At 46.5% G+C, this 122,111-nt stretch overlaps 1 protein-coding gene and 1 non-coding gene across 9 annotated transcripts; both read left to right on the top strand.

Moving 5' to 3' along the window:
* Positions 1 to 13,089: 13,089 nt before the first annotated feature.
* CYTH1 (cytohesin 1) lies at positions 13,090 to 104,311 on the top strand. Of its 8 annotated transcripts, none has more exons than XM_037809104.1 (14): positions 13,090 to 13,199; positions 69,698 to 69,780; positions 71,174 to 71,238; positions 79,598 to 79,664; positions 79,981 to 80,099; positions 80,462 to 80,542; positions 81,500 to 81,612; positions 82,998 to 83,146; positions 83,609 to 83,721; positions 88,693 to 88,771; positions 96,871 to 96,942; positions 97,633 to 97,787; positions 98,017 to 98,105; positions 102,284 to 104,311. In XM_037809104.1, exons 1-14 carry the CDS (start codon positions 13,178 to 13,180, stop codon positions 102,319 to 102,321), a joined length of 1,245 nt encoding a protein of 414 aa, XP_037665032.1. In that variant the 5' UTR covers positions 13,090 to 13,177; the 3' UTR covers positions 102,322 to 104,311. The 8 variants fall into 8 exon arrangements, with proteins under 8 accessions (XP_037665032.1, XP_037665035.1, XP_037665031.1 ...); XM_037809107.1 differs by lacking the exon at positions 13,090 to 13,199 and adding an exon at positions 14,383 to 14,533; XM_037809103.1 differs by lacking the exon at positions 13,090 to 13,199 and adding an exon at positions 47,440 to 51,033.
* LOC119515045 lies at positions 69,001 to 69,161 on the top strand. Its single transcript, XR_005212942.1, has one exon. It is a non-coding gene; the product is annotated as a U1 spliceosomal RNA (small nuclear RNA).
* Positions 104,312 to 122,111: the final 17,800 nt, after the last annotated feature.

Genomic DNA, 122,111 nt, shown 5'->3' with positions numbered 1-122,111 from the left:
TGTTTCTTTGTCCATGTCTTCCCTTAGCTCTCTGAGCATATTTAGGACCATTTTATAAAAGCTTGCGTATGGAATGTCCTAGGTATGGTCCTCATGTGTGTTTTCTACTGCATTAATCTTCTCCTTTGCCTGGGTCATCACTTCCTGTTTCTCTGTATCTTTTGTGATATCTTGTTGAAACCTGGACATTTTGATATTTTAGGGTGTTATTGGAATTTAGTCTCTGATGCATCTATTCCTTAAGCTTGTATCCAACAGGCGTTGACAGCTTTGTTTGCCCAGGAGCTAGCAATTTTTTTTTTTTTTTAAAGGAGAAAAAAAAAGAGAGAAGACCTTTTACATTCTTTGCAGATTGACCTATGCCAGTGCTCTCCCTCAGTGGTTGTCCATAGAGCGAGTTGAGAGAAGAGCTCCAGCCCAAAGCCGAGGGGCCTCCCAGGTCCTGTTTGCACGTGTCTTGCCTGGGGCATGTGTGAGTGGCCCTGTGAACTCTTGCCTAGGAAACAGTTCCTCATGGCCCCAGGCACTGCTCTGTGTGTCCTCCAGCCAGCCGTCCCCTGCCCCAAGCAGCGTGACCTGACTGCTGCCCCGCGGCATTCTGTAGAAGCACCCCGTGAGCCACCTGCCACACACACGGCAGGTTCCGGGATGGCAAGTCCCTCAGGCACCACCAGACAGACTGGGCCAGAAAAACATGTCCCCTCATGTGCTCGAGGGCTCCCCTGCTGCCTCTGGAACTGGGAACACGGATCTGCACTGGGGGCGTGGCCAGCTCTGTACTGGGTGGGGAGGGGAGGGGTGGGGCCAGCCACAGCACCAGGAGATTTTACTGCTTTCAAGTGACGTTTTCTTAATTTGGCACTCACCCTGTTACTGCAGTTCTTTAGTTGTTTTCTGGAGCTTTGAGAAAAAATGTTTCTGCCAGTTTTTGCTGGGTTTTCAGAGCTTCTGTGGGGACATAGAGCCCTTAGTGTCTTACCCCACCCTCTTGATCAGGTGTGTTGTTTTTTACTGGAACCAAAGTGGGGTACACAGTGGGGTCAGAGTGAATCCAGGGCAGACTCGTGTAGCCCAGAGTCATGGCTAAAGAGATTCAGAAGCAGGGTGCAGTGGGGGGCGCTGGGGATTCAAGAGACAAAGTAGGTTGGTGTTCCAGTAGAAGGCTGGGAGGCAGTGGAGGTGAGGGTAACCATTTTTATCTTAATTGTTATTACTAGTCTCCAAACACTGGTTGGAATGGGGTATGTAAAGATGAAAAAGGTCAAGTTTTCTGCCAGGTGTCATATGTCTCGTGGGCAGGATTGATGGACAGTTCCAGAGGGGTACTGGAGACCTGGGAGCCAAGAAGGAGGGGCAGCTAATTCCTGCGAAGGGGTGGAGGGATGAGCTGAGGTTTTGAGTAGGGTGTGGAGAGGTGAGTAGGAGCCGGGCAGGGCTCATTTGAACAATCAGAAGTTAGTCAATGGAACAGGCACTCGGTATGTTTTACTTAAAAATTTAGGCAGAAGCTAGGTCGTGCCAGGGTCTGTATATCTTGCAAGTTACAGTGAACACTCTTTTCAGGAGCCCCTTCCTGGGTACCGGGGTCTGATTTCTTTTTAGGTGTATCAGTCTGATTGCAGAATGCGCTGCGGCTGGGAGTGGGTGGAGAAGGCAGAGGCTGGAGGAGATGGCAGGTGGGGACAGCCTGTCCAGCAGGCCCTCCCAGTGCTCATGGCTGGACCCAGGGGGTGGGCAGCAGTGTGGAGGTGGAGAGGTGGGGTGCCTCGGATGCCTCGGAGATGGCTCAGAGGAGAGGAAACAGGTAAGATGGGAGGGCTCAGGGCGGAGTTTGGGTGACTTCTGGCGAGGGCCATCAGGTAGGACCAAGTATAGGCAGAGAGGCAGGTGGCCGCTGGCAGGTATCAGGACGGTGTCAGGTGTGTGATGTTAAGTAGCAATACTCCAGCCCAGCCCCAGCGGTTAAGGAATTTGCAGATGATCAACAGGGATCCCAGGGGGAATCTGAGGCGTGAGAAGTAGGCTGTGGCCGAGATGGGAGTCTTCCAATGTAGGAGTCTGAGCACCAGGGGACCCAGGTGGGCTTCCGTTTACAAGCTCTGGACATACCATTAGGGGTCCTTGGGCAGTGAGAGCGCCCTTCAGCCCAGCGAAGCCCTGGGTGGGTGCGAGAGGAAGACCAGCGTGTGACTCCCTGCCCTGATTCTTGTTGGCTTGACCGGGTTCCCCAGCTCCTTTGAACCCTCTCTCAGTGTTGCTGTGAGGATGGAGGAGGTGGTGCCCAGCATTGGGTCGGTGCTCAGGAGGGTGGTTTCTTTCCTCCTCTTATGGCCCTCGTGGCCAGTCCCTGAGTTGACTCCTGCCCTGAGTCCATACTCCTTTGCTGGAGGTGACCCCACTGCACGTGTCCGGTAAGAGCCCCAGGCTTGGCTTGGCCTGTGGTTCTCCTTCCCCAGTTGTGCACCTGGGCCAGCCGAGTACTGATGGAGAAGAACATCCAGTGGCCTGGGCACTGGCTTTCACCGATGTGTGGGTGCCCATCTTTCTTGGGCTCTGCATGCCCTTTGAGATTTCTGTCCCTGTCCTCTGATAACCCCTCTCTCTCCCGTTCTTTCCAGTGGGTGTTCCAGCTCTTGCTCCCCTGCTGCCTTTGTGCCCCTTACTCTTTTTTTTTTAATTGCAGTTTTATTGCGATATAATCACGTAACGTATAATCATCCAAAGCGTACAGTTGTTCACTGTATCATCATATGGTTGTGCTTTTATCACCACAAACTTTGAGCATTTTCATTACTACAAAAAATAAAATGAAAATTAAAATAAAAAAGAATACCCAAAACATCCCATTCCCCTCCTTGCCCCATTGTTCATTTACCTTTTTTTAATACAGTTTAATTGAGATATACTCACACACCCTTCAGTCTTCCACAGTGTACAATCAGTTATTCACAGCACCATCATACACTTGTGTGTTCATCCCCAGAATCAATTTTTGAAATTTTTCCTTACTCCAAAATAAAAATAAAAGCAAAAAAGAACACCTAAATCTTTCCATCCCCTCCATCCCACCCCCTTCATCTAATTTTTGTCCCCATTTTCTCACTCATCTGTCTGTACACCGGATAAAGGGAGTGCGAGCCACAAGGTTTTCACTGTCACACAGTCACACTATGCAAGCTACATGGTTACACAATCGTCTTCAAGAATCAAGGTCACTGGGTTGCAGTTTGACAGCTTTAGGTATCTAGCCATTCCAATGCACTAAAGACTAAAAGGTGATATCTATATAGCACATAGGAATACCCTCCAGAGGGACCTCTCAACTCCATTTGAAATCGCTCAGCCACTGGAACCCTACTTTGCTTCATCTCTCTTCCCCCTTTTGGTCAAGAAGATCCTCTCAATCCCACAGTGCTGGGTCCAGGCTGTGCCCCTTACTCTTACCAAATGATTTCTTGTCCTACTACGGGCTCCTGTCCCCTGCCCCAAGGAAAATGACAAACCACACACATAGACCGAACCTAAACCAAGTGCTCTCCATCTCCTCCCCCTGCCCCAATCTAGCGGCTCTCAACACAGAGCAGCAGACTCAGCTGGGGGGGATTTATGCCATCTTCATGTAAGTTAAAGCAAAATTTTAGGGTGAGGTCTGGGCATCAGCATTTAAAACTAAACAGTTGCTCGAGAACCACTTTCTAGTCCAGTGTCTCAAACTTGCGTGAGCCTCAGAACCACTTGGGGTGCTCTTTAAAACATAGGTTGCTGGGCCCCACCCCCAGAGTTTCTGATTCCTGAGAATTTGCATTTCTAACAAGTTCCCAGGGGCCGCTGCTGGGCGAGCACCCCACGTGGAGACCCCTTGTTCTGATCTAATGGCTCTCAAATGGAGTGGGGGCCAGTGGGGTGGGGGTATGGGAAGCAAGTCAAATGTAGGGGTGAAAGAAACCCTCCATAGGTCTGCTGACTGCCAGGTCCTCACTGTGGCCCCTCTGTGTGGGACTGAACCCCCAGCTGTGCTCTGGAGACAACCTCCTTGCCGCTTGGGAGACCTTGCTCCACTGGCTCCTGTCTGCCTCCTGTGCTCGCTCTTCCCCCTCCTTCTCCTGACTCAGCTTATGGACGTGTTCAAGGGTCTCCCACCCCAATAAAGCCCCCTGTTTCCTTCTGCCCCATCTCAAGCCACCAGCGCCCCCAACTCAGCTTTGGTTTGCTCTCTGGACTTTCCTCCATCCGGCCTCTGTCCTTGCCACACCCCTCGGTGACCTCGTTCCAAGTCGGATGGGTGCTTGCCACCCACTTCTTTCCAGGCTGGGGCACCCCCAGAAGCACCCCTCTTCTGTTTCTGCCCCTTAACTGTCAATCTGTTGCGTCTGATGCTGAGCGTTACATGTGTAGGCCTAGGCCGGGGTCAGCACGCTCATCAAAACGCGTCTTTTCCGGGACGTCCTACAGGCAAATTCAAGGCCCACCCTGAAGGCACTGTATTGTCTCCTCTCCTCTTACCCAGACTTCTGCCGTCTACCCTGTTACCAAAGCCAGAAACTTGGCCTCGGTCCCCAGCAGCTCCCTCTCGCTGCACCCACGCACACCGCTGGGCAGGTCTGATCTTCCTGCCTGGCTGCCTCGGAAACCCTCCCCTCTTCTCCTTCCCCACCGCCTCCCTCTCAGTTTGGGTCACCATCGTTTTTCTTCGGCACTGTCTTGCCCCGCTTCCTGCTCCCCTTTTCCTGGCCTCCCCACCCCCACCCCCTGGACAGTGTTTAAAGACGAGAAATGCTAAACCCAATCATTCCCTGCACAAAACCCTCATCATCCCACCACCTGGAAGATGACCTGCTGTCTCCCGCTTCGAGGTCCAAACCCTACCTGCCTCTCCGTCTTCCACAGCCCCCCACAGATCTCTTGGGGCCTGATCAACAAGACATCCTGTGAGTCTTGGACACACTCTAGGGCTTGAGGAAATTGCCCTCTGAGATGTTCCCAAATTCAGGTATGTGTTTACTCTGTTACCAAGATCCATCTGGAACCCTTACTTAGTCTAGCTGCTTTCTCAAGGAAAAACTGCTGTGAGTTATTCTTCCCACGCTAAAAAAATAAAAGGGCTGGAGTCAGGGTCAGTTGGGAGTTTGGTTTGAACCATGACCTACGATGGAAAGGACAGAAGATTGGGCATCAGAACCTGCGCCCTAACGGGGTCTGCCGTGGGGTGGCATTGCAAATTTGGGCCGCTTACTTCTCCAGGTGATTTCTCCTCTCTGCAAAGCAGGGGTTGGAGTAAAGTACCCGTTAGAATCTTAACTCGATGCCTCACATGCTTGTTTTCAGTGATGATCCCCTGCCTGCTTCATTTAGGGGGCTGGCGATTGGGGGAAGGCGTTACAACTTGGACCCAAGTGGCCACTGGACATGGTGTGAGAAACAGTCACAAAGCTGCTGTCTCTTCACGGCTTCTAGGTATTTTGGGGACACGTCACCAACACTGGGCCAGATTTTAACACACCTAATCAAAGTACATGGCAAATACTTGCTGTGACACGTGTAGGGAGTTCAGGCTCTTACTTGAAGCAGTGACTTCTCCATGGCTGTGTTTTAAATGAATGTAACAGCCTTCATTATCCCATGCTAAGGGTTGGATTATTAAAATGTAACATATACAGCTTCTGCTTTTACAATATTAGAAATGATCCATGTCTATTGCACTTCTTTTTCTTTTAAATGTATCTTTCTGCTGTTTTCTTATATCGCTACAGTTAATTCCTCCCATTGACAGGGAACATTGACCTGGCCTCCATCCAGGGCCCAGCACTTACGAGGCGGTTAGTAAATATCTGCTGAACGAGTAAACTGGTGAAGCTGCTTAAGGACACATGGCTGTGGCCACATATTTGGACTTTGCTCAGAGTCACGGGCTCAGAAATTCCTCTTGCTTCAGTTCTCTCCACCCTTCCCTGGAGCTTGAGCCAACCCCCACCCCCATTCACATGAGAAAACGTTTTGGTGATGTGCACAGGGAACCAGAGCCTCGGCTTCTCCGTTTGAAGTGAAAGCCTGAACGTGGCCCGTGGCCAGCTGTCTTTCAGATGGCATGGGAACAGTTGGTGACAGCTGCATACAATCACGTTCCATTACAAACAGATTTTAAGTACCATTCATACACAGAACAACTTGCAAGCTTTAACAAAATAAAATCTGGGGGAGTTTCAAAGCAAGACAATGCCCAATCTTAGCCTGTGTAAGCGTTTGGTTTGTAGACCTTCACGTGCGTCAAGCACCCGTTCTTCCCTGATGCCCTCCTGCACCCTAAGCTCAGTCTGCAGAACTGGCAAAGCTGGGCAAGGAGTGCTCCTAAGCCAAGCTGCTGAGTCCCAGTGGCTTGTGTTTTTTAGGACACCTGGCTGCAATGCCTGTTCTGGACCCTGTGTCTGGCCCATGCCACCTTGGGAGCTGAAGGCAGGCCCAGAGGAGACTCTTCTTTTTCCTGTGAAGCAGGTGTTATCCTGATGTATTTCCCAGCCTGCACTGTCCCTGCCATCCCTCCCTCTGGCCTTGGCAGAGCTTTGCATCGTGCCTCATCAGGTAGTGGTTTGTCATTTGGCTGAGAGAAGGTGCCTTGGATGGTGTCTTGGTTTTCTGTTGTTATGTCACCAGCACGTCTCTGTGGACCTGGGAATGGTGTCATTTTGTCCCTCTGTTCCTTTAGCACACGGTGGCAGGGTGTCACTGTTTGCACAGAGATGGGGCACTGAACTCCCTTCTCATGACCTCCCCCAGCTTGTACCTGCTACTTGGCTCTCCTACCGTCTCGCTTATCCTGATGGAAGGAGGGAAAGGCAAGGAAATAGAATTATTTGGTTTAGAAAAACAAACCTGAACATATGTGGGCATTAGGGAGAATTAAAAGGTAATATTAGCATAACATGTAAGCGTCTTCTAAAATTTTTATTAAAAAAATAATTTAAAATAGGTATTACGTGCATATGGTACAATTTAAAGGCATCACCAGGTATGGAAGGAGAAGTCTCCCTTCCACTCCTGTTTCCCAGGCCCTGGTCCTCTTCCCAGAGGCAAGCGGGACCACAGTTTCTTCGGTGTCCTGCTAGAGACAGTCTGAGCATCCCCCCCAGAACGGAGGGCCCGTGAGGGCAGGGCTTGCCAGCTGGCCGTGTGCTTCTCTGCTGTATCCCCAACGCCTGGACCAGTGCCTCACTCAGCACGGGCCCAACAAATATTTGATGGGTGACTGAATATACAGGTATAAATGTATATTATGTATACATATATTGTTTACTGCAAATGGTAATATGTTATACATGACTTTTTGTGTCCTTGATTTTCTTTTCAGTTTACATAGCTTAGAAATCATTCTGGGTTGGCAAATACTGAAATCAGCCTCAGTCTCTTCAAAGGTGACGAGTGTTTCCTTGCAGGAAAGTGCCACAGTGTATTAACCTGTTCTCTCTTGACGAACATTTAAGTTACTCCTGAAGGTGTTTTAAACACCACAGTATAAACACAGGAAAAATATATTTTAAGTTACTTCTGCTTAAAAATAACCAAACCTTCCATCGTTCTAGTTTTTGAGATTTTTTATGTGAGGCAGGAATGGTGGAAAGGAGGCACCATCTTAATAAATAGTGTTTGGGTGGATCAAACAATCATAATAACGAACCCCAGTGAGACCTCACAGGGAGCCCAAACCCCCGTCACAAGGGTCCCTAGAGAGGCAGCGGTTGTGGCGGGAAGAGGCCTGGTTGGGACGAGCCGAGCTGGACTGGGGTTCCGGGTCCACTGCCTGCAGTGTCCTGGGCCCCCCTTCCTCCCGCACACTTGCCTCTGAGCTCTTCTTTTATTCCAGGGCCCAGGGATACAAGTGGCGAGTAAATCAGACTTGGCTCCCCCTCGCAAGGAGCCTACACTTCAGCCTTTGTGAGCCTCAGTTTCCAGATCCGAAGAGCAGAGATAGTATCTGTTAGGGGCTGAACGGTGTCCCTCACACGAGACACTAATGTCCTAACTGCGGCGCCTGTGCCCGTGCCGTATTTGGAAATAGGGTTGTGGCAGATGGAATCTGGCCTGATAAAAGGAGGTGCTTCTGGGCTAGGGCGGGCCCCTGCTCCAGCATGAATCCCTATGTCCTTACAAGAAGATGAAAAGACACAGACAAGTCATTAGAGAGAGATACCATAGGGACGGAGGCCGAGCTGGAGCCGTGCAGCCGCCGCATCTGAGCCAGAGGCGATGGCAGCTCCTTCCTGCAGGTCCCCGAGGGAGTCAGGTCTGCCCTCACCTGGGATCCAGAAGTCTGCCCCGAGACCCCAGACAGCAAATCTCCGTGGTGTGCAGCCACCCGGTGTGCAGCCCTAAGAGACACAGCGTCTAAAGGATTCCTTATTAATGGAGCCGCTTCCCAGCTTCTCTGGCAGGGACCCGCAGCAGGGGATATGTTTTACATCCCTACCTGGTGACAGGTGCATGCAGCCTTACAAAACCCAAAGGGATGCTATCCTTATTACTTGTGATATGCTCTGACTTTTCCCTATTTTATTCGTTATTGGTTTCCTAACCATTTACATCATGACCTGCTGTTTCAAAAGCCCTGTTCTAAAAAAAGAAAAAACAAAAACAAAAAACCCTGTTCTAATGAAACAATGTAAATTAATGGAATCTGTAAACTGTCAAGCACTGGGTGAATCTAAATGATTAGCAGGAGAACAGGTGTCCCTCCGTATCCCAATCTCCCAGTTTCTGGGTGTCGGTGTTGAGACTTAGGGTGTTATCTGAATCCTTTTTCTTCTGACTTGGTCATTGATCAAGATTTCAGGTGGCAACGGATACCCATGTACTTTTTTTTTTTTTGTATTGTGTCACTATCTTGTTATTATTTTTATTTTTTTATTAAGATTTATTCACACACCTACAATAATCCAAAGTATACAATCAATTGTTCACATTACCATCATATAGTTGTTCATTCATTACCCCGATCTATTTTTTGAACATTTTCCTTGTACCAGAAAAAGTGAAAATAAAATAAAAAAATAAGAGTAAAAAAAGAACACTCAAACCCCCCCCCCATTTTCCTTTATTTTTTTGCCCCCATTTTTCTACTCATCCATCCATACACTGGGTAAAGGGGAGTGTGATCCACAAGGCTTTCACAATCACACTGTCACCCCTTGTAAGCTACATTGTTATACAATCGTCTTCAAGCTTCAAGGCTACTGGGTTGTAGTTTGATAGTTTCAGGTGTTTACTTCTAGCTATTCCAATTCATTAAAACCTAAAAAAAGAGTTATCTATGTTGTGTGTAAGAGTGCCCACCAGAGTGACCGCTCGACTCCATTTGGAATCTCTCAGCCACTGAAACCTTATTTTGTTTCATTTCACATCCCCCTTTTGGTCAAGAAGATGTTCTCAATCCCACGATGCTGGGTCCAAATTCCTCCCCTGGAGTCATATCCTGCGTTGCCAGGGAGATTTACACCCCTGGGAGTCAGATCCCACATCAAGGTAAGGGCAGTGATTTCACCTGCCAAGTTGGCTTAGCTAGAGAGGCCACCTCAGGCACAATTATAAGCAGGCCTAGCTTCTCCTTTGCAGTAACAGGCTTCTTAAGGGCAAGTCCCATGATAGAGGGTTCAGCACAGAAAACCGCCAGTCCTCAATGTTTGTGAGAACATCAGCAACCATCCAGGTAAGGAAGCCCAACACCTCTGCATTTTCCCCCAGCTCCTCAGGGGGGCTCTGCATATTTTTTTCATTTTTTAAAAATTAACTTTGTCAAAAAATAAAAAAAAAGACACTAAAAAAAACTAAAACAAAGGAATAAGAAAAACAACCTAAAATAATTACATCATTTCCAAAGATGTTCCTACTCTACCCAAATAAAATATACAGACCATAACCCAGCAAAGGAATAAGAAAAACAGATAACCTGAGATAATTACATTTCTGTGAACTTGTTTCTACCATACCCACCAGAAATTAACAAACCTTAGTCATTCCTGAGCATTCCCAGAACGTTCATTTTACCCACGATGCCCTATCTGTTCTTATTAGATTATCATTCCCCCTTGACTATTTGCTATTACTAGGTCCCCTACATTCTACATTATAAGCCATTTATTTTACATTTTTCAGTTTTCATATTAGTGGTAACATATAATATTTCTCTTTTTGTGCCTGGCTTATTTCGCTGAACATTATGTCTTCAAGTTTCATCCATGTTGTCACATGTTTCACGACATTGTTTCTTCTTACTGCCGCGTAGTAGTCCACCGTGTGTATGTACCACATTTTTTTTATCAGTTGATCTGTTGAAGGACATTTGGGTTGTTTCCATCTCTTGGCAATTGTGCCTATTGCTGCTATGAACATTGGCGTTCAGATATCTGTTCATGTCACTGCTTTCAGATCTTCCGATACCCATATACTTTTAACGGAAGGAAGCCAGCTGGAGGTACCTGGAATCTTCCGTGACCCTGGGGTTAGGGGTGTACTAGGGATGAAGCAGAGAGGGGGAAATACTGGGGTGGAGTCGCAGTCCTCCACTGCTCCCTGTGATGGACACTCAGAGAGGTTCGCCGGTCAAGCCGGGGTTGATCCCATGCGTGTGCTGAAGCCAGGCCAGTACCACCCAAGTGCAGCTGGATCACAGAGCTTATGTGGAAACCCAAGGACATGCTGTGGAGCAGTCGGCTAAAATGTGGCTCCCTGCTCTGACAGCACCTGAAAACTGGACAATCTGATGACATCAGTGAAGGTTAAGCTCATGAATCTAACAGAATGAAAATTTAGGAGAAGAATGGCATAAATTATACAAAGGAAGCATCTAATTTACTGCAATTATTGGGAATAAGCAAGTGGGAAGGGTTTTAAGGAAATACAGACCTCAGATGCCCAGGTTCTTCACCAAAGGCTGTGTCATGAGATGAGCCGAGGATGTGTATTTGTGAATGGACAATTTTCGTAGACACAGGAAGGGTAGGCTAGGCCACACCCTGGATGGAACAGTAAGAGGGTTCCTTAGGCTGACATGTTGAAATAATTGGGCTCATCAAACCGAGATATTGGCTGCTGGGTAGAAGAATTAGAAGGGAATATGTGACAGATCTGGCATGTACAGAGATCAATTCTGGGCAGAAGCCCACATTTCGTACATGGGAAACAGGTCCAGGCAGTTGAGATATTTTAGCAGGTCACAAGGCTAATTAAAAGCAGATCTGGAACGAAAGCACAGAGTTTCCCAATTCTGAATTTATTCCCTTCTCATGAGAGGAAAGAACTTTTCTTCATTGCTTAGAAGCAGAGTTCACGGTTGGAAAGTACTGGGAGGCACGTTTAGGGCTGACCAGTAATGAAAGCTGCTGGAGATACACCTCTCGGACAGCCAGGCCCTCGGGCTGAGCTCCCCCCAGGAGCCCCCGAGGACTGTGCCACCCCAGGCGTTGGGAGGAACACACAGGGACGTCCTGGCCCACCCCTGTGTGGACGAGTGATCCGAAGCTGTCTTCCAACCGAGACTCAATTTTTATGACTAGCACCAAACCAACAAAGAGCTTATATATCCGGATGTGGTTAGACAAGTGGCATCTCCCTCTCTCTCTCTCCCCCACCTTTCCAAAAAAGTAATGTGTTCACATGTTAAAAAACAACCGGACAGAACAGAGAGATAGAGGATGAAAAAGTAAGTATAGAATAAAAAGTGGGTCTTGCCCTCCCCTTCCTGCCTCTTCTTCCCAAACCTTCCTCCCACAGTTTATTCCTAAGAATTTTTTGGTGTGTATCCTTTCAGAAAAAAAAGGTACGTTTCTACACATACCAGCACATATATAATGATTTATCTGTGGCATTTGTATCTGTTGGCAAAGTTTTCTAAGTGGCCAAGTGTGAGGTGGTTTATGGGGATTAAAACACACTAAAACTCTGCAGAAGATCTTGTTCCGTTATCACAGATTCCACTGACACCCTCAAGAAGGAAAGGCTGCAGTGAAGGGGCCCCGAGGAAAGAGTTCTGGAGCGTCTCGACTCCCAGAGGTCTAAACCTCCAGTCCACGGCTCTCCAAGGAGGCCACCAGGCACTGCTCTGTGTAGGGACAGTGGAGTCCCTGGAGGGGGACAGGTTGGGTTCTGAGGCTGCCTAACTGCAGCTTTGAGAAGAGGCCCCCCCCCCATTTCCCAGTGTCTCATTTGGTCTGCTCTTGCCTTTCCGGCTGCATTTTAAGCAATTATTTTCCAGGGCAGGTAGGAAGGTAGTGGGGTGGGTGGGGCTACTGCCCCAGGTGCAACCCCACGGTGTGACCTTGGACCCTTGACCTTTGGGCTCAGTTTTCAGTTCACTGATTAATTCAGCAGACACCTACTGGGGAGTAAAGCACCTGGACTTCTGGGTGTCGCAGCGGCCAGTAGCAGCTTCCGCTCAACACTGAGCAAAGGGCAACTAAAATTACCCCTAGGGTGGGACAGGCAAGTAAAACACGAAGGGCACAGTCTCGAAACGTGTGAAAATGAGAGATGCATGAATCACGTTCACCCAAACCCGAAACTGAGCCAGGCAAATCGCGAGGGCACATAAAAGGAAGTTTAAAGGCGACTTTTGAGGCCTTTTGTCAAAGGGCAGGCGGGGGCGGGCCTGGCGCCAGGGTAGACGTCGGGGAGGAACCCCTGCCTCCCCCAGCGGCCTGACACGGCCTCGGTGCCCGCGGGCGTCCAGCTGCCGCATCGGGGGTCGGGGGTCGGGGGTCGGGGGTCGGCGCTCGAGGGTCCTTGGCCCGCACCGCCCTCGCGGAGAGGAAACGCGACCGCACAGAGGCTGGCGGGGCCGGCGCGGGGCTTCGGGCCAGGGGCGGGGCCTGAGGGCGCGCGTGCGCAGGCGCGGGCCCGTGAGGCTTCCGGGAGGCGGCCGGCTGCTGACGGCGGAGGCGGGGCCTCGGGCTCGGGGGCGGGGCTCCAGGCGGACGCGTGCGCAGGCGCGGGCCCGGGCGGCGGCGGGCGCGTGCCGGGGGTGTGCGCGCGCGCGGGCGGGGCGGCCCGGGGAGGCGCGGGGCGGAGGCCGGCGGGCGCCGGGGGCGGGGCCCGGGGCCGGGCTGAGGCGAGCGGGGGCTGCCGGCGGCGCGGCGGGAACGGGCTGCCAGGGGCGAGGAGCGAGTCGGGGCGGCGGAGCCCGGCGCCCGGCACCATGGAGGAGGACGACGGCTACGGTCAGTCCCGCCCGCGCCCCCGCCGGCCGGGCGCCCCTCCCTCCCGCGCGTCCTCCCTCTCTCCCCGCGCCCGGTCGCCCCTGGCGGGCCGCGTTCCCGGGGGCGCCGGCGCGGGGCGCGGACCGAGCGCGGCGGGGCCCTCCGCGGGGTCGGGGCTCCCTGGGCTGGGGGAGGGCGCCGGGGGCCGTGAGGCGCCCCGGGCGAGGCGGGGCGGGGTCGCCGCTCCCGGGGACACGGTAAAGGTCCCCTCGGCCCCGCCGCCGTCGCCGGACTTCCCGGGCCCTTCTGGGTTTCGCAAGTTGTGCGCCCCGGTGCATTTCTTTGTTCGGCAGCGGAAACGCCAGGGGGGCCGCGACCCCGAGTGGGCAGGCGCGCCCCGGGCCCCCGGCGCCTCCGCGGCCTGCCCGGCGGGGCTCGCGGGGCTGGAGGGCGCCGCCCGGGACCGGAGCGCGGGCCCCGGGCGCCGCGTGAGGCTCGTCGTAGGGGCAGCTGGGGTCCGGGCGGGGACTGCCCGCCGCGGTGTCGTTGGCGAAGGCGCTGCGGGTTCAGAGGTCTGCCCCTGAATGCCCGAAATACCGGCAAGGACTTAGCAGTTTGCGTTCCGGTCGGTGCAGAGAGACCGCAGAGGAATCGCACTTTGCAGGCAGCTCTCTAACTTGACAAGACCGACCGTTTCCAAATTCTCCTGCTAGTCCAGCCTCAGCTTGCAAACTGCTGGCCATTGGCCAGGCACTGGGCCCTCGGATCGTTTGAAGTTGCAGGGGTTGCCAAAGGTTATTTTATTTTAAATGCTTTCGTTCATTTATTAACATTTTATTCTCGGGGAACTAAAGGATAGGTGGCAAAGAGAACAAGAGGTGAACTTGTGTGGTTTGCTAGCTAAGTAGGAATGCCGCAGAATTCATAATGTTTATGTTGCTACAAAGAACCGAATCCTGGTGTATTGGCTCACGTGACCTTGGTGGCTTTTGTCTCTTATGTATTAGGGAGCCAGCTTTGACCTGGAGTATGTTAAAATGTCAAAAGGTGAAGCGAGTCGTTATGGTATTTTATTTGTAAGTCAATAATTGAAGGACTACTTGCTGGTAAAGAGGTGGGTATGAATAGCAACTTGACCCTGAACCTTGGACTGTGGACACACCGAGGCTCTCAGGACCCACTTGTGGCCTAAAGTGCCAGCCAGCATGCTGGGGCTGTGCACCTGACAGGTGTTCCTTTGTTACCTTCTAAGGAAAAGCAGTGTGTGCTTTCCTTTTGTGATGGAAAAAATCACCCAGCTGGCTGGCCCCAGAAGACTTTTCATCCCCTCCAGACTTCTCTCCATCCACCCACTGGTAAGGAGGAGCCTTGGCCAGCTTCATATGCTACCTTCTGTACCTTCTCTTGCCATTTAATTTCTTTCTCTCAGATGCCCACACTGTCCCGTGCTTCCTCTCTGCCCTCTCCAGTGCTCTTACCCACTGGGCGAGGCAGGAAGCTGTTGGCCCAGTTGCTTTGAACACAGTTTATGCTTTGCCACCAGGCGTGACGTAAGTCTGTACCTGGAAAGGGTAAATGAAGCAGGGTGGATTAGTCACAAATTTCCTCAAACTTGGTGGCTGAAAACAACCTAAACTTATTATGGGCGAGTTGTAGAAGTCAGAGTCCAAAATGGGCCCTCGGAGAGAATCTGTTTCTTGGCTTCCACCAGCTTCTAGAGGTTGCCCCCTGTCCCTGGCCATCTTCAGAGCCAGCAGGTAGCATCTCTTACCTCTCCCTGACCTGCCTCCTGAGGAGGCCCTGAGATTGCATTGGCCCACCTGGATAGCCCAGGTAGGCTCCCTGTTTTAATGTCAGCTGCTCAGCCACCCTGGTTCCGCCTGGTCTTATGGACCCCAGCATGTTCATGGGCTCGTGGGGCCAGGGCAGGGTCATCTTGGAGAGGGGCCGTTATTCTGCCTACCACACGGGGGTGGGTGGTGGTGGAAGTTAATTCTTCCCCTTTACTCAATTTTAAAAAATCATTTCCTTTTTATTTTGGAGGAACCAAAACAGTGGACTTAAAGGTGATTCCCATCCGCTGGTCAAAGCGTTTACCCCGAGGTTCTTGCCGACCCTCCATTGTTTCCTTTAGTTGAACTTCTGAAACATGTATAGTTGGTTTTCAAAATAATGAGAAACTATTTCTTATAGTTTGAATTTTTTTTAGTGTACTGATGATTCAACAGTGCTTCTGCTTCCCCAGCATGTTTCTCCCACAGGGTAGAATTGTCGGTAAGGCGTGGCCCACTCGCCCAGGACCCCTTACCATGGTTTTTAACATTGTTTTTTGGGGAAATAAACGTTATGATTTCCAAGCTACCAATTTGGTATAAAAAACTTTTGTAATGCAACTCATTTAAAATTTACTGAAGAAAGAGAGCAAGTTTCAATGTTCAATTAAAGAGAATTTCAAAAATAAAAAAACCTTTCTTGATTGCAGGACTCTTTGGCGTTCTGGGTAGATCCAGTGACGCTGTGCCTGAGTTTGGAGGGCTTTCCACCTGTGGACATGCCCAAAACACTGTGGTGCTTATTTGGAGAGTCTTAAATCACTAGACAGGTGCAGGTTGGTTCAAACCACACATGTGGAGCATATGCCTTTATTAGAAAAAAAAAACAAAAAATCAAGCAAAAACCTGCTTATGGCCCAGTGGAATCCTGCCAGACAGACCTGTAACTTGCAAAGTCAACAATTTGTGCTCAGGAAAAAGGAAAAATACAAATGTTCTCAAATCAAGTTTCACGTATATTCTCTTTATAATATATGCACAGTAATCAGTATATATTTCAACATAAAACTGTACGGGGTTGTGTACACAAACCCACAAGTACTGCACCTTCAGGGAAGCATTTAAGGTATTTTTCCTTACATATTTTCAACCCACTGTGCTGTGATGGTTATCAGGTTGGACTGACTGACTGCAGTTTTGCTTTGGTTCTATTGTAAACCTCCTTTGTAAGGATAATTTCCACATAAAATTTAAAATTAGAGTCCTTGAAACCTGTATTCATCATGGAATGCACATCTTACTTTTGCTCCTTTGAAGAAGTTAATGTAATTCAGAATGCAAGTTGTCAACAGAGTTAATTTTTTTTTTTTTGACATCGTGTGTGAGCTCTGGAAAGCACACTGAGGCTCTGGGTGGGGAGGGGATCCAGTGTGGGCCTCAGCATGGGGTCCCTGAAGCCAGCACCAAGGGCACCGAGACCATGTGAGACTCACAAATTCTTGGGTCCTGCCCCACCCCACCCCTCACACCCCTGTGAACCCAGACCCTGGCCGTGGCCCAACAGAGTTAATTTTTAAAGTTTTTGGTTAAGTTTTCAAATGCAAGGTTGTCTTTTTAAAAAGGTTTCTGCAAAATGTTCTTGTTATGCCTCTGAAATACCTTAATTTTCATTTGACTTTGATATAATTTTTACATCGAGCTTCCTGATTCGTGATCTAATGCAAGCAAGGTGAAACTGATTTTAAGTTAGGCTATCAGTGTTTTTGGCAAGGGTTGAGAAAACTAAGTTTCATTTCCTCTCTAGAGGGAGAGTAGTGGGGTAAGGCAGTCAAGAAAATATTTGATTTGCATATAGCAGTAATTGTTGAGTTGCTGTTGCCTAAAAAGTTCCTTCTGTCTCTAGCTTTGGCCCTTGGGGGAGGCGTATAGGGGGACATTCAGGGTAGAAGTGAAAAAAAAAGAATAAAGAAAAGACACCCAGCCCCCCGAGGCTTTGGGATGGCTTTTAGTGTGTTGCCTCCTGTGTTCCCACCATCCTGGCCCCCTCCCCGCACTGGGGGTGGCCGGAGGCTGTGCAGGTTCGGCCTGGGGTCTGTGTGGTTAGATGTGCCACCCTGAAGCGTGGGGCAGGGGGTGGGAAACCCCAGGTCAGGGACTCTGGTCCGTGGAGCTGCTGGCCTTGCAGGGTCGGCAGTGGTCAGTGCCGGGGGGCGCACGGCGGCCTGGCCCTGGGAGGAGTGGCTGCCTTTGGCAGTTAATTCAGATTTCTGATTCTTGGTGCACCAGTAGGTACTTCACCAAGAAAGAGAGTGGTTTCCTGTGTGTTTTGATGGAAAGGAGCTGTGTCATAAGCATAATTGTGGGCTCTACCATGGGACATTTGTAAACATTTCTCATATGGTGTATTATAGTTTGTAACCAAAGGCCCTGAATAAAATGAGAATTTATATCAAAATTATAGAAAGTTACACCATGAACCATGAAGGCTGGGTGGGGGGCAAGTAGGGTTTAGGCAGGAAAAATAATTTTTAAGCTTATTTTTCTTTGAAAATTTAGGGATTACTAATTTTATAAAAGTTCCGTTCAGTTGACATTTTAAGAAAGGCATTCATATATTGCTTCTTAGCTGGTTGGTCTTTATTCCCCCAATTTATTTCTAAACAGTACGAAATAATTGGGAAGTTTTCTCTCCCTCTTTCCTTCTCTCCCCCTCTCCATCTTTCCCTCTTTCCCTCTCTCTCCTTCCTCATCACCTCCACCTCCTTATTTGATCGGGGTGCTTCCTGCACCTCACGGTTCTCATTTGCAAATGGAGGAGGTGTTTTGCCTTTGTGGGATACCCTGCCTGAGAAAAGACGCGGTGACTCTGGCTTTCGTATTTCCTTGTGGTGACTTTTGAACTTGAGCAGATGTTTTTAAGCTCTGCAGTGTGCCTCTTAGAGGGCTTCCGGGATCCCTCTGGAATTGAATGTAAAAGTTTTGGGGTATGTGCATTTTTAGAAGCAGAGGGTCCTTAGCCTTAACCCGGTTCTCAAAAGATTCACTGAACCCAGCAATCACTAATCCAGAGGTTGCTGATGTGGTTTATTCCTCTTAGAACAGCTTGTGAGATAAAGTCCCATCAGAAATGTTAGAGGCTGTGATTTTGCATCAAAAAGATTGCAAAATAATCAATTTTCCAAGGATAGGTTCTTAAGATAATTGAATTCTCAGTGCAATTCAAGGCTTTGAGTTCTTGAATTCAGCTACTACTACTTTTGCTTTTTGTTAGCTTCCGTATTTATTAGCTTTCCCTGTTTTTCAAAATAATCCATATTTTGCAACATGAGGAAGAATCAGCCTTTAAGAAACAAGCTACAAAATGTGCAAGAGTAGAGATGATGGGCTCGGCCAGGGCAAGGCCGCCTTCGAGCCCAGCTGAGATGAGGTGTGGCTGGCCGCGTCCCTGGACGCAGGCTGCTGAGGGGGGCTGTGGTCTTTGGGAGGCGTTGGCTCCCCCCACCCCTTTGTGCCTCCAGAACATGTGTCCGGCCTTGTGTCAAACAGAAACAGCTCAGCAACTGCTGAGGGAATGATGGATTGAACCAGGTTCACATGGCAGAAGTTAATATTCAGTGGATTTGAGTTTTTGTCTTCCCCTCTCCTTTGCAAGCAAGAACAAGAACACTTTTCCGTGTGTATTTAACCCTAGATAGAACCAATTTTTCTTCGTTTTCCTGTGATATTGATAATTTTAAATTGTTTTCAAATTTAGTTACACGATTATTTGCCTTTATTGAAAAGAATATAATCATATGAAGTTAGGGCTTTCTTAGAAAGTCTGGGACACAAGGTTACCATAATTATACATTTTGTTGACTTTAAGATAGATTCCCAGGGGTGATATTATGTGTCAGAGGGTATAAATTGTGCTGATTTGCTTTCCAAAACAGTAGTACTGATTTTCCCTGTTCTTAGCAGTGTGTGAGTACATGTAGCAGTGAACTTGCCTTCAGTGAGGATTAGTACTTAAAATCTCTTTTATTTAAAAAAACAAAACTAATTTACTAGTCCCAAAATGGCACCTCATTAAATCTGTTGCTTACTAGCTAGGTTGATTTGTGTGTGTGTGTGTGTATTTGTGTATTATGAACTGGTATTCATGTGGGATGATAGTTGCTCTAATTAGCTGAGATTAACCCTTTCTGTGGCCTCTATGATAGCATCAAGTGATTTACTTCTCACTTTGATATTTTAAGCATGGGAAAAATACATGCTTAGTTTTGGATCTTAGTTTTGGGTTTGGGTCAGATTTTGACCAACTGTAGTAGTCACTTACTTACCTTTTCTTGATTTTTCTCTTAAAGAATCTTAACTTTCATTTTGCCTTTTGGCCAAATATAAAATTTTTCTTTTACAGGAAAGTCTTCAAGTTAAGATGAGATCTTACTGGGTTGGGTTATAATGATAAATAGTTCAGTCCATGGACTCATGGATAATACCTGGTCTTTTGAAATGTTCTATATATCAATCAAAGACAGTCTTGCCAAATAGATTTTCTCGAATTCATGCATTTACGATTAGTTGGGGTTCTTATTCTATAGTAAGAGCTAGAAGGAGATCACCTCGTTCCAAGGGTGGAGAGCAGACAGGTTCCTGGAGGAGTGTGTGTGTTGAGTCTGCTGGTACTGCATGGGGAGGAGAGGCAGGGGTGGGAAAAACTCAGCTTGAGCGCTGTCGGCTGGTAGGCTCTGCTCTCCTTGTTTCTGTCTCCCGCCCTTTCCCACTCACCCTCCCAGATGCAAGTCGTGGAGAGTGGGCTTCTGAGGAAAAGAACATTGCCTGGACCTGCCCATTTGCTCTGTTGCCACAGTGCTTCTTAATCGCCTGTTTATTTGCTGTTGCTTGGTTTCAGTTGCAGTAATAGAGGCATAGAGGTGGAGGAAAATTATTTAGAAATGTTCAAGAAGTGAGTCCCACATCCTCTGAAACTGCTGGTCACGTTGTGCTGCTTCTCTCTTTGCATTGCCTAAAAACCCTGCAGTGTGGGTGGAAGGGCGCGTAGGGGATTTTTGTTACTCTTGATGGTCTGAAATGGTGCCGCGTCAGATGTCTTCCTGCTCTCGTGGTGGGATGGTTATTGGCAGCTTTCTGGGATGACTCTTCTTTAGCAAGGGTGAGGGGATGCCTTCTTTATCTGAGCCTTTTCTATTTTCCACCTTCTTTTTGAATCTTCCAGAGTTTTCTATTTCAGAAATGTGCCTTTATCTGACAGTGTTACAATCTGTATAGTAATTCATGGTGTTGGTTATGAATGATGGAATTGGTTTAAGGCTATTGAAAAACTAGCCTCTTTAGTAGCAGTGTCACAGATGCTGTTTCTTGAGTAACTGGTAACTGTTGTTCTGTCAACCAGCATTAACAACCACTCTGCACCTTGCAGCATAGCCCAGGAATGAATCGAGTACTGTCCCTGTGTCGCAGATGCTTTGGGCCTAGAAGGAGACAGACATGAAAGCCAGTGGTCAGGAGAGGGTTGGGTTGATGTGGCAGGTGTGTGCTTGAAAACTGCCACTTCCATCTGGGGTTGAGATGGCACTGGATAGTGTCACGGGTTCGTCTCTTTACACCTCAAACCTGTGATCCCCATTAGAAAAGGCTTGAGCCTAATCAGGTCGTGATTCAGTGGGTTTGGGCTTCAGCAAGTAACCCCCCACTCAGTAAGAGTACAGGGACAGACAATAGTTTAAAAGTAAAGAGCACTCAAGACAAGAAAATTCACCTTTAACACGTTTTACTAAAAGGAGCACTTAAGGTAAAAGGAACAAGTTTACAATGTAAAAATTAATCGATACATTAGCAAGCCTGGGAGCCCCCACTCCATAGGCAGGTAGACATGAGATCAGAGAGCTCCCTCTTGCTTGAGTTACTGAGAATTTATAGCACTTTTGATTTACAGTCAGTCAAATCATATTCTATTTTTATGTTAAATGGTGCTTTGTGAATGCAAATATCTCACGAAGCCAAGCATCTCAATCCATGAGTGGTTCATCATCAAAGGAAGGTATCCACGTTATCACAGACTTAGCCTTGAATGCCTGTAAAGCTCTACTGGTAATATTTTTACTAGTTAAGCTATGATTTTTGTAAGAACAATATAACATACTTTTACTTATACGAAGTCTAAAAATTAGCAAAGAGATTGCTATTACTTGTTTTTAACTTATTAATATAGTTTTCTTATTCTATGATTAGTTTAGCCGTTACATCATATTGGTAAACATACATTTGATTAGGACTGTATTCAACCTTGCTACACTATTTACGACTTCTCTATGATTCAAGTAAAGCTGCAGCCCATCCTGTTTTCACAGAGGACTAGGTGATTACATGTTATCTATAAGAAGGCTGAGGGGGCCTTTCTGCTTACTTGAAAATAATCAATTTTTTTTTAACTATTTAGCTTCTCCTTCAGTATAATTTTCTAATATGGGACTTGAAGGATATGAATCATCTGTCCCAGTTATGATAGTAAGGCCTTTCCACTTTTTATCATTTGGAAATTGTACGTGTTTTTAAAAAGTTCTGTTAAATATGCCTTTATATCAGAAGGAATAACTGGTTTTTCACCACGAGAACAGAACATATGGGAGCAGCATAGAGAGAAGGGGTCAGTGTCCTCTTTGTTAGATTCCTCAGTAGAGATATTATCCTGCGACAGGACAGGGGAAGTTCACAGAGAAGCTGACACTTGAGCCCGACTTGGAAAGGTAGGTGGGTGCTAGCTGGATGACTGTGGTGAAGAAACACACTTCAGGCAAAGAGAATCAGCAGAGCTTGGAGGTTCGGAGTGTCTTGGCCCCTTCAGAGGGCTGCCAGTGGCCCTGTGTGCCCAAGAGCAGTGTATGAGGTGGGCACAAGGCTTGTGGCCCGGTTAGAGGGAAAGGGGGCATGTGGGGTCATGGAGAGCTTTCTGGCTGTGTTCTCTGGGCCTCAAGAAGCCGTGGGAGGGTTTAAATGGGTTGTTTTATGGTGACTGTTTTGCATTTAAGAACGACTCCTCTGCTTAGCGTGGCTCGGCTTGGCAGTGGAGGAGACCCTTAAGGACCTGTTGGAGCTGCCCAAGTGAGATGTGAGGGTCAGAGCCCAGGCCGTGGTGGTGGGAGAGCGGAGAGCATAAACACAGAGTGCTTGGGGACATCATGTCCATGAGAGTCGGTTACCAGGGAGGGGCGGGCACTGGAGGGAGATAAAGGAAACGGAGGGCTTCTGTCTTCCAGTGACTCCTTGGAGAATTTCTAGATCTGAGGTGACTAGGTTTGAATGGAAGAGTTCATTTTGGACGCACTGCTTTGAGTTTTGAAGTTCTTACACTGTCCAGTTTGAGAGGTCCCTTAAAGCAGTTGGATTTGGAACTGGAGCTTGAGAGTCTCAAGGCGTGAGTGGGGATGGAGCCCTGGGAACGGGTCCTGTCACAGCCAGGTGGGAAGAGATCCAAGGTGTCCTCTTGGGACATACCCTACCTAGGGGCCAGGTGGAGGAAGCACTCCGAAAAAGAGACTCTGAAAGAGAATATATTTGACTCTTCCAAGAAACTGGGCTATAAATGGAAACACAGAGAGGGTGCTAGCTGGAAAGTGGTGCGGAAGTGAGAGGGGTCTTTGTTTTTAATTTGGGGGATATTCGAGGCTGTTTATAGACTCTTACATACATTTCAAAAATTATACCGAGCCAGTCTTGAATTAAAGTATTTGTGTACTGTGTATTGTAAACCTCAAGTTGGATTGGGCTCGTATTTCATTTTGTCTGTTTGGGCTTTTATACACAGCAGCTGCCAGACTACATGTGTTTTTTGCAACCTAATTGAGCTTAAGTCATTTTGTCTTCTGTTCTCTAATTCCCTGAAATATAATTTCCGAGAGCCCCAATGATTGAAGTTAAGAGAATGTTTCAATTTTTAGCTGTGTTCTTGCATTTCTGCTGCCTGCTGGAATTTTCCCTTGGATATTCCATTGTCATCTAAAATCTGCATGTCCAAGGGCATTCTTTTTTTTTGGTAAGGTTGTCCTGTCCTTTCTCTCCCCTCCCCTTCAACATTATACTAAAAATCTGGGCTAGTACAATAAAGACTGGATAAATGAATGAATGGATAAATAAGTAAATAGGATACATACTGTAAAGAGAGAAAACAAAACAGCCTTTATTTGTAAATGACCTGATTACTTTATAAAATATACCAAAGAATCTACAAATAACTTCTGGGAATGATAACCAACTATAAAACGTTGTCTAAGGATATAATTTTAATAGGCAAATGTCAGTTGCTTTCACATAGACCGGCAATGAACAATTAGAACTTGAAATTAAAAGAAAAAAATGACTTGCAATAGCCCTCAAAAATGAAATATTTAGTTGTAAGTCTACAAACTTCCTTCCAATATTCTCCTACCATACCATTAACGAATCCAAAGGCATTCTTTTTGCCCCCGTCCAATCTAGCTCCCTCCAGACTTACCGATTTTTTTAACTTTTATTACCATTTGTTACCCTAAAAATGTTTGATTCTTTTCTCTCTTTTGCCATCTAAATTGTTTTCTGTGTGTGCATCCATCCGCACATCTATTCAGCCTTTTTTTATTGTCTTATTTGTGTCAGGATATTTGCTTGTGCTGGGCTGTAAAGAATTTAAAAATACAGCCTTGCTTTCAAAAAGCACTTAGTGCAGGGGATCGATCAGTTGAGAATTTTCAAGAATATATGGCAGATGCCGCGATAGAGGTGTAAGCAAATGCTGTGGCAGCCTAGAAGCTTCCAGATGCCAGTGCATTCTGGGGGAGCCATACTAATAAACCTCGTAGCTGCTGGAGCGGAGCGAGATGAGTCAGGGCGTTCGAGCTGCGTAGCTGCCTGGATGGCACCACGGTGACTGCTCAGCCTTCTCCCTAAGCTCTCAGTCGTCCCAGTAACCCCATGTGGCTGACAACAAATGCGTCCATTTTACAGGCAGGGAAATGGAGACTTTGAGAGGTTTTTATTCCTGTAAGGTGCCGTGGGTGATCAGTGCTAGACTTCTCAGACTCCACAGTCCGTGCTGGGGTCGCCTCTGCCTGTCCCATCATTTCCCCTCTCCTCATGTTCAGTGTTGCTTATAAATGTGCGGCCTCTCCGGGGTTGAGGTACACGGTGCCATGTCTGGATGAAGTTTGGATGTTTTTTGGTTACACCTGTGCTGAAGGTTACTAGGCAGTTTTACCTTGAAGGAGCCCGATGCTCATCTGGCGCTCAGGAGTGGAGGAGCTTGCAGGGTCCTGCATTAAAGCCCGTTTCTTCCCAGTCTGCGGGTAGTGGAGGTTCCCCCAGAGCCTCTCGTGTCGCAGTTAGCCTCGTGCAGCAGCCGTCCCACAGCCTGGCCTTGGGCGACCCCTGGGGCCGGAGTGCGTGGAGGCACTGCAACCCGAATAGACGGAAATCCAGGGAACCGGGAAAGGCTAGTGCCTCTTGCCACCCACTGGGCCCTTCTTACGGCCTCCTCGGTGCCTTGGGACTTTAGGACTGGATGTAAGAGGCTATAGCAATTCAGCAGCGAAACGGGACACTCAGGGGGCCTATGGTTTTCTCGGTGGGATTGCAGAATGTCTTTGATTCTTCCTGTCTGAGGCCTCCGACCTTACATCTGGACTCTTGTTGGAGGGACGCCACTGGATCCTGAGACAGGGCTCACCTTTGCGTGTTCAGAAGCAGACTTTGGGGCCTGGCCTCAGAACCCTTAAATGAGAATGCCAGCTTCTTTCTGTGTTTGAAGAATTTTTTTTAAGAAGCAGTTTTATTGAGATATAGTCATGTGCTCTACAATCCATCCAAAGTGTACAATCAGCAGCTCACAGTATCATCTACAAAGGATTGTTTAAAAATCCAGTTTTGATTGCTTGCTCTCAGCTTGGCTGTGGAAGCAGCCCGCAGGGGGCTGTGATTCTCAGGATGCACACCCAGGAGGTCACTGTTATTATTCTGAGTCCTTTGGGCTTTTGTGAACCATCACTCTTTAGTCAGGGTGACAACCTGACACTAAAATTGCTTTAGATTGTAGCTTTTGAGGTTCTAGCAGTTGCTTTGCTGGGAGTGACGCCTCTGGCTTGCTTCCTTCCGGGGATGGCTCACCTCTACCCACATTGCGTTTTTTTAAAAAAAACTTGTAATTTAGAAATACTTCAAACTTTCAGAGCAGTTACAAACACCAGATGGAGAACTCCAACATACCCCAATCCCCCCGGATACCCAGATCTACTGATTTTAACATTTTGCCACCTTTGCCGTATCATTCATGTCTGTTTGTCCATCTGTATTGTTTGAACGTTTGAGAGCAGGTTGCACACATTGTCCTCTTTGAAGACATTGTACTTCCCTGTGCATTTCCTGAGAACGAGGATAGTCACTTATGTAACTGCCTGAAGTGCAGTTATCAAGTTCAAGAAATTCAGCATTCCTATGAAGCTTACAGTCTATATTCCATTTTTTTCCTTATGTTCCAATAATGTCCCTTCAGGCCCTGCAGTGAGTTTAGGGACTAGCTTGAGGCCACAGTGTAGGGGCCACCCTGCTCCTTTCTGCTTGGTGTCTTGTCCTGGGCGTGCACACGCGGCCCTGGGAATCCCCCCTTTACGGATGTCCCCTCTTCCCGGGGAGACGGTTTCCTCACACTCCAGCCCTCCTGGACTGCTCACGCTGTCAGCTCTTGCATCCTGCAGGAGAGCTTGGCGAGCCGCCTTCTCCAGCTCAGGCACCCCCAGACAGATTGGGGCAGATGCACCTGCTCTCAGACATGCTCAAGGGCCTCTCTCCCCCATTGGAACCGGGAATGGGGACCACACTGGGAGGGCAGGCAGCTCTGCAGAGTTGGGCAGGCTCACGTGGACTTTTCATGGATTTGTTAGCAAGGGTGATTTCTTCTTCAGCCTGTTCTTTCACTTCGACCAAGACTTCTTACAGATTTCCCTCTTTGAACCGACTGTGTGGAAAATTAAATTCTGAAAAGATTCTTAGACTTAGAATTGAAAGGTTGTTTTTTGGATTTATAATATCCCACAGGAAAGAGGGGTTCCGTCCTGGATTTGGTGGTGCACAGAGGAAGGCTCATCCTGGGGCTGCTGATGCTGCAGGGAGGGCCCCGCATGCCTGGCCCGTTAGCCCCTGGCTCCTCGCAGACCTCGCACCCCTGCCCCTGCCCTGCAGCAGACTCCTTGTGGTGCATGGAACGTGCCAGGCCTGTTCCTGACGCCTGCAGCTTTTCTCTGGCTGTTTGCTCTGCTTGGGATGATTTTCACCCAGATATCCCCTCGGTTAATCCCCTCATTTACCAGCCTTCACTCGAATTCTTGCTCTCACAGGGAGGCTGACCAGATCACCCCATTTAAGTAAGCCCCTGTGTGCTGCTCCCTTCACTCCCCCCATGTTCCCCACAGCTCTTAGCCTTCTGCCCTGCTCTGTGACTTGCTCGAGATGTTGACTATGTGTGGCCGGACTTCTCCAGCTGAAGTGGACACTCCCCAGAGGCAGGACTCTGTGTCCATTTTGCTAACACATGTAACCCAAGAGCCTGAAACAGGGCCTGGCGCACCGTCCGCTCTCGGCTTGTGACCATGTGACTCTGCCCATAGCCTTTCCCCATCTGGTTTCCCTGCAGACACGGAGGCCCCTGGAATTGCTCCTGCCAGCTTGTGGGCTGCAGCTCACTGGAGGATAGCCCCCTACCTCACAGACGTGACACCCCGTCTCATTCGTCTGTGTTTTGTGGTTTGTTTGGAGACCTGGTTCTGGCTGCAGCTGGTGGTGGTAATAACCTGTGAGAAATTGGGTCATTGCTGACTTGCTGGGATGTTGTGGAGATGCTTGCCTTCGGAGATTTCTGTACACATCTTATTAAAGGGACCTCTAGATGAAAACATCATTCTACATGTGGCGGATGGGAGAGGGGCTGATCCAACCTGTGGTCGGGATTTGTGGTGAGGGTCCACTTTAGGAAGTATTAACATGTTTGACACCCTCAAAAGGGATTAAATATCGGTAATTTGTCTTTTTCATGATTCAAAAAGAAACAAAACTAGGAAAGCAACTGGACATCTTCTAGAATGCTGCTTGGCCTTGGGAATCTTCTTTGGACACGTCATTGGCACACTGCTGGGAGCAGAAAATGATGCCTCCACTTTCTCAGTTTCCTGGGGCTGCTGTAACAAATGCCACAAATTCATTGCCCTAAAACAATACACATTTATTATTATTATTATTATTATTATTATTTTAATCTTCATTTTATTGAGATATATTCACATACCATGCAGTCATATAAAACAAATCGTACATTCAGTTGTTCACAGTACCATTACATAGTTGTACATTCATCACCTAAATCAATCCCTGACACCTTCATTAGCACACACACACAAATAACAAGAATAATAATTAAAGTGAAAGAGCAATTGAAGTGAAAAAGAACGCTGGGTACCTTTGTCTGTTTGTTTGTTTCCTTCCCCTATTTTTCTACTCATCCATCCATAAACTAGACAAAGTGGAGTGTGGTCCTTATGGCTTTCCCAATCCCATACATTTATTATTTCATGGTCCTCAAGGTCAGAAGTCCGAAGTGGGTGTCGCTGGGCTAAAATCAGGCATCGGCAGGGCTGTGCGCCTTTCTGGTGGCTCTAGGGCGAGACTCGTTTTCTTGCCTTTCCCGGCTCCTCCGGCCGCCCTTCTCCCCGGCTCGAGCCCCTTCCTCCGTCCTTGCACCGGCCTTGCCCATGAGCCTCCCCTCTCCCTCTCCTACCTGAGGACTTTCTTCTCTCATCGGGCCCACCCAGCTCACCCCGGATGGGCTCCCTGTTTTAGGTCAGCTGATTTCCATCTGCAGCCTTAATTCCCCTTTGCCCTTCAGGTAACATAGTCACAGATTCTAGGATCAGGACGTGGACATCTTGGGGGTGGAGTGTGGGATTATCCTGTCACATCCACCCTAGTGCTTCTGTCCCTAGGGCTGTTCCAGTGTGGATGGGCAGTTTAATCCTTTCTGCAGATCTTTTTATCTTTGTGCTACATGGATATTAAATGTTACAGTACCGGTATAGCTGCTGTCTAGCTTGGCTAAGCATTTCTAGCTCCTGGAGAGCCGTCCTCATCAAGGACAAGGCAGGCCTCGGCCTCCTGCCTGCAGTCCGCCAACCAGCACCCGTTCATCAGAATCACTAGAAGAGGGAATATCTTGAGCCAGAAGGTTGTGTTGTTGCTCCCCATTCTTAGGAAAGTTTTGTACTTAGAGAGTAAAGATAGTTTTTGCTGGTTTCAGGTAATGGAAACATCGCTGAGCAATGGCTCTCGATAGGGAAAAGGAGTTCATTATTCTTGGAAGGAGATAGTGGTGTGGCATTGTGTCATGATTGTCTTCCCAGACATCTGCCTTCCCCCCGTGCCACGTGATGCACACTCACTGCGCAGAAGCAGGGTAGGGGGCTGACACTCTTTCATGGTCCGTGTTAAAGGCCGTTTTGGTCTAATTCCCACCCTGAATAGATTCCAGGGGTGCAAAACCAAATTACTGGCTGAATGCTGCAGCTTTTTCCCTTTTCTGATCCTGTGTGTATATATAACATTCTGACAAGAGGAACTTAAACTTTCAACTTCGCTTCTGTTCCTTGAAGATCATGGAAACGGATGGTAGCTAAATAATGGTTATATTTGCGATAAATTTTGATTTTAAGAAGTGGTGTCATTAGACTTATTGATATGTAACTTTTAGAAAGACAAGTAACTTTTAGAAAGACAAGTCTGTGATGCTTTTTGTATAGAATTACTTTTTACTTCTGTTTAAAAATCTCAAAGTCTATTGTAGTGGGTATTTTTTTTTCTTTGCTTTTAGGAAAAAAAAAGCCTTTTTATTGTCACAACACTGTTGCACTTTTTGTTAAACCTGTAAAAAGCCTAGCTATTTGGATGAGAGGCCAGAATTAAAACATTCGTGTTCAAAAGAAGAAATTAAATATTTGCTGAGATTTTGGCTTTGTACATTCAAATTTATAAAGTAATAGTGATATGGCCATGTATTTTTTAGTTCCAAGGGGGTACCTTTTGCAATTGGAGTAGTCGAGGGTCCTAGGCAGAGTGACATGCAAGAGTGGTTGGTTTAAGCTACTTACCTGCTCCTAAAGTTTATACTCTAGTAAAGTGGGGTTAGGATGGTGTTGTCCATACTGGACTCCTCTGAGAATCACCTGGGTGAGTGAAAAAAAAAAAACACGGCGATTTATTCTAGAGTCCTATTCCAGCCATGCCTAATGAACTAGGATCCTCCAGGGTAGGGTTCAGGAACACACACACATACACACACATGCATTTTTTAAAGCTCCTAAATTTGAGGACCCCTTTTGTAGATGACCTATGTCCAGGGACCCTCCAACCTCTCTCCTAGAGGTCACAGGTCACATCACTGGTTGGCTTTTACTGGCTTTGACTGACTGGGGAAGAAATGGTTCCCTTCAGATCCTGTATTGATTGTGTCACACGATGGTGTAAGGATTTGTGTGTCCATGTTTGGAGGAAGGGATCACTGATGTTCAGTGCATTTCTCCAAATGTAACCATCTAATCCATGTGGTTTTGCTTTAGGCCATTCTTTATTCTCCTTAGAGGATTTTTGAGGTTTCAAGCAGAGGTTTTTGAATAGGCTCAACAGATCAAAGAAGCAAAAAAAAGAACCAAGCTTGGGTTTTTCTTTCCCCCTTTATTGTAGCTGCCCAGTTTGCCCACCAGCCACTTCATCTTCCTAAGGTCTTGGTGTGGTTTTCTGTTTCTTCCTTTAAAAAGGTCCCTTCCCTTTATGTTGCTGTTGCCAGGCAGCCCCTGGACAGGTGGTCTGTACATCAGAGAGAGGCGACCTCAGGTGACCACGTGTCTTTCCCGCTTGGACCAAGTAGGAGTTTGCACCTGGGAAGTGGGATCTGGGGAAGCAGCTGAGCCTGAGTTATGTGGGCAAGAAATGTCTTCTAGGGAGCACTCAGTCTCTCTTCAGGGCTGTCGGTATACAGTCTGAAAACCAAGCCCTTGTAGGCGGCATGCTAGGATTATAATTGGTTATACTTGATTATGTCCTTCCTACTTTGACACCTGGTCAAACTTTGAACACATATTATTAGGGAAATTTTCAGACATGCGAAAGTGGAGTATAATGAGCCTCTGCGTACCCATAACCATTAGCATTTTGGTGTAGTTACCTTTTTCTTGTTTTCTGTGCGTATTCATACATGTTCATCTTCCTCAAGTCCTTTCTGGAAACTGTAGGATTAAAGAAAAGAAATAAGCTTAAAAAATAGTTGGGGTCATTCTCTGAAATGTTTTGTAGCTTGCTGTCTCTTATAAGTTATGGATGCATTTTTCCCTGCCATTAAGTTTTAAATACACACTCTTTTGGTGGCACCTGTCGAGGGAAGGACCCCAGCCTCGTAGAAGACCTGAGGTGTGACAAGGAGGTGACTGAGAAAGCACACAGGTGGACTTGGTGACCCACTGGTGCTGGAAGTCAGTGAGGCGCAGTGGGTCAGAGCAAGACAGTTTATTGCCCAGATAGCTGGAACACTGGTGTGGTGGCACTGTCCCCACACACAGGCCTCATGGGGCGACATGCTGTGCAGGTGAGGGTTTCTTGGGAACTGGGTAGGCTGCAGCTGAGGGGCCAAGGGCTTGGTGCCTTTTGTAGCGAGCAGCCGACAGGCTGGTCTCCTCCCTGCAGCAAGCAGTTGCACACAAGGCGTGCTGTGGTCTCCTTGACCAACTTAATGCGACAGCAAGGCAGTCTGGCCTTGCGTTTGGCACGTGCAGCAGGGATGTGCAGGGTGCTCAGGGCCTGGGGCGGACTGTCTCTGACTGGTGCAACATAGTATAGGTACACCAGAATTTAATCAGTCGTCCTCTTTTTTAAACTTTTAAATTAATTTTTACTTGTAAATACTCTATACCCACCAAGTAAATCATACTCTTTTATTGGTTATCTAGAAGTTTACACTTTGTTCCTATAATAAATAACTCTGTAACTTTGTTTTTCGTAAAATTTTGCCCACCTTTCTGATGATTTTCTTAGGCTGGGTTCCCAAAAGTGGAATCACTGGATTGGTGAATTTAACATTTTAAAGTCTCTTGATATGGGCTGCCAAATGGCTTTCCAATTTCTATCAGTTTACATTTCACACCAGTATATGATGAAACTTGTTAATTTACTCTTCCCAGTATTGAGTTTTTAATCGTTGGACTCTTTGGTATAATTTTTTGAATTCTTTTCCCTTGGTGGTGTGAGCTGTGACTGTTCTAAGAACCTTGCCTTTGTGTCTTGGTGTCTTTGTAAATCAGAGTGGGAAAGTTATAGCAGCTTCCTTCCCAGGTCATTTTTTCTTTGTTTAGTCAACAGGTTTTTATTGAACACCTGTTATGAGCTGGCCGCTGTGTGGGCTTTGGGCTTTAGAGATGAACAAAGCCTTAGATGCCCTACATTCTAGGGGGATGGAATTAATCAAGACAGGGAGCTGGTTTCTCTGGATAGTGAATGCTTTATCCAATTATGTGTATCTGTTGAATTCAGAGGAAGGGTTCTGAAGAGTTCCAGTAAAAATGCAGTCTCATCTGCCTTTCTACCTTGTGCAGAATCTTAGTCTAACTTTTGCCCTATCTATTGAACTTAGACCAGTGGTTGAACTTTGTGTTCCTAACTTCTCATCATTCCCATGTCCCCCTGATGACTGACAAAATGTTTATAGACATCCCTGTTCCCAAATTATATTGAGTTTTTAAAGTGAGTCCACGCAAACCATGATTTAAATCTGAAGAGTAAATTTTAATTTATGTTTATATAGGCAAGACAGAGCCTGTTTTGGGAAACCTGGTTGACAGAAGCACAAGCTTTGCTTGATAACTTGGTCTTTTAACACTCTTTCCAAATGCATCATCAGGGATCTTTCATCATCCAGCCTTGATTGTGGGCAAATTATCGTTCCTCTCCAGGGAGCATCTCCTGCCTGCAGGGTTGGGGTAATGACTCAGTTGTCCCTGCCTCGGAGGCTTCTTGTGAAGGGTCAAGTGGGGCGGCTCGTGAACTTCAGGCACAGGTGCCAGTGCCTGAGGAGAGTTAGCAACGGCTGTTGTTATTTAGCAGCAAATACTTCTCGAGGACCTTACATGTACAATGCTCCTCCACCCTCAGCAGCAACCGAAGATAACAACAATGACATTTTAGACATCTTTAATTAGTGATAACAAGCATGTTAATTTCCATTTAGCCGTTTGCTACAAACTTTTCAGGTTCCCCTTTCATGTAGTTTTTTTTTTCTTTTTTTTTTTTTAATTAACTCTGTTGAGAGTGAGGGTTAATTTCATGTGTCACCTTGGCTAGGTTATGGTGTCCAGTCGTTTGAGTGAGGAGCACGGAGAGGGTATTTCGTGGATTAAAATCATTAGTCATTTGATTGCATCTATGGCTGATTACCTCTACAACCAACAAAGGAGACAGTCTTCAGCAAGGAGAGAAGTCTCATCCAAACAGTGGATTCAGCAGCTAGAAAGAAAAATTTCTCTCTCTCCGTCAGCCAGCCATCTTCTCCTGGGGAATTCATCGAAACTGCCCTAGGAGTTCCCATCCTCACAGTTGCATAAGCCAATTCCTATGATAGATCTCATAATATTTACATGTACATGTCCTGTTGGTTTTGATTCCCTGGAGAACCATGTCTTATATGTTGCGGTATAATTTACATATAATAAACTATATCCATTTAAAGTATACAGTGTGATGAGATATATTTAACAGGTCTATACACCCATTTAACAGCTTCCCCAGTCAAGATACAGAACATTCCCATCACTCTTCACAGATTCTTTGTGTCCATTTCCAGTCCACCCCTCCCTCCACCCCAGTCACAGGCAAACAGTGACCTGCTTTTTGTCCCTACAGATTCGTTGCATTTCCTAGAATTTTATTTAAGTGGAATCACACACACACACACACACACACACACACATACACACTCACTCTGCTGTCTGGCTGCTTTTACGGAGCATGCAGTTGTCAAGGTTCTGACTGGAGTGGGGGAGAGCACTCGTTCCTTGCTGCTGAGTGTTCCATGGATGAAGAGACCACATTTCATCTGTCCATTCACCTGCTGATGAACATGTTTGTAGTTTCCAGTTGCAGGCTGCCGTGGGCATTTGTGTTCAAGTCATCGTGGACATGTTTTTATTTCTCTTGGATGAGTGCCTGTGAACAGAATGACAAGGTTGTAGGGTAGTTTTTTTTTTTTCTTAAACGTCTTTATTAAAGTCAACTTGACATATAAAGAGCTGCCTGTATTTAAAAGTTGCAATTTGATAAAGTTTAATATGTATGTAAACCTGGGCAGCCATCACCACAATCAAGATAATGAACGTCTCCAGTTTTGTGCATTTAGGGCAGAAGCTGGTTTACAGAGAGATCTCAGTATCCTCTGCAGCGTTTCCTTGGGGCCCGGGGCCTGGTGGGTGAAATGCCTAGTGCACATCTGTTTAATCAAACAGCACCTGGGCTGAATGAGGTAAATAAAGGAGGTTGTTTTTTCATTTTTGAACTTCTGATCTCTACACGTCAACAACAGATGATTTGTAGCAATAGCTTTTCTCTACATTAAACATAAACCTGAAAGCCCATTGACTGGCACCGGATTTGATCTGATTTAATCTGGAAGCCTGGTTTGTGTGACGTTCATAGTGTATTAAATATTTAGGTTGCCTTGGGGTAAAAGAAAAGCACATTGCGTCACCACAGTTTTAACTTGAAAAACATTCTTTAGTGTCTCAGGATTCACAGTGTAAGGAGTTCTTTTATCGTGAATTGAAATTGCATGGGAGGAGGGGGGATGGTTAGAGCTGAGAATCACAATAGAAAATTATTTCCCTGGAATGCCATTACCTTGTCCCATTCCAAACAGAGATTTCCAAGGTTTTCATATCTTAACTCCAAAGTGCACTCCAACCCAAAAGACATCTTAGCAGTTAAAGAATGGCATGTAATATGGGATATAGGTATATATTAAATTAGTTTCAAAGTAATAAACCTTCGAAAAGCTTTTATTTAACCTCAGCATAGTACGCAAATTAGCTAAAAAATGTTTTGAGTATGTTTTCATTTTGCATCAGTCAAAAATTTGGATTTACTTGAAAAAGTGACATAAAATTCTAGATAGTCACACTCTAAATGAAAAATTGTTTTTTTCTTCTTGTACTAAAATTCATAATTTTGTGCTCCCTTGAAATTGGGGGAGAAGATTCATGCAAAAATTAATATAAATTTTTGTGGCTGGGCAAATCCATATTAAGAGGATTTGTTTTTAGAGCACTGCAGAGATCAGAGAAGATGGGGCAGGAGCCCTCAGGAAAGTCTGTCAGCATCGCATACATGCTTTTCCTTTTCAGATTTTCTTTGTGGGTCAGGGTGAGCTTTTCCTCAGTAGTTAGCGGCTTAATCCCTGGCATCTCTGAGGCTTACACGGCATGGAGTCACTTCCGATGGTCATTTGACTCCTCCTTGCCACCCGAGTGTATCTGGAGGCAGGAGCCCCTGGCACCACCTTGCCGGGCAACACTGTTAGCTCTCAGAGTGCCAAATCATCTTTAGAAACGTGGGGAGAAGGGGGTTATGTTAAAAAACAAAAAAAAAAGTGGAGCGGATTATTTAAAAAATCATTTTAGAACAATTCTGCTGTTGAGGGGTTTTTGGTATTTGAATGACCAGGTAGGTGATCTTCTACTTTGGAATTAGGTTTGAAATGAAGGTTATTGTAACAAATCAGTGATCAGTGTCCCCAGATGAGTTAGATGACAGGCATTACAAGTAATTACACTTAATTTAAAATTTGGAAACATCGGTCATTCTATAATTGCAGTATGGTAAACCACCTATTTAATCAGTATAGCACCTTATTATGTGCTGTTTTTCTATACTAATCGTTTGTACTGCTTAACATAATGCTTGTATTTGTGATCAGGATTCCCTGCCAGGTCGGTGTGTGAACCCGAGGTGATCAACAAGGGATGTCAGCAGCTCTGACCCTTTATGTGCAGCCTGTTAGCTTGGCTCAGAATCTGCTCTCGTGCTCCTGGTGACCACCCCCAACGTGCACGTGCCCTAAGACTTTGGGAAAAGAAAGTAAATCTTTTGGTGGAGGCTGGTGACCCCTGAGCATACTTGTGTTTTTCCGATGTGTTCTTGGTTGTCTTATATACCAACCAAGATTATACATGCCTTTTGGGCGGGACATATTTTATACTAAACAAAGAAAAAGTTTGAACTTTACATTTAGTTAGGCATTTTATATTTTCAATATTATATTTAATCTGTGCACTCACTTTGGGATGAGAGGTGTGTGACATTATTTATGGTCACCTGGTCAAGGGAGCAGACTTATCTGTGGGCTCTGGCACAGTTCTGTCCTCCCAAACCCAGAAGGGGTTCTGTTTTTCATTATAGCCCCAGGACCAGTTAATTGATGGTTGGTACTTTTTAAAGATAATTTCTGTGAAAATCTCTGTGAAATGCAGATGAAAAAACTCTTTCCTTCACAGTTGGAGGGAGCCAGAAGTAAACTTTCTTTCCCTCTCAAGTTCTGAATCTGTTAGAAATAGAGAAGGGAATCAGAAAGTGGAGATCAGAGTATAGGCTGTATGATTGGGAAAGAGCAGGAGATGGAGGAGTCCCCTAATTTCAGGCATCTGAGAGTATTTTGCTGATGTGTAAAATCGGTTGTTTGTCCCTACTTCTCCCCCAGTAATAGGATCTTTGGAACCAGATCACTTGGGATTGTCGTGTGATAACCAATAACTAATAATGATAACCAGTAGTAGCTTCAAGTACCACCAGTACTCTGAAATCTTAAATTTCTGTCTCTAGCCCTCTTCCTCCCCCAGCTTTGGGCCCCTCCATCTGCCTCATTTGGCGTCTCCTGGCGTCTGATGGTTTCCCACACTCAGTGTGGCTGCAGCTGAGTGCTGCCTCTCCCAGTTTTCCCCACCCTGGGAAATAGCATCCCCAGCCCCATGGGTGTTCAAGACACTTAGAAATCAACCCTGATTCCTCCTTTTCTTTTGTTTTCCATATCCAACTTAGTGGTGCTGTTCATTCCACCGCCACAATTTCCAGTGAAGGAATCAGCGGCCCCCACCTTGACTGCCACGGCATGGAGCCCCGGCCTTGCTCACCTGCCCCCCGGGCTCGGAGGGTGTGGGGGGCTCAGGGAGGCTGTGCAGCTTAGCCCGGCACCTCTTCAGAAAGACCCAGAGAGCACTGGAGGAGAAACCTTTTGTGAAATAAATATTTGATACTGTTGTAGGGCACCTGGTGTTTCTTTGGGTAATGATAGCTTCTGCCTATTGAGTACTGCTTCTAAACCTGGTAGGAATATTTTTGGAACTGGAAGGAATTTTTTTTTTTTTTTTTTTTTTTCTGTTTAGGGAGAATAAGCCATCTGAACACTAGTTTAAGAATTGGAGATATCCTTGAATAAATGCCCTTTCAAAAATAGTTTGTTACCTTTTTTTTTTTTTTTTAACTGAAACCACCTGCCTGCTAGTTAGATTAGATTTTAGACAAAACGATTTTCTATGTAGCTTGCTTTAAAATCAACAGTAGATGTCAAGGAGCCATCTGGACTGGCCGGCTGTTGTGAACCATCTTCTGCCTTCTCCGCTCTGCCTGGCTGGGGGGTGGGCATGGTGGTCGTGAAGCAGGCTCCTCGTCACGTGGGGTGGTGGTTTCATCTTCGGGCCTGTGGCACATCGTCACTGATTGTTTTGTTCTCTGTCCTCTGAGTAAAAGGATGGGTGGAGCGCACCGATTTTGTAATGTTGGTCTTGTGGTTTTAGAAAGAGCAAGGGTTTGTCTCGTTAGTAAGGCAGTGGGGAGTGCAGGAAACAGGAAGGGGATATGCAGGCATGTGCATCAGAGAAGATGTCCAAAGCCAAAAACAAAAAAGGCAAGCAAACAGCTCCTACATTCTCCACCTCCCACCCCCCAATTTTTAATTACTCTTATTTGAGTTGTCAGAGAGCTTTGCTTTCATATCATGATCATCTGTTTTCATATTTAGTGAAGGCAGGGATTGTTCCTCTAAAAATTACTAAGTAAATTAGGTTTAGAAGTGTATGGAAAACTTGGTGACTTAATTTACTCCTTTCTGCCCTTTCCTAGACAGTAATCCTGTGTCCTCCAAATAGTAAAAGTAGCAGTAGGAGAATTTTTTGAAGTATTATTTGAATCTATCTAAATGGCTGGCGCTTGTAATACATTAATTGAATCCAATTAGAGAATGAACTTCCTGACAGCTGGTCATCACTGCCTCCCAACAGTAACCACTAGGCCTGTTTGATCTGTAAACATTTTCCTTCTGACCCGGGACTGGGTTGAAACCATCCATGCATCATGTGATTCGTATTCATACTGAGCTAATGGGGCACCCAACATTATTACTCTCTGATTACCTAAGAGGATATGAAGCTGGTTCAGCAGATGTTTTTCATCTCCAAGAATGGTAATCTCAGTTCATAGAATCATAAAATGTTTGGAAGTGAAGCTTATAAACCTGGTTCAGCACCTCATTTTGTTTCCTATATGTAGGCATGCAGGTGGAGCTGGCTGTCAGAGCCCTGTGTGGGGCCCCTTGAGTGGACTTTGAGGAATAGGCAGGATTCAGAAAAGCAGAAAATATTTTAGAATTTATTTTTGTCAAGGTAATGCATGTATATAGCTTAAAAGATTATGTATCACATAGAATTAACATCATTCATAATTGCCAAAAACTACATACAACCGAAATATCCATCAGCTGGTAAATGGATTAAAAAATGTGGCATACCATACAGTGGGATATCATCTTTCTATAAAAAAGAATGGATTTCTGATACATGCTACAGTATGACTGAACCTTGAAAACATTAGGCTGCGTGAAGGAAGCCAGACACAGAAAAGCACATTAAATGCAGACAAATCCATGGGGACGGAGCATAGATTAGTGGTTGCCAGGGCCTGGGGGACAGGGCATGGAGAAGGACTGCTAGTGGGTACAGGGGTTTCTTTGGGGGATGATGAAAATGTTCTAAAATTAGATAGTGGTGATGCAGGGACAACTTTGTAGAAACCATGAATTGTGTGCTTTAAAAGGGTAAATGTTAAGGTTTGTGAATTATCTGAATTAAAAGAAATTGTCCCTTAAAGAGATTCAGCATGTTGATAACCAGTTTCAGGTTAAAGGGTTTTCAAGTATTGTTAAATCTTCCTATAAATACTGGAACCCTCAGTGTAACCAACACTAATTCCATTTGATCTTTTATATTTGGAAGCACTGTATTAATTTCACCTCCTTATTTTAAAATCTACCTGATATAGAGATATGTATTCTAAATAACAAAAACAAATAAACACTTGCCATCTTGGAGGGAAAAAAAGATCATAAAGGGTTTCATAATGAAAAATTGCCGTTCCTTGCCCCATTCTGAGTTCTTTTCCTTAGGGACAACTATCTTGAGTTTTTCTAGCTGTTTATCACATGATTTACCTCCATATTTAAAATTATATTCTCCTATTATTGCTTAATTGCTGATTTCAGACATCTGTTGACTTTCTGCTACAGTTGTATTTGTTCCCTACTGAGCCATATAGTGCTCTGCAACCACATTGCTTGTACAACTTTTATGTTTTTCCTGGAGCTACTAATTGCCTCAATTTGTCATTTGCCTGGTTTTCTTTAAAATTGTCAGTTGTTTTTCAAATTGCTCCATGACATTTTCTATCTACTTAAACACGTCAGCCCTATTTTTCCCTCTGAACCATGCCCGTCGTTTTTCTGCTCACATCTGGATTAGTGGCTCCCTAGGTTTGCTTTGTGACCTTCGTGTTTTGACTTCCCTTCAGAGTCATTCTGGGACTTGACTTTATCACACCTCTTATTGAATCACCTTTTCCTGGGTCCCGTGTCATCCCTTAAATGTGCAGAGCACATGCTCTAGAAATTTCCTAGGAAAGGGTATTTGGGAGGTGTATATTCTTAGTTTGCATATTTGAAAATGTCTTAGTCTACCGTCACACTTTTTGTGGATTTGGTATAAAACTCTAGATTGAAAATAAGTTTTCTTCTGGTTTTGGAGGCTTTTTTTTTTTCTCATGAGATTTATCCATGTTGCATGTAGCCATAGTGTGTTCACTTTTATGAACAATTGAAAAACAATCTGGCTACTTTTGATGGATATTCAGGTGGTTTCCAGCTTGGGGCTGTGGCTTGGAAGGCTCCTGTGAACATTTGTACTCACATTTCCTGGTGTTCACGTGCAGCAGTTATGGAAAATGGGTAATTTCCCCACTGCTCTGCGTTGCAGCTCTGTCCTGTGTTAAGTGTTTATATCTGTTTGGGGCTGTTTCTGGGCTCTGTACCATGTTCTGTTGGTTTTTGCTATGCCAGAACCACTCTATATTATCATCTCTTGAACAAACAAGTAAAATCTGCTGGGGTTGTGATTTGCCGTGGAATCGAATCTCCAGGTCACCTGGAAGATTTTCTTTTGTATACAGTCTTCCCATCCATGAGCATAGCTTCTCTCTCCATTTATTTAGGTTTTCCTTAAAGTCTTTCAATAAAATTTTTAGGACTTTTTCATAGCAGTTTTACAGTCTTTGATAGTTTCATTACAGGGCACTTTAATTGCTGTTGGTTGCTAATGTACTGAAGTGTAGTTGAGTTTCTGTATTAACCAGCAGTCTGGTTAGACTCCGTTAATGAGTCAAATGATTTGTCTTTAGGTTTTTTACTTTTTCTAGGAGGACAGTCAAACCAATTGTGAATAATAATGGTTTCATTCTTTTCCTTTCCAATCATATGTCTTTTTTCTTGTCCTCTTTAATTGGCTAGGGCATGAGGGGCTTAATTCTCTTAGAGATTCCTCGTTGAGGAAGATTGGGCTGGAAAATCCTCAAGCACAGTGTGACTACACTTGCTGATAATGGATATTTTCCCAGTCTTAATGAAAAAGCTTTCAGCGTTTCCACACAGAGTATAATATTTACTATGGGTTTTTTGTAGCTACTCTTTATTGTGTCAAAAAAATACTTCTGTTCATAATTTGCCAAATGATTTTTTCAATCGTAAGTGAATGCTAAATTCTTTCAATGTCTTTTCTGGGTGTACTTATGTGATATTGACAGAAGAATATGCAACTAAATCGATGAAATAGCTTAGACCTGTGCTGTCTAGTAGGGTAGCCATTATTGAGCACTGGAAATTTACTGTAGTTGTAAGACACATGCTGAATTTTGAAGTCTTAACTTGAGAGCAAAGAATGCAAAACATCACAGTAATTTTTAAATCAATTACATGTTGAAATGATAGTGTTTTTGATATATTTGGTTAGATAAAACATATTAATTCACCTTTTTCTTTTTACTTGTTTAATGTGGCCACTAGGAAATGTTTAATTGCATATGCAACTCACAGTATTTGGGGCAGTGCTGGTCTGGATAGACCAGTGTATGTGTGCGAATTTAGTTCATAATAACAGCTAAAATTTATTAAATTAGTACTATATGTCTGCACTGTTTTAAGTACTTTTACAATAGCCCTATGAAGTGGGAAAATGTTCTCCATTTCCTAGACGATAAAACAATCAGAGATGGAGAAGGAAAGCAATTTAGATACGAATAGCTAGGAAATGGTGGAGCCAGGAATGAAACCCAAGCAGCTGAATCTTGGGCCTGTGATTTTAATCTCTACTTTGTCCTGGTAATGGTGACACTTCAGATCAGTGGGAAAAGAATGTCCTTTTCGTTAAATGTTGATGACAATTGACTGTCCATTCAGAAAAAGTGAGATCCCTATGTCATTCTATACTTTAAAAAGCAAAACAAGAAGACACAACAAATTTCTAATGGAATATAGATCGAAGTATACAAAAATATTAATTTTAGAGTGAATATTTTTACAGTTTTATTGGAGGGGGCACCACTTCCTAAGCAGGTCACAAAACCCAGAAGTTGTAAAAGAAAGAAAAACCTACAGCTTTGACCACCTGTCAGTGAATTTTTGTGTGACAAACGCTCTCGTAAATAAAGTTAAGCCAGGCAGTATGGGTGGAGAAAATATTGGCAACAAATAGAAGTAAAGGCTTACTATCCAAAATATATGAAGAGCATCAACAGACCAATAAAAAGAGAAACAACAGAAAACAGGGATAAAGGATACAAACAAATCACAAAGAAACATATATAGCAATAAACATAAATGTATTCATAATAAATAGAGGAACACAAATGAAAGCCATCGAATCAGCAGGGTGTACAAAGTATTGAAGTTTTTGGGAAATGGAAATTCTTGTAGTTTGGGGTGGGGGGGTAATTGGTGCAGCCTTCCGTCAGGCAATTTGATGTTAGCTAGTCGAGTTCACACTGCTCATATGTGCAGCCAGTGCCCAGGGCTGCAGCAGGGATAGGCCAAGTGAGCCTGGAAAAGCGGGAGGTGCTGGAGACCCAGGAGGCACCAGAACTGCTTGAGCCAATGAGAAGAAGCGCCCAACTGCCAGCCGACACTAAAATTAGTGGCAAAAAAGTTAAGTTCAGAAACAGGATATTTGCTTAGTCTCAGAGTATCTCCCCACAAGGTACTTAAAAATGGCAAAGAAATAACGGTAACTTTACAGCAGAGAAACCGGGTGGACACACGCTCCCGGTGTTTTGATGTCACTGATGATAAGGTTCTCCGGCGTCCCTGACCTGGGCGAGATGCCCAAGGAGAGCACAGCACAGCTTCTCGGGCTGCTCTTACAGAAATGCATGACTTCAGTCTGGTCCGGAGAGAATCTCCAGCAAGCCCAGACTAGGGACCTTCTACCAGATAACCGGCCACACTCTGCAGGAGTGTCCAGAGAGACTGAGGGGCCGACAGGTCGGATGTGACCAGGAGGTGTGACAACAGAATGCCCCTGGTCTCCTGGATTGGGCCCTGGGCCAGAGATAGGAAGTCAGGGAGAACAGTGGTGAACATCTGACTAGTCACTAGCATTGTGTCTGTTTTCACTTCCTGGTTTCAGTCATTGTTCTGTGGTCATCTAAGATGTCGTTAGGTGAGGACGAAGGGTGTGTGGGAACTCTGTGTTCTTACAACTTTTCTCGAAGTCTAAAGTGACTCAAAAAGTTAAAAATACTTATCTGTACCATGTGCCTCAGTAATTCAGCTTTCCTGATTTCTTCTTCAGACACACATGCACATGTACAGAAAGATACATTGTAACAACAGACAAGGACGCCCAGTGTTCTTTTCTACTTTAGTTGCTCTTTTTCACTTTAATTATTATTCTGGTTATTTTTGTGTGTGGTAATGAGGGTGTCGGGGATTGATTTTGGTGATGAATGTACAACTATGTAATGGTACTGTGAACAATCAAATGTACGATTTGTTTTGTATGACTGCGTGGTATGTGAATATATCTCAATAAAATGAATACTTTAAAAAAAGATACATTGTAGCATAAGTTGTGGAGGCAAAATATTGGAGGCAGCTGAAATGTTCCTCAGGAAATCCCCAAGTGTGGCACCGATGTTACTGTAGGGTGCACCCACTGAAAAAACTTGAGGTAGCTCGATAGGCCTTGACACAGAAAAATCTCTAAGACTTTCTAATTCAAAAAAGTAAATTGTAGAACACTATATGTTGTTTAATCTTTGTTGTGTAGAAAAAAAAACGACTGTGAGCTCCACATGTATATGTTTGTTACTTGCAAAGGACAAGGTTTGGAATAACAGTGTCGAAGTGTTCAGAGTGAGCTCCTCTGAGCAGGTTGATAGTTTTGGAAGGTGGTGATAAAAGGGGACTTTTATTTTTTATATTCTGTATACTCTGCACCCCACCCTACCCCACCCCACAAGAGGGGGAGTGCTGTAAGCATGCATTTCTTCTATAAAGCAAAAAGAAGAAGGCAAGGATGGTATTATTTTGGTTTCAATGAGATAAATTCTCTTTGGTGTTCTGAAAAAACATCTCTGGGGCATCATTTAATATCTGTGCTTTAACAAGTAGCTGACTTTGATAAATTCTAAAATGACTGGAATTTAGCCTGTGGGAAAACTTTCTTGATGGTTCACATTTGTGGTCCTTAAACTCGCTTCAGTAGAGAGGAGCTGTTTTTTGGGCGATTTCAGAGTTAAGGAAAATCACACTTGAAGACTTGCAAGCTGCGTGTACGTGTCTGGTTGCCGTGGACCGAGTCTGGTCCATCTTGTGCAGCAAGTTGAGGCAGCATGATGGCAAACAGGTCGAGGGGGCCCTTGCCGGTGCTGAGGGGCAGCTTGCCTCAGTGGGAGGAACTCAACGGGCTAGTGATGGCAGGTTCTGGTTTGTGTGGCCACTGCCACCCTTCAGGAACACGTCCTAAGCTGGCTTTAGCAGTGAGGATGTTGTTTTGGTGCTCCAAAGAGACTGTTTCTGTGAAAGTACTTTGCAAACTGATACATGCTTTTAAAAATTACCTGACTGATGATCAGACAATAGCATCTGTCCTCTCGTTAGTTTAACAGGCCTCACCAGGCTCTCTAACATTAGCGTGGTGACCTGTTTCTAAGGTCTTCTCATCCTTTTATCTATGATTCCTAATTTACTTGGTTTCCTTTGAATGGAAACTTTTTTCCAAGTAGGTTTCCTGGCTGAGAAGAGAATGTGTGGTCCAGCCAACACAAATATTTGTGCTGTGACTTTGGGCATAGCATCACTTTCAAAAAGATTGGCCCTCTAAATGCCAGATAATGCCACTAAGCCACTGGATTTTCCCAAGGGTCACTCCCCCGTTCCTCCAGACCTTCTCCAACACCAGCACTCTCTCCGCCTCTCCCAGGGGCTGATTTTGGGTTTCTTCCTCTGGGAGCCTGGGCCTTCCCAGCCCAGTCCTTAGCATGCTGTGCGGAAATTATACCACGGCCGCCACCGCCTGTGCCCTCCACTGACTGCTGTGGTTTGAGGGTGGGCACCGTGCTCTCCGTCTCGGTGGCCCACCACCTGGTCCGTGTGCCTGGCAGACACTGGTGGAACTGAATGTGCAGTAAGAACGCAAATCTCTTTTGCACGAATGAAGAGGACCAGGCTATACGTTTTTTGTTGGTTGGTTTGTTTGTTTGGTATTACAAGTAATGTGTGTACGACCAGTTAGAAAACGGGGGAACAGGTTTTCTAAGTGTATTGGACTCTTTTGGGTTGAAAGTAAGCAAACACGCAAACACTCAGCTTCCCAGAAGACAAAGGCTGGTCCTAGAAGACCCAGGGAGGTGGGTGGGCCGTCCCTTGGGTGTGGCGCAGATGCCCAGGGCTCTTCATGGAGAGGCCGCCTGACCGGTCCCGTGGATGTTGCGTGGTTGCTTTCGTTGGTCCTACGTGGTGAGAACCGCAGTAAGTAGGAGGTTCAGGGAAGAGTATGAAGGCATCCTACACACCATGAAACTTTAAAAAGAAAAATCTGTATTCTTCAGTTTCTTTTTTTTTTGAGAAGTACCTGAGGTTTGGATTTCAACTTCTCAGCAATGTCTGTGCCACCACCTCATTTAATACTTTAATACCCCACCGCACTCCTGATTTCCTTCTTTTTCCTTTGCATTTGTCACCTTCTAACATGCTTAATTTACTTGTTGATTGTGCATATTGTCTTTTGTCTTTGTCAACCTGTAAAATATAAGTGCCTGTTAGCTGTTGCCTGTTCCGACAGCTTAGCCAGAGTACGGATGGAGGGCAGACAGGTTTTAATGCTAGCCACGCTCTTCCGGCCGGCAGGTTCTGGTGAGTACCACCAGAGCAGGGCACCAGGCAGAGCATGAATTTCCGCTTTTCCCCCCGTGTACCTCAAAAGGTAGTTCAAATTCATTGACAAAATGGCTAATTTTAAACCTTTTAGCAATCTCTTCCTATAGCCAGTAGAGGGCAGCACAGATCGAATTTACCACAATATTTTTAACTTAGAATTTAACCTCTTATTTTGAAATAATTTCAAACTTAGAGGACAGTTGCAGAAATAATACAAAAACCCAGCACCAAGGTGCTGATGGTAGCACAACATTGTGAATGCAATTAACATCACTGAAATATATATCTGAATATGATTAAAAAGGGAAATGTTAAATTGTATATCTGGTAACATAATAAAATTTAAAAAAATCCATGGAACTATACTACACAAACAGTGAATGCTAAGTTAAACCAAAGACTTTAATTAATAGTATAGTTATAAAAATGTGCTGTCATCAGTTGTAACAAATGTTCCACACCAAGGCAAAGTGTTAGTGGTGTAGTAGTATATGGGAGTCCTGTATTTTATACATGATTGTTCTGTAAACCCACAACTTCTCTAATAAAGAAAAAAGAAAACATACAGGGAACTCCACCATATCCCCCCATACCCAGATCCACCAATTTTAACATTTTGCCACATTTGCCGTATTGTCTGTCTGTATGCTGAACGCTTGAGAGCGGGTTGCACACATCACTCTCCTTGAACACGTAATACTTCTGTGTATGTTTCCTAAGAACAAGGATGTTCACTTACATAATACCTTAAGGGCAGACTTGTAACTTTACTTTAAAGGGCATTTAAAAGGACTGTGGCAGTCACTTCCTGGTCGAGTTTGAAGTTCACTTCTCCCTTGTGAGTCTTACTCTTTCGTCTCTGTCTTTATGGAGGATGATGCTTCTGTTTACTTTCAGTGTCATGAATATGTCAAATTCGGATTTTCTAAACTGTATGCGACATTCTCACGTCTGCTAAGGTGGGGTTGGAGGCCTGTGGGGATCTGGTCCAGTGTCCCCAGAGAGTGGCCAACACTTTGGTCAGGTTGCTCCGGACACCCACTGCCCTTGTCCCCTAGACTGCGCGTCTGCGGCCACAGTCCCCTGAGCATCTGATCCATGCCGTGGACCCCCTTCTCGGGAGGAATGCACATAAACTCAAAACCATACAATTTTTCAGTTTTATGGCATTGACTATGGATTTTCCACATAGAAAATAAGGTCAGTCTTTGTGAATAATTATGCATTTCTTATCATTATGTTTTTTCCTGCAAAATTAACAGCCTCTTCTTGGAAAAAATTGAATTCAAGTGTGTACATTTTGTGTCTAAAACTAAAGGGCATGTTTTTTTCTAATTGATTTTGACTTTTTCTTTTGACAATAAACATGTTAAACTTTTTGGTTCACAAAGGCACATACTGGCAAATGCAATTGGAAGCCCCATAGCGTGCCTTGCTAGGTGCTAGGAAGGTGACAGTCAAGGCATGGAACACTCTCTGAATTCTTCATCTGAATTTTCTATGACACATTACATATTTCCTTTGTCCTTAAGTTATTTTTTGCAAGGTCTAATCAATGCTGTCTGTGTCTGTGAGGAAGAAAATTACAAATCTACATCTTAGTTTTCAGGTAACGCAAGCAAAAGTAACCTTCCAGAGAGGTTTGCACTGTTCCCAGGTGTCTGTGGTTTCTGCCTGCGAAGGGCACTTCCAGGGGTTTCAGGATACTCGTATGATTGTCCGCCCCTTCCTCTTCACTCAGTGGCAGCTTGTCAAGAAAGATCTCAGCCCACGAAGGTGGAGGCCACCAGAAGCAAAATGACTTATCCCCAAATCCCAGAAAGGCTACAGGACACCAAGGACCTCTCAGATTGAAGTTATGGAGTGAGGCTAAAAACTGGAGGTTGGGTTAAAAGTATTGAAGGTGGATAGTCAAGACTCCCAGATCTTCTTTCCGTCTCTTACAGCAAGGCAAGTTCTCTTCCACTTTTGGTAAAGCATGAAGGCTTAGTTTGGAAGAGGGCTGTGAAGGCAGAGAGAGTGGAAGTCTCCATACTTACCTATGAGGTCCCTGTCCTTCCTCCCCCTACCTAGCTCCCCAAATGCTGGTGGCCAGGGGTGTAGCCCACACAGCCCCAGTAGAAGATTGGAGAGAATACTTCTTGGGGTCACTTGACCAAGAAAAGAGAGCCTGTGGAGTCCTAGATGTGGGGGTCTCTCCGTGTTGCTGCTTTATTGTATGACAGTGACACCCACCAATTGGTAGGCTGGGTCAACCACACAGAGCTTCTCGTTAGTGGTCAGTGCCTCACTCTTCGTGTGAAGCAACAGCCTGTTTTACTCAACATTGGAGGGAAGCCCTCAACATGGACAAGAGAGCAAAGCAAAGAGAAGAAACAGAGGAACCAGAACACGGAAGATATAAAAGGAAGCTTAAAGCTACGTACTTAAGAGCCTCAGATATTATATTCACTAAACAAAAAGGAGTATTAAGACAGCGAGTGAGTTCTTGCAAATGGAAAGCAACAGAAGTAAAACAATCAGTAGAAAGATTGGAAGATGAAGTAGAGAATATTTCCTAGAAAGCAGCTCAAAAAGGAGATGGAAAGTAGGAAAGAAAAGGTAAGAGAAATTAAGGATCCATAGTGGAGCTCCAGTGTCTAACTAATGAAAAGAGAGAACTGAAAAAAGGATAGGACATTATTAAAGAATATAAAACTTTGGAACGGGGGCCTTTGGAGTAGCTAACATAATACATGATAAAGGACTCATTTCTATACAACTTATGAAATTTCACAGCACTAGAGTAGAAATAAGATCCTAACAGCTTTCTGGGAGGCAGGGAAGGTTGTATACTAAAGACTGGGAATCAGAATCACACAAGAACTAATAGCAATATGGACGCCTTCACCATTCTGAGGGAAAAGGATTTCAACTTAGACTTTTATATCCAGCCAAATCGTCAGTCAAGTGTAAAGGGAAAAAGGTATTTTGGAGACATACAAAATTCCCCCAAACTACAACCCCCACCCCCCGCATCCTTTCCGTGAGAAAAGGATGAGAGGATGTGCCCCACTAAAATGTGCAGGTGGTCCATGGAAGAAGAAAAATGAGATTAAAGAAACAGGATCCTGTGCGGGGACCTGGCACGGGCATTCCTGGGAAGACACTGTGAAAGCTGGCCTCGGGGATCTCGTGGGGGGCTGTGAGTGTGCCGTGGTGGCTGCAGCCATGTGGGGGGCTCTTGGGGGGCTGTGAGTGCACCGTGGTGGCCGCAGTCTTGTGGGGGTCTCACAGGGGGCTGTGAGTGTGCTGTGGTGGCCGCAGCCCCACGGGGGGCTCGTGGTGGGCTTTGAGTGCGCCATGGTGGCCGCAGCTGCGGGGCACAGATGTGCTGCCTGGGGTGTGTCTTCTGGGAAGCCTGTGGCTCAGAGCATGTCAGCTCCATTCTTCTCCTTGCCCAGGCCAGAGAGCTTGGAGTCATCCTTGATGTCACTCTTTCACACTCTTCTTGGAAATCCACCAGCAAGTCCTTGGCCCTTCCTTAAAAACAAGTGTGGTCACTGTGGAGGCCTCCCCTCACCTGGACGGCTGTCGGGCCTCCCGGCTGGGCTCTGGCCCTTACCCCGCACCATCTGCTCCCACCCAGCAGCGAGCGTGGTGCTGTTACAGAGGAAGGCAGAGAAGCCTGGCACTGGCTTCCCATCACACCCACAGTAGACACGCGATTCCTTAAAATCGCCTCTCAGGCCCTGATCAGGTCTCCCCGCTCTGACCTCCCCCTGCCCCAGCTGCTGGCCCCTTGTTCTTGGAGAGGCCTTCCCTGACGGTGCATCTGCCCCTCGCCCGGCGCTGCGGTGTTGACCACCTGACATACTGTGCATTTTACTAATTTGTTTGCCCGCCCCCCCCATCCCTGCATGGAGTAGAAACTTGGTGAGGGCAGGCATTTTTGTCTGCTTCACGGGTGTAGCGCCTGTGCCTGGCCCTGCGTGCTGAATGCATGTTGTTGAGTGAACTGAATTGAGGTTTGAGAGACTAGATCTGATTATAACAAAATGAAAACTTCTGTATGCGAAAAGATACCACAACTAAAGTTAATATCAAATAACAGATTGTGATAAAATAATTGTAACATGTAATACAGAGGATCAGTAATCTACAAATCGATAAGAAAAAAGATAGCCGCTAGAAGAGTGAGCAAAGGATGTGGACAAGCAGTTCCCAGAAGAGGGAATACCTTAAATTTACGACAAGGTCATCTGCGTCACTGTTAATCAGATGGTCAGTGCAAACTGGAAACAATAAGAAGGCATCACATTTCGCCTGTCGGTCTGGCAGGAATTAAGTTTGATACCTCCTGGGCTTGGGGGGCTGGAGGGGGGTGGCAGGCACTTCGGCAGTGTCCATTAAAGTTGGAAGTGTCCGGATGCGGTGACCCAGCAGTTCTGCCTTTGGGTGTCTGCTCCAGAGCAGCGCTCTCCCATTTGACAGCAGGTGGGAAGTGGAAGTGACCTGTCTTCTTAAAGTTAGGATCAGCATCAGAGAATCAGACGTGGCATCAGAAGATGGGAAGTGCTGATTTGGACATCATTAAACTCGCAGGGTTTGAAATGGAGCGGAATGGACTTACACTGGGCTTCCTTGCTGGTGGAGGGCAGAAAGGAGAAGGCGGAACTTATTTTGACATCCTAAGCAAGAGGGTAGAAGGTTGGGTTTTTATTAGTTGACTCTACAAAGAAAAAGTATTTTAAATATATATATACACACACATTTATTCTATGTAACTATCATTAGGCAAAATGGGAAAGGGCTCTGCCCTGTGGCGCATCAGCACCTATGGTCGCCTTTAGGTTACGGCTGGAGACCCTGCAGTCTTGCTGTCATCTTGTTTCCAGCTCTGTGATGAGGACCAGGCCACGGGACGGCAGGTCCAGGACCCTCACCCCCCACAGAAAGTGCAGATGTCTGTGTGGCCGACAGGACCCGGCAGGGAAGAGGGAGTTGGGGTCCAGCAGTGAGTGCTGCAGCAGCCGCGTGGTTGGATCCGGACTTTGGCCAAGTCCTGTAACTCTCGGGGTCTCAGTGTCCTTGTCTGTGAATTAGGGGGAAGACAACACTCACCTGCAGGAGGAGATGGGTCAGGCCACGACGGGCCAGGTCAGAGGACCCTCAGCTATGTGACCTCCAGTGCCACAGCGATAGGCACATTTGTTCTTTTATTTGTCACTTGCCAAGTGTAAATATCTGAGTGCAGAACCCGTTAGCCTGTTCATGGGAAACTGTATCTGCATCCAGCAACTCTACTCCTAAGAATTTTTGCTAAGGAAGTAATTAAAGAGATATGCATGCACATGGGTGTTTATTGCAGTGCTGAGAGTGGCAGAAAAATTGGAAACCATTGAAAAGTCTTGAATTAGGGGACTGGTTAAATAGTACGTCCATATGGTGAAATACTAAAAGCGTGATCGATGTCCATTTACGGTTGTGGAAAATGTTAGTAAGAATAGTTGGTTATAAAACAGCATGTAAAATATCCAATTTTAGTTGCAAACAAATATATATATACAGAATGCAAACACACACAAAGGGAATATGCAACACATGAGCAAGTCTGGGAGGCTGAACCCCCAAGTGTCTTCATCAGTTATCTCCGGATGGTGAGATTACGCTTTTTTCTTACAACTGTTTCCCAAGTTGGAACACTGGCCATGTATCATGAATATGATAAGGGTATACTAAAAAACATTTTGGTGTAAAAACTTAGAAATCAGAATGGGACTAGCATTATGTTTCTATTGGGAATTTTGCCCTTAGATATTTTTTGTCTTTGCAACCTGCCTTCTGCTTTTAGCCTATGACCTCATAACATGCTGCTGCGATTAAGAGCTCTTAGTCACTCTCTTGGGAAACGCACTCTCATCCCCGTGAGACAGCCAGGGGTGTTGGCGAGCCCTGCCGAGAAGGTGCTGGGAGGGGAGCGGAAGGCCGCCGCCAGTAGCCGGATCTGGGCAGGACGGAGGCGGCGGCTCTCGTGGCTCCCTCCAAGGCCACCCTCGGGGGGGAGACGGCCCGGCCGGGGCTCAGGAACTGGGCGGTGGCCGTGGCCTGGGAGTGCGGCCGGCAAGTCCTGCCAGGTCAGGAGGCCGTGCAGAGCCGACTGGAGGCTTGGCTCGGGCTCAGTTCCGTCTGCAGGACAGACCGAACCCCCCGCCGCCGAGCAGGATGGTTCTGAAAAGCGAGGAGCAGGAGGGTAAGGCCAAGGCGCGGCTGGGCCGGGCGGAGGCGGCTCGGGCTGGGCAGTGGGGTTCTCTCTGATCAATTCGTGGACTCCTGCGAGGACAGTTTTACAGGGCCTTTTGGGGGAGGAGTTAAGGACCGACCCAGACTCTGGTTTTGATCTTACTGTTTCAGGAGAAAGACGTGACCGTGGGTTAGTGGTTAAGAGGCTGAGGCGCTCGTTGACGGGGGTGGGGGTGGGGGGGCTGGCTGGCGGCGTAAGTCAGTGCGTTTTAAACCAAAGGAGTTTTTGTCCCCCCACAGTCTTTGTCTTTGGTGGGGCCTGGCACTCCTTGGCGACCGTGTCTGTCTGTCCTTTTGAGCAGGCGCGGGCTGATTCTGAGGAACTGTCGGTCAGAGGCCCTGGGAATTGCAAGGACACTCAGGGTGACTCCAACACTCACAAGTAGACTTGAGAGACCAGCACCAAGTTCAGGATAAATAACACTCATCTTTATTTTTATCAAATAAAGTGTGACGAAGGGAAAATGCATAGTTTTGGTTTTCCTCTTCGGTTACCACTGTTTGAACCTTGTGGCGTCGATGGACGTCTTCCACTTTCATCACAGCCACACTAAGCACTGAGGCCACGAGTCATGGGACTGTGGACTCGGGGCTTCTGAATCCCAGAGTCCCTGCAGAGGGACTGTGCCTGACAACACCTAGGTTAGGGCTTTCAGACTCGCCCAAGTGAGAGGAGTTCTGTGTGTGGATATGGGTGCGTTTTATTGTGATGCCTTCGTCAAATGGCGGTGTTTTGATGCTGTCAGACAAAACAGCAAAATGTGTACTGGTCTGTAGCTAGTAATGAATGATGTGAATACATTTGAAATAAATCTTAGTAAATATTAAGCTGCACTTTGAAGTGGGTTTTGTGAAAACCATAATACACCTCAGTGGTTCTTTTTATGCTTTTCCTTATCTGGTTCCTTGTAAAGCACATATTTTGGAGTTTCATGAACTCTTTGCAGATTATCCTGGAGAATATCCATGGGGTGGCTTGGAGAGCTGTATCTCCTGGGAAAGACTTTGGGAGAGACGGACATACGGATGCTTGTCGTGTAATGAGAGACAGTTCCTGGTGAGGGTTGAACTGCCCACTCAGGAGGTTTCTTATCTGAAAGGTGAGACCACACCTGCCAGGGTCTGCAGTTCAGGGGGATGTGGGAGTGGAAGGCGACAGTGCTGGGACAGGTGGTGTGAGCCAGGCCTGGCCTGGGCTGGGTAGGTTCCCCTGGCCACTGGACCACGATCGCTCCCACATAGCCCCACCGAGGCCCGGCTAGGAGCCACCATGGGGTCCAAGCCTGAGGGGTCGGCTCCAGCTTTCCCAGAGGCGGTGAAATCGTCGTCGGCTGCCGCCCTGTGTGCACTGGATCAGATGGTGGTGGTGCTGCGGGGCAGGCACAGTTTTAGAGATCAGAAATAGGAGTAGTGTGCAACTTTGCTTTAATAAGTCGCCTTAAAGAGCCGGCGTTCGTCCCCCTCCCCAGGAGAGTTCTCCCCGGTAGCTGTTTGAGGCAGTACAGAGGGCGGCGCTGCCCGCGCTGGGGCCCCAGTGTCCTGACGAGAGGCGGAAATGGCAGTTGGGCGGCTGTGAAAGTGAAGGAAACAGTCGGAGTCCCGCTGGCAGTTCCCCAGCGTCCCAGGGGAGGGGAGACATTAGGTGTCAGCATTAAGCTTCCAACAGAGCTGCTTTTACTAGATTTGTTACCCGAAGAACACGCCTCATAAAGGGTCAGTGGGGACTTGAAAATCTCGAATGTAGTCAGATCCTTTCCTGCTGCTCTAATCTCAAATCCACAACCCGTGAGATAAAAGTGTTGCTTTTGGCCCCCACCCTTACCTGGCACATAGGGCCGTCACCTTCTCCTCCAGTATTGTGTGTGTGTAAGCCTGAGTGTGGATGTGTAACCAGTGTGACTAATTGGGCATGGTTTCTGTAACTGACATTAATTGGCTGTTAGCTGTTTAGTTTTATCTTTTTAATGATTAGTCCCCCTTAATTTGCCTTTGAGCCCTCTCTCGGGAAGTGGGACCTAGACTCCTTGGTATGGGACAAGAGGCCCTTGCCCGGCAGCCACCAAGTCACTCTCTGGTTCCCACCCAGCCCTGGACGCACCTGGGCCTGGTTCCCGATCACCTGCTGGCCTCCGCCCCTCGCTCGCTGTGTTGCACCCTCTCTGCTTGGAATCCGTTTGGGGGTCCATTCATCCTTCCCGCTCTCACCCGAGGCTCCTCCTGGTCCTCCAGGCATGCTCCGACTGTGTGGTTGCCCGTCTGTATCCACACTTTCTCCCCTCCAGGCCCTCACATCCCGGGCAGAGAAGGGCAGCTCCAGGCACCCCTGGGCAGGTGGCAGGTGCTCAGTGCATACTGGGCTGAAGTGAGCCTGTGTGTTTCAGTATGAGAAAATGAAGAGCTGTGGACTCAGCTGGGGGCCCCAAGTTTGGGGTGGCCCCTTTGGTAGCAGCTTACCTCAGGCGGATTACTTGTACCCATGAGCCCTGGAGCTCACCTCTGAATTTGGTATATAGGTCATTGCCAGGAAGCATGCAGGGTTGTGGCTGGACTCTGATATGTAAAGTTCAAATAAAAATGGAAGTGAAAAAGAATTTTAAGCCGTGAGACACATGTAGGTATAAAATGGTATTATTTATAGGAAAATATGCCAAATAGGATGAAGTGTAGTGCTTCTCCACCAGGACGTGGACTTTGCAGGTTGTGCCTAGAACGTCATCCCTGATGTTAACTTAGCGCACTGCCCTGTTCTGTTCATGCATTCCGTGTGCTCGCGCAGACCTCGCGCTGCACTTGCACTGGCCCAGTCGCGTAGGTTGAGGTGTCAACAGGAAAGCCTAAGGGACCGTCACTTTAGATTAATTTCCCCACCAGTATTTCTCCATTCTTATGGATCAAGTTTGTATTTTTCAGAATCAAAATTGTGTCTTTATTTTAAGCAGGAGCATGTTTGGGATCGTACAACATACATCCTGGCAGGGACCTGTATCACCACCTGCTGGGCCCATTTGGAAGGGGACACACTCTGGTCTGAAATTCACAGGGTTTCCTGTGGGCATCCCAGAGCTGAGAGCTCGTGGTGCTGTATGGAGGGTGAGAGTTGCCCTTTCTTCTTGGAGAACACAGAGAGGCGAGGTCTTGGTTTCTGCTGCTTTGCAAAAGGTCAACCTTTGCCCCTGACCCTGAGACTCTGTGTACCCCACCGAGTTTTGTCTCTTGCTGTGGAATAGGGAGGGTAGTGCTGGAGGCAGGTGGTCAGGACATGGAGTCCAGTTAGGCAGGACGGAATTTCCAAAGAAGCCAGTGTGGGTGGAAAGAAAAGGCAGGTCCCGGCAGGCCCAGGCCTGGGTGCCCACACCCCGCAGAGTGGCCAGCTGGGGCCAGGAGAGGCAGGGCAGGCTGGGACGGTCCCCTGGCCTTCACTCCAAGCCTGATGCCTCCGAGGGTTAGCTGCAGTGCATCTGTGGCAGGGGCTGGCGAGCCTATCGGGGTGGGGAGGCAGCAGGCCCGGCAGTGCCCTTGGCACCTCCCGAGGCTCTCAGGCCTTCCCCGGGCCCAGGCAGCGCTGATGTCTGGTTCTGGGGACCAGTTTTCCTACTCTGACGTTAGTGTAGAAACTCGCTTAAGATGTTCAGGTCCCTCCCAGAGCAGTAACCGATGCCAGTTTCTGCTTCTTGGAAAAAGCATTTTATGCTTCTGCTTTTACTAAAGAATAATTAAGCATTTTTTTAAGTATAAGGAAAGGAGTAAAATTGCAGACATCTCCAGACATCAGTTTTCATGTGACATAAAAGGTTGAGCTGGAGAATCTGGGGACCAGCTTAGAAGCTTCGTGCTGATTGTTCGTGAGGCTGCTGTGGGCAGCTCGTTTGGGGTTCCGGGTTGTCTCGTGTGCAGAGGGCCATGAGGAGCAGGGTGGGTTAGCAGGTTTGAGACGCTGATGAATTGAAGGCCAATTTATCCCTTGTATCTCATTTCCACTGCACAGGTTGTCAAAGGAATAATTGATGCAGATTCCCCTTGCACACTTGTTACTGCCTTGTCACTACCTCCAGTTCTGGCTGTCCTGGTGCCTGAGATGGAGTCCTAGGGAGAGGGAGAAGTCAATGATGGCGTTTGGGGAATTGCCATCTGATGAGGGTGGTTGGAGCTGTGAGCTACTAGGGGTCAGGAAACACTGACTCTCTACTACCACTTCTGAACCCAAGTCTCAGGGCAACCAACAAATGTCTTGTGTTCTCTTTTCCTTCACGACCACTTAGAAGCTTCCAGGCTCTTTCCTTTCCGGCGGCTCCTCACTGGCGCTTCTCTACACTTCCTAAAATGCATCTTTATCTCACCTCCCACACAAAAACAGTTTAGAGAACGAACAACTGTATGATGGTAATGTGATCAATTGATTGTATACTTTGGATGATTGTATGGTATGTGAATAAATCTTAATAAAAAATAGTACAAGTGTGAAAAAAAAAACAGTATAGAATCCAATTTCTTAGTGCCAAGTTAAAGCCACCACAGTCTGACCTCAGGCTGCTTCTCTAGACATTGCCAGTTTGTCCCATCCTTTGCACATTAGCTCTGCCTTCTCCCGAGCTGGGCGCCCCTTTCAGGCCCTCACCTAGAAGGCCCAGCCCCCCCAGCTCCATGTGGGGCCTTCCCAGCTGACCTGGCCGCCCCGTCTTCTCTGTCTCCCACCCCATGCGCCTTGTCAGCACCAGTTCTTGGGCACTTACCTGCCGCTTGGTTCTTTTTTGTTCTTTACAAGAAATAGTAAATTGTAAGCTCTTTGGGACCCAAAGCCACATCACACTCATCTTTGTATCTTCCACAGTAACAAATGGGGTGCCTTGCTCATAGGCTGCAAATTTTTTTTTAAGGATTGTCAAATCATATTGTGGGTTTGAGAAAATCATTTTTAAAAAGTTTGATTCTTTCTGTTGACAGACTTCCTGAGATTCCTATTCTGTGAATGGACTTTTTCTCTGACTAATACTGTGATTTCATAAACTTGATTGTGCGGTAATTTTAGCATCTGTCTTTAGATATTGGGAGGGCCATACTGCAAACTTTTTTATAATTAGATAAGTTGTGGGTCTACAGAACAGTCATGCGTAGAGTTCTCATATACTACCTTATTATCAATACCTTGCGTTAGTGTGGTACAATTGTTACAATTCATGAAAGAACATTTTTATAATTGTACTATTAACTATTGTCCATTGTTTACAATAGGGTTCATTGTGTTGTGCAGTCCTATGTTTGTTTTTTTTTAAATTTTATTCTAGTAACATATACAACCTAAAATTTCTTCTTCTCACTACATTCACATATATAATTAGGCGCTCTTAATTATATACACAATGCTATGCTACCTTCACCACTATCCATTACCAAAACTTTATAGTCTACTCAAGTAGAAACTCTGTACAATTTAAGCATTAACTTCCCATTCCTTACCCCTACCTTGGCCCCTGATAACCTATATTCTAGATTGTGACTCTATGAATTAGCTTATTCTAATTATTTCATGTCAGTGAGATCATACAATATTTGTCCTTTGCAGCTGGCTTATTTCACTCAATGTGATGTCTTCAGGGTTCATCCATGTTGTTGTATGTATCAGGACTTCGTTCCTTTTTATGACTGAATAGTATTCTGTTGTGTATATATACCACACTATTTATCCTTTCATTGGCTGATGAACACTTGGGTTGCTTCCACCTTTTGGCAATTCTGAATAATGCTGCCATGAACATTGGTGTGCAAATATCAGTTTGAGTCTCTGCTTTCAAATTTTGGGGCTATATACCTAGAAGTGGAATTGCTGTGTCATTTGATAATTCTGTACCTCACTTTCCGAGGAACCGCCAAACTGCCTTCCACAATGGCTGCAGCATTTTAAATTCCCATCAGCCAAGAAAGAGTGTTCCTATTTCTTCACATCCTCTCCAGCTCTTGTAATTTTCTTTTTTAAATAGTAGCCATTCTAGTGGGTGTGAAATGGTATCTCGTGGTTTTGATTTGCATTTCCCTAACACACTGCAGGCTTTTTGATTTGTAGCTTTCTTCTCTAACTTGTTGGCTGCTTACTCCCTGATATCACATTGTTTGTGTGAGAATCTACTGTGTGCTGCCTTTTGCTACCAGCTGCCTCCTGCCTGGACTAAAGCTGCAGCCTGCCCAGGTCCCCATGCTGCAGGCCCAGCCGCTGGTCCCACGCTGTCTGCTTAGCAGTGGCTGGTGATGTCAGTGGCTAGGCAGATCAGGACTCGGCCTCGCCTAGGAAGTGACGGATCAGGAGTCACCTGTGTGGGTTTTAAATCCGTGGTACACACGCGTGTGTGTTTGTGTGTGGGTAAGCCAGTAATGTTACTTCAAAAAAAAAAAAAAAAGAGAACCCTTAGGACTGTATAGCGCTATGAGACTATTTACAGTATAAGATGTTATTAGTAAAACAAAGAGCATAATGTCATGTATGCTTGAAATCCTGGGGAACACAACAGCGCATAACCAGATGGCAAGTTGCATGGTACAGGCAAACCTGGGGAAGGCAGTGTGTGCTAGAAGGTCTTCGGGTGGTGGCTGATGCAGTGCAGCTGAGAGAGGGGCAGGGCTAGAGCCGTCGGGAGTCCTCTGTCGAGGGGTGGGCCTGATGGACTCAAGGATGTGCCTCTCAGAGGAGGAAGAAGCCAAGAAATTTGGAAATGGGTAGCTCTGGTGGAACCAGGGAGCAGGGACTCTGAGCCGGGCAGGGACAGGAGGCGGAAGGCCTGCCCGACGAGGGCCAGAAGAGGACAGGCGGCCTCGGAGGATGTCGAATCGGTACTCTCCATTCACATTTTTGTTGAAAATGTGCATTCACTTGCAGCTTAGGAAACCAAAAATTCATAAATAATTCTAGGGCTTATTTTCCGTGGATTTGGTATGAATCTTTTAAATGACACTAACATAAAATTGGTCACATTATTGTGGTTTCTGAAAAGATAAGAGGTTGGTATGTGGAGCCAGAGAACGGGGTCAGGGGTGGACAAGCTGCCAGATGAGGGAGTCTGTCCACTGTCCCAAGCTGGGCTGGGGCTCCTCTGAGAAGAAACATGATGGGGGGAGCCTCGGGGTCACAGCAACATCGCCAGGGGGCAGGGCTTGCAAGCCTGGGGGCGTGGCCGTCTAGAAATAGGGGGTGAGTCCCTCCTCCCCCCCCCCGCCCCATTTATCTAGAGCGGAGGTTCTCTGGAAAACCAGGGCAGTTTAGCCCCCTCCCCCCGGGCACATTTGGCAATGTCTGTGGACATTTTTGGTTGTCACAGCTGGGGTAGGGGTGCTGCTGGCCTCTAGTGGGGCTAGGGAAGCTGCTGAGCATCCTACAGTGCCCAGGACAGCTCCCCACAAGATTACCTGGCCCAGAGTGTCAGTGGGGCCGAGGCTGAGAAAGCTGACCTAGTGTGTGTTGTTTTACTTTTCCCTCCTTGCTTATCTTGCACTTGTTTTAAAAGCCCTGTGTCTCTCCCCCTGTTATCTAAGGCAGTGTTCCTGGTGAGGTCTCCAGACCAGCTGCCTCAGCCACCTTGTGTTCTGGTTTAACACGGGGGTCATAGGTGCCCCAGATCTGTGTGTGACAAGTGTGCTTGGTGATTTTTGTGCCATCTGAAGCTGGAGAGCCTTTGCCCTTGGCTGCAGTGATGTTTCTTGTCACCAGTTTTTATCATCCTAAGATCATCTTGCTGAACTCATCCTGACAGAATCTCCTAGAAGGCGATGTTGCAGCCTCCAAGAAAGAAGTAAACCCATTGCCAGCGCGGGACCCAGGGTGAGGCTCCTTCAGGCCGGGGCCTCCCACGGAGGCGCTTCCGGAGACCCAGCGCTGCCTGTCGACAGTGCAGAGCTGCCGGAGGACCAGGCCCCGTGCACGAGCGTGGCAGAGCAGCCCCACCATTGGCGTCACCCACCTGCCTTTCTGTCCATTCAGTAAGGAGAGGGCGTCTTCAGGGAGGCTTGGCGCCCTCCCAGTGAAAGCAGCCATCAGGTCTCTTCTTCGGAGGGGAGGAAAAGCGGGTGCAGCCTGTGAGCAAGCCTGCGTCGTGCATCCGCCGCCCCCGGGCTGAGACTGGGGGCCGTGGGAGGGGCGACGTGTTGGTGCATTCATGGAAACAAGCCTCCCAGGCGCCGGCGCACCCTGCCGGCGTCAGCCAGGCCCGCGGCCCCTCGCCACACCAGCCTTCCCGGGGAGCAGCCCCTCTCCGCCCGCCGGCCCCCGGCCCAGCTTCTGTCTCGTCCGGACGCCGCCGCCTCTCCCGGCTGTGCGGCGCACACATGCTGGCTCTCCCCGCCGCTCCCTCCGCCCGGCGCTGCGGGGGCCCCCGGGAGACGGGCGCGGTGGGATTGCTGCACACCGCCGCCACGGCCTCGGAGGAGCGGGGCTGCCGGCGCCCGCGGCCTTGATGCTGTCGCCCGGGCTCGCGGGGACGCGCCGGGCTGAGAAGCCGGAGGCGGCGGGCGCCCGGAGCTCGGCGTGAGGTGAGAACGCGGGTCCCCGGCCCGCTGGGCCGCCGGCAGCCCCTGCACCCAGAAGCCGGTGGCGGGAGCCATGCGCGCAGCGGCGCGTCCCCGCGTGTCCGCCTTTGGCTCCGCCGCCTCTGCTCTCTCCGAGGGGTTTTCCACCAGCTTTCTTGGAAAGGTGCAGTTCTAGGCCTGAGATTTAGGAACAAGCTAAGAAGCATTTTCAGTGCCCGGCCTCGGTGAGGTTAGAAATAGGGTGGCAGAAAGCAGCAGGGCAAAATCAGTGTGATTCTCCACCCCAAGTTTCTACTTTGCCCATTAAGGGCTTTGGAACATTTCCTGGGTGTGGGTAGTTCTCTTTTCACAGTTCACAGAGAACAGGGTTGGAATTGCACATCTAATTTGATCCGAGGAGTCTGTCCAGCTGTTAGACTGAGGGAGAATGGCCAAGTATGAAGGAAAATTTAGCGTCTTACCAAGGGCTGACTTCTTAACCTGCCTCTCACCCTTTGTTTTGGACGCGGAATGGGTGAGGGGCACAGCTGTGCCAACCGGGTCCTGGGGCTGCTGCAGCCTGGGGTGCATCACCCACCCCCGGCAGGGAGAGGGGTCGCCGGAGGGCCCTCAGGATTGGGTTGGTTGGGGGAATAGGGCTGTGCGGTAGCCTCCCTGGTCATGCTCCTTTCCTTGGGAGGCTAGTGGCAGAAAGTGCTTGTTCCTTCCTGAGCAACTTCCAGCTGGGATTTCCATCCCTGCGACCCTTTCGGAAACAGCATTTGGCACCCTGATTTGAAGTGTGAGTGCTAGAAAGGATGCTGCTGGGAGATGGGAAACGCCAGCTGAAATCACATGGCATCCGGGTAGGTTTTAGAAAAGATTATGTTTCTTAAATTGGTTGTTTTCTAGTCTTTAGCTTTTATTGAAAGCCGATTGTTAACTTTGTTTTTCTAAACCAAACTTTTAGGATAAAATATGACCTTATTTCCCTTTGATTAACTGGTTAGATTGTAACATTTTACAAATGAATTCTCGAATTCCATGCTTTATTAGATAAAATGTGTTAATTCTCTTCTCCACATAAGATGATAAAATCCTTCCTTTTCTGAGATAGTTTATCACTCTCTTCTATGTCCAGTCTCTTCATTTGGGAAGGGCAGGGCGGGGACACCTTCCATGTGTGAACAGAGGCTGTGATGTGCCCAAGGGCACAAAATTATTAAGTGAATCCTGACTCAGAGCTCCCCTTGCTCACGCCATGGGGTGGGGTCACCTGGATTAAAGCTTTAGTTTTTAGTGAGATGCCTCTAGACTGAGAGCAGGAACTGGGACTTCCTTAAAAGTGCAGAACGTGGTAATAAACTATTAACATATTTACCTGTCGGTTTTGCCTGGAAACTGACTAGAACGGTCTAAACGCGCACCAGGCAGTTTGCTGGCTGCGCCCCTGGTTCCTGCGTGCGGTCGGGGTGTGCTCACTGTGAGCAGATGCAGCCCTGGGAGGGAGGGAGGGAGCTCGCGTGGTCTCCTAGGCTGCTAGGTGCTCTACACCAGGAAGTCGAGTTGGTGATACATCTTACAAAGGATTTTTATGGCTTTGACTTAATAGAAAGGAGGAAGAGCTGGTTTCCACAGTCGGCAGCCCCTCCGTAAAGGTGTGATGTGAACCCCTCAGCATGTGACCGGCAGCCCGAGTGTCCCCAGGCCTCAGGCCTCGGCCACAGCGCCCCTGCCGCACCCTTCACCCCCACAAATGGTCCTGTGAACTGTCTGCTCAACTGCGGGTTGCTTCCTTTCCCTTAGGTTTAAGGCTTGCAGCCGACTCCCTTCATCATTACAACTTTTAGTTTTACGTATTTTCTCTTCTGTTGCCTTTTACCTGAAAGGTACTCTGAATTTTAGTTGTGTTCTTTTCCCTGTTTTCAAGCTCAGACCCCATGTTTTCTGATGTCAGCATGGAATTGAGAGTTGTGTGAAAGTTGAAAAATTTCTCAATGATGGGGGAAAAAAATTCCCCAACCCAACCCATTCTCCAGTTGTAATAATGAGCTGCAAGAACTTTATTGTCTTTGAATCCTTGCCTGCTTCTTGTCCACCGCCTTTGGCTGCAATTTTTAGCCATGCCCTACAGTGCTCTCTTATCCCACAATTTTTGAGATTCCATATCACTCAGGACTGTTTGTTTTCCCCCCACAATATAAAGCTGTCATCGTGCGCAGAATGCTCTTCAAAGAGAAGCAGCCTCTCACTATTTGTTTTGAAGCACAGATGGGTTAAGTGACGTGCCCAGGTCACACAGCTGGTGGGTATAGAGCAGGGATTAGGACCCAGTGTCCAGACAGCTGCCACTTCATGTGGAGTGGCAGCACCTCGGTCGGTGCCAGAAGTCGGGGTTTGGTGGCCCTGCCGTAGACCGGCACAGGGTACAGTGCCCTGTCCCTTGTTAGCACACTCTCCTGAGATTGTCGGTGTGTTTTAGACATTTCCTGTGGACTCTTGGCTCCTACAGAAGGGGGCCAGATCTGTCTTCTTCAGCATCATAGCCTCGCTGCCTTCTGCGGATTAGGCAGGCGATAAATGCATGTTGACGGAATCAGCGATAACACAGTCGGAAGGAAACAGTAAAAGGAAGGTTAATTAGAAGAACAGATAGAAGAAAGAAGCTTGGCATTCGCTGGGCACCTCCTTGTGCCAGGGTCGCCTCTTTTTTACTTCACGTAATCCTCTGGCAGCGCTAACAGTAGCAGACAGTAGTTCCACTTCACTGGTTAACGAAACCAAGCCCCAGAGAGGACGGGAATTTGTCTCCAAAGCCTGCATTCTTTCTCGTATATTGAAAATTTTCAAATTATAAGTTCCTGACATTTCCTGGGAGACAAGATAGTGGCCCTCTTGTTGAGGCTCTAACTAGTAGCCCCTACCCAGGGGTGGTCAGTGAGCGCTGGGTGGATGGTTAACCAGCTGTCACCCTGCTATGTCTTTGATCTTTCGGAGCTTAAGCTGCTTTCTTGGAGAAGCCCTGCCTTTGCTCAAGTCGGTGATTTCCCACATTTGCACTCTTGAGAACCAAAGAGCTGTTTGTAAATAGCCAGTTGTTCCTGGCTGCAGCGGCTGGGAGTTTCTGAAGGGGCGTAGGAGATACCACTGCCACCTCTGGGGCTGTGTGTGCCCATTTCCCCTTTTTATAAAATTCCAAGTCTCTAAGGGGGCTGGCATTGTTCAGCAGGAGGGGACCCCCTGGAAGTGGGCTCTGAGGAGGGCTGGGAGGGCCACGCCTAATGTGTACCTGGAAGTAATCAAGATGCCCTCGGCCTGGGGTGCTTTGGCCTGGTAGGAACTTTGACTAGGTGGTTCTCTTTTGTCCATTTATCTTTTCCAGGAATGGGAGAGTGGGAAGACCTTTCAGGAGGACTCTTGGGCTTACTTCTTCTTCTTCTTCTTTTTTTTTTTTTTTTATTAAATTCAGTTTTATTGAAATACATTCACACACCATACAATCATCCATGATATACAATCCACTGTCCACAGTATCATAACATAGTTATGCGTTCATCACCACAGTCTATCTCTGAACATTTTCCTTACATCAGAAAGAACCAGAACAAGAATAAAAAATAAAAGTGAAAAAAGAACACCCAAATCATCCCCCCAGCCCACCCAATTTGTCCTTTAGTTTTTATCCCCATTTTTCTACTCATCCGTACACTAGATAAAGGGGGTGTGATCCACAAGGTCTTCACAATCACACTGTCACCCCTTGTAATCTACATCATTATATAATTGTCTTCAGGAGTCCAGACTGCTGGGTTGGAGTTTGGTAGTTTCAGGTATTTACTTCTAGCTATTCCAATACATTAAAGCCTAAGAGGTGTTATCTATATAGTGCATAAGAATGTCCACCAGAGTGACCTCTCGACTCCATTTGGAATCTCTCAGCCACTGAAACTATTTCGTCTCATTTTGCATCCCCCTTTTGGTCAAGAAGATACTCTCAGTCCCACGATGATGGGCTTACTTCTTAATTACGTTTTTAAACGTCTCCTGCTGTGCACATTTAAATTTGGATCTTTTTGTCTGTTGGCAACTCCATGGGCTGAACCCCCAGAATGAAAGGCAGGGGTGGGCTGTAAGAAGAATGAAAACAGTTAATGATTATAGTGGAAAAAATAAGGAAAACAGTTTGTTTAAAGGCGAGGCAGAGGGCTTTGGCGGCAGCCGGGTGGCCTTGGAGGGCAGTGTCTTGGTGCCAGGGCACACCTCAAACACGCATCGAGCACTTACCTTCCCCACTGGGGCTGTGACAGGCGGCCATCCTGGCGGGCAGCCCCTGGGCTTCTGCTGAGCAGAAACTGCTGTCAGAGGAAGGGCTTTTTCGGTTAAACTTACTGGTGGATCCCTGGCTGCAGAGGGAGAAGCGGGTCCAGGCAAGGGCCTCCTGCCCGGTGCTCCGTTGTCCCCTTGCTCGGAACGAGGCCGCGGCCCCTTTAAGCCGCCTCCTTTGTATGCCCGGCCGACGCACACTGCAGCGTTTCTGCGACTGTTAAAATCTGCAGAGCAACATTTACATGAATAAATAAATAAATAAGTAGAAGCTCCCCTCGTGGCTTTTCTATTCACCGCCCAGCACAATGGCCCCTTGTTTTCGGCCCTCGATGCCCTCCCTTGCCTTGGAGCCCTGGAAGGGAATGGTGCAGGGTCGCTGGTGGACTCCTCCCCGGGACTCGAGCAGGACGCCTTGTAATTAACGTTTGTGGGAATGAATCCCCCAGGCGGTGGGAGTGGGGCGGGGCTGGAGCGGGTCGGGGCTGGCCGGGCGGCGGGCGGCAGCTCTGTCTGGCTGTCTCCATCACTCTAGGCCAGTGGCTGGTGGCTGGTATGGGAGCCTGTGGCCCTCCCCGGTTGCTCTTTAAAGGGGAAAGGGCTTGGCGGGTCCCTGGCACCTCAGGGCTGCCTGGGCCTTGCCCTCCGCCCCCCAGCACAGGAGAGACGCTGCCGCAGAGCGGAGAGGCTCTGCGGGTGGTCCCGAGGCCAGGCCCTCCTTCCCAGAGGCTGTGGTGCGGAAGGAAGTGCAGGAGGATGCAAGCTCGATTTGAATATTTGGTGTTGCATTGATCAGCTTTAGTGGAGGGGGAAATGCAGAAATTAAAATGTTGAATTTTCTTCCTCACAGAGCAAAATTCCATTAGAAAAATGAGAACTAGATCTGCTTTTGTAAAATATTCTTGGATGGTTTGTTGGACCACAAGGGAAGCAGCATTGTGACTTCAGGTTACTAAGTAGAGAGTGAAGAAAGAATTTACAGATCCTGCTGTCACCGTCAGGGAGGCTGGATCAAAATACTTGTGAATAAATGTCTCGGTCATTCTCTCTGTAAATTGGCTAGAAGCGTCCTGTCTGGCCACTAGGACATACAAGGCCCGTCTCTTCTAAGCCATATGCTAGTGCTTATTTTTCGTGTTTAAATTTCATTAGCACGTGCAGGTTTGTTTGCTTAAAAGCCAGCGAGCAGGAGTGGGGACCCGCTCACTGCGGCAGGCTCTGTCAACTAACCTCTTCTGGTTTTAGGTCTTGTGGTGGGCACTGCCACATTCGTATCTAGGGTTCTGTTATCACTGCTTAGTCTGTCAAAGTCCCAGGTTGTCTCCTGCTTTCTCCCCTGATGGATGAGGATGGAGCGCCTCACCTCAGTCCCCACCGTCCCTCTCCCCCCGTCTGTTTTTGATAGTTTTGTCACAAGTTTTCATCCCTTTATTTTTGTCTTTGAAACTTCCATATCTTTAAAGCTTCTCTTTCTTGTTCCTTCGTTTTTTTTAAGCAACTGCCCCGACTGTTTCTTTCCAGGACACGTGGGCCCCTGCTTTTCTCTCACTTTGCTCCCTCCCTTCCACCCGCAGAGTAGTCAGTGGCTCCTTCATGATGAGACGTAACTTTTGTTCCTAAACTCGGTTGGTCTTTCGCGCTCTGTCTACAGGTTGATTCTGATCGTTGGGACCCGGTGAACAGACTGCTGGGGCAGTGAGGGTGGGCGCGCCCGGCGTCAGGTCAAGCAGCCTCCCCTTTCTCACCTCCACGGGTTCTTCAGAATGGTGCCCCTTGTGGCTTTCTCCGTTTACACCTGGGTTTCCTTTAGTTTTTGCTTTTCCCGTCTCCGGTGACCTTTTTATTCTTGAGGGAAGGCCGAGTGCTGTGCTCTCATATCACGGGAGTTCCTGAGGGTCTTTCTGTCTGTGCTCCTGTTGAGAATCTGCTGCCTTCTCTTCACTCTTCGCGGGGCCCTTGCTTCCTGTTCTGCTCTGTCCCGGGGTCCTTCTGTCCGTCTGTGGGAGTGCTGTGGTGGTGTTCTCCTCCAGCCCTTGGGTGCATGTCCCTCTCTTCCTGAAGGAATTTCAGGGGGGGCGTGGAGATACCCTTCCTGAGTCCTTATGCGTCTGAAAGGATTCTGGTTTGCCTCCCTGCTTGATCGCGGATCGTAGTGTCAAGATCGTGTTCATGGGGAAGCCCCCGCCCTGCCTCCCAGTGCCACTCGTTTGGGTGCCAGATCCTTCTTTCCTTGGTGATCTGATTCCCCTCTTCACCCCCATGGAGGTTTTAGGATCTTGTTTAATCCTTGAACTTTTGAATTTTTTAATGAATATTTCTCTGTGCTTTGTTGTTTAAAAAAGTATTATGCTGAATGAATTGATGGGCACTTTCAATTTCAGGTCTTTTTTTTTGTTCTTTGCTCTGCCCAGAGTGCCTCAACTTTTTTAATCCTTTATTGATTTTTTGTGTGTGTTTTTTGAGGGAGGGGCAAAATAGGTTTAATTTGCAAGAGTTTACTCTTTTTCTTTAATTGTCCCCTTTTCAGAGTTTCCTTTTCTTTAAAGTTTTTTCGTTCCCGTAATCATCCCTTTGCTCGGGTTGTTTCCTGTCTTGTTCTTTCTCATCCCCCCGCTATATCCCAGGGTCCTTGGTTATCTCGGGAGGGTGACGGTGAGGCAGGAGGCAGCCTAGGTGGGGGCTCTGTGGCTGGAGTGGGGCCTGGGGACAGACTGTGAGACTCTGCTTTAGGGGGAGTGGGCAGGAGCCCGCTTGGCTCTAGGGTGATGTTGGCCTTCCAGATGTACAGAGAGGTGTCACCCTGGCCAGCAGCTTCCGTGCTAGCTGCCAGCCCACCAGGTTGGTTCAGTTCCTCTGCTTGTGCCTGGGATAAATACATATTCAGGATCTCTGTGTGTGAGGCACTGAGCCTGGCACCCCAGGGCCACAGTGAGCGAGGCACACAGCTTGTCCGCCCTCGCGGCGCTCTCCTTCTAGAAGGTTCTGGTGCTCTTCCTGTGCTCTCTCTGTTCTGGGTGTTTGCTTGACTCTCCCCTGCTGGTGGCCCCTCTTCTGTACTCTTTGATCCTATAGGCTAATGCCTTTTTTATTCCTTTACTGTTTTAAAAATAGTATCTTGGGAGGGAGAGGACTGGAAGCACATTTTGAATTTATAATCCAGCAACTGGGTTGTGACCTTGTAGAAAAGATGTCGAGTGAGCACCAACCCAGAATTGTCAGGTGCTTAGATTCTGAAAAGAAAGTGACCACAGAGTGTTTCCGATTTTGAATGATAGAAATTGGTTTCTCAGGCTCCGCAGCAGTCTGGAGATACACATTTTTACATGATGGTTCTATTCTTCATCAACTTGATTATAAGGACCTTGAATTTAGCTTTGCCTCTGCTTGGATAGAGACTCAGCAATGATCTGATTAAGCCAGTTCTGTACCCTCAAAATCAAAGCCTGGTTGCTGCACACCCCCCCACCCCCCAGGGAAAAGCCGTTTATAGAAAAAAAGAAAGAAAAGTAAAAGGACTATTGCCTCACGTTTTCAAAACCATGGTATTTAGAATAAGTTTTTGTCTTCTAGAACGGCAGGAAATTAATTTCTTAAAGGGTTCTTCTAGTCTTCATGGACTATGAAGTCCAGAAAAATGGGAAAGAACGCCTTTAAGCATGTTTTTCTCTGCAGTGGGGTGTTTATTAGTCGAATGCCTGTTCTTTTTCTAAGTGCTTTTTCTCTAACTAGGACTAATTTGTTACTTATCTAAATTGCTCCTCGATTCTTAGTTCTGAGGATTATGGTCTCAGAGCTGCCAGCAGGCTCAGGGCAGCCTGGCGTCTCCGGGGCTCGGGAAGAGGACTGAGTTGGATTCAGCTGGAATCTTCAGCTGTTTTCCAGACTACGGCCTCAGTGCATTGGGCAGGCCGTGAAATCGCTGCAAGGGCCACACAGAGAGGGCCGAGCGCTTCACACGGCGACTGCGTTATTTTTGATACCTTTGTGTGGGGGATTGAGTCGGGATATAAAACGCCTTTCTTCCTGTGGATCTTGGAGTAGTTTAAAAGATACTTTTCTTGAGAAGGCTGGGGAAAAGCTGGGGGAGAAAAGGAAAGATCAGCTCTTCTGACATAGCTGATGAACCCTTGCTGTAGGCTTAATTGTGGTCTGTTGTTTCTACCCTGTTTTGTTTGCTGATGTGACTTTTATGAAATATTTGGGGGAAAGTGACTACTCTGAAAGTTTCAGTGCCACAGGTGGAAAGAGAGTCTGTCTTCTAACTGCACTCCCTGCAGTGGCTGTCTCCAACTCTGCTGTGCGGGAGAAATGTAATGCGAGCTACAAGTGCAATTTTATTTTCTAGTAGCCCCAGTGAAATCAATTAAAAGAATACATTTTATTTAACCCAATATGTCAAGTTATTATTTCAATGTGATCAATATAAAATATTATTAAAGAGAGATTTTGTAGTTTTTTTTTTTGGACACAGCCTGGTGTGTATTTTAAACTTACAGCACGCTTAAATTGGGCTGGTCACCTGCCACACGCATAGTGGTCACTCATGGCTCACGGCCACCATGGCAGGCATCGCAGCCCTGACCCGTGCAGGTGCCGCTGGGCTCCTCCCTGGGCACAGGGCACCGTCACTCTGGACATGAAGGGAAGGGGGCAACTGTCTCCAGCTCCTGCTAAGGGCCAGGCAGGGTTTGAGGTACTTTCCCTGATTTTGTGTCACCCCCAGCAGCCCCGTGAAGTGATGATGGTCTCCCCACTTGACTGATGACAACTCTGTGGCCCAGAGAAGTTAAATGACCTGTCCAAAGCGACCTACTCGGCGTGTGGTGGTTGGGGCTAGGATTCGAGACCGGGCCTGCCTGGTTCCGGTGCTTTTCCTTCTCATGGAACGCTTGGCTCCCCGCAGCAGATTCCATAGGGTGTCTTGGTGGGCGTCTGTCCCAAGCCGCCTTCCACATGTGCGAGGAGGTGTGTCATGGAGGAAAGCACCAGTGCTTCGTGGGAGAACGGGCATCCTGGAGTTAAACGACTGTTCTGATGATGAGCGCTCATGTAAAACATTATTCAAACCACACAGACGTTTGTAAAGGGGAAACTAGAAGTCCCTGGGATACTTACCTGGCAGGGGAGACACCATGATCACGAAGGTGGTTTTCCCAGGGCGAGGCTTATCCATTGCACTCCGATGTTCTAACCCCTGTAATTTCCCCAAATGTGGGAAACTCGACTGCATAATTTGTGGTAGTGGGGGACTGCATTTGCACTCTCCCCTAATAAAAAAAGTCCCTGGAGCCCCGGTCCCCAGTTTGGTGTGTATCCTTCTAGATTTTTATCTCTGTGGTGTCCCCCCTATCCCTTAGCATGTCATGGACTTCTTTCCATGTTGTGGTTGAACTACATGAGGCTGTGTTGTCCCTCTCTGACCTCGTGGGAGCCCAGGCCTGGAGATTGGACCAGGGCCTGAAGTCCCCCGGCTGTGGGTGGTAAATGACAAGGCTTTCCGCTGGTAAATGCACCCTGTTCCAGCCAGCCAGCCTCATCTAACCATGGGCAGTCGCTCCTCGCACCCTTCCTCTTCCAAGTGTCTTCTCCTAAGAGCTTTTCTCTGTGAGCCGAGGTCCATCCGTCCTTTGGTGAACCTGGTGGGGACTTGGGGTCAGGACTGTTCCTAGCAGTTATTTCTGAAACTGGCCTCTAGCTTCTTTCTTGTTATCTTTCTCCTTTTGTGGCCTCTACATTTTCAGCTCTTTCTTTATTTGCAGTGAGAGAAAAGCTTTGTTAGCAGCATTTTCCTCTTTTTTTTGTAGTTCCCAGTGACCTGACTCCAGAGGAGCGCCAGGAACTGGAGAACATCCGGCGAAGAAAGCAGGAGCTGCTGGCTGACATACAGGTAGGAGAGCAGCCCAAGTGGCTTGACCGACACAAAAATAGCAGTGACACATTCCATTTGTGCAAACGTTTGTCCCATACAAAGCATCTTCTCACTGTGTTTTCTGGCTTGCTTTCACTCCATCTCTGAACTGAGTGTGAGCGTTGACAGCCACCTTAGTCTTACAGATGAAGAAGTGGAATCGCAAGTGGTGCTGAGTGCTGTGAGGGCTCACACAGCCGGCAGTTGGTAGAGCCCCCGAGTCTCGGACCCCTCAGCCAGTCCTCACCGCGTTTCCAGGTGGAGCACGGGGGAGGCTGCAAGAGGCGGTGAGCACTCGGCTGTGGATTGAGCTGGACCCAGGTCCAGGCCCTGGCCACTCACTAGCTGCAGATTCTAGATGAGAAGATTTGGCTTCTTGACTTTCCAGTTCTTCATCTGTAATAATAAAAGTATGACAATAACCTACTTCACAGGTTGCTGCAAAGATTACATGAGCTAGTATTTATAAAGGATTTAGCATAATTTCTGGTCCCTTGGGAGATGCTTAACCAGTGATAGCTATTTTGTTAATGTTTTTCCAAGTTCCTTTTCAGAACAGCCCAGCTTCATAGGAAACAAGTCACAGAAGTCTTTAGTTGGATTCTTCTGTCTCTTCTGAAAACATCTCGGGGGTCAGGGGTGGGGTAAGGGAGGGGCGTTCCCAGTGACCACGCCGTGGCGAGTGTGGGCGGGAAAGACTGCCTGCTCCGGTTGTTGGTTTGAGTATATTGGGATAGTTTACCCTAATTTTCGGATTCCTGTTTCACTGGTACATGCTGGGAGAACATAGCCATTCCCCACTCAAGCCCTGTCACTGTGACAGTCCATCCAACATCCGAGCCTGGGGCCAGCCCGAGCGGGAGAGGTGATGCTGGTGGAGAGACGTGGTCAGGCGCTTTCTTTGCTCACCACCACGTGGCAGCGTTGGCCGGTGCAGCTGCCGCCAGCTCAGCCTGGCCTCCCCCAGAGCGGTTTATTTTGTGAGTCTTCTGTCATACCAGTGTTTAGCAAACTGTAAATTTGGTCTGATAGACTGTGTGGAGTCAGCCATATTTTGGTGGAATATACATTTTTTACACAGTTTATGTGATGATAATTTTTCTTTCCTGGACTAGAAACTCCTTGAGGTCAGGAGCTGTGTATCTTTATCACCATTGAATTCCTAGAATGCTTACTGTTTGGAAGCAGCTCAGTAAATATTTGTGGAACAAATGAATTTCCTAATTTAGTTTTTTGGATTTTTTTTGGTTTGTTATTTAATTTTGCTTTATTTGATTCTGTTTTTGGTTAGAGGAAGTGATTTGTGATATCACAGGTTTTCATTTGGTGAAAACCTTCTTCTCCCAGTAATTTTGGACTGTTTCTTTTGTAGAGGCTGAAGGATGAGATAGCAGAAGTAGCTAATGAAATTGAGAGCCTGGGCTCCACAGAAGAACGGTGAGTCTGCCCTGTGCTTGATTTCTGTGGTTGTAGCTTCTAAAGGACCCAGCGTGTAACTGTGCGCAGGTGGCATGCTTACGGAGATAGTCACCATTTTGTCCTTCTGCTTTTCCCAGAAAGCATGAACATAACCAGACTTTTTGACGTCCAGGTACTAGACCAGGGACTCCTGAAGGCAGGGGTTTTCTCATTGTCTGAAAGGTCGAGTTAGGTAACTGCAGGGGCCCCAGAAAGCCTTGAACGGCCCTTACATTCTTGTGTGAATTACTATTTCTTCCCCCTGTCCACTGTGTGTGTATTTTTTAAGTTTCTGGTTGTGCTTTGTGTAAAGGAAAAGCTTAATTGATACTAGTAATAGGAGTTCAGAAGGCTGAAGTGGATCGGGTTGACTGGGTATAATTGTAGCTTGTTTGTCAAAGCTTCCCTAATGCTTACGGGAAGAGAAGGTAGAAATGAAGTTATACTGCAAAATGGCAAGGAGTATTTGCAGGTTTTGTTTTTTCTTTCAACTACATGAAGTGTTAGTGACTTTGGGAGTTTGTTTTGAGTGGGGTTCCCAGACTGTTTTCTGTTTAATGCCGTAAATAGGCTGTTTCTAATTCACTATGTCTCTATTTTTCTAAGCCTAAGTCTCCCTGTCTGACTTCATAAGACTGTTTGATTTTTGTTATTTTAAATTTGTGTGGGCAGGGCCATTAGGGATTAGTGGAGCCGGGTGTTCTATAGAAAGTGACCAGCTCATCACTTCAAGACCCTACATTGTCATTTTGATGTTTTGGATTATAGATTACTTACTTTCCACTTAAAAGTTGATAAATTGGAGTTCATCAAAATTAAAAACATTTGCTCTTATATAAGATACTTTCGAAGGAAATGACTAGACAAGCCACAGATGGGGAGAAAATATTTGCTATATATATATATATATATATCTGAGAAAGGAGTTGTATCCAGACTATACATACATCTAGGGAGAGAGAGAGACTGCATATGCATACAACTCAGTGACAAAAATACAGCTGAAATAGAAACTTGAATGGACACTTTACAAAAGAAGTATATATATAATATACACTTGAAAAGATGTATAGCGTCAGTCATAAGACAGTGCCACTTAAAACTGCTGTGAGATGCCACTTCATACCCACTAGGATTGGCTAAAGTTAAAAAGAAAAGCCAATATGGCGGAGAACCTCAGATGGCAGCTAGGTGAGACAGGGCAAAAAAACACCTCCGTGAAAAATACTAAATAAAAAACAGAACGTGACCCAGAACACCACTGCCAGCGATGCACCAGCCCGACAAGGTCTGCTAAATCCACAGGGAACGTGCATTTGGTGAAACCAGGAGCCTGCATTCTGAAACGAGTGAGTGAGTCGGCTGAAAGTCCCTGGCCACTCTGCGGTGTGGGGAAATGGTGGGCTGGCGTTTGGAGACGGACTAGTTCTTAAAAAAATAAAAAAGCCTGGGAGTGGCTGCAGATACGATGGAGAGCCACGCAGTGAAGCATGGCGGGAGTGGGCTGGGCTAATGCCTCGGTGTCTGGCGTGGAGGATACCCCTTCCCACATCTGCTGCTGATTGTCTCGAGACCAGAGGAGGAGAGGGGAGCCGAAAGGAGAAAAAAACCCTCATTTCTTACAGCCATCTCCCCAGCAGGTGGGAGATGCTCCTGCTTGGGGCTAGACCCACAGCCCAGAGCTGCGCCAAGAAACCCAGTGTGATGGGGAATCTTTGCCGCAGCACTGTACACACACCACAATATCGGCCATGGACAGTGGCCTTTAATACACCCATGGCTGATTGTCCCAGAGCTGTGAGGGCAGAGCTGTGTGAGAAAGGGGGAAGTTAATGCATTCCATTCAACCATCTTTGAAGTGGGCTGGGAGTGCCCCTGCACGGCCCAGCGACCCAGGGCTGGGCCTCCCTCAGCAGAGGTCCTGGAAGAGCACAGCTGGGAAGGGGGAACCGCTCAGAAATCCCAGGGAACCTACACTAGTACCAAGGACTTGTGGGTCAGTGGCAGAGTACAGCCTTAAATCTCCGGGAACACCTGGGAGGTTTGATTATTAAAGCTGCCCTGCCTGCCTAACCACCCAGACACACGCCCCACGTTCAGGGCGGACAGCACCAACAATACACCCAGACTTGGTGCACCAATTGGACCCCACAAGAATCAGACCCCTACACACCACAAAGACAAAGTGGGGGAGAACTGACTTGAGGGGAATAGGTGACTCACGGACGCCATCTGCTGGTTAGTTAGAGAAAGTGTATGCCACCAAGCTGCAGTTCTGTCAAATTAGGGATCAAGTAAAGCAAATGCCAAAGAGGCCAAAAACAACAGAAAATCGTAAAACATATGATAAAACCAGACGATATGGACAACCCAAACCAAAACACCCAAATCAAAAGATCAGAAGACACACAGTACTTGGCACAATTAATCAAATAATTACAGACAGGCAACAAGAGCATGGCTCAGGATATAAAGGACATGAAGAAAAGCATGGCACAGGATATAAAGGACATAAAGAAGACCCTAGAAGAGCATAAAGAAGAAATTGCAAGAGTAAATAAAAAAATAGAAGATCTTATGGAAATAAAACAAACAGTTGGCCAAATTAAAAAGACTCTGGATACTCATAATACAGATTAGAGGAAGCTGAACAATGACTCAGCCTCCTCGAGGACCACAGAACAGAAAATGAAAGAACCGAAGAAAGAATGGGGAAAAAAATCGAAAAAATTGAAATGGATCTCAGGGATACGATAGATTAAAAAAACGTCCAAATTTAAGACTCATTGGTGTTCCAGAAAGGGAAGAGAAGGGTAAAGGTCTAGAAAGAGTATTCAAAGAAATTGTTGGGGAAAACTTCCCAAACCTTCTACACAATATAAATGCACAAAACATAAATGCCCAGCAAACTCCAAATAGAATAAATCCAAATAAACCCACTCCAAGACATATTCTGATCAGACTGTCAAATACTGAAGAGAAGGAGCAAGTTCTGAAAGCAGCAAGAGAAAAGCAATTCATCACATACAAAGGAAACAACATAAGACTAAGTTGTGACTACTCAGTGGCCACCATGGAGGCGGGAAGGCAGTGGCATGACATATTTAAAACTCTGAGAGAGAAAAATTTCCAACCAAGAATACTTTATGCAGCAAAACTCTCCTTCAAATTTGAGGGAGAGCTTAAATTTTTCACAAACAAATGCTGAGAGATTTTGCTAATAAAAGACCTGCCCTACTTCAGATACTAAAGGGAGCCCTACCGACAGAGAAAAAAGCTGAGGGACTTCATCACCAGTAGATCAGTCCTATAAGAAATGCTAAAGGGAGTTGAGCAGGCTGAAAGGAAGGGACACTAAACAATTGACTGAAACTACATGAAGAAATAAAGGGTACCACTAAAGATCACATGGTAAATACAAATACCAATACTACTGTATTTTTGATTTGTAACTCCGCTATTTACTTCCTGCAGTATCTAAAATACATAAACTGTAATGATAAATCAGTGGTTTTGGACTCAATGTAAAATATGTAATTTTTGACAAGAACTACGTAAGAGTGGGGGAATGAGGGAGTATAGGAACATAGTTTATGTGTCATATTGAAGTTAAGTTGGTATCAAAGAAAAACAAGATTGTTATAGATTTAAGATGTTAAATTTAAGCCCCACGGTAAACACAAAGAAAGTATCAGAGAATATGACCATAGAGATGAAAAGTAGAGTAGAGGTTCCGAGAAGTGGGGGAAGGGGCAATGGAGAGTTAAGAAATGAGTGTAGGGTTTCTGTTTGGGGTGAAGAGAAATTTCTAGAAAGGGATGGTGGGAAGGTAATAGCATTGCAACATTCTAAATGTGATTAATCCCACTAATGGAATGCTAGGGAGGGGGTGGAATGGGGAGATTTAGGCTGTATATATGTTTCCACAATTGGAAAAAAAAAAAAAAGTTTAAATAGATGACAATTAAATGCCAAGGATGATCCTGGATGGGATCTGAGGATGGAGGACAGGAGACTCAAAGGGACACAGATGGGACATAAGGAAAAAAAAAAAGAAATATAGAATGCAAGCTTTGTATCAAGGTTGAATTTCTTGAACTTCTTAGCTGCATTTAATGGGATTGCATAAAAGAATGTTCTTGTTCATGGGAAATGTATATGTGAATTATATGTTTTTTCAAGAATGTGTGCAGCTTGCTCTCATATGTTCAGAAGACAGAGCAATAGATGATGGATGATAGGGAGGGAGAGAGGGAGGGAGGGAAAGAAAGAAAGAAATGGTGGTGTGACAGGATGTTAAAGGTGGTGGATCGGGGTATCGGGGGAGGGGGGTTGGGGTATGCTGGAGTTCTGTGTATGGGGTTTGTACTGTTTTTGCAACTGTTCCTGTAAGTTTGAATTTATCTCAAAATAGAATTTCTTATTAAAAAAAAAAAAGAAAAGAAAAGCCATACCTAGTGTTGGTGAGAGGTGGTGAGAGTAAAATGGTATAACCATTTGAGAAATAGCTTGGCGATTTCTTACAAAATACTCACGTGATGACTCAGCAATTCTTAGCCGTTTAAATTTGCCTTGATTTAGGTCTTATTAATAAATTTTATAAAATTTTATTTATTTTTAGTTATGATAAAATATATATATACCATAAAAATCATTTTAACAATTTTAAGTAGATAGTTCTTTGACATTAAGTACATTGACAATACTGTACAACTTTCATCACTGTTTCCAGACTATTTTCATCATCCCAAACCAAAATCCGTACTCTTTATTAGTAATCACTCCATGTTCTCTCTTCTCCCACACTTGGTAACCACTATTCTGCTTTCTGTCTCTATGAATTTGCTTATTCTAAGTAATTCATATAGGACGAATCATACAACATTTGTTCTTTTGTGTCTGACGTATTTCACTTAAGGTTCGTCCATGTTATAGCATGTACCAGCACTTCATTTCTTTTTACGCTGAAAGATATTCCATGGGATGGGTAGATCACACTTTGTTTGTCCATTCGTCTGTTGACAGACACTTGGGTTGCTTCCACCTTTTGGTTGTTGTGAACATTACTGTACAAATATCTGTCCAAGTCCCTGCTTTCAGTACTTTGGGGTATTTGCCTAGGAATAGAATTGCCAAGTCATATGATGATTCTGTTTAACTTTTTGAGGAACCTCCGAACTGCTGTCCACAGCGACTGCACCGTTTTATATCACACCAACAGCGAATGAGGGTTCTGTTTCTCTGCATCCTCGCCAACACTTGCTATTTTCAGTTTTTTTTTTTTTTTTTTTTAAGTAATAGTCACCCTGGAGGGTGTGAAAGTGGTATCCCATTGTAGTTTTAGTTTACATTTCTCCAGTGGCTGATGATATTGAGCATCTTCTCATATACTTACTGGCCAGTGGAATATCTTCTTTGGAGAAATGTCTGTTCAAATCCTTGGTCCATTTTTCAGTTGGGTTGTTTTGTTGCTGTTGCTGAGTTATAGGAGTTCTTTATGTATTTTGGATATAAACCCTTATCAGATATATGGTTTCCAAATATTTCCTCCCATTCTGTAGGTTGTTTTTTTCACTTTTTTGATAATGTCCTTTAATGCACAGAAGTTTTTAATTTTAAAGTCCCATTTATCTATTTTTTTTTCTTTTGTTGCCTGGGCTTTTGGTGTGAAATCTGAAACTCCGTGGCCTCCTACAAGGTCCTGAAGATATTTCCCTATGATTTCTTGTGAGAGTTTTATAGTATTAGCTCTCATATTTAGGTCATTGATCCATTTTGAATTAATTTTTGTATATGGTGAGAGGTGGGGGTCCACATTCATTCTTTTGCCTGTGGATTTCCAGGTGTCCCAGCACCATTTGTTGAGGAGGCAATTCTTTCCCTGTAGAGTGGACTTGGCACCCTCGTCAAAGATCAACTGGCCATAGATGTGTGGATTTATCTCTGGACTCTCAATTTTATTCGATTGGTCTACATGTCTTTCCTTATGCCAGCTTCACACTGTCTTAATTACTTTAACTTTCTAGTAAGTTTTGAAGTTGGGAAGTATGAGTCCTCCAACTTTGTTCTTTTTCTTCAAGATAAGGCTCTTCAGGGCCCTTTGCAATTCCATATGAATTTGAGGATCAGCTTTTCCATTTCTACAAAAAAGATTACTGGAATTTTGGTAGGGGCTGCATCAAATCTGTAAATCACCTTAGGCATTATTGACATCTTAACAATATTAAGTTTTCTAATCTATGAATGCGGACTGTCTTTTCATTTATTAAGGTCTTTAATTTCTTTCAGCCATGTTTTGTAGTTTTCATTGAAGTTTTTCACCCCTTGGTTTAATTTATTTCTAGGTATATTATTGTATTCTTTTAGATGTTATTGTAAATGGAATTGTTTTCTTGATTTCCTTTTCCGATTGTTCATTACTGGTGTACAGAAACTCAACTGACTTCTGAGCATTTGTCTTGTATCCTGCAACTCTGAGGAATTTGTTTGTTAGATCTAATAGCTTTCTTGTGGGTTCTTTAGGGTTTTCTGTATATAAGATCATGTCATCTGTGTATAGGGATAATTTGACTTCTTGCTTTCCAATTTAGATGCCATTTAATTTCTTTCTCTTCCTGACTGCTCTGGCTAGAACTTCCAGTGCAGCATTGAGTAACAGCTCTGATCTTAGGGGATAAACTTTCAGTCTTTTACCATTGAGTATGATTCTTGCTGTGAGTTTTTCATAAATGCCTTCGAACATGTTGAGGAAGTACCCTTCTCTTTGTAGTTTTCTGAGTGTTTTCATCATGAAAGGATATGGATTATGTCAAATGCCGTTTTTTGCATCAATTGTGTCATCATGTGGTGTTTTCCATTCCTATTAATGTGATGTTTTACTTGGATTGATTTTACTAGGTTGAAACACCCTTGCATTCCTGGAATAAATGCTACTTGGTCATGGTGTGTAATTCTTTTAATATACTGTTGGATTCAGTTTGCCAATATTTTGTTGAGGGTTTTTGCATCTGTGTTCATAAGCAATGCTTGTCTATAACTTTCCTTTAACGTGGTATCTTTATCTGGGTTTGGTAGCAGGTTAATTCTGGCTTCATAGAATGAGTCAGGAAGTAATCCCTCCTCTTCTCTTTTTTGTCTGGAAGAGTTTGAGGAGGATTGGTGTCAAATGTTCTTTAAATGTTTGGTGGAATTAAGCAGTGGATCCATCCGGTCCTAGACTTCTTGTTTTGGGGAAGTTTTTGATGACTGATTTGTCTCTTTACTTTGCTATCAGTCTGTTGAGATTTTCTATTTCTTTTTGCATCAGATTAGGTAATATGTATGCCTCTGGGAATTTGTCCATTTCATCCAGGTTTTTCAATTTGTTTACATGTAATTGTTCACAGTACCCTTTTATAGTCTTATTTATTTCTGTAAGATCAGTAGTAATGTCCACACTTTTATTCTGATTTTGGTTATTTGTGTCCTCTCTCCTTTACTTTGTCAGTGTAGCTAGAGTATTAGTAGTATTTAGGTTAAAATTAGGGATTTCTAGGTACCTAGTCAAAGCTCTTCATTCTAGCTGAAATTAAGTCGTAAGTTCCCGTTTTGACTTTGTTTCTCAGGCAGCAGTTTATAGGGAATCCTTGTAATTCTTTCCTGATTTCTGATGCTTCTCAAAGTTGTCAGATGTTTCCTTCAAAACTTCTAAAAGCTTAGGAACATTTTTTTTCCTGTGTGGATGTGGCCAGTGAAGACATTTTTTTCTGAATGAAGCACTGCTCCACGCTACTTCGTGGATAAACCTCAGAAATCGTATGCTAAATGAAAGAAGCTAGACAAAAAATGTCATATAACGTATGATTTCATTTATAAGAAATATCCGGAAAAGACCAATTTATGGAGACAGAGAATAGATTAGTGGTTGCTGGGGGCTGTGGTCGGAATGAGGGTTAACCATAAATGAGTGTGAGGAATTTTATTGGAGTGATGAAAATGTTCTAGAACTGGATTATGGTGATGGTTGCACAACTTAGTAAGCTTACTAACAATCATTAAATGTATACTTACTGGCTATTATATGGTAAGTTAATTATACCTTAATAAAGTTTTTTAAAAATCACGTTTCAAAAACAAGAGAAAAGCACCAATCTTGGGTAGAAGGAGCAAATGAGCACAGAGGCGGGGTCAGGATTTCAGGCTGTCTTTTATAGTTAAACCAGCCTCATGCCTGTTGCTTTCTTGGAGCAATCCTTTGCAAACCTCCGTAAGTCCGTGGATGCCTGAAGGCATTCTGTGGGTCTTTTAATGCTTTCCAGTTACCTGAAGTACTAAAATGGCTGTGGTGGATGTTTTACAGGAAGAACATGCAGAGGAACAAACAGGTAGCCATGGGCAGGAAAAAGTTTAACATGGACCCTAAAAAGGTACGTGAAAAGGAAACAGCAGAAGCCCGAAGCCTTCAGCATGAGGGTTTCTCACAGTGCTCAGACAGACCCCAAAGATGCTTTCCTGAGCCTCCCAGTTCATGCTGCCATTTTGTAGAGCAAATCTCCTGTCTTCCTGAGTTGTAAGCCCTGGGTCCTGAAGTGTGGTTTCCCTGGCCCTTGGGTCAGCCGGCAAGTATGTATGAGATACCTGCTCTGCGACCAGTACACCCACAGCCGCATGTCCCTGCCCTTTCCCCTTGCTTTTGAGGAGCTCCTGGGGTGAGCTCCTTGGATCTGTGCTGTCTTATTCTAGGGGATCCAGTTCTTAATAGAGAATGACCTGCTGAAGAACACTTGTGAAGACATTGCCCAGTTCTTGTATAAAGGTGAAGGGCTCAACAAAACAGCCATTGGTGACTACCTGGGGGAGAGGTAAGGCCTCAAAGGATACTTGAAGGGCAAAGAAGGTCAGGAATAACCTGAAGAAACAAACTCCAGATTGCTCCAAGTTCTTGGGGAAATTTTTGTCCTAAGGCAGCAGTAGCCACAGTGGTATTGAGGGGAAATAGTTGTAGGGGCTGTTTATTGATATGTATGAGGGAGGACAGAGTTAGGCCGGGTTCTTCTCTCTTCTGAGAGGAGGGTTGGTTAGTGGTCAGCTTTTCCCAGGCCCGTTTGGCCACGGGACTGTGTGGGAAACACTGACCGGACGGGGATGGGATGGACCTTGGTGTCTCGTCATCAGCTTCTGACTTCTGGATTTTTTCTGCCTGTCTTTTGACTCCTCTTGATAGAGATGAGTTTAACATCCAGGTTCTTCATGCCTTTGTGGAGTTACATGAGTTCACGGATCTTAACCTTGTCCAGGCGTTACGGTGAGTACATTTGAGGTGAATATCCGGGAAGGTACGAAAGGCAGGTTTTGCATCATTTCAAGTGTTTTCTGAAATTGTCTTTTGTCTGTCATGTTGGCATTTTATTGAAATTATATCTTTGGGAATTATTTTTACTATCTTGAAGTGTCTTGAGGAAAGCAGTCTATTGGACTATGACTGAAAACTATTGGATGGCTAGAGGAATTAAAAAATAATATATCCTGAAATCAAATTCTGTAAAAATCTTCCTCAGGTTTTACATATGAAGCTTTGGAAATTGATGAATTATTAAATTTTGAAGTCTTTTCTAATTTCCAGTTTAGAAAACCCTTCAATTTCCTGTCCTTAGAATAGGAAATAGGGAGTTGTGCATTTCATTTGACAAAGAGAAAAGTAAACTTTATTTTTTTTTACTAAAATACCTTTTGAGAAATTTCATGAGAAATTTTAAAGCCATTCTGTATTTTCACTACAATAGGTGTAAATAATAGCATCGCCTTTTTGCACGGTCATTTAGATGACAATAGTCCTGAATTAAACTTATTGGTCATGAGTCAGAGGCTTTCTCTCCTTGATTCAAAGAGATCAGTTGTAAATACTTTGACAAGAAAATTTTCTCTTCTTCTGCCATCCCATCTTGTGTTCTGGAAACTGGAGTTTGCTTGAAATGAGCATTATCACATTTCAGTCTTGTGCATTAATCAGAGAAGACCCATTCTTTTGAACAGGATAATCTTAGTTTTTTTTCTCCTTTGATTAAGGTAACATGATATAGAACGAAATGTTTGCATATGTTCAGAGTTACTAAGACAGAAGTTGTAAGTTCTATAAATTACAGTGACAGAAGCAGGTCTTCATTTTACCTCTTGATATTAAACATTGTTGGAAGTTTAGTAATTCATGGAGAAATAAATTATCTCCCCAAACACTGTGACCCGCCCTGTCCTCCTCACCCAGGCAGTTCCTGTGGAGCTTCCGGCTGCCCGGAGAGGCCCAGAAGATCGACCGGATGATGGAGGCCTTCGCCCAGCGGTACTGCCAGTGCAACTCTGGGGTGTTTCAGTCCACAGGTGAGCGGGCGCCGGCTCGCCTCTGACACAGGAGGGCTTGGATTCAGGCCCAGGGAATCCGTTTAAGTTACAATAGTCGAGTTGGAAATAATCCAAAAGTCCAATGGGAAGAGAATAGGCATAAAAATTGTGGCACCTCTGAATTATTGAATATGCAGCCATTAAAAATCATGTTTTTAAAAGGAATTTTTTTATCTTTTCTTTTTTTTAATTAGAGAAGTTGTGGATTTACAGAAGAATCATGCACAAAATTCAGAGCTCCCATATACCACCTTGCATTAGTGTGGTACAATTGTTAGAATTCATGAAAGAATATTTTTATAATTGTGCTACTAACTATAGTTCATTGTTTACAATGGCGTGCACTGTGTTGTAGAGTCCTAGGTTTGGTTTTTTTAATTTTTTATTCAAGTACCATAAATACAACCTAACATTTCCCCTGTGAACCACATTTAAATATATAATTCAGGGCTGTTCATCACATTCACAAGGTTATGCTCCCATCACCACATCCATTACCAAAACTTGAAGAGGAATTTTTAACAACATAGGTAAATGCTGTTAAGATTAGTATAAAAGGCAGGCACCAACACCATGACTACAGCTTTGTTCCAGTGTGTGTCTGAGAGACCTCTGTGATCTGTTACACGTGGGCACTTTTGTGGAGAGGAAATAAAGCAAAAGAAGTTATTCCTAGATTATGGGATGATGTGTAATTCGCATTTTCTTTTTCCACATTTTGCTGTTTTTCATATTTTCTAGATTGTACACATCTCCTTTTACAATCTGAAAAGATCAGCATCTTTAAGTAAAATGAAGGGGCGTCAGTATTTTTTCCCTCTGAGCTCTGTTCAGGTAGATATCGGCACTTAAGAGAGCTGTCAGACTTTGCCTTTAGCTCTCCCTGCAAGATGACTTCCTTCAGAGAATTAAACATTTTTGAATAAATCCATGGTTTCATTTTTTTTCCCTGTAGTTGCCAAAGTTATACATGAATATATTTTTGTTATAAAAAATAGAAAGTGAACTTCCTTTCATGTTCTCTCCCCCAAGTTAACTGTCCTTCCCCCTAATACACAGTGTTAAGAATTTGGCATGCATCCTTCTAGAAGCTTCCTGATCATCTCCGTAGGGCCATATGTACGTATGCGCACTGGTCCTTCTGAGGCATGAGGGGCATGCTCCACGTGCTGCTTCATGCCTCGCCTTTTCCAGGTAACATTATGCCTTAGAGCAGGTCAGACGTGGGTTCCTCCATGTCAAAGCATGTGGATTTGTCCCATTCTTTTGAGAACGTGGCTTTTATTCTTGATTGCACCTGGCACATCTGCTCTTTGGTGTGGGGTGTTTCTGCTCATCGCCTGTTGCTTTTGTCTTATCTTCAGACACTTGCTACGTCCTCTCCTTTGCCATCATCATGCTGAACACCAGCCTGCACAACCCCAATGTCAAGGATAAGCCCACCGTGGAGAGGTTCATTGCCATGAACCGAGGCATCAACGACGGAGGGGACCTGCCTGAGGAGCTGCTCCGGGTGAGCAGGGGGAAGTTGGCGCGTGCTGCCGGCTCCCTGTTCAGTCAACAGTGTTCCCTGGGAGCAGGGCCACTGTCTAGGAGGGGAGAAGGATGTAGGATTTCTCGAGTGCCCACTCTTACCTTATTTAGTTTTGTGAACTTCATTAAGAAATTGGCATTGAGGCCCAGCTAAGGAAACTGGAAAGGGAAAGTGGTTTATAAACCTGAAACTGAAAGCTTGCAGAGAAGTCAAGCTGCGTTCCTTTTTTTTCCCATTTCCCTCTTAGGCATCTCGGCTGTTTTTTCGCCAGACTGTGAGCTGCCTGAAGGCAGGAATTGTCCTGCTCTTCTGTGCCAGTGTCTAGCAGGGTGCAAGGCCTGCTGTGGGCACAAATGCATGCTTGTGGAAGGAGTGCAGAGCAAGGGGGGAGGGAAAGATGTTTGTAGAACTGGGGACATAAAATGTCATCTTTTATCCCAGAATCTCTATGAGAGCATAAAAAATGAACCCTTTAAAATCCCAGAAGATGATGGGAATGACCTCACCCACACTTTCTTCAATCCGGACCGAGAAGGCTGGCTTTTAAAGCTCGGTAAGTGGCCCCCTCTGGGGCAGGGCTCCTGCTTCAGCAACTGGGAGAGGAAGGTGCATGTGTACGTGCACTCAGGCGCACACGTGCCCGTGGCATGGGAGCTGTGCGTTGGTTCCAGGGGTCCCTAGGGAGTGACCTTGTTATGTATTCAGTTATGACAAAGCCCACCTCCAGGAAGGAAGTGACCTGCATGGTCACACAGACGTGACTGGGGTAGACTGCACGCAGCCATCACTGCCCACGGGTCCACGCTGGCGTTTCGTGGCCAGGTTTCATTAAGGCAGTTGCTGTGGCCCTGGCCCTTCCCTCTCCTGGCCCTTGCAGTCGCTGGGCAGCTGAACTGCTGCGTCCATCTCTCTCTCTCCCGTTACCCGAGTTGCACCTGGCACTCCCGCCCCCCGCTCCGCGGTGCATCATCACTTCCTTCCGCATCTGCCCCCCACAGTGTGCATGGCAACCTGGAGCCCGGCTGCAGCTCAGTCCACAGCACTCTTGCTCATTCTCGGGCAGCAGTTTGTTTTTTTTGTTTTTTTGTTTTTCCCCCTTCCTTTCCAATTCAAATCAGCCACATTAATGATTTTGTTGATTCAGAAAAATTAAAAATTTATTCCTCTTCCCTTTACCAAAAGTGAGCTTGTACTACCGAGATTTATAGTCATGCCTTGTTTTGAAGGTGATAGAGTAACCAAAAAAGAACAGAAAATTAGTAAGATTATTTTTTTAATTTATTATTTTCAGACCAGAGAGAGAGAGCCCTAGACTCTCGGCACATAATGTTATTTCTTTTGTGCCCTAAGAGAGTTCTTTCCGCTGTGTGCTTGGCCTCTGAGTATAAGTGGACTCCCCACATTATTTGGGGGTCCTCCCTTAAAACCATCCTCCTCTACCCGATGAGGTGTAAAGTTAGTCTTCTCTTGGCCTGTACGGACACCTGGGAGGCACTAAAGTGAAATTTTTTATTATTTACCAGCTCAGATAGTAAGAGGATTTATATTTCTTTTTAAAAGTATACCATAAGTCTTTTGTTTATATGTAGTAACTTAATTTATAAATTCTCCTTAAAGGACTACTTCATGGATCAGTTTTAAATATGTTTCAAATTGGCCAACAGTTCATGTATTAAGTCAATGGAACCTTTGAAGTTATGGCTCTAAAATTACTAAAATTACCCACAGGCAACTGGTCTGCTCCACATCCTTCTTGTCAAGCGGATGGCAGTGAAAGGAAACCTGGTGGGAGTTTAAAAAGCGCATCCAACTTTGGGTTTACGTCCCGCCAGCAGAATTTGTTTAAATGCTAATGCTAAGTGTTAGCTTTGGCAGCCCAGGTGCTGAATTAGAGCAGTGCAGAGACTACCTTGGTTCCTGAACCAGGATGACATGTAAATTCATGAGAATTTTTAAAAAAGAAATTTAAATGTGGGACTAGCTCTTAGGTCATTCCATTTTCTAAACTCTTAATGTTGTGCTTTCATCATAGAACACTTAGAATCACTCCCTTTGTGTTTGTGTGCTGCGGAAGGCAGGTTTACCACCCTTCTGTAGTTGTGTGTATATGTCTGTGTATGCATATATCCATAAGAATTTGTATTCTTTGTATACACATATGTACATATATATTCATGGGTATATGTGTGTGCATTCTTACACACAGTTTAAAAAAGTGATAGCCATCTAAAGAAAGACATTTAATTCTCCCTGAAGTAGGCTTCCCTCTTTGTTTTGGATTCTGGATAAAGTAATAAATATTAGCTTCAAAGAGCTGGGTTACAGCTTCTTTGGGTGAGGTTTTGGTAGAGCCTTACATCTTGCCCTCACCCAGCAGCCCATGAGACATCCTTCGCCCCAGGCCCACAGCCTCTACCCAGGCAGACGTGAATGTGACTGATACTTTGCACTGTGAGATTAAGGAGCCTGATTTAATTTCTTTGTTTTAATTTTCTTTTCTCCCTCATTTGTATGTTTCCATGATTTTGGCTCTCCTTTTCCTTGCCCCAAACTCCAGGAGGTATGTAATCCCCTCACCCTGCTCGCTCGCTCTGCCCAGGCCGCTGTAATTGCTGCAGCATTTTCTTATTTTGTTATTTTGGGTTATTTTGTTCTTTCCTTGCTGGTGGTAGTGTCAGTGCTGCTTCTAACTGAGTGTACAGTCCCTAGGGAGCTGGTCAGGATCCGGGTCTGGAGCCGTCTTCATGCTTCACCTCCTAGGAGGAGCCTGTAGTGCCTCAGACAGCAGGTACCACGATGCAGGACGATTTAACTTCACTGGATGTGGTAATACAAGGAAATACAGTGAGAAGGGGTCTGTAAAAGCAGCGGAAGTATACACTGAATTTTATCTTGGAATTATTGACCAGGCATTGGCTATCCTTGTTGAATTCACATTGACATCTGTGAATCAACTGGATTTAAAGTAATTGCTAAAGAGGGTAAGAGGTGGAGAGGAGGAATTTTTGATTTCCCACAGCCATGTGCTTCTACATACCATGATCAAAAAGCAAATTAGCAAAAGAAGTAAATTAGACATCACATATGACATTTGTGTGAAATAAGGAATTGGTGTTTCCTAAACTGAGGACGATGCCAAGTTTGGCATGTACCTTAAAAAGTAGATTTTCTACAAAGAAAAAAAGAAACAACCCAAACCCTGCCTAAATTCCATGTAGGTAATTTCCTAGGTAATGGGGGAGGAACATTACAATGTGGGCTCTGTTTTTTGTTTTGTTTTGGTTTTTCAACGAGTCATCATTAAACCTGCAATTGGCCTCTTAGTTACACTGTTATCTGCTGATTTTTGGGAAACTTGTTTTTTGAGCCAGACAGCTCCTCGTTTTCTGCTCAAGCATTCCTGAAGCAAAGCCAAATTTAAAAAGTAAACCCCCGAATGCTGACATTTATCTTGGGGAAGTGCTGGGTGGCTCGCTTGGGGAAGCGGAGGGAGGGAGGAGCCTGGGAGTTCCACAGGGACTGTGCTGACGCATCGGTCTGTCTGCTTGTCTCACGTCTGTTCCCTCTCAGCCTGGGGACTGCAGGGGGCTTCACGGTGGAGGCCTTTGTGATGCAACAGATTATCCGGGGGAAATAACCAAGCTTCTGGGATCAGAGAGAGACTTTCCCAGCTTTGCTTGTTCTCCTGGATTTCCTTCCAGGGTGTTCCTTTTGGCATTGACCGCTTCCCTGTGGTCTCCCACGTCCCGAGTGTCCCCGGGCTTGTGTCCTGTGACGGTCAGCATGGGTCGGCGTTGCACTGTGTGCTGAGCCCTGCCTGGGAGGCGGACAGCCCAAGGAGCTGCGCAGCTGACGCCTTCGGGCACTCAGAAATAGGGAGGAGTTTCCTTTTTTAATAAGAAATTGGCTCCAACTCTAAATACACTCCTTGTCTTCTTTCTCCTCCTTGTCTATTTTAATTCTGCCCAGCCTTTCCTGTTCTCCACGTGTACGTCATATTTTCATCCATTGGTGGGTTTTCTCGGTTCGTGCCCCATGACCTTTAGGGAGCAGAGGCAAGTGCTCCCTCCCTCTTCTGAGTCACGGTGAGGGAGCGAGTGTTAACTGCGGGGTGTCCGCCCAGGGCGAGGGGCCTGGGCTTGCTTTCGGCAGACTCACTGTCCTAACGTAGGTCTCTGCCACTCGGAATCTTGGCAGTTAGCCTTCAGTCAGTTAACCTCCCCGGGAGTTCTGGTGCCCTAGCAGAGCCTTAAATGGGCCTGAGTGTCCAATAGTCCGTGCAGTTGTCTGTCAGGACCTGTGCTGGTTACTTACGTCCACAACAGGCTGTGCATCACTCCACATACCATACCCCTTGTAGACTCCCCTGATGCAAGCGTGCGTGCGTGCCCTGGCAGTGAAATATTTCCTTTAAAATCTCCCTACTTATGTGCAGCTATTTGTGATGGAGGCAAGGGAGAGCAAGGAGGGATGGGGCTACTTGATTTGCGCCACGTGGTCCTTGCTTTTTATGGAGATGGGGAAGTGGTGAGCTCTGTGAGGCAAAGCAGCCTGTGGCGTCCAGGGCAGTAAGGCGTGTTTCTGACATGCCGTGCGTGTCTTGAAATGTGAAAGCCTGAGGGATGATTTTTTTTGGTTCGTGTTCAGCAAGTTTTCCCTTAACCCGATCTCGATGGAGGAGAAGAAATACGTGGTTTCTGGTCATGTTTTGAGAGCAGGCAATGGCTTCGTTCAATCAGACAGGATAAGTTTTCCCCTTCCTTAGGATCCATCTCAGCATAATTTCATTTTTATTGAGGAATATAAAAAGGGAAAAGGAAAACCTTCACCATATTCACAGAGAGCAATCCAGAATTGAAGTTTCCCGAGGGTGCCCTCTCCTTAAAAAGGGTTCCTCCCTGAGAAGAGAATTCTGCTCTGATTCGTATCCAGGACTCTGGGAAAGCCTGTAAACCAGAAAGGTAGAGTGGAGGGTTAGACTACAGGAGTTTTAGTTCCGTGTTCCAAGAAAACTGGATTTGATTGGGAACGGATTAAAATGTGCTACTTCCTGTATCCTCTTCCCACCACCTCCTGCCTACACCCTGCTCCTTACGGGCCTCTGGGCCAGCTGGTGGTCACAGCACAGCCCTGCACCCGGGGGTGGGCCCTTGGACGTCCATCTCCACCACTGAGAGGCTTTTTGCGGCACTTCTCCAGCGAGGCAGATTTGCAAAATGTTTGACTTTTGCCCCTGGGTTTCTCCCTGCTGAACCCTTGCTCTCATCCCGCTGTCCTGATCTCATCTCCAAGATGCCACCTAGACCGCTTGCTCTGCTTGTACCACAGCCTTTCACTCTGTGAAAGACGCTTCTGTTTGGTGCTGTGTCTTGTCGCCGGTGTCAGTTTTGCCATGGCCTCCGTGTGCTCATGCCACCGTGCCTGCCCTCCCACTCACTCATCCTCTCTGAGAAGAGTGCTTTACGTGTAGTAGAGCCCGGGGTGCCTGGTGTCGCTTGTCAAATGTGCATCTCTTTGTCCTCTGCAGGTGGCAGGGTAAAGACGTGGAAGCGGCGCTGGTTCATTCTGACCGACAACTGCCTTTACTACTTTGAATACACGACGGTGAGCACCTGCTGGCCCTCCAGCTCGTCCGCGTGGGTGGAGGAGGCAGTGGAGGGACAGCCCCACTTGCCCTCCTGCATCTTGGGGATCAAGGGACTGTTTGAGCTAAGTGGAGGACCTAAGACGGGTTTCAGAATTGGGTACTGTAAAGATGATGGGGAGTGCCCTACCAAAGGAGGCCTGGTTCAGGGCACCTGCAGTTCTGGGCTGGACAGGACACGCCACCAGGAGAAAGTGGTGGAGGGAACAGCGTACACACGGTCTGAACAGTATATAGAGCTGGATGGAAAGAATGAACTCAGATCGTTGCCAAGAAAGAGTTGTGGCCCTTTTCAAGGGGAGATAAAAAGAAAATAATGTGATTTGGGGAATTCACATTTACTAGGGTAACAGAAATGCAGATGTGTTTGATTCAGAAGAAGTAGCAAAAGGAGTAAAATATTTAAGGGAGAAAAAGCAAATGGAATGAAACTGGAAGAGTTCATTTGAGACTCCCTGGAGTTTCAAGAAATCAAAGTTTTCTTAAGCTGTGGAAGTTTTGTTGGTTTCTATTCAGTGGGAAAAGAATTACAACTGGAAAAATGTGTTACATATAAGTCCCCATTATGAAAAACCTATGAAAATAAGACTTTTTTAAAAAACTCCCTCTGAACAAAGCACCCGAGAGTCTGAGAGACGGACGACGGCCCTGGTGGCAGCTCCCCACGGGCCCTGGTGTGCCTCGTTTCCGCCGGTCCTGGCTGGCCCGTGGCCTGGCACGATGATTATGCCACTGGCAGCACTGGGTTTGTTCTGACAAAAATCAAGGCACTTGAGTTGGGGATGCTTTGCTGTTGTCCTCCAACCAGGTCTTCACCGAGGAAACGTCATTGATCTCACTGAGAAAATTAAAATCTAGGAATATCTTATACAATAAATGTGAAGCAAAAATGTTCTTATGTAAAAATTTTATATCCTGGCTATACTCATGTAAAAATCAGTAGGAACAAGGACACAAAGTACTTGCCCTGGCATTTTGCTGCTCTTCGGATTGAAGATGGGTTTTCATTCTTGTGTTCAGTGGCTTCAGATTCTTCCCTTCTGTGTGGATATCATGTGAATGTCATGATGCCAAACCACTCATTCTGATAGGGTCCCATTTGTTAAGATATTCAGGAACTTTCAAGGGAATTTTCCATCTAGGATTTTTTGTGTTATTGTGGCTGAATTCTTGCCACATAGATTCACCAAATGGCTTCATCTCTTTTCCATTATGATAGTAATATATCTGATATATACAAAATAATAGAAAGATTGTCCCTCTTTCATGCCCCCAGAGAGCCACACTGAACAATCTGGTAAATTTCTTTCCGTTCTGTTGCAGCACACGCGCGCGTGCATACACACACACACACACCATCTTGAAAATGGATGTTTGGCTGCTCTTGGCCATTCTCTGAAGGACACATCTGTCAGCATCTGAACAGTTTACCCCATCAGCACCACCGGCCTTAGCAGGGACGCTGGGGAGATTCTAGAAACTTGCCATCCTTCATGGTGCTGACCACGGTGGCATCATTTTCTTTCCACCCATGGATGTTTATTCAGAGACAAATACATTTCTCAAGAAGCAGAGGGGGGGGATCCTCAGTAGATTGAAACTTCCACACAGTTTCTTTTCCTCAATAGCTAGCAAAAGAGCAAAAAAAATAGCATAAATAAGCGTGGGGAAAATACCAGCAGCAATCAAGTAGGGGAAGGGAAACCTCACACCCGGTGGCGAGGAACAAAGCAGAGGCGAGCCAAGGGGCATACTGAGCTTTTTCCTCTTCCGAAGGAAGAGCAGTGCAGCCTGGTGCTGCACAGAAATTGGGGAAAAGTGGAGAAACAGGCCTCACTTTCTTTGACATTGCTAAAGGCTCCAAGACGGGATGTTCAGTTAGGAAAACTGTCCAGAGTGGGACGATATCCTCCAAATAGACGGATTGAGCCGGATGCAGGACATTCAGCAATCCCAGAAGAGAGACGAGAGCTCAGCGAGCATCTTAGCTGAGTCCTGCCCTCCACCACCTTTTCTCAGTCTGTACCTCGTGGCAGGAATACAGAGCAGCCCTCCCGTGACAGGTCGGGGCCAGGGGTTAGGGGGAGACAGACTGGTCACAGACACAGTGAAAAGAGAGTCGGGGTCACTCAGAATTACCAGGACAAGCTGGAAGACTGGAAAAGGGGGAGCGCAGACTTAAAGCAAACGAGAATCAAAGCTGTGATTGTAGTTTATTAACGTTTAAGTTAAAACTTTATGGAATGGAACGCAACAGCAGAACACACAATCACTACCGTAGAGGGGAGGCTTGAGACGGTCCCAGAGACTGCAGCTGGAAAAGGCCACTCTTCTTTTTTTTTCACCTTTAATAAATTTTTTTTATTAAGATTTATTCACATACCATATAATCATCCAAAGTATATAATCCATTGGCCACATTACCATCATATAGTTGTTCATTCATCACCCTGATCAATTTTTTTTAACATTTTCCTTGTACCAAAAAAAGTGAAAGCAAGAATTAAAAAAAAGAGTAAAAACGGAACACCCAAATTGCCCCCCCCATTCTTCATTTAGTTTTTTTTTCTTTTTTGCCCCCATTTTTCTACTCATCCATCTGTACACTGGACAAAGGGGAGTGTGATCCACAAGGCTTTCCTGATCACATTGTCACCCCTCATAAGCTACATTGTTGTATAATCATCATCTTCAAGATTCAAGGGTTTTGGGTTATAGTTTGATAGTTTCAGATATTTACTGCTAGCTATTCCAAGTCATTAGAACCTAAAAAGGGTCATCTATAGTGTGCGTAAGAGTGTCCACCAGAGTGACCTCTCAGCTCCTTTTGGAGTCTGTAAGCCACTGTCAGCCACTGAAGCTTGTTTCATTTCATTTCACATCCCCCTTTTGGTCAAGAAGATGTTCTCCATCCCACGATGCCAGGTCTAGATTCCTCCCTGGGAGTCATATTCCACATTGCCAGGGAGGTTTACACCCCTGGTTGTCGGATCCCACATATTGGGGAGGGCAGTGATTTCACCTGAAAAAGGCCACTCTTAAGACAACTAGAGAAAAGTTACAGGTATGGAGGACAGATAAAGAGGACACCACCATTGAAAGATGTGAAATGATACATTAGGAGATAAGTTCCCTCCCAGGATAAAACCTGCATCTGCAAATCAAAAGTATATACTTTATTTCAGAAAAATTTGTTGTAGGCAGCTTGGCTCCAAGACTTGGTCTGGTTAAACTGCTGAACTTGGAGCAGAGTCTTCCGGTGTTCAGTTGGGAAAGGCCAGTCATCCCCAGCTGCTTTCAGTGCCGGAAGTTCATGAGTCCTTCAGGGAGAAAGTGTGACCAGAGCCCTTCCCCAGCCGTGTTGTCATTTAGGTAAAGCACGATTAGCGGCTCATCAAATACAAGGACATCCTGAAATGCAGCACCTATGGACCCTTCTTGAAAAACTGACTTTAGTATAATCCAGCCAGTCAGAAAGCGAGTCACCGGGAGGACACCAGGAAGGGAGTGGCTGGTGGTAAGCACGGATCCACTCTTACATACAGACTGATCCTGGATGGCTAGAAATGGTAGCTACAAGACAGACCATGAGCGTTATAAAAAATGAAATAATTGACAGACTTTAGGAGGTGGGAGGAGGAAAGCTGTGAGGAATTTCAAGAGTGTTCCTTATCTTTCAAAGCAAGGGGTCCAGAGATACTTTTAGAATTGAAACATGTAGTATAAAAAAAACCAAAGCCTCTTAATGTTTTTCATAAGCTTTTTAAAAATCATTTTTTACTTGAATACATTTATTTTAGAGAACTGTGTCTTGGGGTGAAGCAGCATATACTTTGCAGTTCAATGCTGCTTCAGTTTTTATTCCTTTTTGTTCCTTCTATTAAATTTAATAAAATTAAAATTGAATGCTTTTTATGAAAGTAATACCACTGAAAATATCCCATTTTCATAGACCCATTTCTCTCCCTTTCTCTGTGTACATCTAAAATGATTTTTACCTAATGTCAGCAATGGTAATTGAGGGATACAGGGATATTTGGGGTATTTTATAATCTTTTACCTCTATTCTTTTCTGCAGCATTCTAAGTTCTTTATGAAGAACAAATACTATTTTTACAAAAACAACAGTAGTTGTTCTTAAAGAAAAATCAAAGATGGTAACATTGGTTAATTCTGTCCCAATGGGGAAATGGAGGATTACTGGGCACAAGTATCAGCAGTGAGGAGTACAGCGTGCATCCTCCTAGGCTTGGCCGCATATTTAAATATTCTCGACCAGCGAGCCCTTTAAATATGTAGGAATTTACATCATTGTCATGAACAGGTTTTAGCTGCTGGATCTGGGAGTCACAGTCTTTCTTTTAGTCCAGCACCAGAGGGATAAGGTGTATTACTTTGAGTACCGCTGGCTGGCCCTGGCCGGTTCTCAGGTGTGGATTCACATGGGGGCCGCATTGTGAATGATATGCCGGGGCGGGGGTGGCGGGGGGCAGGCAGGAAAGGTAAAGTCTCCAGCAGGTTCCCCAAGTGATTATAATGCCTACTTTTCTGGTCCCTACTCCTAGGCTGAAGACCATTGGTATAAATCTTCTTAGTTTAAATTTATTTTACATCAAGGAAATGCATCTTGTAAAAAACATATTCCAGACATCTCAGGTCCAACCACTGTAAGAGTGTAGATGAGTTCACACCCTCACTAAGATCCAAATGCTGCTAACTGTTAGCTCACCAACCTACCTGCTTCTCTGGCAATGAGGAAAGTTGAAACTCAACCTAGTTTAACCCAGCAGAATCCTCAAGAGGTTCAGGAATTGTTGGCAGTAGGTTACCATAGAGATGAGAGTGAGAGACCAAAATCAGGAGAATTGGTGAAAAGATGTTTTTAAGAAACATTTGGATCAGCAGTCTCTGTGCTCCTGAGCAACTGCCCTTCCACCACTGTTCTAGTTTGCTAATGCTGCAAACACCAGAGACGGATTGGCTTTTATAAAAAGGGGGTTTATTTGGCTACACAGTTACAGTCTTAAGGCCGTAAAGTGTCCAAGGTAACACATCAGCAATCAGGTATCTTCACTGGAGGATGGCCAATGGTGTCCGGAAAACCTCTGTTAGCTGGGACGGCACGTGGCTGGCATCTGCTCCAAAGTTCTGGTTTCAAAATGGCTTTTTCCCAGGTTCCTCTCTAGCAAGCTTGCTCCTCTTCAAAATGTGTCTCACAGCTGCACTGAGTTCCTTCTCTCTGAGTCAGCTCATTTATATGGCTCCACTGATCAAGGCCCACCCTGAATGGGTGGGGCCACGCCTCCAGGGGAATATCTCATCAGAGTCATCACCCACAGCTGGGTGGGGCACATTCCAAGCAAATCTAATCAGCACCAAAACGTCTGCCCCACAAGACTGCATCAAAGATAATGGCGTTTGGGGGACACAATACATTCAAACTGGCACAACCACCCAGGCTGAGCCCCAGAGGCTGATTCCCAGGAGTGGGTAAAACATTCTCTGCATGAGGGACCCCAGGCACGGTTGAGGGTGGGGGCATCGTACCCAAACAGGAGTATTCAGTAGATTAAGGTGTCCCGAATGCCGAGCCCCTCTTCCAGCCTATTCCCCTCAGCTCTCAGGCCTTTAATTTACAGACTCGAGCGTGGGGAGGTCTGCTCTGCCTAAAATGAAAACAACGGAAAGACACAGAAATCAGAGATTCCCCCAACAAATAGCCAACGAGAGGCCCCTGTGGAGAGAAGCCCATAGCCCACCAGCTCAGGATTCCAGTCAGCTTCTAGCCCCCCACTCGTAAAGTGAGCAGGCAGCCGAGGGGAAAGCCGCCAGCCTGGGGAGACAGAGGCCAAAACGGCCAAGCAGGGGAGAGGGCAACTTGGAGGAAAGGGCAGCTCTATAGGGAGAAGAAAACTCCAGTGACGATTATAAAAAGGCCCTTTTAAGACTCTGAGAGGTAAGTTATTAAATCTATGAAACAAGAACAGAATGCTATAATAAACTAGAGAACAATTTAAAAAAAATGCTCTTCAGAATTAAAAGTATGATAGAAGTGAAACTCAATAGAAGGGTTGGAAGAAAAAAAATAAAGAAAATCTCCCAGAAAGAGCAAAAAGGCAACGATGGAAAATAGAGAAGAAAGATTTTTTTTTTTAAAGAAAAGAACCAGTCCTAGAGGTTCATGGTGTTCCATAGAGAACTGAGAAAACAAAAAAGAAGTACTCCTTGACAAAATAATGTTTTAAAACTTCCCAGAAATGAGAGATGCGTGTTCCAGACTGAAATGGCCACTGAGTGCCCTGCGTCATGGCTGGATGTAGAGCCGTGGCATGGAATTTCCTCTGGAATTTCAGAACACTGAGGATAGAGAAGATCCTATAAAACTTCCAGGGAGGTGGAGAAAGAGGTCACTTACACTGACTGCATCAGGAATACGAATGGCTTTGGAGAAAGTAGCACTGAAAGTTGAAGCCCTTGCTGGGTTTCACAATTCAGGAGGAGTATTTTTTTCTATCCTAGAATGTTATTCCCAGCCAAACTATCAGTCAGATGTGAGGATAGAATAAAGACATTTTTAACCAAGCAAGCTCTCAAAAAATTTACCACTCATACACCTTTTCTCAGGATATTGTCTGCCAACATGAGGATATGAATTACAAAACACAGAAAACATTGGCTCTCAGAAACAGGAGATGGGGGTAGGAGGGAGGAAGACGGGGCATTCTGGAAAGTGAGCGAGGAGCTCAGGGATGATGGCAGTTCACGAAGGAGACAGGGTTAGGGTTAGGCAGGGCCAGGTGCAAACAGGTTTCAGAGAGCTCCTGGAGGTTCTTCAGGAAGAAGTTGATGGAATGACTGATGAGAATTAGCATAAGAAAGGAGATTTAGGCAAGTGATGGAAATTTGCAACTGAGTTGCGCTATATGTTCACAGAAAACTAAATAAAAAGATATAACTTCCCCCTCCCCCTCCAAAGGCTACTTTTTGTACAAGTGAAAACAAGCTTTTCAGGAAAGAAAAGTAAAAAGTTACTTCATGTCTCACTTCTGAAGAGCGTAGGTGGTCTTAATGAAAACACTGAATAATGATCCAACTAAAATTACAGAAAATTATTTTGGGGGGATGGAGAATGAGTGTGCTGGGGCTAGAGGAGAGACAGGAGCTAAATCCTTGTCTCCCTTGGTGAGAAACCTAAAACCGAGCACTAAAAAGTGGCAGTTTTTTAAACATGAAAAAAGTGGGTGTTTGAGCACGGCCTTTTAGAGATACGGAAGATATCTCTAAATCAGTTTAAGCAAGTCGACAGTAGTTGCCACCGAGAGTGGGGAGAGGGCTGGAAGACTTTTTTGCTTTTACAGAACTTGCAGAACTAGTGGATTTTTAGAAACTGAGTATATGTAACCCTGATGGAGTAAGGACACTTTTGAAGTGGTGGGAGTTGGGGAGTGGGTGGCCTGGGGGACGTCGTCAGCCTCAGGGCAGGTGGAGCTGTGGGTGCGCAGGCCTTGGCTGAGCTGGAGGCCTTGGGGGGCGGCCGTTGCTGGGGCCGAGGGCTGGCAGAGGGTGTGGCTGGGTCCGGGTCCTCTTCAGATCCAGTGGAGGTGCTGGGAAGACGGGCAGCAGACGACCCAGCTGTCCGCACGGGTGTTGGGGGCACAGAGCAGGGCGTCCCGGGTGAGGCTGAGAACACCTTCGTGGGCTGGCAGATGCTGGAACCAGGGCTTCAAGGACGAGTAGGAAAACCCCACAGAGGCAAGGTCACTTTCCGAGTGAGGGGAGCTTCGTGGTCCCCACCTGGGGCCCCCCAGCTATTGCCAGGTACACTCCTTCAAAGCATCTGCTGAATCTCCCAGGCTTTCTGCAGCTAAGGACTCTGGGGACTCACGTGCTACGCCAGCGATACCCCTGCGTCTCTTGACCCGTTTCGTGTTTTAGAAGGTGATGTGGGGCCCTGGGGTCGTGGAGAACGCCAAGGAACTGGGATGAGTCTCCAGGGAGGAGGGTGACTGTGGGTCCCCAGAGCCGGCCCTGATGGCTTTTCCTCTTCAACTCTCTGCAGGATAAGGAGCCCCGTGGGATCATCCCTTTAGAGAATCTGAGCATCCGGGAGGTGGAGGACTCCAAAAAGCCAGTGAGTAGTTTTGGTGAGATGTTTTAGGGGAAGAAACGGGATAGGCATGGCAGTTCTTTGAAAAAGGATGACGTTGCAAAGGTTTAATTAAAAAAGAAAGAAAAAAACAAGTATACCTGTGACTTTACCTTAGCCTAAGCTTTTTTTTTTTTAAACTATCTTTTGTGTTTTCCCCGAGCCAAGCCAAAGAGGAGACGCTAAATAGCCTCCTTGCGTGCCATCCATTTGCCTTAGTGTCATGTAGTGATTATCAATGAGGTATTGAAATTGTCCCTCCTTGGTTGGCAACGGCAAGCCCTCATGATGGGACTATTCGTTTTATGGCCTTGGGGCACCAAATAAAATATTTTTCCTTTGTTTTGGACTGTCACTATCTTGCTGGCTTGGCTTTAAAAAGCATTAAGTAATCGGCAATTCTCTGCGTATTTTATATCTATTATTTTATATATATGAGGAGTAGTATTGATGTGTGTCTGGTTAATACCTTTATCAATGAGGCCTCTTTACATAAAGTTTACGTAGTCCAGAATTCTACCCCCCAGGCTCCTCTTTTCCATAGGAAATTACATATTGCCTATTTTTTATGTGGGTTGGAATAAAGAGTATTTTGGGAAACAAATGAACATTTTGCAGGTTCAGCAGCTCTCTCAGACCTCGCAGTCACCCTCTGCCTGTCTTTCTTGATTCCAGAACTGCTTTGAGCTTTATATCCCTGACAATAAGGACCGGGTCATTAAGGCCTGCAAGACGGAGGCCGATGGGCGCGTGGTGGAAGGGAACCACACCGTGTACCGCATCTCGGCCCCCACACCCGAGGAGAAGGAGGAGTGGATCAAGTGCATCAGGTGAGTGGCGTCTGACCCTGTTCCACGCACTTCCAGTCTCAGTCTGCAGGGGCGAGCTTGGCCGACGGACCCCGATGGCTCCTCAGTGGGGCCTTTGGATGCTCGGCTGTGACTTCGTAGTTAAGAGCACCTCAGACTGGGTTTCCATGGGCACCTCTGGCCCAGAGAGGGAACCATGGGAGCGGACAGACAGTGGTGTCCTTTATCGAGCTGTCTTTTCATGTCTTAGGGAGCAGTGTCATGGGGACAGCTCAGGAGAGCTGATGACCGTAAGGATGCAAAGGAGAGCGCCTGTGCCATGTCCTGCTTTTCACCGAGGTTGGTAGGCTCTCGGGGTTGGCCAGGCAGGTGTCCCCTTCCCCCACACGACCTCTGGGGTGTACCTCTCAGAGGTGCCCTCTCAGTTAAAGGTGTCCTGGAGCCTGTTCCCCTTGACCCGGGCACCCAGTGGGTGGTGCTGTCGCCATCCCACCTCGTTTCCTGCAGTGCTTTCAGTAGAGGGGGTGCAGCAATGTCCCAGAAAGTACCTGCGCCGCAAGTTGGGTGACGCAGCGCCTGGCACGGTGTGACTTGGCGGAAGTTGCCTTGTTTGCCCCAAACAGCCTTATGCCTCCTCCCAGGTTTAGGGGTCCTGTACTACTGTTCTTTCATTTGATGGTCACTCGGTGGTTGGTGTTGGCCCCACAGTGAGGTTTAAGTGCGGATGTCGGGGAGCAGTGCAGAGTGCGTGCAGGAGCCAGTGTTCAGTATTGAGGATTCATCTGCCCCCCTGTTGAAGTTCAGTTGGGTAGCTCCCTGCGTCGCTCTGAGAAAGGAGCAGGAAAGCAGTCTGCTCGAATGCTGGAACGTAGGACCCAGCTGCGGTCGGCCCCAGCCGCACCTTTGGGGCAGCTCCTGTCGTCCTGCCCTTCTGCTCGCTGTGTTCCGGGACCAGCCTCCAGTCACCTGGGCGCTCGTTAGAACTCAGGTCTGGGCCCCGCCCCAGGTCCTGACTCAGAACGTGCATTTTAACCAGTTCTCCGGTGATTCCAACTCACAGTAACGCCTGAGAAACCCTGGCGCTTGATGTGTGCTTCACAGCGTGCCCGTTTCTTCTCCATGGCCTTAGAGCTCTGGCTGTGTCCTCTGGCTCTTGGGTCCTGGCCCCTCCTCTGCTGCTCCCCTGGTCACCTGTCCTCCTACCTCCCCTTCCAGGTCGAAGTCTTCTCTGCATTTCTACAATTTCTTTCTACATTTCTCCTTTTTCCCAGTTTTAGTTTATTAAAAGTGGCTCTGCAAGCATGTAGGTTCTCATAAGGCCTACTGTTTGCTTCTTCGAATCCTTTATTTTATGACCTCTGGGTTGAGATAATGTCAGACACTCATATTTGATTTCTGTTTTATGAGATTTTTTTATCCTATGAGATACCATTTTGCTATTTTGCCGATGACAAGCAGAGGCACATGGAGGCTTTTTGCCCAGAGTCACACATCAGTGACCCAGGGTCACGAAATAGAGCCCCACGGGTCACCCTGTGCCGGGAGAGAGCTGTTCAGGCCGTGGGGGTGGGAGGGAGATTTGCTCCTACAGCCGGTGAACAGTGAATCCAGGCTTGATTCCCACTTCTCTGCTCTGCCTGCTTTACGAGGTGCACCCGTGTAAGGTTCTAGGGCCGATGTCTGGAGCCACGGCTATCCCTAACATTCTTCCCTGACCTCTGTGAAGCCTGTGCCCCATGCGGTGTTCCCTCTTGGGAGCCCCTCTCATTTTCCCCCTGGCTGCTTTCTCGCTCACAATGGGAAGGGTTGAGTGTGCTGCTTTCCTTGAAAGTTCCCCAGTGAGCCAGGCCTCCGGGCAACCTGGAAGGCAGGGAGGATGGTCTCCCCAGGCAGTCTAAGGCCACATGTCCCCATAGCCTGTCCCCACAGCCCATGATGGCCTTTCTCCCATCCAGACCCCAGCCCTACCCGGACGGAATTGAGTACACTAGCTTTTTGGTTGTTGCTTTGGTTTTTGGTGTTTTTGCTATCTCTACTAAGACCAGTGTCGTGTCTTGGCCAAGATTAAATGCTGAATGAGTGGTTGAACAGGTTGGTGAAGGTGGGGCAGGGGGAGGAGTAGGTGACTTCATCCCCCAGAAATAATCGTTGAAAATCCGTGCAACAAAACAGACGGAAACCAGCCTGGGTAGAGCCTGGACGAGGCGTCCCTCGGGCTCACTCGTGGTGGGCACGTGGCTGGGGGTGCTGGCTCCCGTACCTCGCCGCCATCCCTCCATGGCGGGGAACCCCATCCTGGGGCTGCTTGGGGACTGAGTAGGAGCCTGTGGTGGGCGTGCCCAGCACGGCTGGACCGCAGATGGTGACCAGGGCTGGGCGGGATGGGCGGACTGTCCCGCTAGGTGGGTGAAGGGCAGGTGAAGCCCTGTGGGCCCCTCAGTCCCTGTGCCATGGATGGGGAAGGACGGAGCAGCAGTGACCTTGGAGACCTTTAGCCCAGAGCACACCCATTGTCCATGTGAGCTGCTGCCTTCTGTCAGTGTTGGGGTTTTGAAAAGGATTTCATTCCTTAATCCTTTAGATTTATTTCTCATGTATGGTTTGAAGTAAGGGGGGTGCAGCTTCACTCCGTCAGATGAGCAGCCAGTTGTCCCAGCACCCTTACTGATTGGTCACTTTTTGCACCACTGGTTTGCAGTGCTTTCTTCAGTTTGTGCCAGCTTCCTGTGGACAATCAGGGACAGCATCTTGGGCGACACGGCCCTGCCTGGGTGGCTGCAGCGTCGGGTGGGCTGTGTGTGCTGGTGCATAGCCCCTCTCCCCCTTTGCTCTTGCAGAGATGTGTGGAAATTTGTGGCTGTCCTTGTACGTTGTGTTTTTCCTATGGTTTGTTAGTAGTCAGAAGAAGTAAACCTTTATAAGATCACATTTAAAACTTGGCTGCAGAGCGGCTGGGTCTCTGGGTGTGTTCTGAGCTTGCTTGGCACCCGGCTTACGCCTCACCCGAGCCTTGGAGGGAAGGGGTGTGAGGGTCGCTGTCCTGTCGCAGACGAGGAAGCTGCAGCCCAGCAAGGGCGTGGGATCAACCGCTCCACCACAGGCGGGGGCTCGAGAGCCCACCCTCCAACACCGTGCAGCCGGCAGGCAGCGGCTTTGGTGCTTCTCCCGGAGAAGGTGGGGTACAGGAGCGGGGGAGGGCGCTGGCTGCGAGAGCACCTTCACAGTGTTGTTGGATGGTCTTACAGAAAGTCCAGTGCGGGGCCCCTTTTTCCCTCATTCAGTGCTTTTCTGGGAGTTCGGGTGCCCCTGGCACCCAGGGTTCCGAGACTGGCCCCGTGGCTCGGTCTCGCCAGGAGGGAGACGTGCAGCTCTCCCAGCAGCGGGGCTACTGCCTGCACACACACGTGCTGGCCCTGCGATGTGTTCTTGGCACATGTGGACCTTGCCAGCCCCAGAGCCCAGTGAGGGGGGAGCAGAATGGAGGTGCCAGGGCTGGGGCTCGGGCCTCTGTCTCTGACTCCAGGCCACACTGTTCCCCACGCTGCTGCACCCTTCTCACACGTTACCTGGGGGCGGCACCCAGCAAACCCCCTCTGAGCTGATCAGATCCTTTCCCTTCCTGGCGAAAGCCCTCCAGACCCTCCCCCAAGGGACCACGGGAACATTTCCTCGTAGAAACATCCTCTCCTGGGAGTGGTTCCTGGTCAGCTCACAGAAGCCATGGTGACCCTGGTGCCATTGTAAAAACAGGTGTCATTGTGGCTTGTGAGCAAGCCCAGAGACTGTCACACCAGCATTGCTTCTCTGGAAAAGCAAATTAAGCCTCAAAACTTCAGGACATAACTCACTTGAAAATTGCAGAGTTGCAAATATAAGGGAGTGTCTTGGTGGCTGCCACCCACAGCTCTCCAGCCCCAGTACCCTCCTTGTGGGGGCTTCTCCTGCTCCAGTGGTGGTCATCACACATCTCCGACTGTGAACTCAGAGCAGCACCACTTGGCAGTGGTCACCGCTTGGTGGTGGTCATCGCTTGGTGGTGGTCATCGCGTATCTCTGGCGTTTGGCGCTGGCTGGGGGTCCCTGACTGGTGCCCTGTTAGTCCTGGTGGCGATCTTGCACTCTCGATGACATGGAGCTCACTGCTACAAAGAAAAAGCAGATGGCACCATAGAAACTAAAGTGCTGAGTTGGTTTCTCCCCCGGGGTTAGGACACAGCTCTAAGAACATACAGTGGTGCTGTGCCTAAATCGATATTAGGCTGGACAAGCTGAAACCAGCCCAGAGACTAATCTTGCCACAGAGGCCTATGACCCTAGAAGCTTGACACCCTGCGTCACTGTGTGGATGCCGTGAGGGTGAAGACGCCAGCCGCCTTTGCAGAGACTATCTTGGGGAGCAGGGGCTCTCGCACCATGCAGAGCTGCTAAGACCCTCCTGCGGGGGTGTCTTGGGGTTTCAGTTTTTTTTATTGTGTCCCTCACATCTCTTCTGTCTTCTCCCCATTTGTGTGCTCCAGAGCAGCCATCAGCAGGGACCCCTTCTACGAGATGTTAGCAGCACGGAAGAAGAAGGTCTCCTCCACCAAGAGACACTGAGTCTGCGCCCCGGAATCCAAGTCAGATGCCCACAGGTGGACCCAGGGCTGCTGAGCAGGAGCGTCTTCTCTGCCGGGCCTTTCCCTGGGTTCCTAGAGACTAGCTTCAGCTTTGCTATTTTTTCTTTAAGGGGAGAAGGGTGGGCAGATATCACTGGGAAAGAGGGGGACCTGGAGCCTCTGGAAGCATGGATTCTTAAGCCTTTTTCTCTAAAAAGAACAGAGGTCTTAGCCAAGCAGCCCCCTTGCAAGTCTCTCCACTCAGCAGGCCTGAACGCGGAGCGTGCAGCCGACTGTTACCTCACGGTTATTTGTGAAGAGGCCTTCAGCCCTGCACTGTAAATATACGTGTCAGTACGTTATTATACATTAGGAAAGAGGTGGGATGCAAGAGACACCACATGCTATCACGATATCTTTTTGATTTGTTTCTTTTTTTAGAGAAAAAGATCAAGTAGAGCTGTTCAGACACCGTCTTCCCTCTGGTTTGGGAAGCTGCCTGGACAGCTGCTCAGGTGTGCTCACCTGGGCCGAGGGCTGGGCCTGCGCGGGATCCTCTGGGCCGGGGGCTGGGGGTCTTGTCTGGGCACGAGAGGGATGGGTGGAGGGTGGGGAGGGGTGGAGGAGGCAGCTTGCTGGGTGAGGACTGGGACTTGGTGCAGAGTCAGATTCCAGAACCTGCCGTGGTCTCGGACCCTCAGTGCCCACAGCGCGAACGGCCGCTCTCGCCGTTTCCCGCCTCAAGTGCCTGGGGAGCACTGGGGCAGAGGATTGCTGGGCACTTGCACTGTTTTCTCTCTTTCGGATTTCAAGTTCTTGTGGGGCTTTAAGATAGAAGGTCTGCGTTCTTCCTTGAGCTAAACACCTAATAACCAAAACTGTGAGGAAGGTGATCCCAGAGGGGCTCCGGGGTGACCTGACTGCTTCATGGTTGGTTTTCCTTCCTCTCCCCCAAGCTCCAGTCCTCGTTTTAGAGGAAGGAGTGGGTCCTACCTGCTCGCCTTGGGGCCTCAGCTTTTCCTGCCGGTGCTGGCCCTTGCCTGGACCCTGCAGTCTGTGATGGGCCCCGGGGGCAGGGGCCTGGTCTGCTTCGCAGGGGCCCGGGCAAGGGAGGGCAGACGGCTGCTCTTGTGTCTCTCTCTCTTTTTCTTTTTTTTAAGTAATGTGTATGAGTTGACCTCACCCCTCCTAATTTATGGTGTGAAGGGAGCCATGAAACGCGGCGTCTCCTGCCGTTCTCTCAGGGACTCTCAAGGACTCTCAAGGGCAACTCCTGCCGCGCATCCAGGGCCTGGTGTGCCGGTGTGGGCGGGTGGGCAAACAGCCCTGGCGGCAGAGTGCTTCCTCACGGGCGGAGGGGAGAGCAGTGGGACCCCCAGCTCTGCTGACGTTCTTAGGGGGGCTCGCATCTCTGGAAATAGCCTTTGCAAAAAGGAGGGGTGGGAGGAGGGGGTGCGTTTTGGAGCCCCTCCGAGCGTGGTGCGCAGTGGCCGCAGCCTGCCTGGCATGGCTTCAGGCTCTTTTTCTTGTGGCTGAAGCTTATGAAGGTGACAGAGGAAGGCCCAGGCTGGAGAACCAGGGTGTGCAAGCCAGGGTCTCGGGGGGCTTCGGGGCCGTGCTGAGGTGGAGCTCCTCCAGCTGGCTGTGACCCTCCGGCAAGTTCCGAGCGCCGGCTCCCACCAATGCCGCCTAGATGGAGAGGCTCCGGATCAGTATTAGTCTATTTATCAGAGGTGTAAATAATCTATGTATAGTTTTTCTCCTTTTAGATTATTTTGTATTTGTTTAAAAAAAAGTTTTGTCAAAATATAAAATATAAAGAAATGACTGAAAGTTGTTGACAGGGTTTTTAAAAAAATTATTATTATTCCAATGGTTTTTTGTTTGTTTTTTGCCTTGTAAACTAGCACCAAGAAACTGCAGCAAATAAACTCCAAACCTGCCCAGCCACTTCTCCTGTCTGTGACGTCCTTTCTTGCCCTGGGGCAGGCTTTGAGGGTGGAAGGGGAAGCCTACAGATGTGCTTGGGTGGGAGAGTATATCACTTTTAATTTTTTCCCATCTTAAGTTTAACAATAATGTATATCAGTAGTGAAGAGGAAGATTTGTTTTCTATTAAGGAGAATATGGGAATAAAAGAAAATTAGCTTAATCTTTTGCCCCTTTTTATTTTTTAATGCAATTTTATCGAAATGTATTCACATACCATACAGTCATCCAAAGTGTACGATTGTTTGCCGTATCATCGTATAATTGTGCATTCATCACCACATTTTTTAACATCTTCATTACTCCAAAAGATAAAAAAAATTAAAATAAAAAAGAACACCCAAAACATTTGATACTCCTTTTCCCCTTATTATTCATTTACTTTTTGTCCCCATTTTTCTATTCATCTGTCCATACACTGGGTTAAAGGGAGTGTGAGCTACAAGGTTTTCACAATCACATGGTCACATCATATAAGCTATATAGTTATAAGATTGTCTTCAAGAATCAAGGATACTGGATTGTAGTTCAACAGTTTCAGATATTTCCTTCTAGCTATTCTAATAAATTAGAAATTAAAAAGGGACATCTATATAATGCCTAAGAATGCCGTCCAGAGTGACCTCTCAACTCCATTTGAAAACTCTCAGCCACTAAAACTTTGTTTTGTTTCATTTCTCTTCCTCCTTTTGGTCAAGAAGCCTTTCTTGATCCAATGATGCCAGGTCCAGGCTCATCCCTGGGAGTCACATCCCATGTTGCCAGGGAGATTTACACCCCTGGGAGTCAGGTCCCACATGGGGGGGGGGCAGTAAGTTTACCTGCTGAGTTGGCTTGGAAAGAGAGGCCACATGTGAACAGCAAAAGAGGTTCTCTGGGGGTGACTCTCAGGCACAGTTAGAAGTAGGCTTAGCCTCTCCTTTGTAGTAACAAGCTTCATAAGGGCAACCCCCAAGATTGAGGGCTTAGCCTACTAAAGTGGTAGTCCCCAGTGCTTGTGAGAATATCAGGGGTTCCCCAGCTGGGGAAGTTCAGTATTTCCACATTTTCCCCCAGTCCCTGAAGGGATTTTGCAAATGCTTTTTATTCTCTGCCCAAATTATCCTTTTTTACATTGGGGATTCACACTAACTTGTACAAACCAACCAGATCTTACCCCCTTTTCAAGGTATGGTGTTTGAGTAAACTGACCATACAAGTTAAATTATATAGAAAATAGAGATTTTGCACCAAAAAAAAATCTCATCCTTTGGTCCCACACAGAAGCCAAAGTCTTAAAAGAGAGTTAACATCATCCTCTGCGCTTTAGTCTGACCTACCCCAGTCTCAACCAGGTCCATTTCGTTCATGTCTCCAATTGAAGTCTGAGCTCCTTTCAGTGTCTTTGACAGTTGCTGCCTGGGGCAGTGCCGACACAGCTGCCAAACTCTGGCTCCAAGTCCCAGGCGCCAGACAGACACCCAAAGTTCCAGGGACCAGTCAGGTCACACACAAACAGCTCAGCATCTCAGAATTTATAAATGACTGTTACAACTTGTGAATAGATGTGACTGCTGTAAGAGCGTACAATCTAGGAACCTTTTCGTAAGCCTTCCCCTCATAATCCATGCTCCCAGATTTAATTCTCAGAGTTTGCACATTATCATTAGTCCATATTAGTGAGGTGTTATGATGTTTGTCTTTTCGTTTCTGGCTTATTTCACTCAACCTACTGTCCTCGAGGTCCATTCAGCTAGTTGGATACCTCCCAGCTTCATTCCTTCTTGCCGCTACTCAATAGCCCATTGTATGTATGCACCACAGTTCACCACTGGGTTTATCAGTCGATGTAGCCTTGGGCCACCTCCTTCCACTGCAAATCATGAATACTGCTGCCACAAACACCAGTGTGCAAAAGTCCATTCGCATCCCTGCTCTCAGTTCCTCCAAGTATACAACCAATAACAGGGTTGCAGGGCCATATGGCAACCCCATACGTAGCTTCCTGTGGAACCACCACACTGCCTTCCACATCGGCTGCACCATTCTACTTCACCAACAATGATTAGGCACATCCCTCTCTCCACATTTTCTCCCAGCACTTGTATCCCTCTGTTTATTTTTTAAACAGGTTTATTCACACACCATACAATCCACCCTAAGTAAACAATGATTCCTGGTATAATCACATAGTTATGCTTTTACCACCGCAATCTGTATGAGGACATTTCCATTTCTTCTGCAATGAAAGAGGAAGAGGAAAAAAATGAAGGAAAAAAGATAGAAGAAAAAAATAAAATACAATGAAAAGGTCAGGCAACAACAATGCCAAGAGTCCCATACCACTCCCTTATATCTCCCTCTTACAGACAATTAGCCTTGGTATTTTGCCTTTGTTACAATTAATGGAAACATATCACAATATTGCTGTTAACTACAGACTCTAATTTGCATTGATTATATTTTTCCCCTGTACCATCCAGTCTTCAACACCTTGCAATGTTGACTTTGATTTGTTCTCCCTCATATAAAAACATTCTTATATTAGTACACTTAATCACCATCACTGACCACTCCAATTTCACTAAGTTACACACTTCCAGTCTTTATCCTCTATCTTTCTTTCTGGTATCATTCATGCCCCTAGCCTTCCTCTTTCACCCATACTCACACTCATCTTTGTTCATAGTACTTAACAATATTGTGCTACCATCACACAGTATTGTGCTATCCATTTCTGGAACTATACAATCAATCCTGTTTAGCATTCTGTACTCCTTCACCATCAGATGCCTGATCTCTACCCCCTTTCTATCTCCTGATACCCTGTGTTCTCAACTTTAACTTTCAAGTTTTGCTCATTAATGTTAGTTCATATTAGTGAGACCATATAATATTTGTCCTTTTGTTTCTGGTTAATTTCACTCAATGTAATGTCTACTGTCTACCATTTTGTCTTTTGGATTTTGTATGTCATATCTTGTTTCTCTCTCCTCTCTTTCTCTCTCTTTCCCTCTCCCTGTCTCTCTCCCTCCCTCCATCTATCTATATCTATCTCTATCTCTCTCTACCTCTACCTCTATCTCTATATCTCTCTCTCTATCTCTATCTCTATCCTCTTACTGATAGTCTTCATTTTTACACTGTTATTCAAACCTCTCTCCTGTCTTTTCCTATCTGTCAGTAGTGCTCCCTTTAGTGTTTCTTGTAGAGCAGGTATCTTGTTCACAAACTCGCTCAGTGTATGTTTGAAAATATTTTAAACTCTCCCTCATTTTTGAAAGATAGTTTTGCCAGATATAGAATTCTTGACTGGCAGTTTTTCTCAGAATCTTAAATACATCATGCTACTGCCTTCTTGCCTCCATGGTTTCTCCTGAGAAATCGGCACATAGTCTTATCGAGTTTCCCTTGTATGTGATGGATCGACTTTTCTCTTGCTGCTTTCAGAATTCTCTCTTTGTCTTTGAGATTTGATTATCTGATTATTAAGTGTCTTGGTATAGATCTATTTGGATCTGTTCTGTTTGGGGTACGCTACACTTCTTGGATCTGTAATTTTATGTCTTTCATAAGAGATGGGAAATTTTCAGTGATTATTTCCTCCATTAATGTTTCTGCCTCTTTTCCTTTCTCTTCTCCTTCTGGGACACCCATGACACATATATTCATGTGCTTCATATCATTGCGTGGATAGACCACATTTTGTTTTTCCATTCATGTGTTGATGGACACTTGGGTTACTTCCACTTTTTGGCTACTGTGGATAATGCTGCAATGAACATTTGAGTTTCTGCTTTCAATTATTTTGGATAAGTACTAGAAGTGGAATTGACAGATCATATGGTACATCTGTGTTTAACTTTCTGAGGAACCACCAAACTGTTTTCCACGGGGGCTGTGCATTTTACATTTCCACCAATGTATGAGGGCTCCTATCTCAACACAGCCTCACCAGCACTTGTTATTTTTGTGTGTGTTTGTTTCTAAATAATAGCCATTGCAGAAGATGTGAGGTGGTATCTCACTGTGGTTTTGGTTTGCATTTCCCTCATGGCTAATGATGTTGAGCATCTTTTCATGTGCTTATTATCCATTTGTTTATCTTCTTTGGAGAAATTTCTATTCAAGTCTTTTGCCCATTTAAAAATTGGGTTGTCTTTTTGTTATTGAGTTGTGGGAGTTCTTTATATAGTCTGGATATGAGACTCATGAGATAAATGTTTCTAAATATTTTCTCCCATTCTGTAGGTTGTTTTCTCACTTTATTTATAGTGTCCTTTGATGTTCAGAGGTTTTTAGTTTTGATGACGTCCAATTCACCTATTTTTTCTTTAGTTGCTCAAGCTTTTGGTGTAAAGTCTGAGTCCATTGCCTAATACAAGGTCCTGAAGATACTTCCCTGTTTTCTTCTAACAGTTTTGTAGTTTTAGCTCTTATATTTAGGTCATTGATACCACACAATTTTAATAACAAGTGTTTTCTGTACATTTTCATATCTAATGGAGCAAGGTTTTCTCAATGTTCTTTTGGAAAATTTTGGGGTAATTTTCTCATAAGTATTCATCCAGTTGTACTTTGAAATTCAACTCAAGTTAAAAGAAAACAAAAAAGTAGACAACAGCACAATGGAATTCTGATTGGACTTGTTACATTTATTTATTAATTTGGTGGGGTGCAGGGTTGGCCTATTTTTATGCTATTAAATTTCCCATCCACAAATATGAACTATCTCCATCTTTGATGCAATCTTGTGGGGGCATATGTATTAGTGTTGATCAGGTTGGAATCCTTGATTGAGTGTTTCCATGGATATATGACCCACCCAATTGTGGATAATATGTTTGATTAAATTATTTACATGGAGGTGTGGCCCACCCATTCAGAGTGGGTCTTGATTAGTTACTGGAGTCCTATAAGAGCTCAGACAGAAGGAGCTCACTGCTGCAGCTTAGGGAGATATTTTGGAGAATGCCATTGGAAGCAGACTTTTGCTGACCCTTGGGGGATGCTAGCCCAGAGTTTGCCTGGGAGAAACTAAGAGAACACTCCCAGACGCCTAGAGAAATGTACTGGGAGAAAGACCATTTTGAAACCAGAACCCCAGAGCAGACACCAGCCACATGCCTTCCCAGATGACAGAGGTTTTCCGGACACCATTGGCCTTTCTCCAGTGAAGGTACCCTACTGTTGATGCCTTACCTTGGACACTTTATGTCCTTAAGACTGTAACTTTGTAATCAAATAAACCCCCTTTATAAAAGCCAATCCATCTCTGGTATTTTGCATAGTGGCAGCATTAGCAAACCAGAACAAGCTTATTCCAAAGCTCTCTGTGGTTTTGTTGTTATTTTAAATTGAGCCTTTTAAAAATAGTTTTCTAAGTGGTTATTGATGATGTATTTAAAGACTCATGTTGGCTTTAATGATTTTTTTCGTCACTTAGACGTTCTAGTTAACCATATTATCTGCTAATAACAATGTTTCTATTCCTTCCTTCTGATCATCTGTACCCTGTAGTGCTGTCCTGGCCTCCGGACAGGGGCGAGGGCTCCAAGGCGACAGTGGGGAGGGCTCCAAGGCGACAGGGTGAGAGCTCCAAGGTGGCAGAGCCCCTTTGGGAGATCCCCCTCCCCATGACAGAGCCTCTGGCCTCCAGGACACACGATTTACAGTGTGAAGGAGGTTCCCTGCCTTTCCTCGTTTGCTGAGAGATGCTTTTATTGAGAACATTTGCTGAATTTTACCAATTGCCTTTGAGTATCTATTGAGATGTGCATGTGGCTTTCACTTTTAAATTAGGATGACAAATGTTATTAGTAAATATCTGATTCTGAACCAGCCTGACTTCTACATTCAAGCCTCCTCGTCATGGTATCATTTAGAAATAGACCATAATGTCAATTTGCTGATGGCTTATTTGGGTTCTTGACTCTCGTTTCCTCTGAGGCTCTGATGTCTCATTTTCCTATATACCACTTTTGTCAGGTTCTGCTGCCGGCAAAGCATTGGCTTTATAAGATAACCTGGGACGCCCGCCATCTCTCCAGGGGCTCTGCAGGGATTTCAGTTACATGAAAACCACCTGCTCCTGGAGGGTCGGCAGAACCCGTGTAATCCTCTTGACCTGGCATCCTTTGGGGGAAGAAGATCTTTTGCAACCTCTCCGGTTGCTTCTGTGATAGCTGGTCTGTTCAGATTTTCTGCCCATTCTTAAGTCACTATTGGTGGTCTGTTTCTTACAGAATCATCCATTTCCTATGGCTTAGTCCTCAAATCTTAAGGTACATGAGAATCCCTTGGGGGGTTGTAAAAATACAGATCTGAAGGCCCCAGGCTCAGAGGTGCGGCCTGGAAAGCCTCATTTTCAGAACAGCCTCGGGGACTGGGAGCAGGTGGGCAGTGTTCTAGAACACTGGGCTGGAATTTCAAAGTATTGGCATAAAATGGTACTTACAGATCTTTTAGAACTTTTAGTCATCATGTTTGTGATTATATCTGCATTTTCATTCCTAATATGTATTTGTGGGTTCTCTTTTTCTCTTGGTTACTCTTGCCAGATGTTTGCTTGTTTTGTTGCTCTTTTTAAACAGCCAATTTGTTGTTTTATTTTCTAATCTAGATTGAGTTTTTCTTGGGATCAAAGAGGACTCCTAATTTTTTTTTCCCCTTCTAAATGGAATAATTTATTCTAGGCATAGTGACTCGTTTTATTGTATGTTTATAATATCTTTTTAAGAGCTTCTTAAAATGAAACATATGTAATATTCTATCATGTTTCAATTTGAGACAGTTTCATCAAGATCATCCATTTTGTTGATATCATGTAACTGTCCCCCCTTCTTTTTAGTTGAGGATCTCCTTTACTTTCCCATAGGCTTTTTCTGAAGTTCCATTCTAATAGTATTTTTTTTATTATAGAAGTTGTGGGTTTACAGAAAAATCATGGATAAAATACAGGGTTCCCATATTCCACCCTATTCCCCGTTCTGTATTTATTCTGTAGGACTCTTCTCTCCTTTTGCTTGCATTCAGCACTTAGCTCCTTTATTGTTCATCCTTTTTGCTCTTGTGGTTGTCAGTCAGCTCTGTGCAAACTGAATTTCCATTTTTATAACTGTTCCCACATTTTTTTCCACAGGGCCTCATTCCTGCTTGGCAACAGGATAACTAAATTTACCTTAATTTAACCCAGTAAACAGTTCTGCCCAGGAATTTTTTCTCTAAAAATCTTCTGGTTTAAAACATTTCTCCCTCAGGTTAATTGTCTCTCCGGGTGAACATCTGTGCTAATCCGTGTGAGCACCAGCCTCGGCCGGGCCGCCCCGGGCCAGCACAGGCTGTTTGGCAGCAGCCGATGCCTCTGAGTGGCCTCTGCCTGTGGCCCTTGGGACGATCTTCGGGCTAGTGTTGGGGACCCCACTCAGGCACAGCTGCTCATCACCCCCTCTCGCTCCCAGCACACCAGAGCACATCCTGCTAGTCCACTACCATGGCGATATTACGCCCCTAGTTCTGGTGAGCAGCAAATAGCAAACACCCTAGATACCTCGGTAAGACTCATGCCAGAGGCTGGGAGGAAACGCCCACAAAAGTTCATAGCAGTGACGTTCCTAGGGGGCCAGTGGTCTTGGGTGTGTTGAGTTACTTCAAAAGTGAGAGGTTGTGGTGCCTTCCACTTCCCACCATAAAGAGCCACAATGCTTAGCGGGTTTCTTGGCTTAAGTTCTCCCCAGCAAGCAGTGCCTGAGATGAGTGCTTACGCATAAGTACTTTATTTGGGGAAGTGATCCCAGGAAACAAGGGTGGGAGACTCAGAACAGTAAAATGTGGAAAGAGGAAAAACCCTTATTTTGGGAGCCTTATCAAGCTGGTTACCACGGTTGAGCACTCAGCGCTGAATCCCACAGGTTCTGGCCATAGGATTATCTACCTAATGCATGTAATAGTGGAGCAGTTTTCCACCATCTCTCTCTCCACTGGTCAATTGTTGCCCCTTGGAGGATTCATGCCCTTGAACTTCCAGATTTGTGGCTCCACAGGTGCTGTGTGGTTTGCCACAGGTGTCCTTTGCTGAGGCATCGGAGAAGTCTCACTGTGAGAGATACACAGGACAAACAAGACCAAGTGACGCTGGGCTACAAAGTCAAGCCAGTTGTTCCTGGAATAGAAGGTGGACCAAGGGGGCGTGAGGGAGGCATGAACTGATGTGATACAGTCCACCCCTCGCACTGCTCAGATCCACTTGTGCCTTACGGCAAGTCCAGTCCTTCACGGAGCCCTTGAGCTGGTGGCTGGCCGAAATCTCTACTAAACACCAGGCACAGGAAGTCTAGTGAAACAAGTTATGGAGCTTCTGCTTTAAGTGGTTCGGAGGCAGTGATTGAAATTTATCGTCTCCTGTCATCCCTTCTAGACTTCAGAGATCTAGATTGCTTGCCTGCCTGGAAGCATTCCTGAAAAGTCTGAGCCTTTGGTTGCTTTACTCTTGTCAGGCTTTGCAAGTGGTAATTATCATTGGGCTTGGAGTCACCAACCCTGATCTCTCCCCTGGATTCCACACGCACATCCTCTTCCTGCCATTGTGCAGAAGCAACCCCAGCTCCTCGGGGCAATCAGGTCATTACTCTCTGTAGTAACTCCTTTCTTTGCTTCATGCCCAGTCCCTCAGATCCTTCTACCATCTCTCTCCATGCCTCTTCCCCAAACTTATTTGTCTCTGTTCCTTTCCATCTTGATTTTCCAGGCCCATGACCAACAAGCTAAACCATTTGCCTATGCCTGAAATATTTCTAAACCTCAGGCCTTTTCTCTTTCAGTACAAAGTGAACAACTGCGTGCCCCACTTACAGCTCTGCCCTCCAGGAGGACTTTCCTTCACTGTTGTAGTGCCAACATTTCAAGCCACCCCATCCCCCATCTATGCCATGCCTGAGATTTTTCCTCTTTTTTCAGTTGGTTGTAGCGAAAACCCTATAAGGGTGTGGTATCTGTAAAAGAGTACTTCGGAGTCTGGGCCACATTTTCAAATAATTTACCTGCTTGGACCCAGTTACAAATGCATCATTTCCATCATATGATGGATTGCCTCTTCACTCAGTCTTATGACTTGGATCTGACACTACCAAGCTCCTGACAGACAGCTCCAGTTATGTTGTCAGGTGACGGTTGGTGGTTCCATGCTCAGCCTCTGCCAGGGTCCAGGAGCTGCTTGTCACTGGTCAGTGTTTTCTACCATAAAAGGTGTGGCTTTGCTCCAGAGCTATGTGGGTTTGTGCACGGTGGGCTTTCCTACCGGGGCTTGGCAGAGATTGCACGTGTTCTGTTCCACTGTGGATGCGTCTAGCGTCACTGGCTCTGGAGCAGCCGGGCAGCTGGCACTGAAACCCAAATGTGCTACAGAGCCCTCTCTTGTTATGGGCTCTGCTCAAAATCAGCAGCCTTCTGAGTTACCCGAAGTTACCAGAATCACAGCCGATTTCCCAAATGTGGTGTATGCTGCCTCTAAAATCTACCAGGATTCTTTCCTTAGTGGTAGAGGGTACAAGGCCCAGCCTCTTGTTTTTTACACTGAAGATGTCCTGGCATTCCAAAGACTATAGAACCCCTAGAACTTTATTGATGTGTCAGGCCTTTATTCTTTGTAGGAATTATTTCAGTCTTCATCTTACCCAGTAGGATGTTAGAATATCTGTCAATTAATGCTTGCCATGCCCAATTGGCATGAGATCATCAATGTGGTGGACCAGTGTGATGTTCTCCAGAATGTCCTGTTGACTATATTATGAAAAAGCAAGACCATTAACTTTAGGGCAAAATAGTGCATATGTGCTGCTGTCCTCAAATACAACAGTCTACTTTTGATCCTCCTTGTTGTTGGGAATTGAAAACAACAACAACAACAACACTGCATATCGAGTGCCAGAGGCTGTGTGGACCTGTTGCTATAGAGATACCATATCTGGTCCAGCAGATGCAACGGGGGCTGCTGCTTAGGTAAGTTTACAGTAGTCCACTGTCATCTGGTTTCTGCGGGAACACATGGGTGAATTGAGCAGGGATATGATGGGGCCCTCCACCCCTCCAGCTTCCAAATCTTTCACAGTAGCACTAACCTCTGCAGTTCTACCTAGCATGGGTACTGTTTTTAATTTGCTGTTTAAATCAAAGGCAGGGAGAAAGAGCAGTTTCAGGGACTTCTATTTTGTCTTTCCCACCAGAATGGCTTTTATTGCTTCACAGATCTGGGAGCCAGTATGAGGGTTCTGCCAGCCGCTGTGTAAATCCATCCCAATTATGCATGTGGGGACTGTGGAAGTAGCCACAGAAAGGATCCTAAGACCCACTCATCCATTCTGAGAATGAGATGGGCCAGGACTCCATCCAATTCCTGGATTCCAGAGTCCCTGATCAACTGGCAAGACATGGTTGTATCAGCGTCACTCGGACCCTGCATCCGGCAGCCCTCAGGAGTGTGTGTTCTCCTTTTCCCAGTGTACACCAGGATAGATGGCTACAGGCCCCTTTAAGGAAGGGCTAAGGGACTATTTGTCATTTGCACCTTGTGCCACCGCATGGTGCTTTCTCAAGGGGAACTGGGCTCTCCTGGGTCTATGAAACTGAGAGATCACGATTTTCCATTGTGGTGGCTGACACCAACCTTCATTCACCACTCTAGATTTTTCTTTTAGTTATATAAGTTAAGTTGCCCTAATTGTCTGCCCATCCCAATGGCCTCTTGGCCTTGCTGTCCATTGTGGTGATCATGTCGACCTTGCCACTCAGATAAAGGCCGCTGCCCAGCCTCTCCGTTCAGTAACCCTATCACCTTCATTGGGGAGCCCAGTTCCTGGGCTCCTCCCCTCCTGTAAACCCTAGGCCCTCAGAGAACGGACACCCCTGAGCATCTCAGAGATGCTGCTGCCCCTCCCACCAACACATTTTTTTTCACTTTAGTAAAGGGAGCGTCCTTTGGACCTTCCTGGGGAACGTAGTCAGGAGTGGGTTCTTTAATCTCACATAATAAAGTCACCCTGACATCTCCACTTCCCTGAGCCTTCTGGCCCTGACCTTGAGGCTTTGCCAAGGCAGTGCCAGCCTCTGCCTAATGTACTGCATGCGGGTCATCGTCATGTCCACGCTTCAAGGAGCCATCCCAGCAGTGCTTTAAGGTAGGCATTGGGCCTTCTCCGAGCCACTAAGCCCTTCAGCATGAGACAGTGACTGCATGCCGATAAATTCTCCCCTATTCGGCCTTCTGTCCTGCCCTGCCTCATCCCTCCAAGATCCACAACCATGGATATTCCTCTGGGACTTGCTGTACATCTCAGCCAGACCTCGCACTCCTGTGAGTTTATGTGCTGTTTCCTCCTAGAACATGGGGTTTCTGAGATCCCCGAGACCACCATATGTTTGGAGACTCACCGGAAGGATTCACAGGTCTCAGCTCTGTTGTTCTCACAGCTGAGGTTTATTACAGTGAAAGGATCAGCAAGGAAAAAGACACAGGCAGGGTCTGGAGAAATCCACGGAGAGGCTTCTTTATGTTCTCTCCTTCCATGAGAGATGCTCCTTTCTCCAGCAGTGAAAAACCCAGTAACGTGAGCAGTGTTTCTGTCCGGGAAAGACCACCAGAGACTCAGCACCCCAGTCTTGTACTGGGTGCTGTCACATGGGCGCTCTCTGCCTGGCAGATACCAATAGTCCAGGCTCCCTGAAAGAAAGCAGGTATTCAGCATAAACCATGTTGTTTGCAAAAACAGTCCAGGCATATTGAACCACCCTTGGTCAGGGAACAGGTCAAGTGCCAAGTTTCCAGAAGCCATTTGAGGACCGACCAGCCTTGAAAGCAGGCCCTTGGCCTGCTGTGTCAGCTCTTCTGCACATAGGGACTGCGTCTTCCTTCTCAGGCTGAGGTGACACCTGGCTGTCCTGTTGGTCTGGAGGCAATGAGGTAAGGTGGGGGTGGGTCTTGAGGAAGCCAAGCATCATCTTGCAGGGCACTTACCTCAGCTAAGGTACCTGTCGACTCTCCAAGAGAGACGAGGTACCCCTTCCCTAATGGGGAACAGGCAGGTAGCTGTTTCTGCCAGTCCAGGGGGGTTAGGAATATCTTGGGATTTAACATTCTGTTTCATCCACCAAAACGTCCCCATCCCAGATCATAGGATCCCGCTCCTCCTCTAATAAGGGCCCTAGGTCCATTAATCAAGGCTGTGCATTCAATTTCCTTTTTATTCTGCTTTCCTTATCATTAAATCTGAGGCCTGATTTCAGCACAGTCTTCCCTGTGGCTACAGAAGATGAGGCTGGCTTTCAGTGTTGCCATGGTGGCATGCTGACTCGCACAGCATGCTCGGAGTTGATAGTTGGCTAATCTGAGCCTGTCATTTTCCTTATTTTAAGGCTTCTAAAGCTGTTAACAAGTCATCCAACTCCATAATTTGTATATTTGTCATTTCCCCATGTCATTCAAGTGTTCTCACTGCTGTGTAAGCCAAGAGCTCCATCCTGCGCTTTATCCAGTCCACCCTCAGGGGTCTTTACCAACCCACTTGCTATCAGCAATGGAGTCCTTATGACAATCCGATTGGTGATTGACCCATTTCCAAAATCCCATCTCAAGGATCTGCTTTCTAGGCCATTTTTGACATCAGTTGTCTTATCTTGAATTTCCTTCATTACTCAGAGCTTAAGACGAGCTTGGCTTTTCAACCCATGTATCTTAATATTTATTTTAAGGTGCTTTATTTTAGAAATGATCCCAGGGAAGAGAGTGGGAAATTGGGAAAAGTGAAATGGAGAAGGAGGTTTAGCAACCAAAGTGGGGAAACCTCTACAGTGTTCAGTCTTGCTGGGATGCTCTGGAGTCCTAGAAAGAATCACCCCAACATTGGAAAGATGGGTGTCAACCAGCCTCTTCCCCAGCCACCTATGTACCTACTCGGGGGGCCCAGGTACAACGTGGCCAAGGCCTCGGGAGTTCAGGCTTCGCGTGGTTCCATTCAACAGTGAACTTCCTCCTCCACGCTCACCTGGCTCCCTCACTGCCGAGTGCACAACCTGCAGAGGCCAACTCGGGCCCCCGATAACGGCATAATCCCCGTGGGTGCCAGCCAGCTACCTCAGATCCTTCCATCAGAGAGAGAGCCGTGATATGTCCTCTTAGGAACAGATAAATATTCTGCATACTCATTTTCCTTCCCTGCCTGCAGCACTCCTGGAGTACCACCACTGCCGGACTTTCAAATGCCCTCATCCATCACTATGGCTTCCCACACAACATCACCTCTTACCAGGGGACACGTTTTTTTTTTAAGAAAAGAAAGTGTGGCAGTGAGCTCATGCTCATGGAATTTACTGATTGTAAATCACCCAGAAGCAGCTGCCTGGGCAACACATATGGTTGACAAATGCTCTCTGTCTGGTTGTTCATTGGGTTGCAAATCCTCCAAAAGATGTTTTTCAACCCATATATCTCATTTGATCATATACCCCTTTGAAACTGACATACTGAACTGTCTGATCCATAAGGCTATCAAAAAAGAAATCAGGTGGGAGCCTGCCAGTGAGGTTATCTGACTTCCACCTGTGAGGCTCCTGGGACTCAGCTTAAAGACAAGGAAACAGGTACTCACCCCACTAAGCGTGTCTGGGAAATATGAGTCAGTGGCTTGATGTATCTTTCAGAGGCTGCTTAGCCTAAGCCACCAAGTACATCCATCATAAATTTATATAGATTCTTGACATAAGAAAGTGGCTCCATAAAAACACGAGGTAAATGTATTTTGTGAGACATGAAATATACTTGTCAGATATTACAAAAATCTTAAGACGTCTTTGCCATTTGACTCAAAAGGTTAGGTGCGTTATCCAGAAGGGATGTGTTCTTCTTTCTCATCATACCTGTAATGGGTATCTTCATCTGAACATTTACTCCCTACAGAACAGAATCCAAGAAAACCAGTGGAGCCTGAAACCCGCACGGAGTGTATGTCTGAGCCATGGAATTCCTCCCCTTATCCCAGAGAGGAAAACTACTGTTTAGAGAGATCTCTGAGGCCTCTACGTAAATGGAACCCAAATAAGTTTGAGGCTTCTCTCAAGTTCTGGATCCAGTCTTGCTCGAAAATCTCAATAGTCATCAAAACTCTACATGGAACCCAGGGCCAAGACAAGTGTCAGTTCTGTGTGTGTCGGGGACAGTGAGCATGGACCTTCCACACCCTCCGCGTAGCTGCAGTGCTCCATGGCCTGTGGGTGCTATAACTTATTTCCCCCATTTAATTGTTTTTGTAGCTGTTGTCATTGGTATTGTTTATTTCCCATTTTTAATAGGTTTTTACTAATATAGAGAAAAGGCATTGATTTTTGTACATTTATCTTATGTTCGGCCCCTTTATTGTTTCTGAGAGTTTCATTTGATAGTCTGATAACCTTCCTAGGTATGCAATCATACAAGCTGCAGATAAGATAATTTGCCTCATATTTTCTAACTTTTCTACTTAGGGCAGACCTGACATTATGACTGTTTAGTTGGAACACACAGAAGAACTGAGCTCATGGCGATGGTGATGGGTGTTGAGCATAAGAGCGGAGCGGCTGCCAGACATGTTGTCTTGTGAGCCTGCGTGGCGGTTTCACATTGTTCCTTAATTATTATAGCCACATTGTGGTTGGAGAAACAGATGTAAATGGCTTAAACACACACCACCATTTCATTTTCTCATGATTCTATGGCTCAGAAATTTGGGCTGGGCTCAGCTGGGTGGTTCTGTGGTCCCGTCCCAGGGCCGCTCCTTCAGCTGCAGTCATCTGGTGGCCTGTGCTGTCTGCTCTCCACGTGGTCTCATCCTCCAGGAGGCTGGGGCCAGCTGTTTCCCGTGGTGATCTCGGAGTCCCAAGAGAAGGGAGCAGAAGCTGCAAGGCGCCTTGAGGCCCAGGCATAGATGTTAGACAGCATCACTTCCCTGCCTTCTGTTGTTTGAAGCAAGTCTCAAGGCTGGCCCACATCCAAGGGGTAGGGGACAGACCCCACCTCTCATTGGAAGGAGCGGCAAAGTCACAGTGCAGAGAGGCCTCCCAGAGCCTCCAAAGCCTGACTATCACCAGCCACCCCAGCAGCCCACCCCCCAGGAAATCCGTGTGACGTTGGTTCTTTCTGTAGGTGGCCACCCCAGTCCCAGCCTCAGCTCCACATCTGGAGGACACATGCAGTTACGTTGCATTAGAGGTGTCCATGGAGCTTTGGTCTGGGAGTCAGAGAAAGCTGGCTTCTAATCCCAGCTCAGCCATGTGACTTGGGGGGAGTTTCTTATCTTCTTTGGGCATCTCCCTTGAAACAGGGACCCTGATACTTCCCTGGTGGGTGGGTGTGAGGGTTAGAAATCCTCACATAGGGAAGGACCCTGGCCCAATCCCCGCTCATGGCAGGTCCTGGCGAGACAAGCTCTGTAACAGAAGCACAAGATACCTGTTTTGTGTCACTCGTGTTCACTGTTCTTTTACAGCCTACAGTGAGGGATATAGAACCACACCCGGGAGCCTGGGTTTTGCATTTGGAGAAGAACTTCAAAATCCTGATGCCACCAGCACCGTCAGATGAGCTGCCGGTTTCAAAGGCCAGGGGTCCCCTCTTCTGCCCTCGATTGGGAAGGTGTTTCCCCATCATCACTTCCCTCCACAGCTAAGTGACGAGGGTTTGGGACAGAGAGCAGCCATGTCAAAGCATCAGGTCCGTGGGGTGTGTGGGAAGGGCCACACCAGGGAAAGCCATTAAGCTTCCAGCCCTGGGTTCAGGGAGTGTCCCTTGATCCCTTAACCCAGAGCGTAACTACATTCCAGGGAGAAAACAGCCAACGTTTATTCCAGAGGCCCCAGAATGTGTTGTGCTTCTCCTATTCTTTCCCCTCCAGTTTCATATAAACACTTGCATTTTCTTCCCACTGAAAATGACTCATGTAAGTAAACATAAATCAGGAAATGTAAATGCTCCAGGCTCAATGTCAAATCCGAGCTCCATTTGTAAAGGAAAATTCTGTACTCCCATCCCATTTTGTCATTGTTTGGATTTGCAAGAGGTCCTCGAGGCATTTGGTTTTCATCATTTGCTGAGCCTTCCAGATGGGAAGACCCAGCTCCCTGGGGAAAAAGTGCCCATGGCTTTCCTCTGAATTTCATGGTTTATATCAATATCTGTGACCTTTCAAAGCCAATTGGTTGACTTCCTCCACAGTGTCCCTCAGCACAATCGGAAAATTGTGGCTGTTTTCATAAATCTCTTAGGAGAAGCAGAGCAGGTTCTGGAGGTGATGAAAAGGGTGGGGGTGAAGAGGAGAGCCTCAGACGCCTCCCGCTGCCATATAGACACAAAATGTTGGCCCGCCTGCCTGCCTCGGGTCCTGGGAGAGCCCCACGCTGGCTTTTCCAAAGCTGCTACCTGTGGGGGGTGGGGGTGACATGCAGTTGATTTCCGTGTCTTAGAAGCCCCCTGACCAGCGGGAACTCCTTTCCAAGGCTTCTGATTGGGCAGACATTTCCCACCGTTTCCTGGGCAAAAGCTAAAGACCTTGGCCTAGTTAACGTTGCAGTTGAATGTTTGTTTCTGGTTTGTTAGAGAGGTGAACCCAGGCTGAGCCCATGGAAGGGCTTGAGTTTGACAGCCGTCTCCAGGTATTTCAAAGTGGAAACTGATCTTGGAACTTCTTGCATGGAGCTTGGAGCTCTGGGTCAGTTAAACTCAATTTGTTCCTGTCTAGAGGCTGCATTATTAACCCAGAAAGATGGACACAGGTCACTCACGAGCCAGGGATGGGGGAGACCGCGAGGGAAAGCTAACACACAGTCCCAGAGAGTGTCCCAGCCCCACGGCTTGTGGGTCCCCACCTGCACGCTCAGAGTGACACGTACTGCAGCAGTGACCTTAACACCCCCACTAGCTGTGTCCCCAGGTGATTATTTAAGCGTAAGTTCAGAGGCTCTCAGAGGTCATTCAGAGCTTTTGGAGGAAAGCGCGTCATGGCAGGAATTAGGCTCCCAGAACAAGAGTGTGTGTAGAGCACTGGAAAGACGCCGCTCAGTGCTGAGGGTGGTGTCTGTGAAGGGAACCTCAGGATGCCAGAGGTAGGAGGATCTTGGAGATCATCTGGTTGGTTTATTTTAGAAATGAGGAAACAGGCACAGCATGGCATGTTCCTGCCCAGGGACCACCAGGCTAATGGCTCCCCTAGCTGGTCCCTTGCCCACAGTGCCCAGCTGGAGCTGGGGCCAGTGCATCTCCCACTGCCACGTTGGTCTGATGACACCATTAACATGGAGAGGAGGGGTTTGTCTTAAGAGGAAAAGAGAAGCCACGGATTCGCTTTCTGATTTTCTTGTATCTTGGGCTCTCTTTCCACTGAGAGGCTGAGACATGGCCTTCTGTGCCATTGAGGGTCTACAGCCCCCCCACAAGCCCACAGGCAGCTGCTGGCCCCACCTGGGCTCTGGACCCTTTTCTGATTGCCAACTGCTAAGGACCAGCAGAGAGATGTGGACATGCTTAGCTGCCAAGGATTCAAAGAATGGAAAAGTCCACATCATATCCCACAATGCCGGAGCTCTGTTGACAGTTACGTTGGATGAATGGAAGTTTGAGGTTTGAATGGTTTGCTGGTATTCTGAGCAGACCAGAATCGGCCCCAGCCACTAATACCCACCATATGCATCAGGATCCAACCAGAGATCCAGAACCAGTGGGAGGCATACGTCAAGGAAGACATATGCCAGGAATTGGCTTACGCGG

The sequence above is a fragment of the Choloepus didactylus genome, chromosome 18 (genome assembly GCF_015220235.1).
Source record: "Choloepus didactylus isolate mChoDid1 chromosome 18, mChoDid1.pri, whole genome shotgun sequence".
Classification (NCBI taxonomy): Eukaryota; Metazoa; Chordata; class Mammalia; order Pilosa; family Megalonychidae; genus Choloepus; species Choloepus didactylus.
This window is presented reverse-complemented; position numbering and strand designations above follow the sequence as displayed.

Coding starts and splice junctions, on each gene's coding strand:
- CYTH1 (XM_037809100.1), top strand. CDS start 64,202: ATGGCCCCTTGTTTTCGGCCCTCGATGCCCTCCCTTGCCTTGGAGCCC. Junction 80,100..80,461: donor GGTGACTACCTGGGGGAGAG/GTAAGGCCTCAA, acceptor TCCTCTTGATAG/AGATGAGTTTAACATCCAGG. Junction 83,721..88,694: donor AGGCTGGCTTTTAAAGCTCG/GTAAGTGGCCCC, acceptor TGTCCTCTGCAG/GTGGCAGGGTAAAGACGTGG.